The sequence below is a fragment of the Grampus griseus genome (assembly GCF_964374135.1).
Source record: "Grampus griseus genome assembly, chromosome: 1".
NCBI lineage: Eukaryota > Metazoa > Chordata > Mammalia > Artiodactyla > Delphinidae > Grampus > Grampus griseus.
In genome coordinates, this window is record NC_139017.1 from 109,035,181 (window position 1) to 109,141,083 (window position 105,903).

General features: G+C 42.5%; 1 protein-coding gene across 1 annotated transcript; it reads left to right on the forward strand.

Annotated features, from left to right (window-relative positions):
* Positions 1-3,887: 3,887 nt before the first annotated feature.
* On the forward strand, positions 3,888-64,910 carry MCOLN2 (mucolipin TRP cation channel 2). Its single transcript, XM_082657455.1, has 14 exons — positions 3,888-3,989; positions 19,004-19,163; positions 26,078-26,251; positions 28,010-28,163; positions 35,282-35,366; positions 35,471-35,567; positions 37,354-37,453; positions 42,584-42,696; positions 43,886-44,035; positions 45,202-45,303; positions 45,407-45,529; positions 60,026-60,232; positions 61,625-61,746; positions 64,107-64,910. Exons 1-14 carry the CDS (start codon positions 3,913-3,915, stop codon positions 64,141-64,143), a joined length of 1,701 nt encoding a protein of 566 aa, XP_082513581.1. The 5' UTR covers positions 3,888-3,912; the 3' UTR covers positions 64,144-64,910.
* Positions 64,911-105,903: the final 40,993 nt, after the last annotated feature.

A 105,903-nucleotide genomic window follows, 5' to 3' on the forward strand; every position in this document is an offset into this window, starting at 1 on the left:
GCTGTCCTTGAGAGAGAGGATGATTGCTGTATATCCAGTAATCATTGCATTTTAAAATCTCTTAAAGGAAAGAATAAGAAAGAAATAAATATCACCAGCTAACAGTCTTGTATTTGGCTATGAAGGACAACTGTTATTTGATACCGCTTTTAGTTCTGGAGCAGATCAGGTTTTTTAGTATAAGTTTTCTCTTTTCCTTTAGTGTTAAAGGACAAAGTTGAAGGAGTATTCTATACACCTATGAAAATTAAACTGCATACCAAATGCATATTCGATCCCACAAGGATTGTTTTATTGGTACTTGCACAGCCTTGTGAAAAGTGCATGATGTGCTGTGCCCCTCCTAGGCACATTCAGTCTCACAGAAAAGGGTAGCGTTTTTTTCCTCCACATAAACTTCACTGTGAATATTGTTCTTGTCTGCCTATCCCAGAAAATTGTTGCATTTTTACTATTAGCCTGTCTCATGTTTTCTAGACTCTTTAAAAAATCCCCTTTAACATCGTAAATCAGTGAAAGTTTTATATGAAGGCAACCTGCTAGAGAAATTCAAGAAAAAGGTGTGTAAGTTTAAACTTCCATGTTAGAGTACATTATTGAGCAAAAGATTCTTCTGTTATTTGGTTATTGGTCATTATAAATGTGAATCAGGGTACAGAACTCTTTGTACTGTCATATACAGAACAGAACATAGACATTTGAAAGGAACAAAGCACAGCACAAAACAATGACTATTACCACCCAGTGAGAAATGAGCCAGGATCTTTGCCATAAACAAATGATTTTTTGAAAGTGAAAAACATAATACCTATTGTGAATTAATTTACTAATTTAGAATTGTTAGATTTGGTGCCTAGAAACTATAATTCATATCTTAGTATGTGTGATATTCACAAATTTCAACGATCTGACTTCAACTATCCTTAAGTTTCATACTCCTCCCCTCTTCCCCATCCCCAGTTCCCTCAAACATGCAGGTGAAATCTTTCCTAGAGCCTTGCTATTTAAAGAGTGGTGAGTGGACCAGCAGTTCCAGCAACATCTTCTAGTTAGAAATGCAAGCCCTCAAGTCCCATTCCAGACCCACTGAATCAGAGTCCGTTTCAATACCATCCCCTGGCGTTTCATGTGCACATTCAAATCTGAGATACTTGGAGCTGCCTTTTACAACTATTTCTCCCTCTATAGTGTTTTATAAGAACTTACCTACGGTTTATTTTTTAAATGATACTTTTATGTCTATCAATAATATATGCATCACCAATTACAGTTATTTATGTACATGTATCTCTTCTCTACTTTGCGAAACTAGTTGTAGATTATTACAGATGTGAAACTGTTTACAGAAACTGGTCCAAATTAGGAGAGCTACTGAAGTGTAGCAGTGGTTAGTCATGTCTTAGCAGTGTAGTGGTGTGGTGAGAATAAAGGTTTAGGAGACTGAAAGACTGAATACAAATCTAGGACCTACTACATATTCTATGGGTGACCTCAGAGAAGTAACTTAAACCTCTCTGAACCCATGTCCTCATTTTGATAGGGAGATGACAGTACACAGAATGCTGAGCATTCAGTGAGATAACGTATAAATCAATCTTGGTACCTAGTGGGGCTCAGGGTTTCTTCTGGCCCCTTTGAAGCACAGGGCCCTTGTACATGGTAGATGTTCTTAATAAACGCAACGTTGACAATGGATTTTCCTTTTAACTACCCACTGGTAAGTTATTCAGTAGAATTGCCCTGCCTTTAAAAAACACATAACAAGAAGTTTGCTGATACAAAAAGATGTTATCCCAGTTTACAATCCCCTTCTAAAGGGACTGTGGTCCCTAGTGGAGTCCTAGTATTTTGAAGTTAAGGGTTGTCCCTTTATAGTGGCTTTTCTTTGAATTAAAAAGGCTTAAAAATTCTTTAGCATAAAAATTGTATATATAGATACTATATATAATATATATAGTATCTATATATGCTATATGTATAAATATAATATTTCTTATACTTCCTCCAACACTCTCCAATGAAGTCACAGTTTGCCTCTTTACACCAGAGTCCACATCCTTCCCACAAGAACAGTGCTGTAACATTTCCTCTCCTTTTCTTCTAAAAAGGAGTCATGCCACCGTGGCACCCACCTGCAGGGACTGTGACTACACAAACGGGAACTTCCAAGCCTGTCTGTACCCAGTGGGCATCTCTGATGAAACGGACTCTAAAATAAGGCATTTGCCTAATAGCCTACTGGAAGTGACTTTCAAAAGGGGGTGTAAAGAAAAAATATGTTGGGACTTCCCAGGTGGTCCAGTGGGTAAGGCCCCGCGCTTCCAATGCAGGGGGCCAGGGTTTGATTGTTCATCAGGGAACTAGATCCCGCATGCATGCAACTAAGAAGTCCACATGCCGCAACTAAAAAGATCGTGCATGTGGCAATGAAGACCCAGCACAGCCAAAATAAATAAATTAATTAAAAAAAAATCTTAAAGAAAGAAAAGAAAAAAATGTTGCCTGCCATTTCAGTTTTACTAGGATCAAGCCATTAGCCACTACAGTCGCCCATGGACAGTGCCCCCTGAGGGGAATTCAGGATGGAGAAAACTAGGGAGCATTCTGGGCTTTGTATACACCTAGATAGTTAAGATGCATATCTAAGGGAAAATTTCAGTGACCCCAGATTCTTTTCATACATAGAAAAGCAAAAAAATCATTAACTTGAGATGTCTGTTCTTTGTGATTAGCAGTAATCTTTGGATGTTCCAGGACATGTTTTTGTTTTGTTTTGTTTTTTCCCACAGCAAAAAAATTCAGGCATATCCTGGCTCCTCCCTTACCTCTCATCAGCTACTCGGAGCTATCAGATGGACTGTTTGCAGGGCTATAGTCCTCAGTAAGGTCCTTGAATAAAACTTAACTCACAACTTTTGAGTCGTGTGTTTGTCTTTCAGTGGACAGGGGTGTCAGTTATGTATGCTTTTATATACCTTACGTATTTCCAACTGCTTCAACCTGGCAGAATATTCTTTGCCTTGTTAAACCCAGAGACCTTTTAAACATTTGCTGATTGAAACAGCCTGGAGCTCGCGGACTTTGCTGCTGCTGCTGCCACCAATAGGAATAGGCCTCCCTGGAAAAGAGGCTATTGGCTCGTCGGAACTTCCAAGTCAACATCACCCACAGCTGAAAGTGGCATTTGGGTAAGTGACCGCGACCCTCATCTCTAAGATTCATGTCCCGTTTCCGACAGGCGTCTTCCTTTGAAGTTCCGGGAGGGAAGAGCAGCAGTGGCTGCAGGCCAGCACGTGGGCTTACCGAGTCCCAAGGCTCGGGTCTTGCAGGTCTGCGCCGTCCCTCTGTGCCCGCCCCGGCCACGTGGACACTCACTCCCCGCGCAGGAGGCCAGCTTCCCCGCGCGAGCTAACAGCGATTCATTTCTCTTTCCCTTGTGCGCCCGTAGCACTTTTAACATCTCCGAAGCATGACCCTTGTCACAGAGTTTTGTGATCGTGCACTTCAGAATAAAAACACGTCAAAATGAATGAACTTTTCATTTAACGTGAAGTCCTGGAGGGAAAGGATCTGGTCTTTCTTATCTCGGTGCCCACAGTACTCAGCCCTAGGCTTGGCATTCAGTGAATATGGCCTGTGTCTTGAACGCATCAAAATACAAATGACTTTTAAAATGGGCAAAGGAATGGATGTAGGAAACAAGAAAAGAATGCCGAAATCAAGGAAAGAATGTAGAGTCAGGAGCCCCGCAGGGCAGGGAGTGCACAGCCCGGCCGCCCGGGGGCGGTGTGGAGGGCGCACCGGCAGCCCAGTGTTCCACCGCGTGGGCCCCTTTTGAAGGCGCTTCTACCCGGCCCTACAGCCCGGCCGCCACCCAGGAGGCCTCCTTCCCCCGTCGCTCCGGGCAGCACCATGGCTCGTGGCGTGGAGGCGCTGGACCTGCAGGTGTGGAGCAGAGCCTCAGGTCCGTCCCGGGGGCCTCAGTGCAGGTCAGTACCCCAGGGGCGATCGCCGTGGGGCCCCCCTCCATCCCACGGCCGTTCCTCTGGCGCCCACCGCCACCCCCTTCCCGGGCTGCTTTCCCCCACGGGTCTCCTGACGCGCGCACCTCTGCTCTATCTCCCACCGCCCGCCGCCTTCCACCTGCCTCCCGGGGCTCACAGAGGCCAGCTCGCTGACTCGAGGAAAAAGTGCCCCAGGGCACCAAGTTGAGACGCTCTCCTCAGGCTGCTCAGCCCGGGCGGGAGGCGACTGGGGGGAGGTGGGGACTCGGGGCGGGGCGGGAACGCCCGGTCACGAGCCCCTTCCTCGCCGGCGCGCAACGACCCGCCCGGCAGCCCGCCGCCGCCGCCGCCGCCGCCGCCCGAGGGGGGCAGCCGCCCCCGCGACTCGCCGCGCCTGCCAGAGGGCCGGGGTCTGCGCGCCCCGGGCGGCTGGTAGGAAGGGTAAGAGAGAGGCGCTAAGAGGAGGGGGGCCCGCCTAGGAGGGATCCGACTTCAGGGGAGGCGTTCCCGGCAAGGCTGAAACGCGTGCAGTGAACGGTTTCTCCTGCTCCGAATCCCGAGAGCCGTGGAAAGTTTTGAAGGCGCAGGCCTGGCCCGGCAGCCCCGTCCTTTTCCCCAGGCCAGGAAGCAGAGGAAAGACCAGGTGATTTCAGGTTAACTGTCAGATGAGGCGCCTGAGCTGTGTCTTTCTGGGTATTGGACTCTGGAGAAACCCTCATCAAGTGGATGGCTTTCCTGTTCTAGACTAGAGCTTTCTTGCTGCCTTGCTTATAGTAACTGCTTGCAGTTAGTTAAATCAGGCTGGGCTTTGCCTTCCGGAACAAAGAGGCCTTTTCCTCAGGTGGGAGGGTGATAGCGTGTTTAACCCCAATTCCTCTGCCTTTATGAAAAGGCGTACAGTTCAGCCCGGTGGCGCTGCCCGTGGGCCCCAACTTCTTGGTCAAAACTCCAACCACCCAGCCGTGCAGCTGAGCCGGGGGCGGGTAGTGCGTACAAACAGGCCTTCGCTCCCCTCTTAAAGCTCGCAAAACAAATACAGTGGTGGGTGGTTAAACTTTCTTAAAATAGCGTGGAGACTTTCCTGCATAGCGCTCTCGGTATTAAATACAAATGAACTTAACGCTAGCAAGGAAAGCCAGAATTCAAGAGGAGGATTTATTTGATCTCTGATCACTGTCCAGATAAGTATTTAACGAATACTTATATGTTTTTTGTGGTATATGTTTTTTAGACTTTTGAAAGACCAATTTTGAATTAGAAGACAAAACTTTGGTGCAGCTTTTTTGGACAACTGGATACCTGTGAATGTCACCTCAAAATGACTGGGTATCGTGTAATTTATAAAGCATCTCTCTTAATGCTAAGTGTTTATTTTTAATAGAGCAGAGGGGTAGAAGTTATACACTGTTTCCATCTACCGTAGCCCTAAAATCACTGTCCTAAAAGGTAGGGAGCAAATTGACCCTGGGTTTATTTACTATCTTTTGCTTGGACTGATAAACAGGCTTGTGCTTATGGTAGGTATGGTGTGTATAAACTTTTTTTTTTTTTTAACTTGAATTTAGGTTTTTTCTTAGCACATTTCCTCAGGACTTAAATGGTTTTATCATGTCCAGTGAGTATCTTCAGAAGCTACCATTCTTAGAGTAGAGGAAACACACTTGGGTGTGCACATAAGTAGGTTTTGAACGGATTCTAATTTTAAATATACATATGTCTGGTTGTACAGTACCGGTGGGAGACAGGATTTTGTTTCGTCACACACTGCGAATGGAATAAGTCCATAAGAAAGAGGTAGGAGAGGTTGCCTATGGATGTTAGGATGCAAATTCTGATACGTAATGTTGAGGGAATCAACTATATGGTTCTCCCAGATGTGGGATGTGGACTTCACACTTCAGGACCCGCTCACCATCTCTGTGATGCACTAACCACACAGCACAAGTTTGGGGGAATCTGGTAGCTTCTTCCTGTTGAGTCAACATTCTCAAGATTTTAGCTCATCTTCCTCTAAATACTTTAAGGTGAGTTAAACTCCCATTACTGTGAACTCTCCCTTCTTTAGCAAACCTTCTGTAAAGCAGGTTCTGTGGCTTGGATCCTTTAAAAACAGGCACATTTCCCACACGTCTCCTGACCATTTCCATGCACAGGCCATCGTAATAGTGCCAATTGTATGTAGTCTCCTGCACATAAAAACAGGTAAATCCTGATGAAGTGTTTGAGGGGGCCATGTTCTTTTCTCCCAAGGAGAAAGGAGGAGCTCCAAGGAGGAGCATATAAATGTGTTGTTTTTAACAATAAACTAGTGCATATAACATGTCTTAATGAAGCAAGTAGGAAGAGTAGGGAGACAAATTTTATACAGAATGGCAGAGAATACAGAACTGAAAGTCAGGGATGATTGTATATGGCAGCTAATCACTTTGGCTAGGTCTCAGTGAAGTGAAACCCAGACTAAGACAATTTTTGAAACTTAATGAAAAAACAGGTGTCTTCCTGTGGCTACAGTTTTTAAAGTGGCCAAAATTGTGGCCAAAGAAAGCCTTTTTGGCTATGAAAATTAAATGTGGAGTCTTCTCTGAGGCTGAGCTGTTCTCTCTAGCTGAGGCCTGGAGTCCAAGCCCCACCTGTCAGTTCCCAAGAATGAGATCACCCTTCAGTGAGCTCTTACATCATGTGTTCTGGGCTTCATAGAGAAAAGTAATCTTATTTCCAGACCTCATTTTCTTTATCAAACTGCAATATTCTTTTCAGTATCAAATGCGTAAAGCCATGTTTTGGTCTGTTTACATATTTGTTTGCTTTGGCAATCTTCTGGGGTTTTTCCTTCCCACTTTCCTCTGCCTAACCCTAGCTGAGCTTTCTACTCTGTTTTGAGCTTGGACCCCATTTTCTCTTCCCTGGTGTGAGGAGAGAGCTTTCGGGATATTTCTTTCCCCTCAGTTGGGGGGACCGCTTCCTTTTTTCTCCTTTGAAGGTTGTATTTTGTTATCTCCCCTTGAATACATCTAGTGGTTTCAGCTTAAAAAATCCTGTCAGGCAAGAATTGGTGACTAGTGAGGCTAAATATTCTGGAAAATTGTCCTTGGTACAATTCCAGAAGACCCACAATTTAAGGGGTGAGCTTTAAAAAAAATCCCGTCACCTATAGCAACTAGAGGGAATTGCTAGAGATAGTGTGCATCTAGGGGTTCCCCAACTGGCCATGAGGTGGGCTTGTCCAAAGATAAGTTAAACTCATCCAATGGTTTGAGGAAAAATGATTAATTATAACTTTAGTTATCATTTTATAACTTTTTTTATGTTCCAATAAACCTTGTTTACAAAAGCAGTCTACTGGCTACATTTGGCCCTTGGTCCACAGGCTTTATACCTTCTTCTAATTTTACTTTTCCTTAGGGAGAGTCATCAGTATTATTGAAAAATTGAGCACTTATTGAAATTGAGCACTTAACTGAAAGTGTTAGAGAAAGCAAAATGTAAGGAATGCCGTAATTCCAGTCATCTTCTCCAGATTTAACTGCATTTGGAATCCTGTATTGCTTAGAAATGGAGTTTTGCTTTACTTTCCTCTCTGATTCAGGGAGCTGATGCTTCAGGATATGTTTTCATAGGAGGTATGACTTGTTCAGAACGAGCACTTTTAAGAGGTCAAGTCCTAGTTCTGCTTTCCTGCTGGCCTGAGGCAGCAAAGTGCTGATGAGAGATGATTTTATAGGAACTTGGTGGCACAGTTGTCTTTAGGGAAATTCCTGAAAGTTGTAGCATGCTCATCTTTTAAGGGTGGCTCCACAGGAAAATGAAAATCCCCTACAGTCTTTTTTCTGGGTATTTCTCAGAGTTAGAATGACCATGTCATTTATGTTCTGAGAGCTGTGCTGAGAAGGTAACTAAGGTTTCTTTCTTTGACCTTTTTTTTTCTTCTCTTTAACTTCCTTTAACTGGGGCCCAACTACCCAGAGCCTGAGCTATCTGAACATTTTTCTCTCTCTCATGAGATTAGCAAACCATGAGAAAATCAGTTCATTGTAGGAACTGGAGTGAAAAGAAAAAACAAAGAAAAAACCCATGTGGGAGTTTGGGATTGGGCTAAAATCTTCCATCCGCCAGATTGCCCTGGGACATTCACCCTACATGAGCATTGCTGTAGAAACACCGAATTTTAGTCTCTGAATTTACTTCCCCTGACTCTCCACTTCCCATCCACCACACACAAACTAAGGACAAGGAAATATTTGATTACCTGATATGTATTATTAGACTCTGTGAAATAGCTTATTTTAACTCATAATGATAACTCAAGAATTCATGTTAATCATCCAAAATCAAGAAAATATGGAAAACTTGAAGAAGAAAATTAAGATTACCTATGATACTACTTCACAGAGATTACCAAAAATTTTTTTTCTGGATTATGTACTTCTAGACTTTTAAAATATCTACATATAGAAATCAATGTCCACATTTTTGGAAAAATGAGATCTCAAGGTGTTTATTTTGTAACTTTGAAAAAATTTAACAGTATATCATAGACATGTTTGAGTCAACACAGAGTTACAAATAGGTTTGCAAGGAACATTTTTGTAACCATCCTTTTGACTGGTTATTTAAACACTTGTAAGATAAATCCATAGACGTTTGATTCCTAGATCACAGATACTCTTCTGATCTCATTCTCTTCTACTGCCAAGTACCCTTCAAAAATTTACATTTCCCTTCAATAGAGGTGTTTTTTTGCGTTATTGACAAATAAAATTTAAGATAGGTAGATTTTCACCATTCTGACTGTTAGTAAATTTGTTGTTAAACGTTCATTGGCCTGTTTGGGTCCTTTATATATAACAGGATAAATATTCAGTTGACTTTCTCTTATTAATAGTTTGGAACTCTCTACAGGTAATGGATAGTAAACTTTTGCCTGCTTAACTATATTGTAGACATTTTTTCCCAGTCTGTCTTTTAACTTTTTGAAGTCTTAATTTTTGTTAAGATCTGTCAGTTATTTTCATTGGCTTCTGAATTTTCTCATGCTTAGAAAGGCATGTTAAATTATATTTTTAAAAATTCTAAATCCTATGCGTCTATCAATTTTATTTTTTAAATGTGTCTAAGTTTTAGTTTTGCATTTGTTTTCAAGGAGGGCTCTAACTTTCTCTCTCCCCAGTGGATTGCAAGTTTTCATAACAATTCATTGAATAATTCATTCTTTGGAAAGACTTCAGGAATATTAATTGAAACAAAATAGGGTTTTTATCAGCAAACCAAGCAACTAAATTACCTAAAACCCTCTAATGTATCTTGGCTAAGCAAGACTTTTCAGTACATTTTTAACATAATTTTTCATGTCAGTTATTTTAGATTTTCTATTGTTTTGTTGTTTTTATTATATTTGTTGTTTTATTATTATAATTTGATCTCAGTGGGTACCGGCTAAGGAAAAGTTCACATAGTTGGGGTTGTCATCTTTTTCACTGATTCATTTCTTTTTTCCAAAAAATTATTCACTGAACACCTATTATGTGTTAGATAGTCTGCTTTATGCTGGGGATATAGTCATAAGTGAGACCAGGCCTTCATGGAGTTCCCTTGTAGGGAAGACCGGCAAAGATTGCAGTCTCAGTTATGAAGGAAATTGATGAGAGAGGCTGTGGGAAAGGCCTCTTTTAATAGAGTGATCAAGGAGCCTGCTCTAAAGAGGTGCCACTTGAGCTGAGACGTGACGGTGGGAAGGATCCAGACATGCAGAGCTGGGTGAGTAGCAGTGGGGTAGATGAAACAGCAAGTGCACATGCTCAGGGCCAGGAAGGAGGTGTAGTGGGGTAGTGAGGAGGGGGAAGAGAAGGTATGGGAAGGAGTGGGCAGGAAACTTTCAGGCCATGGTAAGAGGATTGGATTTTAGTCTAAGAGCAGGGGGAAGCCATACGGGATAGGGAAGTGATGTCTGTCTTAACACTTAGAATTACCCCTCCGGCTACTATGTGGAGAATTGGGAAACTGTTGCAATTGTCTGGTGAGAGTTGATGCTGCTGCTGGGACCAAGAAGGCTGCAGATGTAGAGAGAAGGGGACCACTCCATGTTGTGTTTTGGAGGAAGACTTGATTGAGTGGATGTGAGGGTTGAGGAAAAGGGGAAATCAAAGCATGACTCTGGAGCAAAAGTTCCTGTACTTTGCTGCACATTAGAATCACCTGGAAAACTTATCAAAATCTCAATGCTCAGGGCTTCCCTGGTGGCGCAGCGGTTGGGAGTCCGCCTGCCGATGCAGGCGACATGGGTTCGTGCCCCGGTCCGGGAGGATCCCACATGCCGTGGAGCGGCTGGGCCGGTGAGCCATGGCCGCTGAGCCTGCGCGTCCGGAGCCTGTGCTCCGCAACGGAAAAAAAATCTCAATGCCCAGCTTATACCTAGGCATCAATTAAATCAGAATGTCTAGGGTTGGAAGCCAGACACTGAAACCTTTAAAAAATTCCCGGGTGACGACTATGCAGCCAATGTGGAGGACCATTGACAGAATGAGGGATTGCAGCTGAAACATGTAGATAAGAGTGTGTGATCAGGCGTTGAGCAGATGTGCAGAGAAGAGGGTGGAGGGTTGGTATGAGAAACCTATTAGTCATGTGGGTGGAGTTTCAAAGAAGAGGTCGGATAAGGGAGTCTGTTCAAGAGAGAGATTTGCCAGAGGTGCAAATGTGAAAGTCCACATCCTGTGGATAGTATTTAAAGCCACAGGACTCCATGAACTCTTCTAGAAGGGAGGATAGAGGATAGAAGTGCCCTGGACAGTCCTGAGGCACTCTGGCATCTGGAAGTCAGATGGAAGAGGAGCGAGTAAAGGAGAGCCAGAGAAGCCCAGTGAGGCAGGAAGCAAACTAGGTGAGTGGGATATCCTAGAAGTGGAGAGATGAGGTTGTTCCAGGGACGTGGTGGGTAGCTGGATCAAGTGCTACCAAGCCACCAAGCCGAGACCTGAGAAATGGCCGCTGGAATCTGCAGCCGGCGATGGTTCCCTCTGAGCGGGTTTAGAACGGAAACCCAGTGTTTGCTGTGGAGAATCTGAAGAACAAAAGTACCTCGAGGAAGTTAAATGCTGGATTCATTCCATCATGGCTTTACTTGCTTTTTCCTTTTCCTTTCAGTAACATTTAGAAGTCTCCTGAATTTACGGACTAGGATGCTGTGGTCTGCCAAAGTATCACACTGTTTTAAATAAGAGAAATTATGTTGGAAACATTTGTTTATTTGAATGTAACATTTTTTTCCTTCATTCGTGACCATCTTACAGGCCAATGCCCTTTAAGAAATATTAATTCAGGGATCAGAAGGAACACTGGACAAGGATTCTTATTGGATTCTTGGATCCAATTCTTATTCTAAATTGGATCCTTATGGTTGGGGGCAAGTCGCAACCTCAGGGCACCTTAGTTGCCGCGTTTGTAAAATGAGGAGATAGGAACAAGTAATGTCTAAGGTAAGGATTTCAAACTGGATGCATGTTAGAATCACCTGGGGAGCTTTTTAAATACCCCCATGCCCAGGCTGTGCCCATACCAATCAGGCCAGAATCTCTGAGGGGAGAAGCAGGGCATCAGTACTTTTTTGAGGCGCCCCCGGTGACTTGGTGTGCAATCAGGTGTGAAAACAATGATCTGAGTTCTTGTCTAGCTCTAATACTTTGAGTTATTCTGTCCTGGGTATAAATACGTTCCTGGGGCTTCCTTGGTGGCGCAGTGGTTGAGAGTCCTCCTGCCGATGCAGGGGACACAGGTTCGTGCCCCGGTCCGGGAAGATCCCACATGCCGCGGAGCGGCTAGGCCCGTGAGCCATGGCCACTGAGCCTGCGCGTCCGGAGCCAGTGCTCCGCAACGGGAGAGGCCACACCAGTGAGAGGCCCGCACACCGCAAAAAAAAAAAAAAAAGTACGTTCCTGCCTTAGACAAAATCAGAAAGAAGGGAGGAATGAATAAACACTGGGTGGCAGCTAGCAGTGTCTGTCATGGGAGGTCTCAAAATTTACCTTCCAGACTTCCTCTCACAGGAAGGGATTGAAGGATACTCTCCACAAAAATGAGGGAGTAAAGAAAGAGGTGGAAATGGGATCCAGGAAATGCTTCTACTTCTAGGACTGCTACATCAATACATGATACCTATATGGGCCTGATAGGAGAATGCAGAATCCAATTTAGGAAGGAGGTGAAGGGAATTCCCAAACTGATGGCTTTGAATAAGGATTAGAAAGCAACCCATGTAGTTGGAACAGGAGGCTGAGGGCTCCAGGAATGATGTCCCTGGGAGAAGGGAGTTGACAGGATGCCCAGCTTGGTTGACTGTACTGAAAGGAGCTGGCAGATTCAGCTGGAGTTTCGTGATAAAGTCCTGGTTGGTATATGGAAAACCAAGCAAATGGAGAAAAAGGCAATTAACTCCAGAAAAAAATTTTTATAAGAGAGAATATAAAATCATAGTGTACTGGGGGCTTCCCTGATGGCGCAGTGGTTAAGAATCCGCCTGCCAATGCAGGAGACACAGGTTTGAGCCCTGGTCCGGGAAGATCCCACATGCCGCAGAGCAACTAAGCCCGTGCGCCACAACTACTGAGCCTGTGCTCTAGAGACCGTGAGCCACAACTACTGAGCCCGCATGCCACGACTGCTGAAGCCTGTGTGCCTAGAGCCCATGCTCCGCAACAAGGGAGGCCATCGTAGTGAGAGGCCCGTGCACGGCAACAAAGACCCAATGCAGCCAAAAATAAATAAATGAAATAAATTTATTTAAAAATATATATATATAAATAAAAATAAAATCATAGTTGTACTAGCTCAACTCTGAAGAGTATTTGCATGTTCACTTCATAAGTTCTGAATGTTAATTTATCTGAATGTTTATTTATTATCAAATTTTTATTAAAACTTTGTTGGGACAATGAGTGGGGAGGTGAAATGTGTGTGTTGGCTGGGGAGGGCAGCCATAAGAGCTACATCCCTATTTTCCATAGGAGGATATAAATTGATAATATACTAAAGAGGAAAAAATAGTGAAATGGTATCATTTAGAAATGTTAAATAACAACATCAACAAAGCAGATAAAAGTGGTTGCCCCTAAGGGGCAGAAATCAGAAGAAGGGTTCATTATAGTCCATTTAAAATGAAGTACACACTTAAGTTTGGGGGGGAAATGACAGTGGGACCAGGTCATGCAGAGCTACACAGATGTCGGTTCCGAGAAGGCAGCCTGGTGGTACTGTTCACTGTGATGAGGATGCAGGAAGAAGAACAGATGTGGGAACTGGTTCACCCTGCTTCCCCTGCCCCATCCTCTGACTAGGAAGTGCTAGTTGTGGATTAGAAAAAACATTCTACTTCTAGTGCTACTACATCGGTACATGATACCTATACAGGCCTGATAGGAGAAGGGTTGCCTATCAAGATTATTTTCCATTTATTTGTTGGAGCTGGGGGAACAGACACCAATTTCTCTCTAGCTAAGGAGTTTATAATATCAGCTGGGATGACAAAAGAGAAACCACATCTCAGGTGTGGCTGCAGTTCTGAAACACTAGAATTAGTCCCAAATATTTTTGATAACTTATCCCCACCAGTTAAAAGAACATCTACTCTCTCTGAATGGGTATTTATTTGTATACTGTATGTAAAACCATATATACAATAGAACAGGTAAAATGAACATTTTAAGGGCTGAGATAGATGAGGATGTTAAGAAAAAATTGCTAAATGCAGTGACTTCGTAATATCATTATGACTTCACAGTATCATTACCTAACATCTTAGGTGCAATATATACACTTAGGGCAAGGTTCAACAGTAGTAGATTTAGTCAATACTATAAGTACTTTCTTGATAAATCTGGGTTTTTTTCTTTTCGGATCAGATTTGCTTTTCATCTCTTTTTAACTCATGGCCAACAAAGGTTGTATTAGGGTAGTGTTAGCTCTCCCATTTTCTTGATGTTAATTTAGGCTTATGTTAGTTCTACAAGGAGTCTAATGATTTGCAAGAATCTTTATGTCCATTTTGTGAGGGTTAGCTAAAGTGGATAATATACTCTAACAAATGCTTAAATGGGCCTATGTAAACCCTAAGTGATGGGAATCTGCTGGAAAGCAATGAGGGCACCATACTTCGGGAACGTGCACTCTTCCCCCAGATTGCCTTGTGCACCTAATCGAAATACAGGCATCTGGCTTTCTGACCACATGAGGGTATGTTAGGTGTATAATTCATACATTGTAGCTTGTAAATCTTAATTTACTTTTGCTTGGTTAATAGAATTAGAAGCCCTAGCCCTGTCTTCTCACATCCCATTGGATGGTCTTGCATACCCGACTTGTGTGCACGCACCCCACCTTGGAGGCCACTGCAGTAGAAAACAAACTTCCATCCCTCTTTTTGAGTAGGGTAAGGGTCATACAAGCTGAAAATCAGTAGCAGTCTGAGTTGGTTAGCTTATTTGCTAAGTAGATCGTGCTAATGGGAACAAGGTACCATCACTGAAACTGATGTGTGCATTTTTCTGAGGCAAAGGTCAAAAACCTTCACAAGTTCCTTGAGGTTAGGAATTTTCAGTAATTTGTTCAGTTTTGCTTTTTTCAAAACTTCAAGCTTCCATAGACTCTTTTGGTCATTGATTTGATAAAGCTGGAGTTGCCCTTTGGTCATATGATAGGCTTCAAATTAGCTGACATCACACAGTCCTGATTATCTAGGCAAAGAGTAGATTTTCTTAATAACTGATGGTAGCTCTGATGGGCTTCCTTCCTGACTTCTCCCCACAGTACCAGTGTCAGGCTTCCTTCCTAAGTCCAGCTTCTCTAGCTTTTATTTAGCCCACTGTGTGGATGACTTTCCATTCTATTCCAGATCTTGTTTTTACTCTTACAAATACTGTGTTTTTTTCCTTTGATATTTGGGTATTTGTGCCATATATTAAGCTGATACAAATCTATGTTTCCTATGGTTTCGTGAAACAAAAATAATCCATAAGAGTCGTGATTGCTCTTATTTATTTCCTGCAGTTTCAGTTGCGTGACTGCCCTGCAATTGATGGATCAGTGTAACTTAGATCTTCATGGATTTCTGTTCCTTAACTGTTTTTATGGTGTAGTCACTTCTCCTGGTTGTGTTCCCACCACTTAGTAACTCTCTGTCCTTTTCTAAACCTGTTGGTGATTTTCATCGTTTTTGATGGAAGTTGCAATATTCCTCCTGCTGATCTAATTCTTGCTTACCAAGTTGTGATTGCAGCTTTCAAGCCTCCTGTACCAAACATCCAGCCTGGTGCTCAGCCCTAGAGGATGTTGGATAAGTATGTGTCAAATGCAGGAATATTTTAATGTTTTAGTCTTATGATATTGTCCTGTCTCTCTTTTGTTTTTTAGTGTTCCCTCTTTTCACTTGGCACTTTTTTTTTTCGGCACTGTTGTATTTTTGATATAGTGATAAGATGTGTGGTTGTGTGTGCACCTGTGCATGCCCATGTTTAATACCCTTCATCTACTGGGGAACTAGGGAAAACCCACAAATTGAGAAGAGTGGGGCAGTAAAGTGCCTTCAGAAATGTAGAGTTTAGAAAGCTTACACATTTGCATTTTCCTTGAGATACCAGAATTTTTGAACCAAACTATCATTAATATTTTTTCTGTATTTTTATCGTTGTATCATCAGTTGATCACATTTGACTAGTACCATCCTATATTTCAGCTATTGGCTCCTGCACGCTTGAGGGGAAAGGTTTTCATGCTAGCTTTTTCATTTTTCTTTTTATTCTCCACAGTGGTATGAGTACTGCAGCTGTTCTCTAAACACCTAAGTGAAAAACTTTGGGAGGTTTTTAAATAATTAGTGTAAATAATTTAATACAGTGAGTGATCCCCATGTGCATTATCTGCTACTTTGCCTTTTTTTTTCTTGGTCGAGACTTACCTTCCTAATCAGGTTTCTTAGGGTACTATTAAGAGCAGTTATCGTTTCCTGATCATGGAGTGGCCATGTTAGTTGAGGAAACCAGCAGCTGGAAGAATTACTTGAAGCCTCTTGGAGCAATTGGGCTGCATCAATTCCCTTCTCTTTGTTCCAGGGCCCTCAAAGCATACTTCAATTATATCACTTGACACATTTTATTATACTTTTATCTCTTCACATCTCTCCCTTCCACTGGACTGAGCTCCTGGAAGGCAGGAAAATGTCTCTGTCAGAGCTTGGCTCACAAGGTGTTCACCAAGCACTTGACCTACTACCCTGTGTTTCACGCCACTGTTTTCCAGGAAACAACTTCCTCTTTTCTTCAGTACAGTGTTTCTCACACTAGAGGCCGAGGGTATGTTGGGAGGAGGAGTTTCCATGCCTTTATTCTCAGGGTTCTATCACAACTTTTCAGATGTCCTTTTTATCTTACTAAATGAAAAGACATTGTGAATCACCAGGATGAATACATTAGCAACCCAGATCCACTGAGGTAATGGTGGTTAACGCTGAATTTGGTATCACTCAAACATGCCCGCGAAGCTTCCACAGGCATGTTCTCAGGGGTCTGAAGGTTCCTATTGGAGGATGTGGCTCTTAGGCACAGATAAGATGCCACCTTCTTCTTGGAAATGCCTCCCTTGATCAATGCTCTTCATCAAGTGCTCCGTAGCACCTGCCACTCCGTGTATTAGGACATGTTACGGGATTCCCCCTCTGGCTCTGAACCTGTCTCCCCAGAGGCAGACCCCTGCTTGCATAATACTCTGTATACTTATGGTACAGCAGCCACTGAGCTGTTTGATAACCTGTGAATTTGCACTCCCAAGTCTGTCTCTCCTACGGGACGCTGAGCATCTATTCAGCTTTGTGGCCGGAGCACCCAGCAAAAACGCTCAGCACAGGAAGTGTTCAGTAAGTTGGTTAGATGAAATCAGGAGGTAACTATAGCCGCTGCAGGGCAAACACATTTAAAAAGTCTTCTTATTCTTTTGAAATGAGACCCCTTTGGGTCATTGATTTTTCATTTTTTTTTGTTTTTCCCAAGGTTTTCTTATAGGTATTTTTACCTATATGTCTTTAAATATGGTAAGCATGGTTGTTTTCTAATCTGCGTCTGATTCTGATATGCTTGACCCTGTTTCTGCTGTTTCTGAAATTAGTTGACTGCTTCATGCTACTTGGTTTCTTCGTGGGCCTGGTATGTATTAGTACCTGTTAGTCAACGTGTTTTACAAGTTATTTGTCAGAGCTCCCCAAGTCCTAGGATGAGCGTCTGGAGAGGTCTGCATGTGTTTGCTAGGAGACGAGGGCAATTCCAGTCTGGAGCCCCCTGAACCAAGCAAGCTCACAGTGTAACATTCCCTGGCTCACCCAGGCAAGAGGCTCAAAGCGCTGGGTTGTGACCATCATTTCTCAGTATGGGTCCTTCCCTTCCTTTCCCTCTCCCTCCCTCCCTCCCTCCCTCCCTCCTTCCTTCCCTCCCTTCTTCTTTCCAGCAAAATAACCTGGCCTACTAATTCTGGAAATAGGAGGTCTAAATATTAACTTAAAAATAGAAAATCATTAACAACTGAGTATAAGGCTTAAAAAGTCTTAAAATGAGCCTTAATATAGTCTCTCTATTTTTATTTTTTCTTTGAGCTTCTTTTAAATTTGTTAGTCAAGCTAAATGACATAGGTCCTAAGTCAATATAAAAATGTCATTAAGATATTTTAGGTGAAAACCCCCAATTATAAAAACTTTCTAAGAAATGAGTAACTTGAATGATCGGCTAAACTTAATAGAGTTTATTCATTAAACTTACCATCAAGATGCTTCCTGTTTCAAGAAACAGAAATCAAACTTAAACAGGCTTAAGGTCCAAAGAGTGTTTATTGGCTCAGCTTGAAAGTCTTGGAATCATGGCTTCAGGCACAGCTAGCTCCAGGAACTCAAACGTTGTCATTAGGCAATCTTAACTGCTCTTCTGTGTTAGCTCCACTCTTTGGCAAGCTCTCCTATGCTGGCTTCCAGGCGAGATGGTGAGATGACTTCCAGGAATTCTAGACTCAGCCTATGCTTTAAGTCTGTGATCCCCAAACTTTGCTGATTATGCATTCAACAGTAAAAGTTAAGCACATATCCCCAATGTGTATATATTATTTATAAATTATATGCTACTATAGACCACTGTTATTTTATATGGTATATTATTAGCAGAGCTCGTTTTTCTGTTTGTTTGTTTTTAAGATAAAGAATAAAATGGAAGTACTAGTATTTTCTATTCTCCTAGTGGATTGTTTTTCACGCCCCATTTTGGGGACTACTTGGTGGAAAGACCACATCTCTTCCATTGGTTATAATTACAGTCTTGTGACCACATTTCATTGGTTCTTTTTGGCCTAGCTTGAGTCATGTGCCCATTTCTGAGTCCAGAGTCCTTGAAATAGTAAAAGCAAAATTTTGCTAATATATAGGATGACACAATTATATGATTGGGCATAAATAGAGAGATGCTATTTTAACTTTAAAGATATTTATAATTTGGGATCTTATAATCACTGATCTATCATGCAAAAAAAAAGAGACATAATCCTTCTTTCAAGGATTATAGAACAGAGAGTTATAGAACAGAGATTCTCTATTTCCGTAACAATTTAATTCCATTAGTCTGTACTAAATTTCTGTGATTTCACACCTAGCATATCACAAAAGTATCTCACCTAGTTTTTGTTAATACTCCAGTGACAAGTGAATGCTATCTGTTAGGATGTAGGAATTGACAAGTCTTGCAAATAAAATCCTATTTTTATAATTTTGGTAATGGCCACTTGGAACAAGATGGGTAGCTATACGTAAAGGCAGGTGATAGAAGGTCCTGAATCATTTTCAGATTTCTAAAGTGAAAAGGACTTCACTGGCTGGAGAGAGTTTTGCTTGTAAGAATGGGTAAAGCATGTGAATGGAAAGTATTAATCAGGAGCTTTCTGATGGACAGGCTCTTTTGTGTATTTAAAAATTAATCTTCTTTGGCAGAGATGCAATGGCTCATCTTGATTCTGAGGTGACAGAAGAATGTCTGAGAGAAGACCTGAAGTTTTACTTCATGAACCCTTGTGAAAAATTCCGAGCCAGACAACAGATTCCGTGGAAAATGGGTTTGCAGATTTTGAAGATAGTCATGGTCACCACACAGGTAAATTATATTATCAGTTCATTTGTTCTTTTTCTTACCCCAGGATGAAACTGTTTTCCCATGTTCTGCCACTTGACTTTTGTCCTGAAAAGGCCACACTCATGTTCATAAACCTGTAAAATTATATTGATTCTGGAGGGCAGGTGGTAGGTCGAAGTTCAGTTTAGATGCCGACTTTGTTTTAATGAGGGACTCTGAGGTCATCTCTCACAGGTTCTGTAAATATAGATAGTACTAGATCTGAAGGGGGTGTGGGGTTTCTATATCTGAATGAGGCACAGGGCTCATGAAGGCTGCCCAGTCCAAAGTGATCTGTGTTCTTGAAATCTTTTATCTTTATTCAAATACATCTTATATAAATATACTTTGGAAATCTGCATTTTGGACTGTTTTGATTTTGGATTTATAGAATGCTAAGTTTTCTTTTCATCAGTAGCTAAGTGCTTAAGTAAATACTCCCCCACCTTACCTACGCCCCATCCCCTTTCCCAGGCACTATAAGGAGTGTCTAAAGACTACACTGGGACCTTTTGCTTAAATTCATACTGTTAAGCACTTTATTATCAGTTGTCATCTAGTTTTTGGGCCTGTGCTACAGAACCAGTTTTAGGGAGGCTTCTCTGTAGGTAACTATATTTGAAACATGCGGCCTTTTAAAAACAGTACTAATTTGGGATATTAGGCTCCATGGGAAAATAATTATTCTGTCATCAGTGTAACAACTGTTTGTAAAGATGTGATTTCTGGAACACAAAAATAAATACCTTTCTAAAAATCACTTCTTTACAGTTTTAGAAATGAGAGAGGCGGCTCCTGCCATAACTGAAGTTGCATCTTTATCCTGTGTTCATAAAGAGGTCTTGTCACTGCATGACATGCTGTACCAGCTCATCACGTTTTAGGGTAAACAAGTTACTTCCAAAGAGACAAAGATGAGAGGCAGGGCCAATGTTAAATGTATATGCTTAGCTATTTTCTTTTTTCTTTTCTTTTTTTTTTTTTTTTTGTGGTACGCGGGCTTCCGTGGCTCACGGGCCCAGCCGCTCTGCAGCACGTGGGATCTTCCTGGACCGGGGCACGAACCCGTGTCCCCTGCAGCGGCAGGCGGACTCTCAACCACTGCGCCACCAGGGAAGCCCTATTTTCTTTGAAAATTGTTTTCATTTTAATTCTTGGTTTTGAAGTTTTAATTCTGGCAACCTGCCTATAAAGTAGGTGCATTGCTAGTGTTGTTTGGAAGAAGGAGAAATAATGTCCCCTTTTGCTATTTGGTTAATTTTAATTTTTCCCCAATTACTTCTCTTGCCAAACCAGCTGTCATTTCAAGTTTCTGATCTATTAATGTTATTAAAATTGTAACTTACCTAGGCATAAAATACCATCACCCTCTTTGACTTACCTTTTTTGTCCTGCTAACTACTAAATCCCATGGAGTCTTCCTTCAAAACTGTATCTCTTTATGTTTTGCCATATTCACTATCTCCTCTCTAGCACAAGCTCTTACATTGTTAGTTAATTAAAAATGTGTCTGAAGCACCTCATATGCTCTGCATTGTCTTGGGAGTATAAGCTGTGAATGTTACCACTGCTGACAGCTCACATGTAGCCTAGCCATTCCATGTGCCAGGCACAGTAAGTGCTTCATGTGTGTTAGCTCATTCCATCCTCACTGGAATCCATGAGGTAGGTTCAGTTTTTACCCGCTCTGTATGGATGAGGAAACTGAACCAAAAAGAGCTGAGTAATTTGCCTATGGCCATTCAGCCAGGAAGTGGCAGAGCCGGGATCTGAGCTCTCTGGCAGTCTGGCTCCAGAGTCTGCACTCTTATTCAAATACTGTTTCTTTCTAGATGTTGATCTTCAGAGTTTGCACTCGAGGAATACACATAAGTTAACTAGACTGCTTCTGGAATTCATCTTAGGCTTACCTTTTTTATCTCCATATGCACCAGTCCATTCAATACACGTCAGATTAATTTTTTCTTAGAATGCTTTTATTGTGTCTCTCCTGCTCAGAAACTTCTGTAGAGCCCTATTTTCCACAGAACAAAATTTTGACTCTGTGGCCTGAAATTCACAGATTTCCACAGTCTCCTTCAACTTGCCTTTCCAGCAGCTTTTCATCTCCTGTTTCCTCCCCACATCCCAGACAGATGGACCCACCCAGTGATTCTCATCCCTGCCCTGTTGTCTCTCCAAGTCCAGAGGGATTCTTTTTCTCCCTCATCATGCAGGTGCTATTTGAAGTCCACCTCCCCTGCAAGTCTTGCCTGATCACTCAACGTGTAGTTTTTTCTGGGTTCACCAGTACCCCTTGCTGGCCACATCCTTGATTTCACTTTTAATAGAATATTTCTGGGAATCGATCATTTACTTTTTTGTGTAACTGTACCCGGCCTCCCCTAACAAAATTGTGGTGGATTAAACTTGTGTTCCCCTGTAGGGTCCTTCTAATAAGTTTTGCTACTTGGGTGATATGTAATTGGAACAGATTTCTCAAATATCTTTCTTTCCTTCGAATCCCACTTTTCCCTCCTCCTCTTTTTCTGTCGCTTTTAGCACTCCATCCTCAAGTCTAATGGGATGGGTTCTGTTTTATCACGGTTGATGGGAAGGAAACTTTTTTTTTTAGACATTCCTACCCTGCATTCTGCAGTGATTTATAATCTTGAGAGAGGTGTCTACATTCTTTTGCTAGATCTGCTCTTTCTCTCCCATATTCTTTGTATATTATTAGAGTGGTGTCTTGTTTTTACCTGGTACAGAATATTTTCTCCTCCATTGATTTCATAATCAGGTCTTAAATTCACAATCTTTGCCAGGCTGCACTTAATGAGTAATTATTTTTCTGTCTTATAACCTCAGCAAATCTTAACATCTAGTTAGTGGGGCTAGAATGCACTTTTTTGTCAACCCCCCCTTTTTTTTTTTTTTTTTGGACGCTATTCCTTAAGCTAGAATCCTCCCCCTGTGTCTACCAGGGAACCGTTTCTCTCCCTCCTTTCTTTTTTTTTTTCTTTTTTTTTTTTTTTTGCGGTACACGGGCCTCTCACTGTTGTGGCCTCTCCCGCTGCGGAGCACAGGCTCCGGACGCGCAGGCCCAGCGGCCGTGGCTCACGCGCCCAGCCGCTCCGCGGCATGCGGGATCTTCCCAGACCAGGGCATGAACCCACGTCCCCTGCATCGGCAGGCGGACTCTCAACCACTGCGCCACCAGGGAAGCCCCTGTCAGCCCCTTTTAAAAAATGAAATTATTTGACCAATCCTCCATCATCTCTTCACTCTTGCTCTGTAGGGGGTGTTTCGTTCTGCCATCGCAGGAAGGGGACCTCATGATCTCCCCCTCCAGGGTTTCTCTCCTCTGCTGAGAGTTGCTTGGCAAATCCTACCCCCGACCTTATTTGGGGCCATACATGTGGGTCTTTGCTTGTTCTGTGAACAACAGGATGGAGAACACTTCCTGTTCTTGATGCCAGATGGAGGTGGTTCCAAGCAGAGATTATACCTCCATGTTCTCTCATTCCCAAAATGGAGGTAATGAGCTTTGAGTCTACATAAGGTGGTAGCTTAAAATAGCAGCAAATTGAATGCTGCTGTCTTGGTCGAGTTATTCACTCCCCATTCACTTTTTGGGTTTCTTTAGCTTAGCTAGGAGCGTGGGAAGAGTGGCTCTAATATTCCTCACTTCTAGAGTTAAGTTGGCAGCATTTCAGTTTGAGAGGTTGTAGGCCATGTGGTCAAGAGAACAGGTGAGTCAAACAAACCTGGTTTGGATCCCCGCTCTCACACTTTTCTGTTTCAACCTGGATAAAGTATCTGACTTCAGGTTGCAGGTGTATAAAATGGGATGGACAGATTCGGTATTTGACTCTGACATTGTGATGGCCACTATTCCAGTTCCTGAGCCCAAAGTAGTGGAAAAAAGAAAAGAAAAATCCCTGTCCTTGTGGAGTCTAATATAATATCTCCCTCAGAGGGTATTGGGAAATTAAGTGAGACATAAAAGTTGTAAATTTTAGGCACAGTGCCTGGCACTCAGGACGTAAGAGCTGTTATTCAGCACTATGCAGTGTCAACCTTGTCCACTTTGTATCCCCGCTTGGCACAGAATAAGCACTCAGTAAACTTCGACTGAAGAACTTGATTCATGTGTGTGTACCAGTTTTTTTTTTCATTTGTATGTCAGTATTTAATAAAACCCCCGAACAATCATGTGTGTATTGTTTCCCTGGTTTACTTTTTTAGCTTTTGGAAAGCAACGTGACCTTTCCTTTTCTGGCAGTTCCTACAGGCACCATTGATAGACATCACATGCTTGAAAGAATCTTCAGCCTTTGGTTACTTAGCTTTGAGCACAGGTTGGATGTTGTGGGACTTCTTATCTGATATTTTCCTTAGAATAGCTGGGTTAAGCAATGGCTCAGTCCTTTGACTTGGTATTTGAGGAATGTGATCTGGTGAGGTTCAGATGCTAAAGAGTGTCATCTACGTACATTCTCAAACAATAGTTGCAGGTCTGGAAAGCTGGCACCTAAATTCTTTAACAGGAGTCCTGAAGTCAGATTTTTCAGCAGATGGAACTCCTGTCACATAATAAAAATGACTTTGGATTTAGGCCTGGCTTTCATTCTAGTTAGGTGTCTTGGGCAGTGTAATGAGACTGAATCTCAGTTTCCACATATGTAAAGTGGGGTTAACAGTATTAACATTTTCATAAGATTGTTGTGTTAGTAAGGGAGATGGTGCGTGTAAAGCAGTTAGTACAGTGCCTGGAGTGTGATAATTGCTGAAAAGTGGTAACTATTTTAAATTATTTAGCCTTTTTAAAAAGTCGGGCAAAATTTAAAAGATAAAAAAAATACAGGGACTTCCCTGGTGATGCAGTGGTTAAGAATCTGCCTGCCAATGCAGGGGACAAGGGTTTGATCCCTGGTCCGGGAAGATCCCACATGCTGCAGAGCAACTAAGCCCGTGTGCCACAACTACTGAGCCTGCGCTCTAGAGCCCGTGCTCCTCAACAAGAGAAGCCATTGCAATGAGAAGGCTGCACACCACAACGAAGAGTATCCCCCGCTCGCCGCAACTAGAGAAAGCCCGCATGCAGCAACGAAGACCCAACCCAGCCAAAAATAAAAATAAATGAAATAAATTTAAAAAAATACAAATCACTAAAAAAATTATGTAAGTTTGCAGGTGCAAATTAACATTTGTTTCATCTGAAAGGTCTGGTAGTTGAACCATGGAGTGACAGCAGGTAACACAAATGTCAAGGTCATCTTGTTGAACTTGCTGGTTTCACACATGATAGCAGAGTCCCAAATTGTTTTGGTGACTTAGCATGGTGAAGGTTTGGGTTAAGTTTTCTGGACTCTCATTGTCTTATAAAGCAGATGAGGAGATAAAGTGGGTAGATGGGGAAGGGTGTGTGGGACAGTGTTTATAAGGGTCTGACTTCTGCCATGGCATGTGTGTGTCTGTATTTGTGTTGATGTGAGAAGGAGAGAGAACGACAGCAGCAGAGCACATGTGAGGGTGTACGTGTGAGACAGGGTGTGTGAGAGTGAGTGTGAAAGAGTATGTGACAGAGTGTGAGTTTGAGTGTGAGTGGAGAGAGAGGCTGTTTGTGTATGGAATTTCCTGGGTTTGAGGGGTAGACATTTAGTGCCTGCTAATTTTCCCTACTTCTTGGATTCCAAGAAGAAAACTTAAGGGCAGAAAGAATACATTCACTTCTGGTGAAGAGAGCCCTTGGCATCTAACCCTGTACTGTGATACAGTATAAGGAGGAATAAGTAGGAGTTTTATCACAAGAAGGTGGGTGCGTGGTGACAGTGTTTGGGTAGACATCATGGAGGTGGAGTGACCCCTGTTATCCTTTGTGGTGCTTTGATGCTGTAAATCTTGGAGACAGGAACTCTTAGGTGTAAATCTCATACGAGTTCTTGCAGAGCTAGAGGAATTGAATTCCTTTGACGACAATTACCTCTTAGCTGGAGGAAGTACTATACAGGCCACTTTTCAAAAATGTTCTTCAAAAGCCACGTGCAAAACATTGTTATGATTTTTTAAAATACTTACAATTTCTAAATGTGAAATCATTTAGATTTAACTGTCCAATAGCAGTCAAGCACATGAATTAGTGGTTTACTAAGCACAGTTGAGCCTTGAACATAGCAGGTTGGAACCACACAGGTTCACTTATACGAGGATGTATTTCCGTAGTAAATACTACAATGCTACATGATCCACGATCCACGGTTGGTTGAATCCTCGAATTCGCAGGTCGGACTATAAATTATACTTGGATTAATCCCCGCATTGTTCAAGGCTCAAATGTCCATCAGTTTTGAAAACAATAAATTTGAAATGCAAGTATAAGAAAAATAGACCTACTGTATAGCACAGGGAACTGTATTCAATATCTTGTAATAACCCGTAATGGAAGAGAATATAAAAAAGAATATATATATATATATATATAATTGAATCACTTTGCCATACGTCTGAAGCTATCGCAACATTGTAAATCAACTATATTTCAAATAAATTTTTTTGAAAAGAAAAAATAGCAGAACTATAAAAAAAGAAAACGGAAAATGGATTCAGACATAACTGACTTGGATTCCTCCTTCCTCTTCTCCTTCCCCATCATTAAAGGCCAGTAAGGTTGTTAGTCGCTGGGAGTGCTCATTTCTTCTAATTTTATGCTATTTTGAATTGCTGATTTAGCTTGGTGAGGTTATTTCTGGGGGGAAAGAGTTCCTGTATTTTGACATTGATATGATTAGTAAAAACCAAAGCAGTGAGATTTTTCTGGCTGATGTTTTAGGTGAGGATTCACGATAATAAGAAGGCATTCGCCTCCCCTGGTAAATGGTAAAATTCATATACTTCTGTTTGATTTTCTTTCCTAGCTTGTTCGTTTTGGTTTAAGTAACCAGCTGGTGGTTGCCTTCAAAGAAGAAAACACTGTTGCTTTTAAGCACTTGTTTTTGAAAGGATATTCCGGTGTAGATGAAGATGAATACAGTTGCAGTGTATATACTCAAGAGGACACCTATGAGAGCATCTTTTTTGCTATTAGTCAGGCAAGTATTTTGTTGTGACTTACCTATACTTTGAGAATATGTTGATCCTTGACCTTGTTGTCTTAGCAAAGAAAAAAATTATACATATATTAACATATTCTGATTTAAGTTTTGCATAGTCTGCCAAAAGTTTATTGCTTTTTCTGTAGCTACATTTCCACACAATAGATTTTGCCTATTTTAAGTTTTTCTTTAAGGTTTATGTTTGTATTTATCCCTTCCCACCCGCTACTATTGGGAGATTACCGCAGATCAAATAGCCAAATAGCTAAAAGTAGGCTTGTAATCTCAGAAGGTTTGATGAATGAGAGACCAAATCTAAGATTCTAGCATCTCAATTTTGATGTCTTAGCATTAATAAGCCTAGCTGAACTTTAAGAATATGGAGTAGGATATGATAATATTTGTGTCTAGGTAGTATTGAGAAACCAGATTGGTAGGCCTGAAGAAAATATTTAAAGGAGAGAAATTCTTATTCTTTCTTATTCATTCATTCATTCATTTACTCATTCAGTAAATATTTGGGTACCGAGTATGTACCAGGTACTGTTCTAGACATTGGGGATATAGCATGAATAAAACAGACAAAACTCCTGTCCTTATAGAGCTTAATTCTAGAGGGGAGAGCCAGAGAAATGAAAAGAAGTGAAAAATATAGTACAGAATGCTGACTCCTTGAAAACACCACCAAAACAAACAAACAAACAAACAAACAAAAAAACGCATGTTGGGAAGCAAGACTGAGCTCACTGCTAACAGTGGTAGCAGAGATGGTCCCTTGACCATTCTCCATAGGTTGTAGAGTGCAAAGTCTGGCTATAGATTTTGAAGTCTGGTTTAAGGCATGTCTTTCAATGTGAGGGGAGCTGGATAAGAACTGAGTAAAGATCATCCTATAATAGTTTAGGACTGGTGGGCATAACAAGATGAGGGTTTTGGTGGGGGATGTTCAGAGAGTCTTGGGAGTTATTAGACTACATCTTCAAAATGATCATCTATTTAAATGAGGTTTGGGGCTGTTCCTGAAGTAAATAATACACTTACTTGCAATTTTTATGTTCCTGGGCAAAAGTTTCCTGGAATAATAAATTCATATTAATGAAGATAGGGGCCAGTAAAGCCCTGGTAGTACAGATAGGCAGATGGTAAAGCTGTGTTAACGTAAGCGGTGGGTGTGGATGGCTTGGGTCCTCAGAGGTATGTTGAAAATGATAACTGGAATAAAGCAGGGGAGGAGACTGGACTGCCTGGTGGTGCCTGTGCACTGGAGATGGATGTTTGCAGTTTTCTTTGGGTGGTAAGGAAAGGCCTCATGGAGGCGGTAATATTTGAGTCAAGGTCTGAAGACGTGAACCTTGCAGATAGGTACCTGGGCTTCTAGGCGGAGGGAACAGCAAAGGCCCCAGGCAGGAGTGTGCCTAGAGAGCTCCAGAACTGCCTGGAGGTCAGTGTGGCTTTGGAGGTGGTGGGGTGGAGCCAGTGGCCAGTAGTGGGCTGGGAGTTCAGAGAGATAGGCAGGACCTTGACTTTGGCTCTGAGTAGGTGGGAGCCTCTGGCTGCACTTTAGTTTCGAGTTCTGTGACGCCGTGTGTTTCTGCTCAACCCAAGAAGATTACCTTGTGGTGTTTTACATTGGGGAGTTCTACTGAGGGATATGAGACAAACAATAAAAAATAGCTAAAAGTATATTCCATGTGCTGTAAGTTCTGATGAAACTTGTTAAGCTCATAAATGTCTTTATTTAACTATTTTTAATAGTTTCATCGGCTAAGGAATTTATCTCTGGGGACCCTTGGTTATGGAGAAAATGAAGACAACAGAATTGGATTAAAAGTCTGTAAGCAGCATTACAAGAAAGGGGCCATGTTTCCTTCTAATGAGACGCTAAATATTGACAGCGACATTGAAATAGGTAATACAGTGATAATTTCATTATATTTCTTTATCATCTTCTGTGGTAAGAGCAAAAAACACCCTCGTGCGCCGGCAGCCCAAATGAAACAACTTTGCTTTTGTGACGGCTGACCTATCTGAGGCTTTAACGTTTGCCTGCAAAGAGCTTTGGCTCAGGAAACTATGGGTGTGCTGTGACAGGACCAGGAACATTTGTGCATCTCTTTGGTGCAACTCAAGATTTTTGGTTTTGGGGAGTAAATGCACAGGTGTTTCCTGTTTGTTTAATTTTTTCCCTCCGTGAGGGGGGGATTAGGCTTTTTGAAAAAAAATGAGACTGTATTTGTTAAATGAAATAATGTGAGTGAAAATGCTGGGTACTCTTGCTTTTATCATTTGTTAAATATGTTAATGCTCTTCAGAGATGAATTGTGATTAATAACTCATTTTCTCTGTTTGGAGATTGGCAAAAAGTTAACATCTAATCAAGTAGAATTGTTTTGTGACATTCTGTTAAGAATTTAAAAGCATTCCATATATAAATGCAAAGTATCTGACCTGAGGCTCGGGAGGTTTTGTCTTTCATTCAACAAATCTTTGGTGTACAGTTATCACGCCTAAAGCACTCCCTGTTTTATGAACTGGGGTTGCAGAGATTAACCAGTCATGGCTCCTCAAGGAGCTAACAGGTCAGAAATCTGGGTCCTAGTAGCAGTGTAAATTTGGAGTGGTTTTATTAAAAAGAGAGCTCCAGAGTTCATTTGACCATATTTCCTATAACCCGATTTTAAGGTGCCTTGGTAATACAATAGAAGAACATCCCTGTGAAGTAAAGGTTCTAATTCATTTCCCACAGGCTACCTGTTTAGAATCTTTTCAGGAGTAAATGTGTCCTACCCTCTTGACTCTAAAAGAAACAGCCCATAAGCCAGCACTTGTCAGGGTCCCCAGGTTGCTTCCAGAGACCCATCAGTAGCTTGGTTCTGTGGCCAGCAGCCTTGAAATGTCCCTTATCTTATTGCCCTGCAGGCTCTGCTATCCTGAGGTCTGTGTGGTAGTCAGTCTGCAGGGGCTGATCCAGTTTCACCCTGCATGTTTCTCCTGCGCTGTCAGCTGTGCTCCCCGCCGTGGGCAGTTCCTGTAACTGGGAGTACTGAGAGGTGGAGCTGAAAGCTTGTGCAGTGACCCTCTGCTCCAAATGAGCCATGACCACTTGTCCTCTTAAAAATGTGAGCCTTAATTGGATGAATCATACGACTATTTTCCAGTGATTCATATGTTGTTTCCTTCAACTGATTTTTCTTGGAAAATTGATTAAAGAAATGTGGCCAAAGTCAGTATCAGTGGCTAGGCGAGACAGAGCAGAAAGCAGGATTTATTCCCTGACCATTGGACATTGGTGTCCTCGGTCATTTCCTTTCCATCATATGGAATATTTTTAACCAAATGGAGAGAAGTTGACTATTAATTTGACTTGACTTTAAGAGAGACTGTTGAAGCAAGCTAATTATATTTTTTGACTTATTAAATTAAATATAACTTATCAAAGAGAACTTTTTGATGTATCTATTCAAAAGGTGTAAAAAATAATCTTAAAAATGCTTGATACTGGATTTTAGACTTTCTTGTCTTGGACACATTGGAGGAAGCCTGCAGACGGTATAAATAGGGATTGAGTTTGTCTTCATTGGTGTGGCATTATAGTTTAAATAGGTGAATTAGCAGAAACTGTTCTAGATTACCTATTTATGAATTTTGTGGTATCTTTATGATTAAGAGAAGCATCCTTCAGTGTGCTCAGCGCAGAGATCTGCCTGTGTGCTGCTTTCCTGGTGGGTTTATGTTTAGCTGCACGATTGATTGTACAGTTCAAGCTAAGGGTTTCCCCTAATTCATGCTGAGGGCCTATCCCTCTGTCCCTGCCTCTAGACCTATAGCTTTACAGTTCAGTTTCACTTGGGGTACTGTAATGAATCCTGTTAAAAAAAATTTTTTTTTACAACATTTAGATGGATATCATTCTACTACAGTGTTTCACTTTCTATAATGCAGATTTTGAATTTCTTATCTTCTTTCCACGTATTCTTAGCATGAAACATTATGACCATTTCATCATTTTACCTGCCATTTTAAGAACATATTGAATCCACCCTCCCTTTGTCTCTGAGAGGGTTGTTATTTCATTTGCTGGAGTGTTCTGCCTTGTAAATGAGATTCATTTGAGTGATGAGGCTGCTACTCCAATATCAGTTTGTTCTGTTTGAAGTTTGATGTTTTACTCGGGGCTTTTGCCATGCTTTAAAAAAAAATCTCAGTTCTTAGGTTTTGCTGCCACCAAGTGCTTGGTGGCCTCATTAGCAATGACTGTAGCATGAGATATGGCAGACTCCAGAGAGTTCTGAATGTGCATGTAGCTAAAGTGTAGTCCTCCTATTACAATTACAGAATCTGAATAATCAGATAGACTTTTATAAGGCAAATTTTACAGATAGTGTAACATTAACTAACATGTGCTGTCCTATTTCTCTGAATCCGTCATCAATTTTTAAAAAACGCACCTGTTTTATAAACATTTGAAAGTGAAAAAACTTAATGTCTTTTTTCATTTAAAAAAAATTTTTATTGGCGTATAGTTGCTTTACCATATTGTGTTCGTTTATACTGTACAGCGAAGTGAATTCATGTCTTAGAATGAATGAAATACAGGAGAAGAAGACCTAGGACAGTATCGGGCACACAGATTTTTAACAAATTCCTCCTTCTTTCAGAATACAGTCATTTGCCCAGATAAGTTTAATTTAAATATTATTTTTTCCTTTTCCTTTACTTTAGAATAAGAATGTTGAAGGTAGAAGGGCCTTAAATAGCCTCAGTTTGGCCTTCACTTTAAAGTTGAGGAAACTGATGTTCAGTCAAGCTTGGTGACTAGGCCAAGGTCATGCAGCGATTTAGTGACCGTGGGTCTTTGCTACTCTAAACTCGGTAACATGGGCATCACCCAGGAGCTTGTGAAACATGCAGAATCTCCAGGCCCCCCCTAGACCTGCAGAATCCAAATTTGCATCTTAACGAGATCCCTGAATGACATATACGCACATGAAGCTTGGGAAGCGCCGGTTCAGTACTCTGCAGCTGCGGTCTTTGACTTCGCACAGACCTCTCTCTCTTTTACCAGCTTCACACATTTTATACTGTCCATCACCATCGGCCTTCAGTGCCCCCTGTACCAGCTTGGACACCTCTGTCCATCAGTATCACTCCCTTACAGAAGCGGTTCGGGCACTTGCCTCTCCCTTCTTTCTCACCTGGATCCTGCCAGCCGTCACCAGGGTCCTCTGTGGCCGAGCCCTGGTGCCCCAGCTGCTGATACCTCCTGGAGAAACGGGCCAGAGCAGAACACGCTCACACTGCCACACATCTGCAAACCTCCGCACACAGCACCTCCAGCAGGCTTCCCCGTCAGCCCGGTGCTGCAGAGGCGAGGCTGCGGCCAAAGGCCTCCCACAGCACCAGGGCCCACCCCTTTCAGCTCTGCGAAGTCGCCTCCCTCTCTCTGCACCCAAATTCGCATCTCTGAGCTCCGTTCCTCCCTGAGTTCCAGACTCCTCCTCCATTCAGCCGGCTGCTTGACAAACCACTTGACAACCCCCTCTGTGACTCTAATAGGGATTTCAAACCTGCTGTGTCCAAAACAGAACATCTCAAGCCTCCTCCACCCCCTACCCCTGGCTCAACCTGTTTCTTTCTACTCTTGCCCATCTCGGAAAATGAAACCAACATTTTCACATCATGCCATCATACTCCCAGTTGCTCAAGCCCCAAACTTGAATGTGTTGGTTTCTCCATTTCCATTGCCACCTCTGTAGTCCAAGCCGCTGCCGCTCTTGCTTGGACTGGTCTCCACCCCCTGCCCTGCCCCTCAGCAACCAGAATGATATTTTTTAAAAAATTGGCTAAATTGGGACATCTCATTCCCTGGGCTAAAAACCACGAGTGGCTTCCCATCTTTTTAGAATAAAACCCACAAGTCTCTGTAGGACCGGCCACCCGCCTGTCTCTCCAAGCCCCCGCTTCCCTGGTTCTGCCTCCTTGCTGTTTGTTGAACAAGTCAGGCTCTTTCTTGCCTGGGACTTAGTGCTTACTTTTGTCCTGCCCGGAGCGCTCCCCCTGGATCTGTGCTCAGCTGGGTCTCCTTCCTCCCTCAGGTGTCGGATTAAACAGCCCCAGTGCCTCAGAGCCCTTCCCAACAGTTCTCCTCAGGTAGGGCCTCCCCACCCTCCATCACTTCACTGTGTCTTGGCAGTACTGTGCACACCGTGAAATTGTCCTGTGTATATTTTTTCACTCTTGGTTTATCTCCCCCACTACAGTGTGAGCTCCATACAGACCTCGTTCTGTCTCGTTCATCGCTCTACCTTCAGTGCCTGGCACAATGCCTGGCCCCTGAAAGCTTTCAGTAAATATTTACTGAATAAGTGAATGAGTCAGGTAGGGAGCCTGGGCCTTTTGAGTTTCCGAAATAGGTGCTCAGAGGTCAGCCTCATCAATGTACTGGTGAAGAGCTCAGGCTCTGGAACTGAGCACATGTGGATTTAAATTCTGGTTGGTTAGGGGCTTCATCCTGGTGGCACAGTGGTTGAGAGTCCGCCTGCTAATGCAGGGGACATGGGTTCGTGCCCCGGTCCGGGAAGATCCCACATGCTGCGGAGCAGCTAGGCCTGTGAGCCATGGTCGCTGAGCCTGCGTGTCCGGAGCCTGTGCTCCGCAACGGGAGAGGCCACAACAGTGAGAGGCCCGCGTACTGCAAAAAAAAAAAAAAAAAAAAATTTCTGGTTGGCCACCAGCTAGGTGTGTGACCTTGAGGAAGTTTCTTGGCCTCTCTGTGCCTCGGTTTGTCCATCTGTAAAATGGCAACAATAGTGTATGTCTCACAAGGTTGCTTCGGGGGGTTAAACAGGATGATGCATTAAATGAGAGAACCTATAAAGCCCCGAGCACAGTGCCTGGCAGAGAGTAAGTCCCTGTATGTTTTTGCTATCTGTATCATTCTATCTTTAGTTTCCTATAAAAAAAGCTTCTTTTGATCAACTGCCCTCACTGTATCAATCAAGGCCCAGTCAGGAAAACCAACATTGAATTGTTTCTTGATACTCATGGTCCATTTGCCAAACACAGGGAGGCACCCCCTCTGACACCTGCCTTTCTTAAACATTGTGGCTGTTGAGCTGTCCATTCAGCTCCGTGTCCTTGTTTTTGGCCCAGGATACCTGATTGTCATAAAATGTAAGTGTGTCCTCCATATTTTGAGTGTCCTATATACTAGGCAATGGGTGTTCAACGGCCACAGCAGTCGTGCCCTTGCTCTCAAGCACCTTATCTTCTAGTTGAGGAGATAGATAAGCAAATAAAGAGTCAAATTGTGAGAGAACATTCTCAGAGAACAAGCCATAGGGCCTACCCGGGTTCTCAAGCACCTACTGAGTGTCAGGCACTGCAGGAGGCCCTGACTTTTCCATTCTTGAGGCAGCACAAAGGGGGCAGCAGCAGCCCAGGTGAGAGTCAGCCAGGCTGGTTCACACCACTTCTGGCATCAGGGCTGAGTGACCTTGAAGGGCGTTGACCATGAAAGGTGTTCATTGTCTCCAGACCTCCTCGGTTTCCTGCCAAAGTGTTAGGCTACACAATAATGAGACTTATTTTTATGTGCGGCTCTTGGAATCATTCTTTTATAGTTTACAGCTCATAATTTATTTTTATTTGAGTACAATCTAAGTTCCTTTCTTTCTCTTATTTTTTTTTTTTTGGAAAAGTATCGGACTAAACAGAAAAGTTGCCAACTAGCACAAAGATGTCCTTGTATGGCTTTCGTCTAACTTTCCCAAATGCTAACATTTTACCACATTTGCTTTATCATTCTTCCTACATAAAAAAATTTCTCCTGAAATCTATGAGACGAAGGTGCAGACACAAGGCCCCTACCTCTAAGTACTTGTGTGCATCTCCCCAAACAAGAACGTGCTCCTCATAACCACCGAACAGTGCTCAAAAGCATGAGTTAACGTGGATGTGATACTATAATCTACAGACCCTATTCATATTTCATCAACTGCCCTAACATTATCTACAGCAAAAGCCATGCCTAACCTGCCTGGTCCAGGATCACATATTGCATTTAGTTGTCATGTATCTTTAGTCTCCTATAATCTGGAGAAAAATTGAGTTCTTGGCTTTTTTTTTTTTTAAATGACCTTGACATTTTTAAAGAGTAGAATGTCCCTCCCTTGAGTTTTCCTGTTTTTTGTTGTACGCGGGCCTCTCACTGATGAGGCCCCTCCCGTTTCGGAGCACCGGCTCCGGACGCGCAGGCCCCGGACGCGCAGGCTCAGCGACCATGGCGCACGCGCCCAGCCGCTCCGCGGCATGTGGGATCTTCCCGGACCGGGGCACGAACCTGCGTCCCCTGCATCGGCAGGCGGACTCCCAACCACCGCGCCACCAGGGAAGCCCTGTTGTGTTTTTTTTTTTTTTTTTTTTAATTAACTTACTTATTTTTGGCTGTGCTGGGTCTTCGTTGCTGCACGTGGGCTTTCTCTAGTTGGCGGCGAGCGGGGGCTACTCTTCGTTGCGGTGCGCGGGCTTCTCATTGCCGTGGCTTCTCTTTTCTGCAGAGTACGGGCTCTAGGCATGCGGGCTTCAGTAGTTGTGGCGCACGGGCTTAGTTGCTTCATGGCATGTGGGATCTTCCCAGACCAGGGGTCGAACCTGTGTCGCCTATATTGGCAGGCGGATTCTTAACCACTGCGCCACCAGGGAAGCCCCTAGTTTTCCTGTTTCTTTGTGCCTAGATTGAGGTTACGCATTTGGGGCAGAAATACCACACAAATGGTACGTTATTTCAGGAGGCACATGATGTCTCTTTATCTCAATCCTGGTGAAGTTAACTTTGATCACGTGGCTAGGGTGGGATCTGCCAGGTTCCCCACTGTAAAGTTACTGGTCTCCCTGTTGTGATTAATAAGTATTCTGTGGAGAGATGCTTTGGAACTTGTTGAGTCCTCTGCTCTCATCACACTTCAGCCCACTGGTTTTAGCATCTGATTTTGCCTGACAGTCACTGTGGTTTTTTCATGGCCCTAGACTGCATTCACCTAGACCTCCAGACCCTCTCCAAGAACCTTCAGGACTGGAAGAACTCATCATTCTTCAGACTGGCATTTTATCGGTAAATATGCTTTCGAGTCTCATTGCCCAGGAGATGCAGATGGGGAAAGGAGAGTAGGGGAGGAAGACTATGGCAATTTATACCTTGTAATATTTTCTATTCAGCCTCTTGCAAGTTGAAATCTCCTTTCATCTCAAAGGCATTGACCTGCAGACGATTCATTCCCGAGAGCTACCAGACTGTTACATCTTTCAGAATACGGCAAGTGTCTATTTTACTAAGCCATTTTATCATTTTTCTCTACTCCTTTTGTAGGTGCAGAGTGCAAAGCACCTCTGCCTATAGATGTGTTTGATGCAGTTGTGTTTAAAACAGTTTTAATGCCACTTTATAGCATCGTTGGTCCAGAGGCCGTGACTTCTAAAAATGATACAAGCCCATTCCAACTTTTTAAAACTAGATTTTGGGGTTGAGAAGAGTTTTCAAAGTGGACTTTGACTTCCTACTCTCCGAATACATTTTTAAAAATAGCTTATGACCTGTGTTTTAAGTGCCTATAACGTTTTTCCCACCTTCGAAGGAAGGTCTTTGCAAATGTTGTAGCAAATGTTTTCAAACCTCAAGGCAGAAAGTGCCCCCTTGGTCTGAAGGCTAATCTGCAAAGGATCAATTGCTGCAGCTTTTATTTTGGGAGGGGCAGGCATGTGCCATGGACTTCCTCCCTCCCTCCCTCCCTTCCTTCCTTCCTCCCTCCCTCCCTCTCTCCCTTCCTTCCTCCCTTCCTCCTTTCCTCCCTTCCTTCCTTCCTCCCTCCCTCCCTCCCTCCCTTCCTTCCTCCGTCCCTCCCTCCCTCCCTCCCTTACTCCCTTCTTCTCTCCCTCCCTTCCTTCTTTCATGTTTCTTGATGGGCAGAACTGAATGCTCAGTTGGACGTTATATGTAGCTGTTGTTTTAGCAATTCAGAAGCATGCTTCATTCAACAACAATCGCTGAATGCTCAGTGAGTCCCTACGAGGCAGCAGGCAAGTTGCCATGCTCTAGAGGTACCATGGCCCTCAGGAAGCTTACAGCCTAGTGGAAGAGATAGAAAAACAAGTCAACAAAAAAATTAATTATAAATTGTGACATGTAGTAAGGAAGAATGTCTCCCCCAGAGAGTAGCATGATTAATCTCCCTGGGGTGACCGACACATTACAAAACGCATTATTAAATCCAAGGCAAGGCAAAGCTTGGAGAGCTGAACGTGTATGTGATCTATGGTTAAACCCACAGGTGCCTGAACATCTTTGAGCACAAGCCACGTGCACATTACACATTCTCAGTGTAATCTAAGAATATCGTTATGACCAACCCAGAGATTCGAGAATTAAGCTATACAGACCTCATTTCTATACCTATGAGCTAGGACCAAACTTCACTAGCCCTGGCATTCAAGGCCTCATTTCCCCCCAGGAAAGCCCCTAAAATACGCTGCATATTTCACTTATAAACTTTAAATGCTTGAAACATAATGTGGAAGATTGAGGGCATTTGGAAATCTTAAATTCAACCCATAACCCTGGAGCAATCTTTGCCACTTCTGAAAGCCCATGTAGCACTTCTCAAAACATATATATAGCGTTTGAAGCAAATAGAAAAATAATTTCTAGCCTAGTGAACATCTAGAGTTTCATACCCAAAGGACTAAATTAAGGCAAATGCTTGTAAATTCCATTCAGTGTAATAAACGAGGTCTTTGTGTTCTCTTGTCAAAAATTGGTGGTGAATTCTCACTTTTGTTCTTTGGACTGGTTGGCTGTTTTGCTTTAGAATTTCTCTGAATCCGAATGTGCTTTGAGTAGAATTTCATGCATTCCCCCTTTGGACCACATTTTTTCATTAATAATAGGAAGTTGTGAAGGAATCATGGGATGAGGACATTTTCATCAGTCTAACTCTCTTTGGATCGGCACGCTATCTGGATGCCATTGATATTTTAAGCAGAACTGATCTAACCAGTCATACTTTCTGCTGGGCCGTAACCTCTTCGTCAATTTGTATCTCCAGATTATCTTTGACAATAAAGCTCACAGTGGCAAAATCAAAATCTACTTTGACAGTGACGCTAACATCGAGGAATGTAAAGACTTGAACATCTCCGGATCTAGTAAGTATGTTATATGCTTGCCCATGGTGGATTATGGAAGATTTTTGTCACTTCATTTTAGGATTTAGGGTCTATAAATGGTTTATTTGGAGGATGATAAGAATAAAGGGCTCCAAAAAACCACATTTTGAGCATTCGCTTCTGTTAAGCATACCCCGAAGCTTTGCATTTTTGTTCAGTTCAGCAAATGTTGATTACAGACCTTGTAGGAGAGGTCGTGTGGCCCAGCGGTTAAGAGCAGTTTCTGGAGCCAGACTACCTGGGTTCAAGTTTTGGTTCTGTTTCCTGTACCTGTGATCTTGGACACATGGCTTACCCTCTCTGTCTCAGGGTCCTTCTCCGCAAAATGAAGGTAATAATAGTACTTACCTTCCAGCATGTCGAGTATTAAATGAGTATGTAAAGCAGAGCGCTGAGAACAACAGTTGGCACACAGTATTTGTAGGCGCTCTGGAAAAGAAAGAAAACGCTTTCGTGAGGGGCACTGGCATGCTTATAAAATCTCTAGCGTGTCCTGACTAGGAGTAAGTGGTGGAGGCACAGAAGATATGAGCATCAAGAAAGCAAAGGTTGGGCTTCCCTGGTGGCGCAGTGGTTGAGAGTCCGCCTGCCGATGCAGGGGACCCGGGATCGTGCCCGGGTCTGGGAAGATCCTACGTGCCGCGGAGCGGCTGGGCCCGTGAGCCATGGCCGCTGAGCCTGCGCGTCCGGAGCCTGTGCTCCGCAACGGGAGGGGCCACAGCAGTGAGAGGCCCGCGTACCGCAAAAAAAAAAAAAAAAAAAAAAAGAAAGCAAAGGTTCGTTTTGACGGGGACAGAGTGAGACATAGAGTCCAGCAATGCTTCTTGGAGAAGGTATGATTTGATCTGAGCCTGTGACAGTGGAGTGGGATCAAGGCCTTCAGAGCCCAGAGAGCAGCCTGGACAAACCTGCGTCATTTACTCAGTCATTACTCAGGAAATACCTCCTGATCCACAGACTAAAGTGGGCTACTCAGACCCCATTCTCACTGCGGGGGTTGGGATGATGTTAATGATGGGTGATCAGTATTCTTTCATTTCCAAGTTTTGTTTAACTGAACCTGCCTTTGACCAGATTATCAGAACAAAATAAAATGTAAAATACCTGGGATTCCTAACTATTTTATATTAGTTTTAAATTAGACTCAATTTGTGGCCTGTTGCTTTTCGGTTGCCTAATATGTCCTGATGATTTTGAAGTTTTGGCTTCTTTTTGTTTTTTTTTTCTTGGTACGCGGGCCTCTCACTGTTGTGGCCTCTCCCACTGCGGAGCACAGGCTCCGGATGCGCAGGCTCAGCGGCCATGGCTCACGGGCCCAGCCGCTCCGTGGCATGTGGGATTTTTCCTGATCTGGGCACGAACCTGTGTCCCCTGCATCGGCAGGCGGACTCTCAACCACTGCACCACCAGGGAAGCCCCCTGAAGTTTTGTCTCTTTAGTCCCATTAGCTGACTCCAGCCTCTCATCAGAGTACACAGTTTTAGTTTCTGTTTAAAAGTGGGTATTCTTCCGCAGCAGACACACTCTCCCCAGCAGAAACGCGCAAGTCAGACACGTGTCTTCCAAGTCCGAGTGTAGGCTGCAGCCATTTTATGTGATAAAAGCTAACCCTTGTCAAATAGGAAATGTGGTTTGGTATAGTCATTTGACCAAATAAGTTAGTCAGTCAAACACGTTTGCCAGGACAAGGTTTCCTTCCTCTCCACGGGCGTCCTTATAATATTGGGGGAGCTGTCCTCGCCTTTGCTCAGAAGAGAGGCGCTCTGGCTCCCTCCTGTGGCCAGTGAGGAGAAACACAATCTCACAGCTAGAAGCACTGACATTTATATATGCTTCTCCCAGGGCTGCGCCATCACTAGGAGAGCACAAATTTAAGATGATGTGACAAGTCTTAAAAAGCTGAAGTTTGGAAACCAGCTTAGGAAATGGACTTTTTTTTTTCTTGTATAGGAAGCTGTCTGATGGATTGATTGCCCTGGTTCTGGGGAAGTAGAACAAAGGCAAGGGTGACGGCTGGGGGGATCCTTGTGCTATTTGCAAAACATTCTGAGGTGTATTCACATCCATGTGCTGACCTTGAAGCTTCTCTCTCCTTCTTGTCATTACCTATGTTATCTCAAGCGGAAATATAAGGGAGTGCGCATTTTTACATACAAACTTCAAGTTGCCTTTTCTGACTTCTAATACCCATGCCCAGTGTGCCACTAATCTTCACATTAACTTGATTTTATAAATGTAGCCATTTGGGCATGGGAGCTGGAGGAGGTATGTCCTGATGGACAGAACTCCCCGCTGATGGGTGATGTAAACGTATGTCCCAGGGAAATGGGGTTTAGTAAGTGTGGGAAGCCCTGGTTAGGGTCACACAGGCGGCAGTGGTGGTGTGTGTGGGACTTCTCAGGCCCCTGGAAGGACTGGGTGGGGTAGGATTTTCTTAACCACATTTCCAGAGGCATCTCTCTGGACTAGTGTTATACAAACCCAGGTTTAGGAACTGTTCCTGTGAGAATAACATAATTTCAGTAGAAGAAGAAAGCAATTATGATGTTTATAAGATAACTTTTTGTAGCCACATCAAACTAGTCTTCTCAATAAATCAAATTGAAACAATACAATACTGATTTCTCTGTTAGGAGGGACGGTTTATCTTCCTAGTTCTGGGCCTCAGTTTTCCCATCTGTAAATAAGGCCCAATTCAAGTAATCTTAGAAATTTTGTTCTAGTCATAGGTCAGAAAGGAAGGTACTCGAGGCTGTTCTTGCATTTTTTTAAGATTGCGGTCCCATCTTCCCAAGAACTGCCCCTCTTCCCTCTGCCTCATTCCATGGCTCCTCCCCCCAAAAATGGTCTTGGGTTTTGGTCAGGTTGTTTTCCTACCTACCCATTAGATGGTATTTCCAGATAACTTAAACTTGTGAAGGATAAAACGGCCAAAGGTGGAGGTAAGCGCTCCGTACGAGGCACTGACAAGCACTCAACAGGGATTGTTTGACCTGATTTCCTGACAGCGCGTGAAGCTGGTACAGCTATGCTCCCCTTTGGTACCCGAGGCATCTGAAGCTTAGCAAGGCTAAATAACTCGCTCAGTGAATTACATTTCCTTGCTGGTCATGCTCCTAACCCACTTAGGGTTAGGATGAGCTGCCCTCAGACACCCGGGCCGCTGTTATTGCTAAATCCGTGGACACACTCCCATCTTTCTCTTAAATGCCTTCTCTGCGGAGGTGTCGCTGTGGAACACCCTGACTTTAGACTCTCCTGAAGGTTGCCTGTCCCCAGCGCTGCTTCCTTCTCCCCTGGCCTTTCGCCATCTGGTTCCTGAGTGCATCTCCTCTCCTAATTCCCCCGCCTTCCCATCCTTCCTAGTGTGCATTCTGCTCTGTCATCTCTCTGACTGGCTGTGTCCACACCCATGTTTTCAACTGCCAGCAAGTTGTCCGCTCTTGTCATGAATGTCCAGACTGAGCTCAGTTGACCCCAGACGGAAAGGAGTCATTCTTGGTCAGTCCTTCCTTACTCCCTAAGTCCCATTAAAGACCAGGTCGAGTCTCTCTTCTTCATCTTTCGCCACTTTGTGCCTCATCTTTGTGTGCCTTCTCTGCCTCTGACTTCGCTCAGACCTTCACGAGTTCTGACTGAGATTATTCAGTGGTCTTCCTGTGCTCTGCTGGGGTCTCTGCACTTACCTGTAAGCGTACTGAAGCATTATGGGGACACACATAAGCACAGGCACTGTCATGCTGAATAAAACACACCCGGTCCCTGCCTCCCAGAGCCAATCATGTCCGGGAGGAGATGGACATTGAATGATATGATAACCACTGAGTTTGCTGTTCTTGTGTGCATGGGGCTGCTCCAAGTGCTTTCATGTGTGAACTTATTTAAGCCTCACGACAGCCCTATAATATAGGTATTCTTTTCATTCTACCCATTTTTTGGATGAGGAAACTGAGGCAACTTCCCCAAGGCTCCACAGCTTCTGAGTGCAGGCTGGAGATTCAGACCCAGGTCTCAGGCTCCAGAGACTGTGTCCTTTTTCATTTCACACTGTCTCTGTGCTCCTTGCTGTGCTGTCTTTGAAAACACAACTATAAGCTCAGTGACCATCAAGCAGAGGGGAGTAAATGGAGATGTAGGTGTGTATACTTATGGGCAGGGCTACGATAGGGTATTGGGGGGAGGGCTGGTGGGGATGGGAATTTAGAGAATTGTCCTGTGCTGTTGTGGGGAGGAAGATACTCAGTCTGAAACCCAAGGCTGAATAATCCCCATGTGTGATGGGGAGGGGTGCTGTTCCAGGCAGAGGGATCAGCATGTGCGAAGTCCCTGAGGCAAGAAAGAGAGAGAGGAGAGAGGGAGGGAGAGAGCTCCAGCACCTGGTAGGAGCAGGGAAGGAGGAAGAGAGTGGCCTCAGGGTGGGGAAGCTGGGGGCCGGGAGAAGGCAGCAGGCGGCAGCTGATGAGACCACAGCGGGTGAGCAGGGGCCGGGCAGGGGAGAGCCGTGGTTGGGATTTGGGACAATACCATGAAGTCTGAGAGAAGCGAAGGTTAGTTTCATCTTCTTCCAGTGCCTTCCCTGTGTTACTGTGTTCCAAGGCAAAAATCTGATTACTACTCTCCTTACTTTCATTCTGAGAAGTGATTTTTTCCCACATGCAGAAAAAGCGTATTGAATTGGCACTCTTTGCTGGGAAAGTACAGAGTAAGGTTGAGAAGCAGAAATGGGGATTCTGAGTGGTGGGACTTTAAAACGTGTGTTCCCCCATTAATGGAGGACTTGATGTTTGTTTTTATGTGAAAGAACTCAGAGTATGTCAGTAGTTTTGCCTCTTTTGAATGGAGCCCAAATGGACCGCCTTCTACTGAATTCCACTCTAGAGTAAATATTTATGAATACACTTTAGTACATCTCTTAAGAATTTATATGTTTTTAAATGTATAACTCGACATCAGGGAATGATTACCTTGTTTGTGAACCTCTGAATGAGTGCAGCGTGATTTGTTTCTGATGCGTTTATCATTTGATCTTATTTTCCAGCTGCCATCTTGTTTGTAAATTATTCCCAAGTAAGGTGTGTTTGACATTTGAATTCTGTTTTCGTTTCTCAGTTCAGAAAAATACTCAGTATGTCCTGGTGTTCGATGCATTTGTCATTGTGATTTGCTTGGCATCTCTTATTCTGTGCACAAGATCCATTGTTCTGGGTCTAAGGTTACGAAAGGTAAGTGTGTGTCGGAATTTCCTCCCTCCCTTCCTGACCTCCCCCTGCAGTTTGTCCAAACAGTGGGGCCTTGACATTGGGTCATCCTGCCCTTTCTGGGGCCCTTGACTGAACTGGATTCCTTTGAGTGACTGTCCCGCTATGAGGCATTATCAACCTGGGGTGTAGAGAGTGCGTCAAAGCTCCCGGCATGTCAGGTGGAATCAGACGATCATAACTGCTTAAGCCTGAGCTAATAAGCACAGATGCACAGTGGTGAATGGTCAAGCTTTTGAATGCTTCTAGAATAAATGAGACCCTTTTAAATTCAGGAGTGATCTTAAGAACAGAGTAATAACATGGGTGGGTTTCATCTTTTGTCTTCAAATCAGAGTTCATTCTGACAGGGAGGCATGGTAAATGGGTTCTAATGAAGCATAAAAGACTTTATTCTATTATTTAAACTAGTTTAAAAATTCTTCCCTGAGTTTCATTTTACCTTTTTACCCTTTGGGGCTCTTGTGAATGTCTACTCTAGCTCACCACAAATCTTATTCTGGTGTGTGGCATGTACGTAAATACAGACTGGGGTCAGTGGACATAGGAAGTCATCAGAACACCATATGTAGAGGAAAGCCCTATTTTTCCAGGGCTTGGCCTGTGTCGACTTGTTTTGTAAATATCCACTTCTCTTAGCCACCCTCCCGCACCCCACAAGCCGCTTGACATTCTGAATCCAAAGCCGGGGTCTGGGTTCTGCCGATGCGAGGGTGGCACTTTGGGAGCACACGCTCGGGGGCCGGACTGCCTACACTCAAGTCCTGGCTTGGCCGCCCCATGTCTCAGTTGCCTCCTCTGGAAAGAAGTGTCCATGGTGCCTAGTTTGTAGGGTTGTCGCCTGGTTGAATGCGTTGAAAATATGTGAAGTGTTTGGAATGTTCTCTGTGTTAGCTATTTCAACAAGAGTCTGTTGGAGGGAGAGCACAGCATTGCGTGTTTGAGTCACTTAATTAACTGGCATGCTCACCTCTAGCCGGGGTGGATGGTGGAGGAAGGTGTGGGCTGTAATCTCCACCCTCCAAGTGAGGATCCATCGCATTGGAAAAGGCAATGCCGTGTCTTTGGACAGGCGAGAGCACTGTTTCGCGCTTTTCTCCTTCCAGAGGGCGGTGTGGTTTGTAAGAAATGCTTTTTAAAATGTTTGCCGCAGAGATTCTTAAGTTTCTTCCTGGAGAAGTACAAGCGATGCGTGTGTAACGCCGACCAATGGGAGTTCATCAACAGATGGTATATCCTGGTGATTGTCAGCGACCTAATGTCGATAATCGGATCCATATTAAAAATGGAAATTAAAGCCAAGGTAAGCGGCAGCCCATGGTAAACCTTCTTTCTGTTCTTCTGGATGGTCTCAAATACGGTAAGATATGCAGTGCCTCCTCCGACTTGGTTTCTCATGAAGGGAAAATGAAGAAGCGGCTGTTCTGTGGAAGGTGATACTCCTGTGAATAGCCTCTAGGAAAGTTGACAGCATCTTCAGAATAGGAACTGAAGTTGGAGAAGACTGGTGGTTTGGGCGGGCTTTGTTTTTGTTTAAGTTGCAAAAGCAGCAGCTGGCCCCTGAACCCATCGCGTCAAGAGCCGAGGTGCCCATCCATGAGTGATGGGGGCTCTGCTGGGTGGCGCAAGGGCAGGAATATTTGAGTGCCTCTAGGCGCCTGGCTCTTTGGGTAACTTAGTCGATGTAGTCTCCTGAGTCTTGACTTCTCTCCTCCGTGCTCTGCCGTCAGCTAGCAAATCTTACCAGCTTTCCCTCCTGACCTCGAGGTACCTCCGTCTTGTCCAGCCTGACTGCTTCGGCTTCCTTCAGGCCGTCTTCCTCTCTGACCTCGATCGCTGCAGCTGCCTCCTTGCCTTCCCTTCCCGCCCTCGCTCTCCCTGACCCTTCAGTGCCGCCCCTCTGGCCCGTCTTGCGAGCTCTCAGCACTGGGCCCTGTTCAGCCTCTCTCCGTTTGCTTGCAAGACTCCCCTAGCCTGTCCTCCAGGCCCAGCACTGCTCAGGGGTCACGCCCTCGGGAAGCCCTCCATGACAAGCCCGGCATTGTGTCACTGCACACAGCGTATTGTATTAGAATTACGCTTGTGTGTGCGTCTCCTCAGTTAGAGTCCTTGAGAGCAGGAACTGTTGGCAAATCACGCTGGAGCGTTCTTTCAAAGGTAGCTGAAAGGTATTGTTTGATATTTAACAGACACCATTAGTTTATGTGCTTTAGTGCCTAGGTCAGTGGTAAATGCAATTTCTATTTCAGGATACTATTTGACTAAGAATTCAGTTCAACCAATCTTAATACTAAAAGGAAATGAGGAACACATTTGGAATTTGTGCTCTGTATTATTTCCTTCTTCAGTGTGAAAACTCTCAGAATCACTGTAGAGAGGCAGGCGGTCCCTTCTTGTCAGTTTAGAGCGAGATTCATAAGCTGAGTGGAGTAGAATATTTTACTCATGCCTGTTTTTTTCATTCCCTAGAATCTCACAAATTACGATCTGTGCAGCATTTTGCTTGGAACATCTACGCTCTTTGTCTGGGTCGGCGTCATCAGATACTTGGGTTACTTCCAAGCATATAATGTAAGGATGTGGCTGTTGGGTAGCACCACTGGGGTTGAGGTCCATTTCTTTGGGCTCTAGTAGCTACTTTTTAATTCCCCCCCATTGTGCTGATTTTTTTCAGGTGCTCATTTTAACAATGCAAGCCTCACTGCCAAAAGTTCTTCGCTTCTGCGCATGTGCCGGTATGATCTATCTGGGTTACACCTTCTGCGGCTGGATTGTCTTAGGACCATATCATGACAAGGTGTGTAGCCTCATTCTTCCTTCTACACGTGAAGCACTTGAGACCCTTAAATGTGGGTTTCCAGCACTGACCTTCATCCCACTTTTCTCCAGCACATAACCTGGACGTCAGTAAGCATGTATCTTTGCATCGGTTTTCTTTTTCTTTCCCTTTTCCGGATATTGAAGTGGCTTCGAGATATTGAAACAAGAACTGCAGGGAACCAGAAAGCGCATTTCCTGGTTGTCTGGGTCTGGCTTAAGGGGTCACATATGAACCCAGCCTGTCACCAAGTAAGAAGTGTTTGGACGTGAGATCACTGTAATAAAAATGAACATTAAATGAGGAAAAGTATTACAAAATCTTTCTAATTCAAAGTATTAAGGTTTTCATCCAAGTTAACTGAGGAGACTGGAGGAGGATAAAGACTGGCCAGAATGACCATGTTAGGTTTATGATTAAAATGATAACACATCTTGCCTTTGCAGGTGGTTTTGATTTCAGTGTCCTCTTAGTGCCTTATTAAAGGTCAGTATCTGAATTCTAAACTATTGCTGGACTTCAGTCAGTATCATAAGCTCAAGGACATCAAAGTTATGTTCAGCTGTTCTTGTTTTAAAATGATAAATTTGATTCAAAGATACAGCAGGAAATGAAACGAGGTAGGCCTTGTTTTCAAACCAAAAAAAGTAAAAGCAATGACTGCATCTCACAGTTTTTCTTCCATGGGCCTCTGGCAGTCGGAACAACAGAAACAACAAAAATAAAACTAATAGCAGCTAACACTTGATGCTATACTAAGCATTTCTCTCTTCTCTCTCATTTAATCTCGTCGATAGCCCAGAGTACTGTTATCTTGGCTTAGGTGCTCTACCAGGAGAGAAGTAAAAATATAATGATGCTGGTATAACAGCTCAGCCTTAAGTTTTGACCTTGGTCGTTGCATTAAACAAAACACAGTCAAATCTAGTTTACAAACTCTTCACAAAAATCGAGCAGTCCACAAAACTCAAACGTTCGGTATTGTCCTACTAAAATAAATCTCAGTAACTTGGCATCCACCCAGGCTTGCTCCTCTTTAAGTGTTTCATTTAATATGGCCAAAGAGAATTACCGTTTTCCTATCTGAGAAACGGTATAATCAACAAAGTGCTAATCTCTGGGTTACTAGTAAATCTTGGTAATCTTATTGCTTTCCAGTTCCATTCCACTGCTTTAAAGGTGACTCATGAGTAAAAATTGTTCTTCGATGTTATCTCTCTGATCCGGAGAACTGTCTTAGTGCCCAGGAAAATGTACATTTTTCTTCCTCGCTTCTTTTATGGTCTGGCTGCTTTGCCACATTTTTGCCACTAGAGAGCAGTGTTGCGCCACGCGGCATAAATACTGAGCCTCCGAGGCCCGTGAATCAAGCGGTCCTATCTCCGCTGCCCTCCGCCTTCCCTACGCCATCATTATTTTGGAGGGTGCTCAGAAAATGTTGCTTGAATTTCACTAAACTAGCTACCATTCTGAAGTGCTGTGTGCTAGGTAGATATGGTGCCCATGTTCTTTACCTCCCTTGCTAGGTTAACCCTTCCGGTAGCCCTGTGGAGAAATATCCTTTGACAGAAAATAGCGATCTTAATATGTTAATTTTCCTGAGGTTGTATAGTTAGTGAATGGCAGAGATAGGACGCACACCCAGGTCTGCCTGACCCTAATACACATGCTTTGAGCAATACCCCGTAGGGCTTTTCTTCTTTTCTTGGTATTATCTAAAACAGACCATTACAAGAGAGCATTCAGTCTGACTCAAGAGTAGATCAGCCGTGAGAGGAAAGCCAAGTAATCAGTCTTATTTCTTTGCATCAAGGTTACCTTGTGAACAATGATGTTGTTTGCTTTGTGAGTCTGACTGCATTTTCATATGTTCAGTTCTGTTCGAGCCATGTCTATCCTTTTAAGTTTTCTAGTAGTCACATTAAAAAAAATTTTTAAAGAAACAAATGAAATTGATTTTCATTATGTATTTTATTTAACCCAATATGTTTAAAATATTACTTCAGCCTGTATGCAATATAAAACATTGAGATATTTTACATTCCTTGTTTTAGGTACTTAGTCTTTGAGATGTGGTGTGTATTTTATCCCGACAGCATATCTCACTTTGGACCGGCTGCGCATCAGATGCTCCGTAGGCACCTGTAGCTGGTGGCTGCCATATTGGACGTTTCACCTCTTGACTTGTGTCTCTTACTTAATGCCAGCCTTTCACCTCTCCCCCCGAGGAGTAGAGAGATAAGAACTGTATCTCTGGGGCTGTCTAGCAGGTCTGTTGATGGCTTCCGTCTCCCAGCTCTAGCCAGGCTGATATATTGCGGAAATGGAGTTGAGTTAATTCAGTGAATGCACTAGTCAGTAGCATGAGAAAACCTTCAGTCTGGATCTGGACTTATGTGCTTTTCTTCTCTGTGTTACTTCTTCTTTGAGTCTGAAGTTAGAAATGTTTACTGCCCCTGCACGTCCCTCTCCAAATTAACCCAACTTGTCGGAACTTTCAGGTTCTGCCAGTCAGTCAGTATCTGTTGAATCAGAAGACCTTCAGGATTGCCTGGAGCCTTGAAAAACAGCACCATGAGCATTTTCTAGAATTTCTAGAACCACAGCTAGCTTGGGTGTGGAAGCTAACTCTTTCTTTAAAAAAACAAACAAAAAACTCTAAAGAGGAGGTATCAGGAAAACTAGAATTTCACCCTGCTGTTTATATGGCAGCAGGAATCTCACATTTCAGCTTTGAATTTTCTGGTTAGACATCGGATTTCAATGGTTCAACTGAAAGAGTATAAAAATACAAGAAGTGTCCCACCAATGTTGACTCCAGCACTAATGGGTGTTGGCACAGCGCCCTTTCAAAATGTCTGGGCACGGCGGGCTGGAGACTGTTGATGTTTAATAATTCAAGATGAGGGAAGGAGGAACATTACTCTCATGTGGCTTTGACGTTTCCCCGAGGACTTTCCGAGGAATAAACCATTGTCTTGCGTTCATTGTCCCCATTTTACAGATGAGAAGGCAAAGCACTGAAAAATCGTTGGACTTGGCTGCTGCCCTCGGTAAAAGTTCAGCAGCACCCGTGTTACATTTGTGCTCTCAAGGCCTCTGCTTTTAGCCAAGCACCTCTCTTATTCGAAACAACTATTAGCTGGTTAAAACGTTTTATCTGAATGCTGCATGAGGTTCTTAGCACCAGCTCTTGAAGCAGATTTTTATGTCCTTCTCTGACATAAGCCATTGCAGGTTATGTTTTCATTCAAATGAAAGTTCTTTTTGGCTCAACTGCAAAATTATCATTTGTGGAACAAATGCTTGGGTTCTCACTATGTTCCTCTGGAACCTGGGAGGACCCTTTATGGAGATATTCATTTAATATTTATTAAATGTCTACTATGCACCAAACACTGTCGGGTTCTTCTAGCCCAGGTTCTTGGAGGGCAGGGACCATGGATTATTGCTCTTTGTATTGCCCGTGTTGAGTGTGGTGCATAGAGCATGGTAAGGACTCAGCAAGTTTGCTGAGTGAACCAGAAACAGAGACACAACAGTATCTGCTTTCCAAGGACTTACAAGCTTGTAAGAACCAAAAAACAATTTCCTATGAATGCAGTCCTTCTAGACCAGAAGCACATTAGGACCTTATTTCTCCTTACCTTGGGTATTTTTTTTAGTCTCTAATTTTTTTTTATTGAAGTATAGTTGATTACAGTGTTTCAGGTGTACAGCAAAGTGATTCAGTTACACACACACACACACGTATTCTTTTTCAGATTCTTTTCCATTATACATTATTATAAGATATTGAATATAGTTCTCTGTGCTATACAGTAGGTCCTTATTGTTTATCTGGTTTATATATAGTAGCATGTATCTGTTAATTCCAAATTTCTAATTTCTCCCCCCCGCCCAGCCTTTCCCCTTTGGTAACCATAAGTTTGTTTTCTGTGTCTGTGAATCTGTTTCTGTTTTGTAAATAAGTTCATTTGTATCATATTTTAGATTCCACATATAAGTGATATCATATAGTATTTGTCTTTCTCTGTCTGACTTACTTCACTTAGTATGATAATCTCTAGGTCTATTCATGTTGCTGCACATGGCATGATTTCATTCTTTTTGATGGCTGAGTAATATTCCATTGTATATATGTACATCTTCTTTATCCATTCATCTGTCAATGGACACTTAGGTTGCTTCCATGTCCTGGCTATTGTAAATAGAGCTGCTATGAACATTGGAGTGCACGTATCTTTTCGAATTAGAGTTTTCTCGGGATATATGCCCAGTAGTGGGATTGCTGGATCATATGGTAACTCTATTTTTAGTTTTTTAAGGAATCTCCATACTGTTCTCCACCTTGGGTATTTTAAAAGCTGATTTCTACTATGGATTTTGGCCACTGGAACTGGCTCACAGCCACTTCTTGTGGGACGAAATGATAGAGTATGTTCCAATGACTTACCTTATTGGGTCTCTGTTTAACTTTTTGGTGGGTTAAAATAAATCTCACATGCCCAGAGAAGAGGGAGCTGGATAACATTAATGCTGAGATGGATTTTGTGTCTAGACTGATTCTAAGTAACTACACAGGAAACTAAGGGATGAATTTGCTTTGTGCCCACCAACTTGCAATTCTGGAACCCGAAACACAGACTTGTAGGGGTTCTTGACACTACAGAAAGGAATTGGCCAGATTCCAAAAGAAACTCTGAGAAATATGAATGATTAATGGTGCTGTCAGAGTTGTAATTGACGTCCATAGAAACCAACTTGAATTTCATTGTCTTAAGGCTAGTGGTGGGGATGGAAACTATTTAGTCTGGGAGCTGGCTGTCTTACTGGTAAATTACCTGCATATTAATAAGTGATTTGCTCAGATGGATGTTCCCTCCAGATCTCTGTAGAGAGCGACTTTAGTACTGCTGTTCAGAGAGACCATGGGCACGATTCTTGTTTGGGGTACATTTATGTACCCTCCCTTGGTTACAGACTTTACCCCAAGCATCCAGCCATGGAGCAGGGAGGGTAGGACCTGGTGTTTGCTTGTTGGTTGGGGTACAGAGAAGCGTGTAGAGAACAATCAGAAGATCAACCAGTAGTTTCCTCTGTGGTTCTTCCTGACACAGAGAGCAGACTAGAGCTGCCAGGGCAGTCTGTCTTGATGCAGACTTTGAAATGGCCCTTCACCGTTGGCTTCATCGGACACAGACAACAACGAACATACCAGATGAAGAGGATAAATCCCATGATTTAAAGACGGAGAAGATGGCTGGGTGTTGTGAGAGAAGGGGGCACACACAGGATGTTAATACTGCCATGAAGGGATGGAATGAGGCCACACAAAGGAGGAACCTTACTCCAAACTTCTTGGTTTGGATTTCTGCTTTGCCTCCACACTTTGAATATTGTTAAGCAAGAGACATGACCTTGAAGGCTATATTCTCTGAAGTTTAGATTTTACTGCAGCTTGGACTGGAAGCTGAAGAGGCTGAAGTAAAGAAGGCTTCCTTGGAGGTTTCTGTAATAAGTATGTAAGTGTTGACATCAGAGTGGAGTAGAAAGAGTGGGTCAGAGAAACATCATAGGAACGGACAGACCTTATTAGATTGTAGAGCAGGGAAGATAAATGGATTCAACGTACAGTATTTTGTTTTATAAATTCATTTATTTATTTATTTTTGGCTGTGTTTGATCTTTATTGCTGCGTGCAGGCTTTCTATAGTTGCAGCGAGCGAGGGCTACTCTTTTTTTTAACATCTTTATTGGAGTATAATTGCTTTACAATGGTGTGTTAGTTTCTGCTTTATAACAAAGTGAATCAGCTATACATATGCATGTATCCCCATATCTGCTGCCTCTTGTGTCTCCTTTCCACTCCCTCCCTCCCACCCCTCTAGGTGGTCACAAAGCACCGAGCTGATCTCCCTGTGCTATGCAGCTGCTTCCCACTAGCTATCTGTTTTACATTTGGTAGTGTGTATAAGTCCATGCCAGCGGTGGCTACTCTTCATTGCAGTGCGCAGGCTTCTCATTGTGGTGGCTTCTCTTGTTGCAGAGCACGGGCTCTAGGCACACGGGCTTCAGTAGTTGTGGCTCATGGGCTCTAGAGCGCAGGCTCAGTAGTTGTGGCACACGGGCTTGGTTGTTCCACGGCATGTGGGATCTTCTCGGACCAAGGCTTGAACCCGTGTCCCCTGCATTAGCAGGCGGATTCTTAACCACTGTGCCACCAGGGAAGTCCCTTTTTTTTTTTTTTTTATGGAGTAGAACGAGTGGGTCAGAGAAGCATCATAGGAATAGACAGACCTTATTGGATTGTAGAGCAGCGAAGATAAATGGATTCAACACACAGTTTTGTGTTTTTTAAATTGAAATATAGTTGGTTTGCAATATTGTGTTAATCTCTGCTGTACAGCAAAGTGATTCAGTTATACATATATATATATATATATATATATACATTCTTTTTTCAATATTCTTTTCCACTATGGTTTATCACAGCATAATGAATATAGTTCTCTGTGCTATATAGTAGGACCTTGTTGTTTATCCATTCTCTATATAGTAGCTTACATCTGCTAACCCAAACCTCCTACTCCATCCCTCCCCCTTGGCACAACCACAAGTCTTTTCTCTATGTCCATGAGTCTGCTTCGTAGATAGGTTCCTTTGTGTCATAGTCTAGATTCCACATATAAGCGACACACAGTTTTAAGCACTTGATTATTTTGGAGTAATTTTTCTTTGGGAGGAGACTGGAATCACTGACAGAAATAGGGAAATTTGGAAGGACAGCACGTTTTCTGGGTTCAGGTGGTAGGAGGTTTTATTGTGTTGCATGTGAACTAGCATGTGCACGACTGCCAACTGGAAATGTCCCAGAGACATTCATGAGGGACTTGGCTGCCCCCAAAGCCACACTTACTGACTTGATGGATGTATAGGCCCCCACCACTGAGGACAGAATTGGTTCCCAACTCTACAGTAACTTGTTGCATCTGCATTTCTGAAAACTATATTGCCTTTTGCCTATTAAGTCATTATCATTCTTTACATAGAAGTTTTTCGCATTCATCTAATATTTAACCCTCTGACCCCAGAGATGTTCATTCATTAAGCACCTGCTGTTTGCTTTTAGTCGATGTGGCAGTCATTTGTCAACCACGTAAGCCAGAAGGGGGCTGAGGGATTCCGGGGACATTCCACACCGGCCCCTGCTCAGCTCTGCCCCTCAGGGCTGTCACGTGTTCAGTCAGCCTCCAGCTAACTACCTCATGTCACCGCTTCTACCTGGCCCCTCAAACTCGCCTCGTCTAGAACTGAGTCCAGCAGAGATCCCTCCCCCGCCCCCTTCTGGACTTACTTTCTCTCCAGTTTCCTCCTCAGTTTCCTGTGGATTCCTTGCAGTCCTGGGCCCCTGCACTCACTCTCACTGGCATCCAGGCCCTGGGCTGTTCTCATTCTAGGAGATCTTCACAAGCCGTGGTTACCATTTAGAAACCCAGATTAGATACTGTCCCTTGTCTTTTTGTTGTTGTTGTTCTGGAATTTATTTTTATTTTTTATTTTTTTAACATCTTTATTACAGTATAAGTGCTTTACAATGGTGTGTTAGTTGCTGCTTTATAACAAAGTGAATCAGTTATACATATACATATGTCCCCATATCTCTTCCCTCTTGCGTCTCCCTCCCTCCCACCCTCCCTAACCCACCCCTCTAGGTGGTCACAAAACACCCAGCTGATCTCCCTGTGCTATGCGGCTGCTTCCCACCAGCTATCTATTTTACGTTTGGTAGCGTATATATGTCCATGCCACTCTCTCACATTGTCCCATCTTACCCTTCCCCCTCCCCGTACCCTCAAGTCCATTCTCTAGTAGGTCTGTGTCTTTATTCCCATCTTGCCCCTCGATTTTTCATGACCTTTTTGTTTTTGTTTTTTTTAGATTCCATATATATGTGTTAGCATACGGTATTAGGTTTTCTCTTTCTGACTTACTTCATTCTGTATGACAGACTCTAGGTCCATCCACCTCACTACAAATAACTCAGTTTCGTTCCTTTTTATAGCTGAGTAATATTCCATTGTATATATGTGCCACATCTTCTTTATCCATTCATCTGTTGATGGACACTTAGGTTGCTTCCATGTCCTGGCTATTGTAAATAGAGCTGCAATGAACATTTTGGTACATGACTCTTTTTGAATTGTGGTTTTCTCAGGGTATATGCCCAGTAGTGGGGTTGCTGGGTCGTATGGTAGTTCTATTTGTCGTCTTTTAAGGAACCTCCGTACTGTTCTCCATAGTGGCTGTATCAATTTACATTCCCACCAACAGTGCAAGAGGGTTCCCTTTTCTCCACACCCTCTCCAGCATTTATTGTTTGTAGATTTTTTGATGATGGCCATTCTGAACGGTGTGAGGTGATTTCTCAGTGTAGTTTTGATTTGCATTTCTCTAATGATTCATGATGTTGAGAATTCTTTCATGTGTCTGTTGGCAATCTGTATATCTTATGAGAAATGTCTGTTTAGGTCTTCTGCCCATTTTTGGATTCGGTTGTTTGCTTTTTCAATGTTGAGCTGCATGTGCTGCTTGTAAATTTTGGAGGTTAATCCTTTGTCAGTTGCTTCATTGCAAATATTTTCTCACATTCTGTGGGCTGTCTTTTCATCTTATTTATGGTTTCCTTTGCTGTGCAAAAGCTTTTCAGTTTCATTAGGTCCCATTTGTTTATTTTTGTTTTTATTTCCATTTCTCTAGGAGGTGGGTCAAAGAGGATCTTGCTGTGATTTATGTCATAGAGTGTTCTGCCTATGTTTTCCTCTAACAGTTTGATAGTTTCTGGCCTTACATTTAGGTCTTTAATCCATTTTGAGCTTATTTTTGTGTATGGTGTTAGGGAGTGATCTAATCTCATACTTTTACATGTACCTGTCCAGTTTTCCCAGCACCACTTATTGAAGAGGCTGTCCTTTCTCCACTGTACATTCCTGCCTCCTTTATCAAAGATAAGGTGACCATATGTGTGTGGGTTTATCTCTGGGCTTTCTATGCTGTTCCATTGATCTATCTTTCTGTTTTTGTGCCAGTACCATACTGTCTTGATTACTGTAGCTTTGTAGTATAGTCTGAAGTCAGGGAGCCTGATTTCCTCCAGCTCCGTTTTTCATTCTCGAGATTGCTTTGGCTCTTCGGGATCTTTTGTGTTTCCATACAAATTGTGAAATTTTTTGTTCTAGTTCTGTGAAAAACGCCAGTGGTAGTTTGATAGGGATTGCACTGAATCTGTAGATTGCTTTGGGTAGTAGAGTCATTTTCACAATGTTGATTCTTCCAATCCAAGAACATGGTATATCTCTCCATCTATTTGTATCATCTTTAATTTCTTTCATCAGTGTCTTATAATTTTCTGCATACAGGTCTTTTGTCATCTTAGGTAGGTTTATTCCTAGATATTTTATTCTTTTTGTTGCAATGGTAAATGGGAGTGTTTTCTTGATTTCACTTTCAGATTTTTCATCCTTAGTGTATAGGAATGCCAGAGATTTCTGTGCATTAATTTTGTACCCTGCTACTTTACCAAATTCATTGATTAGCTCTAGTAGTTTTCTGGTAGCATCTTTAGGATTCTCTATGTATAGTATCATGTCATCTGCAAACAGTGACAGCTTTACTTCTTCTTTTCCGATTTGGATTCCTTTTATTTCCTTTTCTTCTCTGATTGCTGTGGCTAAAACTTCCAAAACTATGTTGAATAAGAGTGGTGAGAGTGGGCAACCTTGTATTGTTCCTGATCTTAGTGGAAATGCTTTCAGTTTTTCAGCATTGAGGATGATGTTGGCTGTGGGCTTGTCATATATGGCCTTTATTATGTTGAGGAAAGTTCCCTCTATGCCTATTTTCTGCAGGGTTTTTATCATAAATCGGTGTTGAATTTTGTCAAAAGCTTTCTCTGCATCTATTGAGATGATCATATGGTTTTTCTCCTTCAATTTGTTAATATGGTTTATCACATTGAGAGATTTGCGTATATTGAAGAATCCTTGCATTCCTGGAATAAACCCCACTTTATCATGGTATATGATCCTTTTAATATGCTGTTGGATTCTGTTTGCTAGTATTTTGTTGAGGATTTTTGCATCTATGTTCATCAGTGATATAGGCCTGTAGTTTTCTTTCTTTGTGACATCCTTGTCTGGTTTTGGTATCAAGGTGATGGTGGCCTCGTAGAAGGAATTTGGGAGTGTTCCTCCCTCTGCTATATTTTGGAAGAGTTTGAGAAGGATAGGTGTTAGCTCTTCTCTAAATGTTTGATAGAATTCGCCTGTGAAGCCCTCTGGTCCTGGGCTTTTGTTTGTTGGAAGATTTTGAATCACAGTTTCAATTTCAGTGCTTGTGTTTGGTCTGTTCATATTTTCTATTTCTTCCTGGTTCAGTCTTGGAAGGTTGTGCATTTCTAAAAATGTGTCCATTTCTTTCAGGTTGTCCATTTTGTTGGCACACAGTTGCTTGTAGTGATCTCTGATGATCCTTTGTATTTCTGCAGTGTCAGTTGTTACTTCTCCTTTTTCATTTCTAATTCTATTGATTTGAGTCTTCTCCCTTTTTTTCTTGATGAGTCTGGCTAATGGTTTAACAATTTTGTTTATCCTCTCAAAGAACCAGCTTTTAGTTTTATTGATCTTTGCTATCGTTTCCTTCATTTCTTTTTCATTTATTTCTGATCTGATCTTTATGATTTCTTTCCTTCCGCTAACTTTGGGGCTTTTTTGTTCTTCTTTCTCTAATTGCTTTAGGTGTAAGGTTAGGTTGTTTATTTGTGATGTTTCTTGTTTCTTAAGATGGGATTGTGTCGCTATAAGTTTCCCTCTTAAAACTACTTTTGCTGCATCCCATAGGTTTTGGGTCGTCATGTTTTCATTGTCATATGTTTCTAGGTATTTTTTGATTTCCTCTTTGATTTCTTCAGTGAACTCTTGGTTATTAAGTAGTGTGTTGTTTGGCCTCCATGTGTTTTTGTTTTTAACAGACTTTTTCCTGTAATTGATATCTAGTCTCATAGCGTTGTGGTCAGAAAAGATACTTGATACGATTTCAATTTTCTTAAATTTACCAAGGCTTGATGTGTGACCCAAGATATGATCTATCCTGGAGAATGTTCCATGAGCACTTGAGAAGAATCTGTATTCTGTTGTTTTTGGTGGAATGTCCTATAAATATCAATTAAGTCCATCCTGTTTAATGTATCATTTAAAGCTTGTGTTTCCTTATTTTCATCTTGGATGATCTGTCCGTTGGTGAAAGTGGGGTGTTAAAGTCCCCTACTATGATTGTGTTACTGTTGATTTCCCCTTTTATGACTGTTAGTATTTGCCTTATGTATTGAGTTGCTCCTATGTTGGGTGCCTAAATATTTACAATTGTTATATCTTCCTGTTGGATTGATCCCTTGATCACTATGTAGTGTCCTTCTTTGTCTCTTGTAATAGTCTTTGTTTTAAAGTCTATTTTGTCTGATATTAGAATTGCTACTCCAGCCTTCTTTTGATTTCCATTTGCATGGAATATCTTTTTCAATCCCCTCACTTTCAGTCTATATGTGTCCCTAGGTCTGAAGTGGGTCTCTGGTAGACAGCATATATATGGGTCTTGTTTTTGTATCCATTCAGCCAATCTATGTCTTTTGGTTGGAGCATTTAATCCATTTACATTTAAGGTAATTATCCATATGTCTGTTCCTATTACCATTTTCTTAATTGTTTGGGGTTTGTTATTGTAGGTCTTTTCCTTCTCTTGTGTTTCCTGCCTAGAGAAGTTCCTTTAGCATTTGTTGTAAAGCTGGTTTGATGGTGCTGAATTCTCTTAACTTTTGCTTGTCTGTAAAGGTTTCAATTTCTCCATCAGATATAAATGAGATCCTTGCTGGGTAGAGTAATCTTGGTTGTAGGTTTTTCTCCTTCATCACTTTAAATATGTCCTGTGACTCCCTTCTGGCTTGCAGAGTTTCTGCTGAAAGATCAGCTGTTAACTTTATGGGGATTCCCTTATGAGTAATTTGTTGTTTTTTTCTTGCTGCTTTTTTTTTTTTTTTTTTTTTTTTTTTGCGGTACGCGGGCCTCTCACTGTTGTGGCCTCTCCTGTTGCAGAGAACAGGCTGCGGACGCGCAGGCTCAGCGGCCATGGCCCACAGGCCCAGCCGCTCCGCGGCCTGCAGGATCTTCCCCGACCGGGGCATGAACCCGTGTCCCCTGCATCGGCAGGCGGACTCTCAACCACTGTGCCACCAGGGAAGCCCTCCCTTGCTGCTTTTAATATTTGTTCTTTGTATTTAATTTTTGATAGTTTGATTAATATGTCTCTTGGCGTGTTTCTCCTTGGATTTATCCTGTATGGGACTCTCTGTTCTTCCTGGACTTGATTAACTATTTCCTTTCCCATATTAGGGAAGTTTTCCACTTTAATCTCCTCAAATATTTTCTCAGTCCCTTTCTTTTTCTCTTCTTCTTCTGGGAACCCTATAATTCGAATGTTGGTGCATTTAATGTTGTCCCAGAGGTCTCTGAGACTGTCCTCAATTCTTTTCATTCTTTTTTCTGCTCTGCAGTAGTTATTTCCACGATTTTATTTTCCAGGTCACTTATCCGTTCTTCTGCCTCAGTTATTCTGCTATTGATCCCTTGTAGAGAATTTTTAATTTCATTTATTGTATTGTTCATCCCTGTTTGTTTGCTCTTTATTCTTCTAGGTCCTTGTTAAATGTTTCTTGTGTTTTCTCCATTCTATTTCCAAGATTTTGGATCATCTTTACTATCATTACTCTGAATTCTTTTTCAGGTAGACTGCCTATTTCCTCTTCATTTGTTAGGTCTGGTGGGTTTTTATCTTGCTCCTTCATCTGCTCTGTGTTTCTCTGTCTTCTCATTTTGCTTAACTTGCTGTGTTAGGCGTCTCCTTTTCGCAGGCTGCAGGTTCGTAGTTCCCATTGTTTTTGGTGTCTGTCCCCAGTGGCTAAGGTTGGTTCAGTGGGTTGTGTAGGCTTCCTGGTACAGGGGACTGGTGCCTGTGTTCTGGTGGATGAGGCTGGATCTTGTCTTTCTGTTGGGCAGGTCCACGTCTGGTGGTGTGTTTTGGGGTGTCTGTGGCCTTATTATGATTTTAGGCAGCCTCTCTGCTAATGGGTGGGGCTGTGTTCCTGTCTCGCTAGTTGTTTGGCATAGGGTGTCCAGCACTGTAGCTTGCTGATCGTTGAGTGGAGCTGGGTCTTGGCGTTGAGATGGAGATCTCTGGGAGATTTTTGCCATTTGATATTACGTGGAGCTGGGAGGTCTCTTGTGGACCAGTGTCCTGAACTTGGCTCTCCCACCTCAGTGGCACAGCCTTGATGCCTGGCTGGAGCACCAAGAGCCTGTCCTCCACATGGCTCAGAATAAAAAGGAGGAAAAAAAGAAAGAAAGAAAGAAGATAAAATAAAATAAAATAAAGTAATTAAAATAAAATATAAAACATAATTATTAAGAAAAAAATTTTAAGTAATAAAAGAAAGAAGAAAAACAAATGGACAGACAGAACCCTAGGACAAATGGTAAAACTAAAGCTATACAGACAAAATCACACACAGAAGCATACACATACACACTCACAAAAAGAGAAAATGGGAAATATATATATATATATATATATATCGTTGCCCCCAAAGTCCACCTCCTCAGTTTGGGATGATTCGTTGTCTATTCAGGTATTCCACAGATGCAGGGTACATCAAGTTGATTGTGGAGATTTAATCCGCTGCTCCTGAGGCTTCTGGGAGAAATTTCCATTTCTCTTCTATGTTCGCACAGCTCCCGGGGTTCAGCTTTGGATTTGACCCCGCCTCTGCATGTAGTTCACCTGAGGGCGTCTGTTCTTCGCTCAGACAGGACAGGGTTAAAGGAGCAGCTGATTCGGGAAAGCCTGCAACTAGAGAAAGCCTGCATGCATCAACGAAGACCCAACGCAGCCAAAAAAAAACGTTAATTGCTTAGACCCAGTAATAGGAAAAAAACATTATGCTAAGAAACGTGCATTGCATTGTTCTTTATAATAGCAAACATGATTGGCATGTCCAGTGAAAGGGAAATAGTTAAATTTGACATTTCCAAGGAGTGGTTCCATTATCTAACAAATGCTAAATATGAATAACATAAGACTATGTTAAATAGAAAAGAAAGAAGAATCTGGATCAAGAATTGTTAGATGATATGACCACAAATATATAAAAAGTGCAAAGGAAAAAAACTGAGGGAAGTGTCAAGAGATGATCTTTGTGAGTGTGGAGGAAAGTTTTGAGTAACGCTTTCCTACGCGTGGTATTCCAGATTCCCTAAAGTGAATGTTAATAACAATGGCAGCAACAACTTCAACAAAACCAGCTAACTAGATATTTCTCTGCTTCTTTGGCTAATATGTCTCAAAAGCTACTTTTGGTCTCCCCCGCAGTTTGAAAATCTGAACACAGTTGCTGAGTGTTTGTTTTCTCTGGTCAACGGTGATGACATGTATGCGACCTTTGCTCACATCCAGCAGAAGAGCCTCCTGGTGTGGCTGTTCAGTCGCCTGTATTTATATTCCTTCATCAGTCTTTTCATATATATGATTCTCAGCCTTTTCATTGCAATTATTACAGATTCTTATGACACCATTAAGGTAAGCAGTTATTATTTCCTGCCAAAAAACGATTGCAAATTCTGTATAGATTAGAACATGGGAAAATACTATAATATTTTGCTTACTTAAAATACTGTAGTTTTACTTAGATTTTGAGGTTTTGTAGAAAAGAAACTTTTTAGATGCTGGAGGTTAATTTAAATATGCATTTAGGACATTGTCCCTGGTGCCTAGTGGATTGGTTTGGAGGTGTGGTGGGAAAGAGAAAGGAAATGGGTAAAGATGGGCTGAGTTTGGTAAATCAAGTAGTTGGGCTGTCGGTCTTGGCACTGACAGGTGTACCTGCCTATCCCGGAACTTAGACTTTGAGTAGTAAGTCTCAGTGATAAGGGGTGACCGTCATCCTGACAAGTGTCCAGATATTGGCATACCTCATACACTGGATGCCGCTCGTGTGGTGCAGGTTTCCTTTACATTTTAAAAGCTAAGCCTTTTGTGGCTGTTTAGCCTCCTGCCTTCCTAAGCCACCTGGTGGGTTGTGTGTCCTTTCAGACTAGGTCCATTTAACTTATGTGTAGCATGAAGGAAGCTCTGCTGCCTCGGGGGCAGTGGTGTCTCCGCAGCAGATGGTCATGCTCAGAAAATCCTGTTTCGGGGCCAGCATCTGAGCAACCAGGGGTGCCATGTCCGTGTCTTGGGGTGTTGTCCTCTTCTTGAACCCTTCTCAGACTATCTCAGAAGAAGCCAGTCCATTGGAAATACTTCTGAGCACTTTGTGCGCAAGGAGATGCGTGTTCCTGTGGGAATGGGTGGTTGGCTCCACAGCGGGGCTGGCCGTGGGGGGATGAGCAGTGCCCTGCTCACAGTGGGAGCCTGTCCTTGACGCGGCCTTGTCCCCGTGAGTGCGCCAAGCCTCGGTGACCTGGTGGATGACCTCGCTAAGTGTGAGGGGAGGGGTCTCTCAGGGTCTTTATGTCTGCTTGGAGGGACCTACTGCCTTCTACCTCACTAAGTGACCAACTTCTACAAAAGTAGAAGAAATGGGGATTACTTCCCAGCCAGACTCTATGGGCAGTGTGGGGAAGAGGAGGTCTTACCTGGTCTTGCAATTAACGTGAAAGCTTTAGACTTCTATTTCCTTCACTCCTTTAATTAACACACCTCTCCCCTGCCCCACCATGGCTTGATTTCTGGAGTTTTCCTCTGGATGGCTCTTTGTTCCCATGGCTCTCTGTTCAAGCCATGGTGACCCTGGCTTGGCTTTCAAGGGACTGATAGATTGATTGATGATTGATCATTGTTAATGTCAGTTCTTGGATCTGTGCTAGCAACGTGGGAGAGTTTTATTTTAGCAGAGATGGATTTGGTTTGTTGACAAGAAGCAATTTCTCTCAGTATAACTAAGGTAACAACACTGTGTACTTTTTAAAGAAATACCAACAGAATGGGTTTCCTGCCACGGATCTTCAGGAATTCCTGAAGGAGTGTGGTAGCAAAGAGAAGTGTCAGAAAGAGTCATCAGCCTTCCTGTCCTGCATCTGCTGTCTGAGGAGGTCAGTACTGTGTTCAGTCGGGTCTCTGTGCTCCCGGGATGAGACGCCCTGCTGCCTTAACAAAGGGTCCTCCCAGGTCAAATGCTACACTCAGGAATCAGCTGACTGGGGGAAATAATGCATCCCTCTTTGCTTTCCTCCCACTGTAATTGACTTTAGAAATGAATTGTTTCTTATAGAACAAGGTAGAAAGGTACATGACATGGTTGAAATCTCTTGGGAATATTATGAGACTGTTTTGAGAAGGCATGAGCTATGTCCCTGAAGTCGAGAGGGTGAGCTGGCCAAAGGAAGAGGTCAAAGCTCTTCTTTTTAGAGATGGAGTTCTGGGAACGTCAAAGGTGTTTTCCCCTTTTCGCAATCTGTGGTACAAATAACCTTCCTTGAGCAGAGCAGGAAACCTGCTTGAGAGGAAGCCGTACGTGTCCTTGGCTGCAAACAAATCAGCTGATCACCTGCTGTGTGCTCGCCATTCATCAGTGCACGTGCAAAAATAGTCTGGACCTCAGTGGCAAAGCCTCCACATAGTGGCTTGGGGGACTAGAAAGGGCGTCAGATGAGGATAATTTTCTTTATTATGCCCATGTTTGTTTTCGTCTGAAGTCAGGAGTAGGGGTTGTTAACTGCAAGTACCCCCTACTCATGTGTTTCGAGAAGAATTCTCTAAACCAGATTCCTGAAGGAAGATGGGAGAACATAATTGCTACTTAAAATCCCAGGATGTATTTTCCGTTAATCAATTCATACTGCAACTTGGGATTTGAAATGGTATGTTGGAGCATTTCCAAAGAATGTCTGGTAAATATGAAATGAGGTCTTCTGAGAAGAGTTAAGTTTTTACAATCACAGTTTATCCTCTCAGAGCATTGAAGTGTTGCCATGGAAGCAAGGATAAAGGGAAATTACTTTTCTTTATAGGCAGCTGCCTCCTAGGAGGCACCTTGTATTATAAGGAAAGTCTCTCAAAGTTGCTTTTCTAATATGTAGTTGACTGTAAAGAAAAAAAAAAAAAGCATTTGAGAATGTGGTTGTGAATTCTAGAAAGTAATGGATAGGTTTTGGTGTTTGATTTTTGGGCCTCAGTTTATACCACAAAAAGCCCTGGGAGGTTGTTAAATGGTTTCTTTGCAGCCATATGGAATGAGTGAAAGATTTAAGGAGTGAACTTGGAAGATTGGACCTGAGTGGTGAGAAGAACAGAGCAACGTCAGCAGACAGTCTTCCCTAAGACATGCTAAGGGTTGTAGAGAGGGTGCCTGGTGCGGAGGCAGGTCTGCCCATTGTGAGGAATGAAAGGATTAAATGGAACAGAAGAGTCCACCAAAGGAAATCAGCTGAAGAACTAAGACGCTGAAAGTTTTGAAAAAAGAGGATATCAAAAATAAAAACAGAAGTGGCTGAAGGTGGTCATGGGTGAAGTCAGCTAGATCAGTTTTAGCTGAATAATCAGATCAAAGCCTGGAACCTAGGGCGGTCTGGATGGACCCTGCAGAGAGTCAATGAGGGTCATAGGGCCTGATGAAGGAAATGGGTTGTACTGGGGCCTTGGAACAAGTGATGGCTTTGGAATCACCAAAAATTAAATACACCTGGATGTGTTTAACAGCCGGAAACCTAAGAATGGAATAAAATTGAGGAAGGCTATGAATGGAGAGTACGTATTGGAGACAGACCTCACTGAGGGAACCTGGGGAAGAAGGGCCTCATAAGACTTGGTGTCTGGGCCCCTCTCCAGTGCCCATGACATGCAACCCAGCTATCACAGCTCCACCTACTCTGGAGCGTGGCCAGGTTGCTCTTTTTCAACCAAGCAGTCCAGCAACCACCACAGATTCCATCTCCCACAGACTGATTCTCCCTTGAATAGTTGACTGAGCCCCTAGCCTGATGGTCAGAACACCTGGGTTTTCATTTGGGACCCTGCCAATTACTGAATGTGTCCCCTGACCTTTCCTAAACCTCTTGGTTCCTCCAGTGTCATCAGAGTGGAACAGGTAGCCTCTGCAACCTCTTCTAGTTCTAACGTGATCTGGTTCTTGGGAGAGATGTGCTTGGTTGAGCAGATACAGAGTTAACCTTTCTTCTCTACCACAAGGAGGAAAATCTGCGGTTCTAGCCATTGAGAAGCTTTGTCAAAGGGAGATGGAGGGTAGGCAGCTCCTCAAAATGACCAAAAGCATCTAGTCAAACCTCCAATAATGTAAATTGTCCTTCTTAAGTTTTCTTCCTCTTAAATGTCACACTCAGCATGCCAATAACCTATGTATGCCTACATGATAGAGTATGTATTCCTGTTCCATCTCAAAGATTTTTAAGCCATTGTTCTCTTTTCTCTTTCCTTGCCTTCCTTTCTATTACAGGAATGGAAGCGATGACCACTTAATGCTTATTGACTAAAATCCTCCTGCTGAAGATAATCGGGTTTCAGGTCTCCATATCAAGTGACAATGAAGAGGGCCCCCAAATGGCTTGGACCAGCACTTCCAAAAATACTGATTGTGGAGTGGGAAAGAGGACTGGCTCTGAGCTGTCTGAATAGAACTGAAGTTTCAAAATTCCTTTTTATAAACTTGGATGATGAAGACTAGACCACAGTCAACTACTGGGCATTGGTGTAATAGAGCAGTGCTGGTGAAATTCTGTATTAGTCTTTTAATTTATGACATCACAATGTTGGGATGGAAAAAAATCACATTTCAGAGTGTGCAAAACAATGGTGTTTAAAGCAATGCATTTGAAGATATGAGTTTATCATCAAATACGGGTTTGTCTTAAAAGTGATTCTTGGGTTAGAAGACATTTGTTAATTCATGGTCTGCACAAAACTGAAATTGGTTGCAATAACAATTTAGGCACTCAAAGCTGGAGAACTGTTAAGCTTTGTGAAGATTACACTTAAATCAACAAAAAGACCTCTTGCAATGGACATTTCTTGGCTTATTTTCCTGTGGTCCTCTTCTCAGCATGATATGAAACTGTCGGCAAAGTCAGTGGGATAAACTGGAAACAGTCATTTGGACACCTTGTTACTACTTGTGCTAATTGTTGATTGTACACACATGACATGTGGACATTATACTACAGCAGTGGTCATTCATTTTAACAACCAAACTCCACCGTGGTGGGGATTTACCCTTGTCAAGCAAGGAAGATGGTATTTTTTCCCAAATAAATTAAATTAACTTTTATCATAACATATGGAACTCCTACTACTTCTTAAAAATGTATTGTCTCTTAACATCTACTTCGTGAAAAATTCGGATCACATCTCTATCAGCTATCTGGTCTCCAAAAGGGATTTCCCACTTTCTTAAAAGCAGTGAAGGAGATATAGGGGCTAGTTATTCAAGAAATATTTATGAGAATGACTTCAGATTAAGATCACTTCATGCATAGATTTAGTTCATACCTGAGCTATTTTAGGGGTCAACTATTTTAAATTTGCTGGTGAAGAGTAGGGTTTGAATTAAGTAGGACTCTCATCCCAGGGCTCTCCCTCTTTTTATCCTCCTCCCCACCAAGCCCCTGCCAGAGTCCCTCTGGTGCCCCACTCCTCTTTCCATGCCCCCATACTTTCTTCATGTGCCCACACCAAATCTAGGCCAGGAAAGTCTTCCAGTTAAGGCCATTAAAGTCTGTAGGTGGGTGACTCAGGTCTATACACAAAACACTTTGCTAAAATTATCATTTTAGTTATAAACTACTTACCAAAAATGTCAAGAGTTATATTCAATTTTTTTTTTTTTTTTTTTTTTTTTTTTTTTTGCGGTACACGGGCCTCTTCCGTTGCAGAGCACAGGCTCCGGACACGCAGGCTCAGCGGCCATGGCTCACGGGCCCAGCCCCTCCGCAGCATGTGGGATCTTCCCAGACCGGGGCACGAACCCACGTCCCCTGCATCGGCAGGCGGACTCTCAACCACTGTGCCACCAGGGAAGCCCTCAATTTTTAAATTAAGAACCATTAAACCCGTGGTTCTAGGGTCATTCCCATGACTCCAAAATCAGTGTGCAGTTAGATCACTTATTCACCTCTGAGTATACCCCCAGTACATCGTTTATCTCTGAATAGAATTGCTATTAATGCCTTTTATGTAATCTGCCGCTGTGATGCCGCTGTGACTACCATTTGAAGTGAAGATTAATGACGGTCTTCTATGCTTATATTTTTCTTTTATTGGCTTTCATGTTTCCTTTTATTTCTTTTCCCTCCAGCTGGACAAAACCCTTTCAGGAAGAAAAATCTTTTTTCAAGTTTACCCTGTATCTGTGGAAACATTGTTTTCTCTCTTTTTAATAATTTTAAACAATTGTCATCTTGCCAACTGTATTATCTATTTGGATTTTATTGAACAATGTTTTCTCATAGCTCCGCTAATAGACACATCTGGGACAATCCACTTTCTCTTCTTCCCTAGGCCTCCACTTGGAGAGTTCACTGTGAAAGTTAGGAGACACATTCTTTCTGCCTATTGGTTTCATTATGGGATCTCCTGTTCTTTTCGAACGTACCTCCTTGGCTTGCAGTGACTTGCTGAAAGCCAGATGCAGCATCCTTAAGCCTGTTGACTTGGGGTGGTAGAAAAGATCATGGGCGTGGAGGACATCTAGACAGACTTGAGTCAAAATCCCAGTTTATCCTGTAGCTTTGGGGCCCTGGGCAAATTACTTTCTGCTTCTAAGTGATGATGACAAACCTTAAACTGTGGGATTGGCATTTAAGTCAGGTAACTCATGCAAAGCCTGGCACTGAATTGAAACTTGAGCCATTCTTTTCTTTTGATTTTCTGCCATGTTTGTAAGTAGGTTCCATGGGATCGTGGAGGGGTGAAGATGTTAAGACATTTAGTCTGCCTGGGTACCTGTCCTCCTACTATTCAAGTCTCCTTGGACAGGTCATACCAGCCTCAGTTTCCTCATCTGTAAAGTGGGGCTTGCAAGGATTAAATGAGTCAAATTTAAAGTGAGTAGAGCAGGGCATGACTTATAAGTGCTCAGTGAATGTTAGATCTTCAAAAAGCTTTTCTTTCACGGTCTACAAATGTACAAATCTATCACCTGGGCCAGCCAGGAAGATCTTTGCTTTGAAGTGAGCTCATCACACACTTTTGGCGGACTTTGTTAGGACTCTGAGTGTGTAGACACCCATATCCAGCCCTGTCTTGGAGGCAGTGATCAATTCAGTGTCTAAAGTTCATGCAGTTGTACAGGAGCCTGTGGACATGAACAGCCTAAATGCCCTGCCTTCAGGGGCAAAGCTGTCAGTCCTGACGAGAGGGTAAAATTCCCCGAGGTGTACAAGTGTCACGAATCCCCAGTCCTTCACCTTGGGTGAGACCCTCTGTCCTCAGCTAGGAGCCCACCGTCTCAATCAAATTTGTCAGAATGTGTGACGTACAGGTCAGCTATTGCTGATCTGGGGTAGCAAATGTGAAAAGGTGAGAAAGGGTATTTAGGAAAAGGTCTTCAAGAGATTCCAGTCACCGTCTCCAACCCCTGCTGAAGGATCACATCGTAACAATCGTGGGAGGGTTGCCTGACCCACCCTCCTGCCCGAGGAGGCCTAGGCTTAGCATCTAAGGTTTATGAAAAGCACAGTGATCCAGCCTCTTGATTTAGAGGTTACTAGCTAGTCACCCTATAGTGCCCGAGGGCCTCCCTGTAAAAATAGCCCAGCACTATCATTGAGGTTCAGGGGCCCTAGAGTCGTTGGGAAAGTATGTTTCCCGACCTGCTACTATGGTCTTGGCCATGGATTGCTCCTGACGGTATAAAGAGCCGTGATGCTTAGAGATACGATCCCGGATATCTGTATCACTCATGTGTGTCGGCCAATTATTCCAATAACATTGAATAACTAGACCCCATTTTACTACTCACTGGTTCACCTTTATTTTCATGTAACTTGAGCAAACCTTGTTTTGCTACCCATGACTTGAAGTTTGAACATCTCGACCACGGTATTCCAATGACGTAGAGTCTTCCTCTAACAAAGATCTAGAATTTCACATAACTGTAGAACATGCACGAAGTCGCTCTTGTGTGACAGGATGATTGAGAACCTCACAGGCGAAACCCCGAGCGCAGCATCCGGATCTTGGGCGCTTTAGGAAGGACAGTGAATGATGGCCTGGGAACTGGTGCTGGAGCTCGTGCTGAACACCTCTGCCTCCCCTCCTTGTTTTTATCTAATTGAGAGGTTCCGAGCTCTCAGTACTGATAAAAGGCAGCTTCGTGGCTGTGTGACCTGTGCATCGGAAAAGGTTTAATGCTCTGCCCTCAGAGTCTTGAAATTCTCAATAATTTTTTAACAGAGGGCCTCACAAGTGATGTAGCAAATTCTGATGATGGGACTATAACTCAGCGACTAACAAAACGATTAAAGCATGGCCTTTTGGGAAAAGACTAGGATCCTAGCCTTGTACATTTTCTTTAAAACAATTGAAATGTAACAAAAGGAAAGAGTGAAGCTGAGTGGGAATGCTTTTTGTTGTTTTGTTTGTTTGTTTGTTTGTTTGTGGTACGCGGGCCTCTCACTGTAGTGGCCTCTCCCATTGCGGAGCAACAGGCTCCGGACGTGCAGGCTCAGCGGCCATGGCCCACGGGCCCAGCCGCTCCGCAGCATGTGGGATCTTCCTGGACCGGGGCACGAACCCATGTCCCCTGCATCAGCAGGCGGACTCTCAACCACTGCGCCACCAGGGAAGCCCAGGGAATACTTTTTAACAGACTTTTGGGTGCACCATTTTTCTCAGTTTCTATTCTCACAAGTAAGTGGCTGTGGGGCTTCTTCTCATCTCACATCTTTGTTTCACAGATTAAACTACTGTAGTTGGTGATATTGGCCAATATCATTTCCATGTCACGCTGGCAGGTTGGAGCTGGGCTGCTCACCTTTACCCCCTTCCCTGTGCACCGCCCTGCCCCCCTACCCCCCATCAATGAAGAGCCTCATTTTCCGAATTTCCACTTCATGTTTTTCCCTTAACAGAGAGTCAGCTTAGGGTGGTTCTTCTAAACTCGAGCATGTGTGCCTAGTTGCCATATGACCTTCCACCTTGCTCAGCAAAGTCCTTTGGGACCTGCTCCACCCACTGGATAGTCAAGCCCTCGCTCCAAGGTCTTTGCAGTCATTTGCTTTTAGGACGAAAGACCCATCTTTGAATGGGAAGCTGTAGAATTGTTCAGCATGCTGTGTATTGGAGAAAATAACATAGTAGCACTGGGAAGATTTCAAGATGAACCAAATCTCAAAACAGACACTCAAGCTGTTAGGGAAAACAATACAACTCACGGCAATTCCACCATAGGCTCATTTACAGCAAATGAGGCTGCAAACCAGAGGATGAAACTGATGGCCAATGTTTCTCTTGCCATCTGTCTCTGCCAGAGAACCAGGGAGTGAACGAGAAGATAAATGGGTACACATGAACATTTCCACACCACCTTTTGTAATAAGGACAGCAAAATTCTGACTTCTTAAAGATCTCTGGGAGCTATCAGCTGTGGTGGATGGAAAAGACAATTTGTTAGCGTGATATATGTTCCTTAGTTTCTAATGATACATAAATTATCCCATGAGCCATGATACATATGGTCTACAGAGAATTTTAAATGAAAGCAATATTTTTTTTCTAGCAACACTAATTGCCTAGCAGCAGTAAATTACTCATCCCCCGCTTCCTGTGGGCTACAGTCATTACTCTCTCCTGGCGGTTGAGCCCATGTCCCCCAAGAGAAATGTTTGCTTTGACAAAGTGAATTTACATCCTCACTTGTGAGCCTGCCATGCCGGGTCTACAGAAGGAGAGGGTATTAATAATGCCTGATTTCAGACCTAGCGCCGAGTGTTTGTGTTATCCTGCACGTGTTATCTATGAAAACAGGACAGTGTGTTGGGTCTTAGCTCTTGGCTGCCTTTGGAGAAAAATCAGGGAGCTGCTATCAATATTTAATCTTTTCCAGCTTGGGGGTTTAAAAGGTAGACTTAGATAAGAAACATGGACATTTCCAGGATGACAAGTTAAGCAAGGGAAGTGATAAGCACCATTAATTTTGGGAAATATTAGATAATGAGGTGTGTAGATGGAAAATGGTGATGCTATTAAGGACTGTAATTCAATACATATTTGTTGATTTCCAACATTGTGCTGGGAACTTAGGAAGTAAGGAATGAATGACACGATCCCTGCCCTCACGAAGTTTGGTGTCTAGTGGGAGGGACAACCATGTACCAAGCAAGGATAATACAAGGTCACCCACGGTACTAAATGAGAGCAGAATGGCAGTAGCTCCTGCCTGCCTGGAGTATAAATGAAGGCCTCTGAAGGAGAAGTAGACAACGCTAGAACTGAGACTTGAATAACACATTTTATTCGACTAGATGGCCGTGGTGTAGGGTGGGGGGGTAGGGCTTTCTGGCTAAAAGGAACGCTGTGGCAATGGCTTGGACATCTGAGAGAGAACCCAGCCAGTTAGGGAAACTATGTTTTGGGGTGGTCAGAATATAGGTCACATGTTGGGGAAAGTGATAGAAGACAAAACTCGAGAAATGGCAAAGGAGGGCTTTAGACCTGGGAGGTACATGACCAGAGAAGGCAGAACTGGGAAGGATGGATCAGGGTGGTAGGAGATAAGCAAGGAAATCAGTTACAAAGTGGCTGCAATCATCCAAATTAAAAAAAAAAAAAGAAAAGAAAGTGATGCTATTACCCTGTAATTAAACTCAAAAACAAACACAATGAGAAACTGTCTGAAAACTGTCTCTGAGGAATATACCAGCTCTCACATATATGTGTTATCTATCTGTATGTATATTTTTTCTTTCTTAAAAGGTTTCTCTGCTAAATACCCTGTCATTTCCCTGAGAGTCTGTGCTTTTAGACTATGCATTTAGAGGGAGGGTCTCTTTTCATAACTTCTATTATTGAGAAATGTATTTATTAGGATGAATGTGTTGAATGCATATTTCTATCACATGGTATTTCTCCTTCCCACATATTTAAAAAGAAGCTTAGGGCTTCCCTGGTGGTGCAGTGGTTGAGAGTCCGCCTGCCGATGCAGGGGACACGGGTTCGTGCCCCGGTCCGGGAAGATCCCACGTGCCGCGGAGCGGCTGGGCCCGTGAGCCATGGACGCTGAGCCTGCGCGCCCAGAGCCTGTGCTCCGCAACGGGAGAGGCCACAACAGTGAAAGGCCCGCGTACCGCAAAAAAAAAAAAAAAAAAAAAAGAAAGAAGAAGCTTATCTAAGACTGTCTCCACATCATCCCTCCCCGTCTATCCTACACACACACACACACACACACACACACACACACACACACACACACACACACACACACACACACCCACTCTGCAGCACCCTGAACTTGACCAGCCACAGTTTGTGTCTGTAAAGGTGGCGAGACTTGTAGGTGTGACCGCTTACAAAGCCAGCCTGACATCTATAGTCTGAAGCTTACGGGTGGCACACAGACTTTTGGAAGTTTCCATCTCCCTGCCCCCTACCCAGGACAACCATCAAGATCACAAAGGTCAGACTGAGTGTGGCCACCTGGGAAAGCGGTGTCACTGGGAAGTGCTTTGCCTTGATGCCTCCTTAGGCTAGGAAAGCGTGGCAGAGGGGTGTGGAGAGGTTGAGGGTTAGGGGATGGCGGGGTGAACTGATTAAAGGACTCTGAGAAGAGACTGTGTGATTTGGAGGTCTGTAGTGAATGTGGTCATGTTAGAGGAATATTCCTGGGCTCAAGTAGCCTGAGACTGGGAGGAGAGCCAGGGCGGAGCGGGTGGCATAGCTTCCATCTCACAAATGTAGAAAACCTGGCATGTACAAGTGCCCAGGTGCACTCTTTCCTTCCAGACCCCTGCAGAGAAGGTCAGCAGTTTGTGCTGAGACCAACCCCAGTCATTCCTCCTTTCAAGGTCTACCTGCTCCAGTGAACTCACCTCATGAGGACTAGAGGTGGGAGACTCTTAACACTTCCTTAATTCATGGAATGGGTGAGGGGCAGGGAGTGGGAACCCTATCAGGGGTTTCCTCACCTCTCAAAGTAGGAGGTCAGGGAAGCCAGGCTGGGCGTTGGTGGTGAGAGAGAACTCTCGAAGCTCTGCAGGCTGGGCATCCTGAGGGGCACAGTGGGCAGCCTGGCTCGGCCGCTGGAGGTTCACTCTCTCAGCATGCCCAGAGGGCCAAACCGTGATCTTCAGGCACTCTACACCAGCACTGTGACCCTGGGTGACCAGCAAGACACTATGCGGGCAAACTGTCTTGTCCACAGCTGTTCCTGGACAGTGAGGCTGCCCAGCCCGAGTCTGATCTCTGGGGAAAATGCATTGGAGTTTCCAGGCAGACTAACTCGGAGACTGTTTCCTGTATCTTTTCTCAAGAAAGTCAAGTTCCTGGAACAGTACTTAAGGAACCATAGTAATGGACTGAGGAAAGGATGGGTGGATCAGTGATGATTCTTCTACTAGACTTTTCTCTCCCTTGCATGAATGGCCCCAGAGTCCACCTGGGAAAGATGTGCACATGGGAAGAGATGACAGGCAGGTGAGGGAAGTTTGTGTGCAGGCATGGTTATGGCTAATGGGTGTTGACGGGGCTTGATCTCTCTCACACTTTTCTCTGGGCTTCAGGAGGCCCTAACCTTTAGCCCTTATGCAAAATATTCTGTCACAGTTTCCACATGCATATGATTGAGACAAAAGAGTTGACATTTGTTATTCTGCATTAAAAATGAAGCAACTAAATGGGATAAACCCCGTAGATGTATATTTCTACCCCGTGGGCCTTTTCCAAGAAGGGCAATTCACGTTCACAGCAGGCAGTTCAGACAGTAAGTTATTGAGATAGAAATGCATACAAGCCAAATGAGCTAGTCTCATCAACCAGCATCATCAGGAACGTGTCTTAAAAAAAGGTAACCTTGCAACCATGTAGCCAAATAAACTCTGGATGGATTAAAGATTTAAACATGAAAAGTTAAGCCTGTAAAAAACTAGAAAGAAATATAGATGAATATTGATCTGACCCAAGAAGTAGAGAAGGGCTTTCTGAGTTTAAAGCTGCCAATAAACCATAAGAGAAAAATCAGACAGATTTACTACACACAAAGGGAAAATTCCTGAGAATTAAGAATGTAAACAAAAATTGTAAAGTGCCCTGGGAAAAAAGAATTGCAGCATATACGACTGGCTTAGTATCCTTTCTCAGAGAAGAAACATTACAAATTTCTGGGTGAGCCCCAAAGGTAAGGACTAAATTTTTTGTTTCTGTATTTCATGTGTATAGCATTTTTGCTGACGAGTAACAAGCACACAAAAAACAGTACAGTTTTGAAAAGCTATACTCAGCTGGATGCCTACTATGTACACCTATTATTGCTACTCATCCCAACAAACTTACAGCTTATGTATCAGGATTTCCACTTTACTGAAGAGAAAACTTCGGATTAGGTGACAGAGCCTGGCTTCAAATCCAAAGCCTCTGACTCCAAAGCTCTCTCTCATCTCCCCTTTCTTCTGCCTGCTTTCTGAATAATGCTGGCTGAATAGAACTGAATGGCAGGAAAAAAATGTTTATCCTCCTTAATGAGAAATGTGACTTCTATTTTCAAACAACACCCTGTTAAGCAACATTCCTTGAACTCACACAATGCTGGTGCTAGTGGAAACTAACCCGTATCTTTGTAGGAGAGTTAAAAGCTCCATAGGAGTTCCCAGTTCTTACATTAAGTTGCCAAGTGATTTAAACAAGTTGTCAAGATGCTCGAAACCTGAGAATCCTTATCTTTAATACAGAGATAATAAAATTGAGACTACAGAGAGGTCAAGTAACTTGTGCAAGGTCACACAGCAGTAATCACCAGAGCTGGGACTCAGACCCAGGCAGTCCATCGTTAGAGCTGGCTAGCTCACAAAGTTGATGTAATGTCTAGGAGATAAGGGATGTCAGCAAGGTTTGAAAAGGATAAACTGGATACATTGGGTGAACGGAGATAAAAATTAAAGTTATAAACCTGTTTTTTGTGTGTGCAAGAATTGTGAAAATAAGAGCTTGATAGGGACATCTCAGATGTCTGGGTGTGTCCTTCTTGACCTAGTATCTATTTTAAAATTTCTACAGCATAAAATGTACACTGGCAGTCTGATCATCCCCTCCCTCCCATCCCCTTTATGTAAACCAGTATGGCAGTACTGATTAATGGATTAAAGACAACATGCCCACACTTAGAATCGTACTCAACTAGCTTTTTCAAAAGAAAAAAGAAAATGAAAATAAAACAGATAATTGCATCCACTGGGGTGGAGTTTCTGGCATGTGCAATGATGAATCACCATATAGTTGTGATTGAGAAAAGATAGCCACCCCATAAAACCTCGATTCAGCACCTCTTTCATCTCACTGGCGGGAAGCCAGGAGAGTCAGTGTTAAAACCTGTTTTAATATTGTTCATGTGCTTTTCATGCCTCCATGCAGTATTTGATCATTGACAAAGTCAGCAGTTGTATGTGCATCTCAATCAACGTACCTTTCGGAAAACGCCTTTCATATTCTGTCTCTCTAATTTATATGATTTATTTTTCTAAACCATTTGAGAGATAGTTGTATATATTATGTCCCTTTATGCCTTAAGACTTCAGTGTGTATTGCCTAAGATCAAGAATAGCCTCTTATATACAAGGATATATTGTACAACACAGGGAATATAGCCAATATTTTATAATAACTATAAATGAAGTATAACCTTTAAAAATTGTGAATCATTACGTTGTACACCTGAAATTTATATATATTGTACATCAACTATACCTCAATTAAAAAGCAAACAAAAAACAAAAAGAATAGCCTCTTATATAATCATAGTACAATAATTAAATTCAGGGAATTTAACATTGATACAATGCTTTTATCAAATCTACAATCCATATTCCAGTTTTATCAATTGTCCCAGTGATATTCTTCATAACATTCTTTCCCCTCCAGCACAGAATCCAATCCAGAGTCTCTACTGAATTTAGTTGTCATATCTCCTTAGCTCCCTTTCATCTAGAACACTTTCTCAGACTTTGTCTTTCATGACACTGAGATTTTTGAAGAATACTGGTCATTATTTTACATACAGCCCCTTAATTTGGATTTGTTGATGTTTCTTCATGATTACATATAGGTTATATATTTTTGGTAGGAATACCACGGAAGCATTGTGGTGTCCTCCTCACGGTATCATATCTAGAAGCACATGACACTGGTGTGCTCCTCATGGGTGATATCTATTTTGATCACCCTGTCAAGATGTTGTCCGGTTTCTCCATCATTATAGTGGCCATAAAAATGCACAACTCAGATCTCCCAGCGTGAGAAGCCTAACTGATGACTGTTCCGGCTGCTGTGCACAGAATCCATCTGTGTGGAGATCCCACTTTCCACTGACTGCTCTGGCCAGTGAGTGAACACAGCAACAATCATAAGGCAGGCCTTTTCCTGCCAGACGGGGACCCCTCTGATGGGCTCCCAGCAGCCTGGCTGAATTCCTCTTCGAACTGGGTTGCATCTAAGACTCTCCTACCCAGCACTTCATCTTCTCCCTCCCTCGTGAGGTCAGACTGGCATTGTCTGCCAGCCATCCCTGCCACCTGTGGCTCACTCGCCTTTTTCCCTCACAGCCTCTCCCTCTCCCTGCAAATTCCTTTGCATTTCCTGGCATCTGCCTCTTGGAGGGTCTGAATTAACAGAAATTGATACAGAAAGAGGTGGTTGAAAACAAGTGTTAAGATGGAGATTTGGGACTGGTTAACTCATCCCTGGTGGGTGAAGAGGATACCTTCCTGAGTGGAAGGTGGGGCACACATAGTCTCTGATATAAGGTGGTGGCCCAGTTGCCAAAGATTTCACTACCGGTGACCTGGGAATGCGTCCCTGTGGTCAGGAATGCCATTGCAGCTGCGATGATTCAGGATGACTCAGTCATTTTGAAGATATGGGGAGAAGAATGCTTACAAAGACAGTAGAGTTGGCTGATTACTTCTAAGTTGACTGGCCCTCTGCAGAGAGGTGAGAAACTAAGGCTGAGAAGTAGTTAAAGGCCTAGTGTGAGAGCCAGAGGTCTTGGTGGTAGCTTACAAAGAGCACTTGATCTCCTGAAGTGCAAAAGCAGACAGACTGAGCTGTGGATTGAAAACCCTGTTTAGTAGACTTTCTTATCCTTATTTTATATATGGGAAAATGGAGGCTCAGAGAGATGAAGTGACTTGCCTTTATTCACCCAGCTCCCAGCTTTTTGACAGGTCAGCGCACCTACTCTTTCTGCAGATATGTTTGTGTGAATCCACAGACTTCACAGAAAGAGAAGGCGGCCATTGCTTTTGGAGGGAACACTGCTATATCATATCCACTGCATATTCCATCTCACCCCCTCATCACTACTATTTTGACCACTTTTTTTTTTTTTTTTTTTTTGCCAGACTCATGTCTCCACCTCAAAAATTCAGGGTCACCTAAATACGAATGATGGGTTAGATGTTCTAACCAAACTTACAAGAGCTACAAAACCAACCACTAAGAAAAAACACTTCTTTACACTAAACACTGAAACAAGTTTTCTTTCTCTTTGGCATACATGTAACTCCAATGTATGCATTTCTAGTGAGAGAGAGATGAATGGTGAGAATTGTTTTACTGGGCCATGATTTGCTTATATGTGTGTAACTGTATGAAAGGGAATAGTTTTACTCTTGAACATTAGACAAAGCACAATAACAGATAATTGAGATTTTACAGGCATGTTCAAGAAATGGCGAGTAAAGCTAATACTAGGTCCATCCTAGGACCATAGATTCATAATAACATCTTACATTCAATAGTAAATACTAAAAGGTTCGCAAAGGGCTGTCACATGTATTATTTAGTTTTATTCTGACAATAACCTTGCACTAGGTAGAGCAAGTTTTATTATCCCTATTTTATATATGGAGAAATTATATTCTTTCACAAATAGAAAAACTAAATAAAGAAAGTTAATTGAAATGCCCATGCATTATAAGAAATGCATCTGAAACCTGGCAAAAGAGGAACTCAGTTTCTGAAACTACCTACTGTTCTGCCTGGAAACTTTCATTTCTTCTATAATTTTTAATATTTAATATAATTGCTGATACACTATAGTCAGTGTTCCCAACTTGCAGAGAACCCTCACTTAAACCTATAATTCCTTTTGCTGCTCTGTGTAATCAGGATTTAATGAATAAAATAATACGAGCACTCAACATGATTTCCTTTTCTTTTGACATTGCTGAAAATTGCAAGCAGCTTAAAACCTTTTAAATTGCCATGGGGTTAATTTAAAAAGAAAGATAAAAGAACTAAACTTAGCAATTTCTAGATCTAATTTATTTGGGAGGTGGGATGGAAAGGGGTTATTATTATTATTTTTTTTCCCAGTAGAAATACTTCTCTAAAGATTGCAAGGGAAGTTAGGAAAAAAACAGTTTTATAGCCAAAACTGTGCTTTTTTTTTTTTAACATCTTTATTGGAGTATAATTGCTTTACAATGGTGTGTTAGTTCCTGCTTTATAACAAAGTGAATCAAAACTGTGCTTTTTTATTTAGCAAAGTAGTTTCTTGGAGAATAATTTATGTATGTGAGGATTCTCTTTATCTCAAATACTTTTTGCCTTAAGATCTCATTTGTTGGATATTGATAGAGTTACAGAGGCTTCCTTTTTTTTTTTTTTTGCGATACGCGGGCCTCTCTCACTGTTGTGGCCTCTCCCGTTGCGGAGCACAGGCTCCGGAGGCGCAGGCTCAGCGGCCATGGCTCATGGGCCCAGCCGCTCCGCGGCATGTGGGATCTTCCCGGACCGGGGCACGAACCCGTGTCCCCTGCATCGGCAAGAGGACTCTCAACCACTGCGCCACCAGGGAAGCCCCAGAGGCTTTCTTTTGGTTAATCTTTGCTTAGTATATATTTCTTATCATTATGACTTAAATATATCTCATTCAAATAGCATGTAGCTGGATTCGTTAGCTCAATCAAACCATCTATATTTAAACTGGATAGTTTATTTTGTTTACGCTGCCGTGACAACAGACATATTTGGACGTATTTCTACAATCCTAATTTTTATTTTTCATAAATTATGCTTTTTTTTTTCTCGTTTCTTTCCCCCTCCTTTCCTTCTGTTGGATTAGTGGAGCTTTTCTTTATTCCTTTCTATTTCTTTTCTTTTAGTATTTACTCTTAACTTTTGAACCTTTTACCTGACTTAGAAAAGTCTCAAGTTAATAAAATAAATTTTTAAAAAAATATTCATTGGGCTGCACTGGATCTTAGTTTTATGTCACATGGGCTCTTAGTTGCATCACGCAGGCTCTAGTTCCCTGACCAGGGATCGAACCCTGGTCCCCTGCATTGGGAGCATGGAGTCTTAACCACTGGACCACCAGGGAAGTCCTTCAAGTTAAACAAAATTTTAATATTACTCTTTAATTGCATAAGAACTTTGGTCTTTTGCCTCAGGTCACCCTCATTTTCCATTTACTGTCTGTCTTACATGATTTTCTTGTCTAGTAATTTACTTCCTTTTTCTATCTCCTTTCCCTCATTAATTGTTATTTTTACTTATTGTCTGGTACAGGCAATGTTTATTCAGATTTACTCATAGTTTTACCACTTGCCTTAGTAAAAATGCTTTTTGCAAACCACTTCCTCTTTCTGGGTTTAGTTTCCTTTTTTCTTTAGTAGGTCTTTTATCGAGTCTGTCTTCATTTGAAAAACATCTTTATTTCACACTCGGTTGTCAATATGTAACTCTTTAGCTGGAAATTAAATTAAATGGTAATGGTATTCCACTGCCCTGGTCTCTTGCTGTTGAGCAATGTTATCAGTCTAAGTAAACTGTCTTTTCTCACTGGTTGCTTTTAAGATTTACTCATCTTTAATACTTCAGCATGTGTGTGTGTGTGTGTGTGTGTGTGTGTGTGTGTCTGTGTCTGTGTGTGTGTGTATTTTTAAAATTTACTTGTTTGAGGTAGTCGTGGTTCTTGAATCAGAAAATGTATGTCTTTCTTCAATTCTGAAGGATACTGAGTCAGTAGTTTAAAAAAATAGTATTTCTGGGCTTCCCTGGTGGTGCAGTGGTTGAGAGTTCACCTGCCGATGCAGGGCACACGGGTTCGTGCCCTGGTCTGGGAAGATCCCACATGCCGTGGAGCGGCTGGGCCCATGACCCATGGCCGCTGAGCCTGTGCGTCCGGAGCCTGTGCTCCGCAACGGGAGAGGCCACAACAGTGACAGAGGCCCGCGTATCTCAAAAAAAAAAAAAAAAAAAAAAGTATTTCTTTCTGCCCATTCTTTCTTATCTGGCTTCCTGAAACTCTGATTATAAACCTATTGAACCTTCTCTTTTTGGTATCTCCTAATCTTTCTTTCATATTTTAATCCCCCCTTTTTCTTTCTGCTACAGTGTAATGAATTTCTTTAGGTAATATCTTTCAGTTCATTAATTCTCTCTTCAGAGGTTTTAAAATTTTTGTTCAAGTGGTTCATTGAATTTTTCTGAAATTCAAATGACTCAATTTTTCATTTCTAGAAGTTCTTTTTGGTTCTTTTTTTTTACTGTCCTATTTTCTTTTAAAAGTGTCTTGCTATATTTTCAACTTCTTGTATGAGCAGGACTTATAAGATATAAACAGATTATAATTGTAATCTTTCCCCAAATTCCCATTTAAGCCTGCTGTATAACCAGGCCTTTTCCCTGCCTTTTAGGTGAAGTCATAGGCAAGTCTCATAAATGTCCTACCTTTTATTAGATAATTGGGCATCCTGTGATTACTTTTAGACACAAGAGTGATAATAAAAAGACAACCCAATTTTAAAGTGGGCAAAATACTTGAACAGACACTTCAAGAATATAAATGAATGCTAATAAGCACATGAAAAGATGATCAAAAGTCACCAGGGAAACACAAATTAAAACTGCCATGAGATACCACTTCACACACACTATAATGACTAAAATTAGAAAGACTAAGGATACCAAATGTTGGCAAAAAGTGAACCAACTGGGAGTCTCATATATTGCCAAGAAGAGTATAAAATGGTACAACCTTTTGAAAACCTATTTAGCCATTACTTACACATTTAAACATACACCTGCTCCATGACTCAGCAATTCCACTTACAGTTATTTACTTAAGAGAAATGAGAACATATGTCCACAAAAAGACTTGTTTAGCAGTATTCACAGCAGTCTTATTTGTAGTAGCTAAAAACTGGAAATAACACAAATGTCCATTAACAGATAAATGAATACATTTTTAAATATCCATACAATAGAATACTACTCAACAAAGACAACAATAAGTAATGAACTACTAATACAACAACAACCAGGGTAAATATCAAAAGCATTAAGTTGAGTGAAAGAAGCCAGATATAGTATATGATTCTATATATGAAGTTCTAGAACAAAGAAAGCTAAGATATAGTGATAGAAATCAGAGGGTCAGCGATTCACTGGAAGGGGCTCCAAGAGAACTTCTGCTCTTCTTTTTCTAGCTTTTTAAGGTAGAAGTTTAGGTCATTGATTTTTAAACTTTATTTCCTTCTATTATCAGTAATTAAAGCTATAAACATCCCTCTAAATACAGTCTTGGCAGCAGCCCATAAATTTTGATATGTAATGTTTTCACTATCATTCAGTTGAAAATATTTTCTAAATTCTCTTGTGATTGCTTCTTTGACCAACAGGTTATTCTTCTATATGTTGCTTAATTTACAGATATTTGAGGATTTTCTAGATATCTTTTTGCTATTGGCTTCTAATTTATTACCATTTTGGCCAGAGAATAATTTCAGTCCTCTTAGACTTATTGAAACTTGTTTTATGATTCAGAATATGGTCTGTGACTGTTACATGTGCACTTAAAAATATATGTATTTTGTAGTTGATGGGTCTAATGTTTAATAAATGCCAACTAGGTCAAGTTGCTCGATAGTGTTGTTCAAGTAATCCATAATGTAATTTTTTGCCTACCTATCCCATAAATTACTGAGAAACAGATGTTATAATCTCCAACTATGACTCCCTCTTGTGAAAGCACCGGAATCACAACTAACTGCTGAACAATCATCGACAGGAAGACACTGGAACTCAGCAAAAAAGATACCCCACATCCAAAGACAAAGGAGAAGCCACAATGAGATGGTAGGAGGGGTGCAATCACAGTAAAATCAATTCCCATAACTCCTGGGTTGGTGACGCACAAACTGGAGAAGACTTATACCACAGAAGTCCACTCACTAGAGTGAAGGTTCTGAGCCTCATGTCAGGCTTCCCAACCTGGAGGTCTGGCAATGGGAGGAGGAATTCCTAGAAAATCAGACTTTGAAAGCTAGCGGGATTTGACTGCAGGACTTCGACAGGACTGAGGGAAACAGAGATTCCACTCTTGGAGGGAAAACACAAAGTTGTGTGTGCATCGGGACCCAGGGGAAGGAGCGGTGACCCCATAGGAGACTGAAGCACACCTACCTGCTAGTGTTGGAGGGTCTCCTGCAGAGGTAGAGGGTGGCTGTGGCTCACTGTGAGGACAAGGACACTGGCAGCAGAAGTTCTGGGAAGTACTCCTTTCCGTGAGCCCTCCCAGAGTCTGCCATTAACCCCATCAAAGAGCCGGGTAGGCTCCAGTGTTGGGTCGCCTCAGGCCAAACAACCAACAGGGAGAAAACCCAGCCCCACCCATCAACAGACAAGTGGATTAAAGTTTTACTGAGCTCTTCCCACCAGAGCAACAGCCAGCTCTACCCACCACCAGTCCCTCCCATCAGGAAACTTGCACAAGCCTCTTAGATCACCTCATCCACCAGAGGGAAGACAGCAGAAGCAAGAACTACAATCCTGAAGCCTGTGGAACAAAACCCACATTCACAGAAAGAGAGACAAGATGAAAAGGCAGAGGGCTATGTACCAGATGAAGGAAACAGGTAAATCAAGTGGAGATAGGAAATATTCCAGAAAAAGAATTCAGAAAAATTATAGTGAAGATGATCCAGGACCTCGGAAAAAGAATGGAGGCAAAGATTGAGAAGATGCAAGAAATGTTTAACAAAGACCTAGAAGAATTAGAGAACAAACACCTAGAAGAATTAAAGAACAAACAAACAGAGATGAACAATACAATAACTGAAATGAAAAATACACTAGAAGGAATCAATCGCAGTATAACTGAGAGAGAAGTACAGATAAGTGACCTGGAAGACAGAATGGTGGGATTCACTGCCATGGAACAGAATATAGAAAAAAGAATGAAAAGAAAGGAAGACAGTCTAAGGGACCTCTGGGACAACACTGAACTCAACAACATTCACATTATAGGGGTCCCAGAGGACAAGAGAGAGAGAAAGGACCTGAGGAAATATTTGAAGAAATTATAGTCTAAAAGTTCCCTAACATGGGAAAGGAAATAGCCACTCAGGTCCAGGAAGCATAGAGAGTCCCAGGCAGGATAAAAGCAAGGAGAAATACGCCGAGACACATAGTAATCAAATTGACAAAAATTAAAGACAAAGAAAAAATATTGAAAGCAACAGGGAAAAATGACAAATAACAGACAAGTTAACTCCCATAAGTTTAACAGCTGATTTCTCAGCAGAAACTCTACAAGCCAGAAGGGAGTGACATGATATATTTAAAGTGATGAAAGGGAAGGACCTACAGCGAAGGTTACTCTACCCGGCAAGGATCTCATTCAGATTCAATGAAGAAGTCAAAAGTTTTACAGACAAGCAAAAGCTAAGAGAATTCAACACCACCAAACCAGCTCTAAAACAAATGCTAAGGAAACTTCTCTAAGTGGGAAACACAAGAGAAGAAAAGGACCTACAAAAACAAACCCATAACAATTAAGAAAATGGTAATAGGAGCATACATATTGATAATTACCTTTAACGTGAAAGAAATAAATGCTCCAACCAAAAGACACAGGCTTGCTGAATGGATACAAAACCAAGACCCATATATATGCTGTCTACAAGAGACCCACATCAGACCTAGGGACACACACAGACTGAAAGGGAGGGGATGGAAAAAGATATTCCATACAAATGGAAATTAAAAGAAAGCTAAAGTAGCAATACTCATATCAGATAAAATAGACTTTAAAATAAAGAATGTTACAAGAGACAAGGAAAGACATTACATAATGATCAAGGGATCAATCCAAGAAGAAGATAAAACAATTATAAATATATATGCACCCAACATAGGAGCACCTCAATACATACGGCAACTACTAAGAGCTATAAAAGAGGAAATCGACAGTAACACAATAATAGTGGGGGACTTTAACACTTCACTTACACCAATGGACAGATCATCCAAACAGAAAATGAAAAAGGAAACACAAGCTTTAAATGACACAATAGACCAGATAGATTTAATTGATATTTGTGGGACATTCTATGTAAAACGAGCAGATTACACTTTCTTCTCAAGTGTGCATGGAACATTCTCCAGGATAGATCACATCATGGGTCACAAATCAAGCCTCAGTAAATTTAAGAAAATTGAAATGATATCAAGCATCTTTTCTGACCACAATGCTATGAGAATAAAAATCAATTACAGGGAAAAAAATCGTAAAAAACACAAACACATGGAGGCTAAACAATACGTTTTAAAATAGCCAAGAGATCACTGAAGAAATCAAAGAGGAAATTAAAAAATACCTAGAGACAAATTACAACGAAAACATGACGATCCAAAACCTATGGGATGCAGCAAAAGAAGTTCTAAGAGGGAAGCTTATAACAATACAAGCCGACCTCAAGAAAGAAGAAAAATCTCAAATAAACAATCTAACCTTACACCTAAAGGAACTAGAGAAAGAAGAACCAACAAATCCCAAAGGTAGTACAAGGAAAGAAATCATAAAGATCAGAGCAGAAATAAATGAAATAGAAACAAAGAAAACAATAGCAAACATCAGTAAAATTAAAGCTGGTTCTTTGAGAATAATAAACAAAATTGATAAACCATTAGCCAGACTCATTAAGAAAAAGAGGGAGAGGACTCAAATCAATAAAAATAGAAATGAAAAAGGAGAAGTTACAACAGACACCGCAGAAATACAAAGCATCCTAAGAGACTACTATAAGCAACTCTATGCCAATAAAATGGACAACCTGGGAGAAATGGACAAATTCTTAGAAAGGTATAACCTTCCAAGACTGAACCAGGAAGAAATAGAAAATATGAACAGACCAATCACAAGTAATGAAATTGAAACTGTGATTAAAATTCTTCCAACAAACAAAAGTCCAGGACCAGATGCCTTCACAGGTGAATTCTATCAAACATTTAGAGAAGGGCTTCCCTGGTGGCGCAGTGGTTGAGAGTCCGCCTGCCGATGCAGGGGACACGGGTTCGTGCCCCGGTCCGGGAAGATCCCACATGCCGCGGAGCAGCTGGGCCCGTGAGCCATGGCCGCTGAGCCTGCGCGTCCAGAGCCTGTGCTCCGCAACGGGAGAGGCTCGCATACCGCAAAAAAAAAAAAAAAAAAAAACCCAAAAAAACATTTAGAGAGGAGCCAACACCCATCCTTCTCAAACTCTTCCAAAAAATTGCAGAGGAAGGAACACTCCCAAACACATTCTACGAGGCCACCATCACCCTGATACCAAAAACAGACAAAGGTACTACAAAAAAAGAAAATTACAGACCAATATCACTGATGAATATAGATGCAAAAATCTTCAACAAAATACTAGCAAACAGAATCCAACAACACATTAAAAGGCTTATACACCATGATCCAGTGGGATTTACACCAGGGATGCAAGGATTCTGCAATATACGCAAATCAATCAATGTGGTACACCATATTAACAAATTGAAGAAGAAAAAACATATGATCCTCTTAATAGATGCAGAAAAAGCTTTTGATAAAATTCAACACGCATTTATGATAAAAACACTCCAGAAAGTGGGCATAGAGGGAACCTACCTCAACATGATAAAGGCCACATATGACAAACGCACAGCAAACATCATCCTCAATGGTGAAAAACTGAGAGCATTTCCTCTAAGATCAGGAAAAAGACAAGGATGTCCACTCTGGCCACTATTATTCAACATAGTTTTGGATGTCCTACCATGGCAATCAGAGAAGAAAAAGAAATAAAAGGAATACAAACTGGAAGAGAAGAAGTAAAACTGTCACTGTTTGTAGATGACATGATACTATACATAGAGAATCCTAGAGGCCACCAGAAAACTACTGGAGCTAATCAATGAATCTGATAAAGTTGCAGGATACAAAATTAACGCACAGGAATCTCTTGCATTCCTATACACTAATGATGAAAAATCTGAAAGAGAAATTAAGGAAACACTCCCATTTACCATTGCAACAAAAAGAATAAAATACCTAGGAATAAACCTACTTAGGGAGACAAAGGACCTGTATGCAGAAAACTATAAGACACTGAGGAAAGAAATTAAAGATGATACAAACAGATGGAGAGATTTACCGTGTTCCTGGATTGGAAGAATCAATATTGTGAAAATGACTCTACTACCCAAAGCAATCTACAGATTCAGTGCAATCCCTATCAAATTACCACTGGCATTTTTTACAGAACTAGAACAAAAAAATCTTAGAATTTGTGTGGAGACACAAAAGACCCCGGATAGCCAAAGCAGTCTTGAGGGAAAAAAACGGAGCTGGAGGAATCAGGCTCCCTTACTTCAGACTATACTACCAAGCTACAGTAATCAAGACAATATGGTACTGGCACTATAACAGGAATGTAGATCAGTGGAACAAGATAGAATGCCCAGAGATAAACCCATGCACCTATGGTCAACTAATGTATGACAAAGGAGGCAAGGATATAAAGTGGGGAAAAGACAGTGTCTTCAATAAGTGGTGCTGGGAAAACTGGACAACTACATGTAAAAGAATGCAATTAGAACACTCCCTAACACCATACACAAAAATAAACTCAAAATGGATTAGAGACCTAAATGTAAGACCGGACACTGTAAACCTCTTAGAGGAAAACATAGGAAGAACACTCTTTGATATAAATCACAGAAAGATCTTTTTTGATCCACCTCTTAGAGTAATGGAAATAAAAACAAAAATAAATAAATGGGACCTAATGAAACTTAAAAGTCTTTGCAAAGAAAACTACAAACAAGATGAAAAGACAACCGTTAGAATGGGAGAAAATATTTGCAAATGGACAAAGGATTAGTCTCCAAAATATATAAACAGCTCATGCAGTGCAATATTAAAAAAACAAACAACCCAATCCAAAAATGGGCAGAAGACCTAAATAGACATTCCTCCAAAGAAGACATAATACAGATGGCCAAGAAGCACATGAAAAGCTGCTCCACATCACTAATCATTTGAGAAGTGCAAATCAAAACTATAGTGAGGTATCACCTCACACCAGTTAGAATGGGCATCCTCAGAAAATCTACAAACAATAAATGCTGGAGAGGGTGTGGAGAAAAGGGAACCCTCTTACACTGTTGGTGGGAATGTAAATTGATACTGCCACTATGGAGAACAGTATGGAGGTTCCTTAAAAAACTAAAAACAGAATTACCATATGACCCAGCAATCTCACTACTGGGCATATACCCAGAGAAAACCATAATTCAAAACGACACATGCACCCCAGTGTTCATTGCAGCATTATTTACTATAGCCAGGACATGGAAGCAACCTAAATGCCCATCGACAGATGAATGAATAAAGAAGATGTGGTACATGTATACAATGGAATATTACTCAGCCATAAAAAGGAACGAAATTGGGTCATTTGTAGAGACATGGATGGATCTAGAGACTGTCATACAGAGTGAAGTGAGTCAGAAAGAGAAAAACAAATATCATATATTAATGCATATATATGGAACCTAGAAAAATGGTACAGATGAATCAGTTTGCAGGGCAGAAATTGAGACGCAGACGTAGAGAACAAACGTATGGACACCAAGGGGGGGAAAGTGGCTGGGGAAGTGGTGGTGGTGTGATGAATTGGGAGATTGGGATTGTCATGTATACACTAATATGTATAAAATGGATAACTAATAAGAACCTGCTGTATAAAAAAATAAATAAAATTCTAAAATTCAAAAAGAAAAAAAAACAGCTCCCAAGACCTGAAACAGGATCAAATTGCTGGAAGTTACATATGGAGACAGATCTGGCCCTACATAAAGAAAACTTTTCTAACATTACATCTGTTCTTAAATTGGATGTCCTGACTTATCATGTCAGGAACTCTCCAAGTTCTGGTCACCTTCAACCAGATACTTGAGGCCTAGACTCATCCTTCAGAAAGAATTTCTGTCCTGGGTGGGAGGTTGGAATAAAAGTCACCACCTAACTCTTAAAAAAAAAAAAGAAATCTCCAACTATGGTATGGATTTGTCTATTTCTCCTTTTAGTTCTGTTAATTTTTATTTCATACATTTTGAAGGTCTGTTATTTGATGAATTGACCCTTTTAACATCATGAAATAACCCTGTTTTATTTTTCTAGTAATAATCTCATCTTTAAAAAAATTACTATAGTATAATATTTCTTGTTAATTTTCACTGCAGTTTGAGGTAGGTACATTATTACATTTATAGTTTTAAAGACTGAGTGAAACTGGCCAAGTTTGTATAACTAGTGAATATGGTAGAGTATACTAAAGTTTTTGAACTTGACAGCAAGTCTCAGAAGTTATACGTACTTTAATTCAAACAATCTTCTATGATAAAGTCCTATAACATGTCTTTAAAAATTTTTTTGGTTTTCACAATATTTATTTATTTAATATTTATTCCTACACACGAGTCAGTATTCTTCTTACTAATATTCATGTTTCTCTCATTGTTCTTTGCCTCCACTATGTTCATTCCCACCTTAACACAACATAATCAAAGTAAGCCATGACCCAGAAATTAAAAGGAGCTGAGAATTGAGCCTTCTAAAAAAATCTTCAATTATAGCAAAATAATGTATCATGACGTATTTTCTTGTTTGTAAGAAAGAAATATTCATTAATGATTGTAAAGCCAAGTATAAAATTATGTGATGTAGTTATTACAATGTGCTTCTTTCATAAAATCACAGAACCCGATTTTATTTTATATTTTTTGGTTTCAAAGTTTACTACATTAAAAAAAAAAGAATGAAAACTTCTCTTGATCTTCTATTTTGAATGAATCAATCCTCTGTTTTAAATTGAGTAAAGGTTAATAGCTCAGATTGTTTTTATAGTCTACTCATGTCTCAGTCTTCTGTATTATTATTCAAATTATACAAAAAACATTAAATATTAACCCAAAATCCAATTGAAACTATCAATCCCTGAGATGAGAACGTTAGGGTCATATTACAGCTTTCCTTTGCAAAGCAAGGAAAAAATGTTTAGTGCATGGAATGCAGAAAATCCTGACAAGATTTATTTACAACTATTTGCTTTTTCTTTTTCAGGTTACCAGAATAAATATTTGTGCAGCTGAAAGTGTTCCTAGTAGCAGGTTCTTGATGGCTTCTCAGACAGGGCAAATATCTAGTCATAGCTTGAGTGTCAGGTTTGGGAGCAAAAACTGGCCTATTATATAAAGTGTTCTCATTGTCCATGCATGGCTTTAGCTTTGCCGGCCTAGACTCTCAGCACCCCACAGTGGTTGAATATATGCAACCTCCATGATGTGTTCTTTTTTTTTTTTTTTTTTTTTTGCGGTACGCGGGCCTCTCACTGTTGTGGCCTCTCCCATGGCTCACGGGCTTAGCCGCTCCGCGGCATGTGGGATCTTCCCGGACCGGGGCACGAACCCGCGTCCTCTGCATCGGCAGGTGGACTCTCAACCACTGCGCCACCAGGGAAGCCCCATGATGTGTTCTTAAAGTCTCTTGGTGTAGTACGTACACATTTCTCAGGCTGCAAACTGAGGCAGGCAAACATATAACTATTTTTCTAAAAGTGGATTTAAATTCTATCTTGAACCTCCTATTTCTATCACTGACAGGCAAATTCAGCAGTCTTGGTCATTTGAAGTTTATACTTAGGCTTCTGCTCCTCGCATTTTCTCCCTGTTGTGACATCTGAGACCTGAACGGACTTATTAGTATTCAGGTGTTGGGGTTGAATGGGTGGGTAATGAACACATAGTATACATTCTTTTAAGAGGTGAGTCTTTGGATTCTGGGTCTATCCCTGGTGCACCCACTGCCAGTATATGTCCCTTTAGGTACTTTTCCATACAGAACTGACTTCAGTATTTTTCTGCCTCAGTCTGGGGCCCACAGAAAACTTAGACAGTGGTTTCAGTTCCTCCTACGTCTAACTATGCCGTGTCACCACTTCAATATTGCTGTTCCCTTATCACCATAGCATGGAGCACACACACAAGAAAGTTTCCTACCCAAGTCTCAGATGGACAGCAGGGCACAGTATATCTCTACTTGTATTAATGAGGATAAGTTAGATTATGATGTGGTGAGAAATGCTCCCCAAATCTCAGTGGCTTAAAAGGACAAAGTTTATTTCTCACTTGTATGTCATTCCTGGGTCAGGCATGGTACTGCTGGTCCATGCCCTCTTTACTCCTGGATCAGGTAACTGGATGATGGAACTGTCTCTGTCTGGGACATTGCTGATATCAGCATAGAGGAAGAGAGAAAAGGAGGAACTTTGTTCTGGCTAGTAGTCCAGCTCACACTTTATTGACCAAAGAAATCAAATGGATAAGCAGAGAAGTATAATTCTTCCCCAGGGAGGGGTAGCTTATGTTTTTAAATAATACACTCTACCACACTATTCCTGGGTTCATAACTTAAGGGAAGGATCTACGTTTCTCTGATAATTTAGCTTGAGGAATGGTGAGGAGTCAGCTACTTCATGCTCAAGGCTATCAGTGTTGCTTCTTCTCCAGCTCAGTTCTCCTCTCCAGTAAGGGAGAACCTTATCTAGTCTCCAGGGAGGGTGGTCTGGTTCTTCATCTGCTTTCTTTTAGTTGATTGGTTATGGGAAAAAATAGTTTATGTTCAGCTTCTTTCAGCATTTAGCCCTTTGGAGCTCAAGAGCAGCCATCTTTTGCAAATCACAAATCTGGGTCCCGGGACATCCTAGTTATGGTTTTATAATGTATTTTCATATCTGCTAAAGCAATATCCCCATCATGACTTTTATTTTCAAAATTGGTCACTCTTTTTGCAAACATAAAACTACGCAGAATTAAGTAGTGATGGGATGAATATTTAAGAAGTATTTTTGAATGATTCACACATGTCATATGAGATGGTTTGCTCAATTTAAATGAAGTCGAAGTTGATGTTGAATTTTGGTATTTGGGGACTATTACTGGGATTATCAATATGGCTTTCCACTTGAAGTTACATGCAGTTGAGAGATACTCTACATGGCCATCACCTTGCTTGTGCCATCTCTCTTTTCCTTTGGTTTCTTTAGAGTTAAGCTTTTGCTCAGGCTTTCCTCAGAACCTTCTAGAAAACTGTTATTTCGAGTACCACTCACATCTCACTTTACAGCTGCCATTCCACTTCCTCATACCATTCACCTGCTGTAAGCATCCTCATTGCTAATTAGTACAGATGAGCAACACTGAACAGTGATTCAGTTCATATACTTCTCAAAGATAAGAAGAACAAATCTGTGAGCTCCTGCTCTTACACTTGGAGGTCCCAGCTGAGTTGGTGGCAGAAGAACATGAACCTCTTTTCATAAATCCTGAGAGGGAGAAGTTGTGCCTCTGTCCCACATTGCTTCTCACTGTGGCAGGTGGCTGGCCTGTTTTTAGTTTTATTTGCTTATTTATTTATTTTGCAGCATTTATTCCCTGCCAAGGAAATGCTGGCTGACACAAGTTCTCCAAGGTCATAATTGTTCCTTCAGCCATCGCTATTCCTTTCTATCAAGCACTGTAGAATTCCAGCCCCCCTTCCCCTTATAGAAACAATGTTATAAATCTTCACATCTCCAGGAACACAAAATACAACACTTTGTGTACAGGAAGCTGATCAGCAAATGTTTGTTGAAAAAGTTTTGAATGATTTTCCAGCCAGTGCTCTTTAAGGCAAAGTATACCCTCAGGCTTTGTGTTCACCATTTTTGATGTTAATTTTAATTTGGTTTTACTGATTTAAAAAAAATATTTGGTAGAGAAGTGAGACACTGTAGACCCTATGAGGACTTAAAGAAAGTTCTGATGGATAATCCCTGAGTTTCTTCCTAAAAACCAGAATTGGGGGCCACATCTTTCTCTTTACTTTGCCTCTTGTCTTCTTTTTCCTGTTCCTGCCTGTAGGTCAATAAACTGGATGTTCTCTCTGCCCCCTCCCCTCTGCATCTCTTTCCTACATCACTTCCTTGTCTTCTGCTAAGATCTGAGCCACATTTGTTGAAAACCATCTAGTTAGAATGTCTTCCTCCTTTTGCAACACAGCTCACCATGTTTCCTTATCCTTTCTTCCTTTTTAAGGATTCATACATTAAAGGTAATCGCATCTGGCTCTACAGAATCCAGTTCAGGAAGTTCTCAAGTTACAACATAAAGTGTTGCCAAAGTGCCTTTGCTAATAAGTTGTTTGGAACTTGGAACAAATTTCCCAGCAAAAAGTAGGCTCTAAGTGGTACTTACAGTTCCCAGTCCAGCCTACAACAAGTTACTCACTCAATATACTATATATCTGTTGAGTCAAGCATTTGCTATGTGCTGGTGGTTGAGAATTTTTGTGTTCACTACATTGCCCTTCAGCACTGTGCTATTTGAGTTGAGCTGTTCACTCCCCTGGCCTCATTCTCATATATATCATCTGCAAGAATTTTGCTTGTGCGGGTAAACATGATCGTTCTTTAGCATTAACATTGTAAGTTGCATCTCTCTCTACACAGTTCATCTGTAAGACAACAGAGTCATTTTCTGCACACCCAGGTGAACCAACAATAATTTGGGCACATGTTGATCAAAATATAGCCTCCCTGTGAAGGTTTGAGGCACACCACGCTGTCATGGCCTATGGGATGAGATCCATTGCACAAGGAATAAAGCATTATAAAAACATTATTTTCAGAGAGAGTGGAATTTCTTTGATGGTAAAAGGCAGGTCCAGATTGTTTCCTGGGATATGGTTCCTAGTTGGCATACAGAAAGACCTAATATCAATACTGAATGATGAATGAACGAACGAATGAATGGCAAAGGGCTACAGGAAGACATCTCCCGCATATGCTCTCAGTTTTTCCCAAGGTTTTAAAGAATGAGGAGGAAGGACTCACAATATTTCCCTCCTGAGGTCACCGGGAGAACCCAACTCTCTGCACGCCTGTGCCCTCTTTTTGCTTTGCAGAGCTCAGAGAGAACAAAGTGTTCACGACAAACATTGTTTTACTTTGCGCCTTTCTTCTTTACCAAATGCGGGTCAGTGGAGGCTTTATGTTTCAGCTTTGAAAAACAAAGTATCCAAGAGTATTGACCCCAAGAGACCCAGATTTCTCTTACAAGAACTTAAAATATCTTTTGTTTCCTGTTTCAATAAAAAGGCGCCCAGGAAGGGTCCCAAGCCAAATGTCTGTGAACACCTGTGGCCTCTGGGGGCTGCCTGCTCCCTCAGATAGCTTTGGAGCTGGAGTTTTAGAGCAAGCGGTCAGCCTGGCGGTGAGCTTGCCTCACACGTGGGCTGTACTTCCCTGAAGCCACTTCAAACAAATCTCGCCCCGCAGTGTGAGGAGAGTGAGGAGAGGGACAGGAGGACAGTGATTAATACGGGGCTCCGAGGTACGGCCCTGTAGGGACTGTGGGTGCTAGCGGTCCTTGAGTGGGCTCCATCTCCCCCTGGAGGCCGGCCACACTCCTGGGGACCAGTCCCGGGCAGAAGGGCATCAGCAGAAGAGCCCCCGAGCGCCGATCCGTGCCTCGCCAGTGGGGGGCGCTCTCCCGTGGGAAAGGTCGGGCAGGGCGGGGAGGGGCAGGGCGGGACTCGGCCCCTCCGCCCCCTTGGCGCCACCCCTCGCTCTGCCAAACTTTCCTCGGGTTCCGGGCGGGTCTCAGCGTCCGCTGGAGAGGAGGCGCGCCGCCGCCTGCCCGCTTGCCGCGTCGCCCTCGGCTGCTCGCGCCCGGCCCCCGGTCTCCCTGTCGCGCTCGGCCCCGAGGGCATGCGGCAGCAGCAGGGGTCTACGCTCCCGGGCTCCGCGGCGCGGGCGAGCGTGAGCGGTGAGTGGGTTCCCGGAGGGGCGGCCGGCCGGGGCGCATGGGGAGGCTTTTCGGGGTTGCCTGGCGTCCAGCCCGGGCCCCAGACCCATTCCGAGTACCTGAGACAGCCTTCTTTGGGCGGTGTGTGGCATATCTTGCCCTTTCCACCTTCTTTTAATTTTTTTTTTTTATTTTAGGAGGGAGAAGCAGTCGGGATGCAGAATCCGCGTAGCGCCCGCCCCAGCTGTGGTCTGGTGGGCTGGGCGCAGGCTCCGCTCTGCTTTTGCACAGGTGCTTCTTTTCCAAACTCGGTTTTACAGCCGTCGATGGTGAACTGAGGTTTTCTAGTGGAGCCTAGAGATATAACATTTTCCAGCCTTCAGTTACTCCCTAGCCTGTGGTGTGTTAGGGAGCAGCTCGAACCAAGCAAGGCATCCAAAGATTCGGGAAATGGTTATTACGAACTAACTAGTGACACTGTTGGGGGTTGTGCTTTGAGAGTAAGTGATGGTCCCCGCGGTCCCCCTCTCACTACCGGCAGACAAAAGTGCTTTGTTCTGTAGCAGCGTTACTTTATTGCTTTCCTTCAACAAGTTGCGACTACCTGAAATGGCTTAGAAATTTCTCAAGCAAGTACTTGGAGGAGTGACTGTGAGTATTGGAAACAATTTAGTCTTATTAAGGTCAACATTTAAACTGCCCTCAAAAGCATTTTTAAACTGAGTATTTTCCACGAAGTGTGTTCCTGGTGCTTCGTTACTGTCATTGTCGTACCCTTCTCCCTCCTCACTTCTTTGCTGCCCTGAGTATTACCTGGCCTTGGAACGTTACTTTAGAAGTTAAGGGCCTCTTAGCTTCTTAAGGTTCCTACTTGCTTTTTGTAAGTCGGAGAATAAAGTAAATGCCAAACAGGTGATCTCTTTACAGGTCGCTTATTATTTCATGCACTGCACAGCATGTCATTAATGCATGAACTTTTGTGTTGCTAAGGAGAGTTGTTGGGTTTTCCAGTGAACTACCTATCAGTGGTTGCTAGCCCAGCTTACAGTGAGGAATTGCATCCAACTTTGTGTGGTCTGAGTCCTGGGAATAGAGTTTTCCTCTTTTTTGAACAGAAGTGATACAGTTAAAAACATATAGCCTTGGCTCTATTAACACCATGCTAGTCTAAACAAACTGGGCCATTCTAAAAAGACCAGCAAGCAAACCCTACCAGTGGGGTTTATGTACTTGAGATAAGCTTCTGGACTTGTTTCTTGTGCCATGAGACTGTATGACTGTATCATGTAGGGACTGGACATCCAATCATCTGGATGTAACTTATATTGATTGTTACTACCAGGTAACTAGGACAATGGATTATTTTGGCACATTTTCAGGTTTTCTTTTGTCTTTAGAGTTCAAAACTTTGTAGCTTCGATTAAACGAGAAATAACACATTTCTTTTCTAAACCTGACAAATGCATAAATAGTAGTTACCAGCCTCTTTATATTGTTAGATCAGATCTATTTTAGGTATCTGGCTGTTTTACAAGATGTTTGAAAGAACAGATCTGCATATGTTTTCTCTGAATGAAGACTGAAATGAAAACATTCCAATATGGGATTATTTTCATGTATGTCCATCAGAGCCTACTTGAAAATCTACATGCTGATTCTCTCTCATTTTTCCAAAATACACAGGCACAGAGGAACCACTGCACACACAGCATTGTAGCCAGGCAGCAGTCAACGTACACATTCTCAAAGTGGTGTACACATGCCCAAGGCTGGCTGCCTCTCCCCCAAGTTTTTCATCTTGGAGCAGAAATCCACCATAACCTAAGCCCCCAGCGTCTTATTTCTTTGGGCCGTGGCAGGGGGAATCACTGTAACTTGAATGGGAATTACTATAACTCGAATTACCCATTAACCATTCTCCTTGGACTGTACATTCGTTCAAAATGCTCTGTGGCCTGTGATTATAACCAGCAGAGTGGTTAAGTCTGATTGCAAGGTTCTAAATGGCAGAGCCCAGGCCTAAGGTATTATTAATGTGGTGTAAAGAGAAGAGCAGGGCTTTGCAGAGAGACCAGGCTTTGTTCCAGGCCAGGCTTCGTAACCTTGTATACTTTGCTTCACCTCTAAGCCTTAATTTCCTTGTCTGTAAAAATGAAGATTATATCCACCTCCCAAGATGAAAAGAGAAAGCACTTAGCAGGGTCTCTGATATACAGGAAGTATTCCTTATATGTTGGTTGCCCTCTTTTCCTCCTAGATAAAGTATTGACATTTCTATAAACATGGTGCAAATGTACATTGCAGTGGTGAGAGTGCAAAGGTAGATTCCCAAGTCCTTGGTGATTTAGAGATGTTCTGCTCGCTTTCCTTACTTGCTTTCCTCCTCCCTTGCCATGGTCCTTTTGCTCTTCCCTCCATCATTTCTCCTGCAGGTACTGAGCTGCCTCCTGTCTGGCCTTGCTGATCCTTTGTCCCTCATCTTGGATTCTGTGTTTATGTGGAGGAGACCCCTGGAACTTAGTTCTACCGTGGATGGGAGGGATGGAGGTGAGGGGTTTAGAGCTGTCTGCAGAAGCCCTGAGAGTTTGTGCTTTCACAGTGCTGGGTTAGAGAGGCAATTTGGAGTACAGGGGTCTGGGTTCTAATCCCAGCACCACTCCTGTGAGCTCTTGTGACCTTGAATAAATCACTTATCGTCTCTGAATCAGTTTTCTCATTCACACGATGGGGATAATAATTCCTTTTCTAGCTACCTGCATGGGTTGTGTTGGGTCCCATTAAGTCAGGCATGTGAAAGGGCTTTGTACCTGGTGAGGGCCACATAAATGTTGGATAAAGAGACAGGGCCTCCAGATGTGGGACACCCCAGGCAGGCTGTAGGGGGTGGGAGGATCTCCATGTGGGTGTTGGACATGCTAAGTGGTCATTGCTGCCATCTCTCCACACCCCTCTTCCCTGCCTTCTGATGGCAAATGAGATTTTAAGGAGGAAATCCTGCCAAAGGTTGAGAAACTGCTCTGTGGGAAATATGAAAGGAAGAGAAATTTCAGGGCTGAGATTACCTAACGTTGTGTGATCGAAGGCACAGGGCAAAAGGTCCAAAGAAGTTTTAATTCCCTCTTAGAATTACCTGTACTGTCTGCTCATCTCAGTTCTTAGTGGACAGAAACATAGGGTTAACTAATCAGCCAATGAGACAGAGGAGAGTGGTACTGGAGATCATCAGATGTTGAATTGGGGTACCCTGTGCCATCCTCACTCTCCTGTGCCTTCTTGCTAACTTACGTCTCTGAGGTTCACTCTGCAAAGCACTAAACTGACTCAAGGCATCCCCCCACCCCCCCACACAAACAATTAAGCTAATTATTTAATTCAGTCTGAGAGGTGTGTCTTGCTCTCTGCCTGACCTGCCTCGTGAGCCAGGAGAGTAGTGCCCAGTGAGAGGAAGGTCTGACTTCCTGGATTGTCCCCGCCCCCTCTTTCCCAGACTGATGTCAATCATCCTTATTCCTCTTCGTCTCCTGGCCTGGCCTCTGCGGCCCCTGACCCCTAGCCTCTGGTCCTGTCTGCCTACTTCCTTGAACTCCATTGCCTGTGCCCCTCCCTGCTCCCATGGACCTTGCTTCCCCTCCTCAGATGTGAATCATTCATATACCTTAGTCCAGGCCAGACTGGGTGTCGCTCTGGAAAACAGCCTGCCCAGTATAGCCTGCCTCACCCCTTCCAAACAATGTTAGTCAGCCCCGTAATTACTCATCAGCTAGTCCTATGTCTTTATTGTTACTTGGGACATTAGGCTGCAGGACCTACTAGCCCTGGTTTTGTTTTGTTTTGTATTTTACGCAGGCCTCTCACTGTTGTGGCCTCTCCCGTTGTGGAGCACAGGCTCCGGACGCGCAGGCTCAGCGGCCATGGCTCACGGGCCCAGCCGCTCCGCGGCATGTGGGATCCTCCCGGACCGGGGCACGAACCCACGTCGCCTGCATCGGCAGGCGGACTCTCAACCACTGCGCCACCAGGGAAGCCCTAGACCTGGTTTTGACGCAGCCGTGTGCAGATTCAGTGGTATCATCAAGGGTGGCTTGGCAGGTGCCGGGGGTGGGTCGGACGGCACTTTAGCCTCCCCCATAAGTGCCACTAGTTTGCCCAAAGGCTCTCCAAACAAACATGCAGTCTAAATAAAAGCAGTGTGCTTGCTTTGCAAATGCAGCTTTAAGGCAAGCCCCCTTTCAGTCAGTCTGCCCCCAAACCCCTCCTCTTCAGAAATTCTGAGCTGTCTCCAGATGGACTCAGACCATGTAAATCAGAGGTGGTCCGTGGAGTCAGTCAGAGGCATTCACTTCCCAAGGAGAGCTAGAAATTTAACGTTAAGGCTCAGAGCCCTTGAGAGTAACTAATTATTGAAGATCAAAGCAAGGCATCAGGTATAGAACATCACTGAATCATTTGCCTCCTGCCCTGGTTGATTTTTTTTTTTTAAAGGAAGAATTCTTTTTTTTTAAAATTAATTTATTTATTTTTGGCTGTGTTGGGTCTTCGTTTCTGTGCGAGGGCTTTGTCCAGTTGCGACCAGTGGGGGCCACTTTTCATCGCGGTGCGCGGGCCTCTCACTGTCGCGGCCTCTCGTTGCGGAGCACAAGCTCCAGATGCGCAGGCTCAGTAGTTGTGGCTCACGGGCCCAGGTGCTCCGCGGCATGTGGGATCTTCCCAGACCAGGGCTCGAACCGGTGGCCCCTGCACCGGCAGGCAGATTCTCAACCACTGCGCCACCAGGGAAGCCCCCCTGGTTGATTTTTAATAGGCCAGTCCTTTAAATGGGAGCCCTTTCCCTGAACTAAACTGTCACATGGGTCTGGCAGAGAGAAAATACATATAATTTTTTTCTATAAAAATGGCCTTAGGATTAGCGTTCTCCAAAGAGATGGAACCAATAGGACATATATAGCTGTTTATAAGAGGAGGTTTATTATAAGAATTGGCTCATGGGATCACGGAGGCCGAGAAGTCCTGCGGTCTTGCCATCTGCAAGCTGAAGAACCAGGAAAGCTGGTAGTGTAGTCCAGTCTGAGTCTGAAGGCCTGGGAACAGGAGCTCTGATGTCTGAGGGCAGGAGGAGATGTACAGCCCAGCTCAAGCAACCAGGCAAATTTGCTCTTCTTCTGCCTTTTTGCTCTATTCCGTCTCTCAGGAGATTGGATGATACCCAGCCACATCGGTGAGGCTCATCTTCTTTACTCAATCTACAGATCCAAATGCTAATCTCTTCTGGAAATACCCTCATGGACACACCCCGATAATGATTTACCAGCTCCCTGGGCATCCCTTAACCCAGTCAAGTTGGCCCATAAAATTAATTCTTCCACCACCAAACCAGGAAGTTGACACGGGTACAACACTACCGTCCACAGAGCCCATCCATATATCATCAGTACTTCCCCAAGTGTCTCTTTTTCCTGTCTGATCTAGGATCCATGTTAAATTTATTTGTCATGCCTTTTGTAAAATAGTTCCTCAGACTTTCCCTGTTCCTAAAGTCCTTGCAGTTGTACAGGTCTTAACATTTTGTAGATAACTCTCAACCTGGGTCTAGCAGGTGTTTCTTCAGAACCAGACTTAGGTCATACGTTCTTGGCAGGGTACTCTGCTCTTGTCAGCACATCGCATTAGAAGGTACATAATGTCAGCTTGTCCACCACTGGAATATTGGCCTTAATCACCTGGTTATGTTGGTGTTTGCCAGATCTCCCCACCTTAAATTCACCATTTTTCCCTTTGAAACGTATTGGTATTTGTGGGGAGGTGTTCTGAGGTTATGCTAATAGCCTGTCTCTCATTAAACATCCACCTACAGCCTTATCATTCACTGATGACCTCTGCCTGAATCAGCCACCTCTCTGAAGGTTGCCAAATGGTGATTCTTTATTTCCATCACTCCTTCCACATTTGTTAGTTGGCATTCTGCTATTAGGAAGAACTTTCTTTCTCCTTCATGCATTTATTCATTTATATTAGGAAGTATTCGTGGATTCCTTTTGTATACAGTATGTTGAGATCTCTTGCTATAATTACTTATTTTGATGCTCAAATTGTTCTCAGTTTGACCAGTGGGAGTCCCTTTGAACTGGCTCCTTTGTCCTTTTGACATCCTTATCATCCATTGAACATTTAAAAATTTTCTGTCACCACAAGGCATCCCAGGTTTATCTTGAACTTTCCCTCTCCTGGTTAGTCATCCTTTTTGGTAGAGAATGGTATTTAGAAACCAAGATACAGAAGGTTGATTGTGTCCATTTTTGCTGGGGTGTCTTAGAGCTCTCAAAGGACAGAGCTAGGAAATATATGTATATATGTATTTACACATACACATTTATATATTTTCTGCATTAGGCCATATATTGTAAAATCATGAGTTCATACTAATACCTCCAATTCCAGTCCAACACCCAAGGACCTTTCTAGTCTTATCGCTTTATATCTTTTTACATAACTTCTCTGGCAGTTAGAAACTTGACTCTCATTACCATCAATATTTTTACTTATTTGCTCAGAGTAGCCCGCCTCTCAGCCACAAAGGCCATCCTGCCTCCTCTCTGTCCATCTCTCTTCCCACTGCTGCTCATCTTTGGTGCCAGCCCTGCTAACCCGTGTGTCTATGCAACTTTATTATCAGCCTCCAGTCCCTCCAGCTCACTACTCTGTGTGGCTCCCCAGCCACAGCCCATGCTTCTGTGCAACTCCCCAAACTCTCTCCATCATACTGGGTTCTCAGCCACATGCTGACCCCTCAGTTCTGGGGAGGGAAGAAAAGAAAAGGCAGAGGAAGAGAGAAGAAGATGGGAATGAAAGAAAGCAAAGATAGAAACAGCATATACCTTTTTAAAGGTTTCCATGGATTGCTACTAGGTCATTACTAGCCTTTCTCAGTTAATTTCCAGCCTAATTTCTATAGTCAGATAATTGATGTCTGTGGCCTAGTTCAACTGGTAGTCTCTATTTTGCTGATGGAGAAAGTAAAATGCTTTAGGAGAAACTGTTTCTTACGTTGTATCGTTCAATATGTTAGAAGTAAACTGGGTTGCTTGCTCTTCTGAGCTTTCTCTGAAGCAGGCAAACTGACTAATCATCGCTATTTTCTATCGTGTATTTAGAGTTTTATTCAGTCCTTTTCATTTGATTATGGATTTTTCCCATAAACTCTTGTCAACAATTCTAAGTAGAGGTACATTTACAAATTTTTATTGACATTTACCACAACCACATTATATTACGTCTAGAATCACTAAATATTTGCAAAAGGCATTAATGTCATTATGGAGAACAAATCTGCATTTTTATTTCTCTTGGGGTTAGAGGATTAACTAACGAAAAAAGGCTCCAGTGGTCAGGGTGGTGAAAAGAGCCCTGGGCTAGAAGGATGAGAGCTGGTCAAAGTGAATCAGTGTCTCCCAGTTTTAATTTTCTTTGTAAGATGGAGAAAGCTACACTGCCCATCTCACCATGGGATCAAATGGGAAGAGAGACATGAACTCACTTTGAAAACTGTTCAGTGGTATATTAGTGAATATATTTTGAGGGATTACTCTATGATCCAGATAGAGTAGTCTAGAGGAAGCATGGTAATATGATTAGAAGGTTAAACATCAGGTTTCCAACCCCTCTGGCTAAACTCCTTTTATACTTATTCTCTGGGACCAAGTAGTTTCAACTGATAGTGAAAAACACCAGTTAGTGACCCTGGACAGGGTGGTAGAGGGGAGACGTTCTTGGGGTTGTAATGCCGGTGACCCACCCTGTCTGAGGGAGGGATTGCCTCCTTTGACCTCCCCTCCCTGGTAATCTCTCTTGGGATCCCCCTCCCCAACCTATTGGGAACAGACTTACCCTGTTGCTTTACTGGACTTGTCTCACTCCTCTGGACCTGGCAGTGGGTTGAGGACTTTACATTGGCTGTTTCATTCACTTTGCCCCAGTAACCCAGTAACCTGACAAGTTAGATCTTGTCTCCCTTTTGTAACAGAGGAAATTGAGGCTCAAAGAGGTTAAGTAACTATCCTCAGGCCCCACTGATAATAACAGTAATGAAATTAACACTCTGTGTCAGAGGCTATTCTAAGCACCTTATTTAAATCTCCCTATAGTCTTAGGAAGAAGGTGCTGTTATTATCCCCATTTTATAGATGACAGAATTAAGGCACAGAGAGGTTAACTAACTTGCTGGTACGTAAGGCTTCACACTCAGGCCAGTTATCTCCAGAGGCCATGCTCTTTTGCTCTTTTGAGATCCAGTTTCCCCAACACCATTTGTTGAAGAGACCGTCTTTTCCCCATTGTATATTCTTGGCACCTTTGCCAAAGATCAATTGATCATATATGCATGGGTTGATTCCTAGGCTCTCTATTCTGTTCCATTGATCTATATGTCAGTCTTTATGTCAGAACCATACTTTTTTGATTACTGTAACTTAGTATTACTATTGCTTTGTAGTATATTTTGAAACCAGGAGGTATGAGGCCTCTAGATTTGTTCTTTCTCAAGATGGTTATGGCTGTTTGGAATCCTTTGTGTTTTCATGTGAATTTTAGGATTTCTTTTCTATTTCTGTAAAAAAAAAAAGATGCTGCTGAGATTTTGATAGGAATTGTTCTGAATCTGTAAATTACCTTGAGTTGTATAGACATCTTAACAATATTAGATTCTAATCCATGAACACAGCATGTCTTTCCATTTATTTATGTCTTCTTTAATTTCTTCCATCATTGTGTTGTAGTTTTGAGTATACAAGTCTTTTGCCTCCTTGGTTATGTTTATTCTTAAGTATTTTATTCAGTATGATGCTATTGTAAATGGGATTGTTTTCTTAATTTCCAAAAAGCTTGTCGTTGTTAGCGTATAGAAATGCAGCTGATTTTTGTATGTTGATTTTGTATCCTACAACCTTACTGAATTCATCGATTAGTTCTAACAGTTATTTTTTGTGGGATCTTCAGGGTTTTCTACATATAAGATCATATCATCTGCAAACATGATTTTACTCCTTCCTTTCCGATATAGATACCTTTTATATCCTTGTCTTGTCTGGCTAGGACTTGAGATACTTTGTTGAATGGAAGTGGCCAGAGTGGGTCTCCTTGCCTTGTTTCTGGTCTTAAAGGAAAAGCTTTCAGTTTTTCACTGTTGAGTATGATGTTCATTCTGGGGGTCATGCTCTTTAACCACTCTGCTTACCTGCTTATCTGCTAATATTTGAACGCAGAACCTGAAGCCTGTGTTCTTCTGCCATACCACATTGTCTCTCCTCTGCTTCCTCACCCACTTCTACACTCCTGCCTCCCTGCTTTGTTTCAAGCAACAGAAGAGGGAAGTGGCAGTCTCTTAAGCCTAGTCACTGTGGCTCTAGGCCCATACTCTTAGGCAGGAGAAGAGTCTTTCCTGGACTGTGGTCATTTTAGTGTAAGTATAGGATGCCTTTGTTATTTGTCCTTGTTAAATTGAAGGGTTAGAGCATGAACAGTTAAAATTCCAGAATGCCAGTTGTCTATTCTATTGAATTTTGGGGAAATATTGAGTTAACTTTCTTGGGAGGTACTATCTACCATTTATTGAGTACACCCTATGTCCTAAGCATCTTGCTACGCACTTTATATACATTGCTTTAATTATCCTTTCAACAATCCTATATAGTTGTTGTAGTTATTATGTTGTAGTTATTTTTAGAGAGGAAGGAAAAGTCTCTGGCCAGATCGGCAGTATGCCAGGTTAGAGCCATCGCTGAAAGTGATGAGCCTACATCTGACCCGGGTTCAGCTGACGCCAAAGCTTCTGCTCCTTTTCCCCCCCGCTACCCGGCCCTCCTATGTGTCACAGCCTGCCATGCTCTTCTTGAAAGTGTTTAGGTGACCAGAGCTCCACTGGTCTGGCCTTCCATTCTCTAAACCCTGTTTTAAATACCCATGCTAAAATGTCCATTTCTTTATTTATTCTGACCAACGAACGTCCATTATGCACTGGAGGAATAGAAATAAGCAAACCACAGCAAAACAAAACAAAACTCCCGTTCAGAAGAAAGGGAGACATGCAGCAGACATGATGGAACCCCGCTGGGCAGCAATTAAGACTTCCCTGCCCTGGTCCCTTCCTATGTGAGAGGCTTCCTGGTGGTCCTGACTTTGACTCTGTTCCCTGGGAAGTTCTTCCTTGTCCATTACCCTCTGTGGCCATATCTGAAATGGGTGTTGGAAAGTGTGAGCTCCAGGCCACTCTGTGGCTTCCACAGCAGTATAATTCCTTAAAAAGTTTATAGGCTTCTGGTCTGTTTGCTTCTAGTCAGTTCCATATACCAGTTACCACATCCAAATTCTATTTTGGATCAAGGTCTTAGGCATTTCTTTTTTCCCAACTTCTATGCTGGGCCCATCTCTCTTTTCCTCTCCTTAGTGGTTTCTGCCCTGAAGTCCTCTAAAACATGGACTTGGGCAGGAGAATGCACGCTTACTCTTTACTGTCGGCCTGACTTCTTTGTTCCAATGCCATGTTTTATTGAGAGGCCTTTGAGAAAGGCTGTGAGCAGTGATACTATTTTCTGCTCTCTGGGGTCGCAGAAGCAGTTCACTTTTCTAATCTTCCAAGGCCTCCAGCTTCTGGCTGCTGACCATTCTTTTCCACCTTTGCTTACAAACGATCCTTGCCTGAGCTCATCTCTTTCTGGGAATGCCTTGCTAAAAGCTGCGAGAAGCAGCCAGTGCCTGCACCTAGAGCTGCCGGCTTCTTAGGCAGAGAGGCCTCCAAGTACAGTGATTTGAAGACAACAGTTTATTTTTCTCTCTTGTTAACGGTCCTGAGGTGAGTGGTTTGAGTCTGAAGGGCTTCTTTTATCTTGTTTTTCCACTATCCACCAGGGCAATGTTTCTCAAACTCCCTTTGTTTCAAGACTGGATTTTTTTTTTTTTTTTTTTAAGACTGGATTTTTTTTTTATTGCCAGTGTGCCGAAGACAGATACTTTTGGTTTATACTCCACAGATCACACACTTGTATTTCACAGCAGTGTCAAATTGTCGCAAACAGTTCTAGGTGTTTATTCACAGTTTCTGGACTTATCTCCTCATTAATGGAAACTTGTCCCTGGACTACTCGGAGTTGTGCTTCTAGGGCTTTGCCCTGGTCTGAAGGTTCAGTGCTGATCACAGGGCTGCTTGAGCTCCAGCTTGCAGGAAGGTGAAAGAGCTCGGAGGCACACACGCTATTTCAGGGCTAACCTGGAAGCAGCGTACTTCATTCGTGCCAGTCCGTTGGCAAGAAGTTAGTCACATGCCTCCCTGTAAGGAGGCTGGGAAATAGAGTTTTTTACTCTATAAGGAAAGGAAAACATGGTTCAACACTTTGTGCCATAGACCGTAAAGCTAAACAATGATAAAAGAAATATTTATGCGAGAACTCGCAGGGCAGCAGACAATCATGGGCAAATGAGTTAGAAGAACTGTTCTGAGTTCAGTGCCTTGTCACTCAGGACAGGGCCTCTCGGAAATAGAGTCTGGGGTCCTGCTGGCCTTTTCACGCAACCAGGGGGTCAGAGGCTGGTTGTGCAGTGAGGTTAACAAGAGGGAAGTTCATGCGAGAAGAGGCTGAGAACCATTCTCAGGAGGAAATCTAGAAATCAAATACCCAGGTTTGGAGCTGGAATCCACAAGGTGGTATTCAGAGCGCTGGGGCAGGGGCAGATCTGAAGGCTTAGGACACTGCAGCAGTCAGGATCAGTGGGCATCAGGAAAGGGGTTCCAATAGTCTACCCTGAGCCCAAGCAAAGCACCGGAGGAGGGAGGACAAAAGGTCTTGGCCAGTGTGAGCCGGACGAAGCCTCTTCAATCCCAAACCTCTCTGCCAGCTTGCAAATGCTATGCTACAAACAGCTAGTGAAGCCCGAGGCCACCATTGTTTTAGCCCCTGCATTAAAATCTGATGCTTAAACCTCAAACTCTATTCCTATCCCGACAGCTGAACTGAGGGAGGTTTCATGTCCCAGCCTGCATACATGCTACCCTTATGGTGACTTTCTTCTTGTTTATCTTGAAGGCAGTTTGGGAGCTTAGCCTGAGGGTGAGAGGACATGAGCGGTGTCAGGGCTTGAGCTAGTTCAGGAGTCATGCACATAGAGGAAAAAACTTGAGCAATCATAGATCTTGTGGAAGAAAGTTTAAAGGGAAAAGAAGAGGGGGCTGAGAGCCAAGTCTAGGAGTATGTACACTTCAAGGCTGAAGAACAGCCTTGAAGAACAGGAGACAGAAATACTGAGAACAGTGGGAAAAGAACCAGGAAAAAGTAGGGTCACAGAGGCTTAGGAGGGGAGTTACAAAAAGAGACTAACTCTCTCAGCGTCCACAGTGAAACCAAAGAAAAAGAGGACTGGAAACAAAGGAATTGTTATTGAATTATTCAATAAAATTGAACATATTTTTATTATGTGCTGATTACAGGCAAGGTTCTGTGTTTGTGCCTCAGAGAACAGGGAGACAGAAGGGTACTAGCTCTGCTTCCAACAGGTTTGGAAGTGAGGCTAAGACGAATCAATATTTAATATGATGTGTTGAATGCCACAGGAGAGCTACCAAGTATTTGCCAGCCAAATTTCTTGGAAGAATAGCCTATACTTTCTTTCCACTTCCATATCACCCAAGCATTATTCAATACAGTGTGATCAAGTTTCTGTCTCTTCTGCTTTCAACCAGTGAACTAAAACTAACCAACACGTGAACCAGACACACGTTGTCCATGCACCTATATTGGGCATCAGGTGCACAGATACGAGTAAGAAACTGTGATGGCCCTTCAGAAGCTCACAGTGTGGTAGTAAAGGCTGACACTGAGGCAGAGGCTGCTTCCACAGTGCAGTATCAGGGGAGTCCCCCTCCAGTGGCTAAAAGAGAGTCCGAATTTAGT

Coding starts and splice junctions, on each gene's coding strand:
- MCOLN2 (XM_082657455.1), top strand. CDS start 3,913: ATGGCTCGTGGCGTGGAGGCGCTGGACCTGCAGGTGTGGAGCAGAGCC. Junction 35,367..35,470: donor TTCAGACTGGCATTTTATCG/GTAAATATGCTT, acceptor TTTTCTATTCAG/CCTCTTGCAAGTTGAAATCT. Junction 45,304..45,406: donor GTTACTTCCAAGCATATAAT/GTAAGGATGTGG, acceptor GATTTTTTTCAG/GTGCTCATTTTAACAATGCA.